The following is a 122,675-nucleotide window of genomic DNA, read 5'->3' as shown; positions in this document are numbered from 1 at the left end:
TTCTCCTTCTGTGACATCCACTTCATCTCCCTTTATATTTTGAACCCTCAGTTCTTTGCTCCTCCTTTAAATAATTCCCACAGAATTCACAAATAAAAATTTCTGTGGTCATCAAAAACATACATGAAAGTTAATCCCAGTATACTAGAATTTCACATGAGGGGAATTTAGGGTTAAGAAGGGGTCATAGTAATCAGAATATGGCTAAGGATAAAAAAGAGAGGAGAGAGAGAGACACACACACAGTTTTACTGGAGAACAATGGAGGACAGAATCAACTCTGCCTGGAAGGGAATGCAGGCTTCCCAGGAGTCCATCTGAGTAGTTCCCAAGGTAAAATAGTGGAGTGAGGAGTTTCAGGCAGAGCAATGGTGTATACAAAGGTTTCCAGTAGAAAGTAGCTCAGCAGGGCTAAGCAGTGTGTACATGTGGGAGATGAAGTTTTAAAAATGGACAGGAAGCCAAATCAAGAAAGACCTTGAAATGTCATTTTAATGAGCTTAGATTTTATTTACTTTTAAAAATGGAGAATTATGAGAGTCTCTTAAAGAGGAGATTAACATGGTCATGTTTGCATTTTATAAGCATCCCTGCGGAGCCACATCTGAGACCAGACTTAGTAAGGAGGTTAGAGTACGTTTAAAGAGATGTGACCTGGAGAGGCTTAAGGCAATGGACAGACAGATGAGGAGACAGTGAGAAAGATACTCAGGAAACAGGATCTCTTAAAGAAATACCTGAGCAGTTAATATTTCATTAGAACTATTAGGAGGAGGAAGTTGGCTGGGCACGATGGCTCATGCCTGTAATCCCAACACTTTGAGAGGCCGAAGCAGGCAGATCACTTGAGGTGAGGAGTTCAAGACCAGCCTGGCCAACATAGTGAAACCCTCCCACTAAAAATACAAAAATTAGCCAGGTGTGGTGGCACGTGCCTGTAATCCCAGTTACTCGGGAGGCTGAGGCAGGAGAATCGCTTGAACCCAGGAGGTGGAGGTTGCAGTAAACCAAGATCGTGCCACTGCACTCCAGCCTGGGCAACAGAAGGAAGCTCTGTCTCAAAAAAAAAAAAAAAAAAAAAAAGAACTATTAGAGGGGGAAATTAACAAGTTAATACAAAGGTTTCCTGCTTGGAAAATTGGAAGCAAAGAGATGATATTAATTAAGAGAATAGCCAGGGGAAGAAGATTTTGGAGGAAAGATAGTGAGTTCAGATTTGGATACACAGAGCTCTAAGGAACATCCACCACTCTTCGCTGCTTCACAGGCCTCACTCTCTGCAAGTGGTTTAATCAACTACGATGGGAGTATGGAAGATGCAGAGATGGCCTAGACTAGAACCTTGCCACTCCAAGTATGGTCCACGGATGCAGCACAGGCATCACTCAGGAGCTTGTCAGAAATGCAAAATCTCAGGTGCTACCACCAACCTGCTGAATTAGAATCTGCATTTTACAAAGATCCCCCTCCCTGACAATTATCCGTGCACTCATTAAAGTGACCCAGGTGCACAAAGACACCTTTACTGATGAAGAGAGTCAAGTGGTTCCTGCCACTGCGTCTTTTTTTTTATTTCTATATTTTTCTTAGACTGATCCTCCAATTTTTAACTTCTTAATTTAATTTTCCACCTCTTTTTCTTATTTTGTTCTACTTTCTGAGAAAGTCTTTATCTTTTAATTTTCTAGTAATTTGTTTTAAAATGTTGCTATCATTTTAAATTTGAAAACCTCTTTCTTGTTCTTGTTTCATAGTGGTAACATCATCTAGTAATTTTTAGATAATTGCTTTTTGATGTTTTCTTGTTTCCTGTATGGGCTATTTTCTCTAAGTTCTTTTTCTCCCATTTGTTTGCTTGTTTAGGGCTTTCTGTTTCATACTAGAGGCTTTCCTCAAATACCTATAGATCCTTAAATGTTCCTTTACATTTAAAAATAAGACAACATGGGCCGGCGGCGTGGCTCACACCTGTAATCCCAGCACTTTGGGAGGCTGAGGAGGACAGATCACAAGGTCAGGAGATTGAGACCATCCTGGCAAACACAGTAAAACCCTGTCTCAACTAAAAATACACAAATTAGCTGGGTGTGGCGGCACATGCCTGTAGTTCCAGGTATTTGGGAGGCTGAGGCAGGAGAATCACTTGAACCCAGGAGGCAGAGGTTGCAGTGAGCCAAGATCATGTCACTGCACTCCAGCCTGGGCAACAGACTAAGACTCCATCTCAAAAAAAAAAAAAAAAAAAAGACATTACAGAGCGGATGATAGACTCTGTGTGTGCCTGTGTGCACGTGGTAGTGTTTATAACTGGTAGGCTTTGTCATAGAGTGACCAAATGGCAAACTGGCAATTTCATTGGGGAACACTGGATGCCTATCTTTGAAGGCATTTTCCCCTGAGGACATTCACTTTGTCCAGAAAAAAATTCTCCTGTTTTCTACCTGGACTAGGAAAGGTGGCTAAAGCTTTTACATTAAGTGTACAGACTTTAAGTACCCCCTTATTTTCTATTTTTTTCCTCCAAATTCTTGAAGAGCATCTCATTGCCACATTAGAATATTTCATTGCTATTCTTATACCAAGATTCACTTTTTATTCCTACCAGCTTTATCCAAATTCCATTGTTTTAGAGCCTTAATAAGCATTTAGTGCAGATATACTTGTCCTTGACCATGGGGGAAATTCAAAAGAAGTAAGTTTATTGACTTTCTCTGACTTACAATGAAGTCATAATGCACAATTCTGGAAAGCTGGAGTTAGACAATGTTACAAAGATAAGTGTGACAAGATGGGACAGAAAAGACAGTAACATGCTGTTAAGTACACGGTACCAAACTAGGAAAGATGTCCAAGGCTCAGTATGGAGCACACTATAGAAAGTGATTCCACTGGCCGGGCACAGTAGCCACGCCTATAATCCTAGCACTTTGGGAGGCCAAGCTGGGCGGATCATTTGAGGTCAGGACTTTGAGACCAGACTGATCAACAGGGTGAAACCCTGTCTCCACTAAAAATACAAAAAAGGCGTGGTGGCATACACCTGTAGTCCCAGCTACTCGGGAGGTGAGGCTGAGGCAGGAGAATCCCTTGAACCCAGGAGGTGGAGGTTGCAGTGAGCCGAGATGGCACCACTGCACTCCAGCCTGGGCGACAGAGCAAGACTCTAGAGCGACTCTGTCTTTAAAAAAATGAAAGAAAAAAAGGTGGTTCCACTTATCCAGCAGGTGACCTTGGAGGAAAGTGGCTGGGTAAAGGAAGGGACATTGATAGAAGGCCTTAAGTGGCAAGTTAGAGAATGTTGATTTAATCTTTTTAATAGGGGGCTGTTTTTTTATCTTGAGTGCAATAATCCTTATGTGGTATTTCTGCTAGGCCAGCAGAATTTATCTGGAGAGCTGGATCAATGTGGAAGTCATAAAAATGAGGAGAGAGGTAAGATGCAGAGGTGCGTTGAGGATGGACAAGCTGGCGAGATTCTCATGCCCCTAATGCTAGCTCCCATTACATTTTATAGCTTCAGTCTGGCTTTTGGGTTTTTTTTAGTCCCTTTTCATTCTCATATCAGTTTAAAACAGAACACTGTAGAATTAATCTGGTTTTTACTAATTAATGGAAACATTTGTGAATATAATGATCTTTTAATGTTTATGACACTTAACTCATTATCTTTTTCAGGATCACAGAATTGCTTAAATTTACATATGTCAGTTTTGTGATTTTCTGCAAAAGTTCAGGGCAATACAACATTGCTCTGATTAATTCATTCTCCATGAAGGATTACATAAAATAATTATGGAAACTGATGTATATTTAAAACTATTCTTTTGCTCATTTCATGGGAAGTGCATTAGCACCTAGGAAATTACCAAGTCCACTATTGTGATGAACTGATCTTTTTGAAAGCAGTGTGGTCTTGGCTCAGGGAACATAAAGCAGACATTTGTTCTCCATGCTCATTACTACAATGACTACAATTATCTTTGAGTAGAATGAAAAAGAATTATGACTTGATCATTACCATTTAAAATTATTGAGGTTTGGCAGAGCTTTCGCTGAGAAAGCAGATTGTTTAGAGTTTGGAGAACTTTTCCACTTTTTTCAAGTTTTTTTTTTTTAGGTCATATAATCCCTTCATAAATAATGAGAATAAAATAACAAAATTCAAATCCAGACCGAGAAATGCAATAGGGGAATAGGGCTTTGGATAAGGAGCACAGGGGTGTTCATGGCACATTATACACACATGTGCACACACACAGCTTCCTAATTGTAACTCAGGCAAATGTTACAGAAAACATAAAATAGGCACTAAAGGGTCTCCCATCATTGTGAGACGGGGAGTGGTTAAGGATCAGCACATAGCAGAGGAGATACTAATTGCTAGGATTAAAGGCTCCAAACACTAGTAAAAAATCAACAGAGCTTTCTCTACCTCCAACAGCTCCTGGAATGGGGACTTCAGCAATCCCACTGGATTAGTCCAAGCTTGATTTCCAAGAAGGTGTGAAGCAGTGAAGCGGAGTTTACCATAGGAGAACCCTCCTGGCAACCTGTTCCAAATCAACCTAAAAAGGACAAAATGAGTTTTCTACTGGGTGACTCCTAAAATTCACTAAGCAAGGCAATGAAGTGAAATATTTAGACACCATTCACACGACAATCAAAGGAAAATGTCCGACTGTACTTAGACTTCAGCATGAATAACTGAAGAAATATAGGTGGTAAATAACTGCAAACAACTTACATTGGATCTGATCTTAGGAAAAGTAGAAAGTGCATCTTTGTGACAATATTTTGTGAAATAATCAAAAAGAGCAAGTGAGGTGAGGGTGTCACCACTGGGGTGGGGAGAAAAAAGTTTCAATCTCTTCTGGGAAGGAAAAGAAAAAACAAAGTTTGGGGATACTTGGCACTCTTCAGACTCTGCCTCTTGTACCTTTAATTGGGAAGATAGATGCAGAAGCAGTACACACAAGCATCTCTATCTTGTGAGAGGAAGCTTTGCATTACGGATGTGATTTATGGTGGGAGGAGTGATTTAACAAGGCTAATGCCTTACAAAGGGGCATCATTCCCAAGGGATTTGTTAATTGAAGTGCCACATAGATCTGTGGGAAGATTTAAGGTGTCATCAATGACAGAAAGAATGAGATGACCTCACTCTGTCTTTTTCAGTGCCATTATTCTAAGACCTAGAAAAAAACAACACCTTTGTCCCTTTGTATGTTTTCTTTATAGTGACTTGGACTATATTTGTTACAGAAGTACTGCTAAATCAAGCTTTGTCAACAATTCCTAGACTATGTTTAGAAGAGACATAAACAATACGCTAGGAGTCATACACAATTCTGGCATTAAATAGTCTTCCAGAAACATCTAACCTGCTTCTCTTCTTTTTGGCTGACAGAATTATTCAAACAATCCCCCAAGCCATGAAAGAACCTATGATTCTATTATCATACTCAGCATACTCATATCTAAATCGGTTAATTGGACAATTATTTATTAGGTACCCACTATCTGTCAGCAACTGAGAAAGGTACTGGGAATACACAAATACTCTGCCCTGGAGGAAAAAGATCAGCAGGGGAGGAGATTGTATTACATAGCATCAAAATGCAAATGAGGTAGCAACTTACAAGCTTACAATGACCAGACTCTACAGTCAAGACTCGAAATTGAGTGTTTTGAAAGAAAAAGAATTTTAAATTATAAAACTATTATATCACATTGATGAAAAGAAAAACAACAAAAAGATTACATTCAATCTAAAAAATTAAAATGCTATTACTCTATCATAACTGCTATTATTTTATTCCAATCTATTTTCAGATAACAATTTGTTACAGTCATTAGAGATACATGTTAGATCTCTTTGATTATTTCACATAAGCCTAATTCCATGTCACTACCTACACTCCCTAATAATTGTAAAGCGCTGCATAGAGGTACATGTGTATCTATACATATATAGGTATGAGAGAGATCTCTTGAAGGATAGTTTGGCTAGATACAGAATTCATAGTGGACAATGCCACCTCCTTCTGGACCTCATGGTTTCTGATGAGACATCTACTGTGTCTCTCTCCCCACAGCAATGTGTCATTTTTCTCCAGCTGCCTTTAAGGTTTTGCCAAATTTGGGATGTTTTCAGTCATTATTTGAACACCCTTTCAGCTACAGTTTTTCCCCTCTACCTCTGGCATCCCAAACATATAACCGTTGGTTCTTTGTTATTGTCCCATAGGTCCCCAAGGCTCTTAATTTTTTTTCAGCCTATTTTCGCCCTGTCATTCAGATTAGGTAAATTCTACTGATCTGTCCTCAGGTTCACTGATTTCTATCTTCTGTCATTTCCTCTCTACCGCTGATCTCAAATTTAGCAAAAAATATAAATGTACGGATTCAAGAAGCTAAATGAACACCAAACAGGATATTACATTCACTTTGAAATATCTGCCATGTTGAAAGAAATTCATGCCAAGACACATCATAATCAACTTTCTGAAAATAAAAAGTTAATGTAACAGACAAAATGTCCAGAATCTAATCAAATTATGTCACCACTGAATTTCTATTATTTTTTCAGTTGTATAACTGCCATTTATTTCTATTTTTAAAATTGGCATATAGTGTACTTATCATGATGGTTCTTTTATTAACTTCTCTTTCTTTGCTGAGCCTTTCTATTTCTTTGTTGCAAGACAATTTGTAAGTACTCATTGAAGCAGTTTTACGAGAGTTGCTTAAAATGCTCGTCAGGTAATTCCAACATCTGGTTTGGCTCAGTGTTGTCATCTGTTTTTGATTGTCATTTCTTCTTCAAGTTGTGATTTTTTCTGGTTCTTGGTATGACAGGCTATTTTACATTGTATCCTGAATATTTTGTCTATTATTTTAATCTTTTATTTTAGCAGGCAGTCACTCCATATATGTTTAGCATACAAGCCCTGGCTTAGTTTTTCATGGGCTGTGACTCCAACAGTAATTTAGTTTTTAGAGCCTTTGCAGTGTTATTTTGGTCTGCTTGGTTTATCTGGTGCTGCTGAGGCTCCTGAATGGTCCTTGATGATGCTACTTCAGGAAAAGAAGGATTCCTCCCCAAGCCAGGTCCCATGGTATCTCTGGGAGAAGGGAGTCTCCAGCTCAGATAATGGGTCAGATGCTTTTTGCCAGAGCCCCCTGGATCTTCATCTCTCAGCACACAAGTCTCAGGTCTGGATGTTTGTTAGCAGGGTTTCTGATATACATCCCTCATGCTGGTAGAGCCAGACTCATCTGGTATTACCAACTAGACTTCAGTTCCCTCTTCTGTAGGAACAACACTCTCTGGGCTGCTTTCTGTTGCTAGGTTGTAGGTCAGAAAGTTGGGTGAGGGGTCAGATGTCTTGGAACCATGTTGTTCCTCTAGTCTTGGGGTCCCTAGCCAGTGTGTATTCCTCTTTTCCCACTTTTCAGAATTCTCCTTCTGATTCCTCTTGCATTATTTTATAATTATACTTACCCAGAGTTTATAATTGTACTTTTCAGGGAGAAGCAAGGAGAAATAACTCTACACTCTTGTCAAGACCAGAAGTCAAAATACAGTATTTTAAAGAGTTTTATTTGCACAACTTTCCAAAAGTCAAAAGCTCAAGCCTACCCTAGAATTATTTTTTAAATCATGTGTTCTGGACTTGAGTAACTTTGGCTGTTCCACTGGGCATGGAAGAAGTGGCAGTAACAGACAAGTTAAATAGTTTTCAAGAGAATAACTTAAAGACACTATTTGAACTCCGCAGTGTGATGCTTTCTATGTAGCTTCAATATCAATTCCAGTATGGCTCCTATATTCACTCATTCAACAAATATTTATTGAGTGCTTACTACATGCCAGTACTGTTTTAAGTCACTGGGGGAAAAAAAGTATTAACAATCTCAGCCCTTGTGGAAGTTTACATTCTCTAAAACATGAAACATTTTCCATTTAGAAAACTCAAATCATAACAACTATTCACCTTATTGTCTATTCATTCATAGGATCAGTTCTCAAATATCAAACTCAACTCATTTCTACTACACAAGGAGTATCACATTCCATTAGGTGTTTTCAGTCATTTTTTTCACATGTGAAATTTAACAGGACTTGTGTAAGGAACCAGCTGAGTAAAATAGCAATATTTTAATAAAAATTACATTCATGCTAGATTAAATTTAGAAGGCTCAAATCTGTTAAATGTCAACATGTTTAACCAAGCACACAAATATGACTGAAAATATGTATGTGGGCATTTTTAAATCTCAGTGACTTTTTATAAGTTTTCCTAAAAATAAATGATCGTTCAGAGAAGGATTGCCTTAGGAAGGCTATTTTAACAGAAGCTGACCAATGGAATGCAGAGTGAGAAAGAAGGTGAAGATGATCTTGGATTATGAAGCTTGAACTTGGAAGATTTGGAAAGTAACGGAACTATAAAGAAAAACATTAAAGTCATGAGTGGAACTGACTACAGAAACGAGGATGCTTACATTGCAAACATGCTAAATTTGATGCAAATTTGACATAACTTGAATAGCAAAACATCTAAGTTAAAAATGTCCTAACATGAAGATTCTAGAATAGGACTTAGGAAAATAGCAGATTTAGAGTCATCTGGGTGTCATCAGCAGAATGGCTGAAGTTGTAGGAAAGGGTGAGACTCTTTGGGGAAAAAAAATGGCTTGAAAAGTGAAGGGTAGAAAGAGATCTGAGGACTGAATCTTCAGGTAAGTCAGCTCCAAGTCTCTGCTCTTCTCTTTCTAACTTTCACTCTCATCCTCTGACCCTCTAGGTGATCTCATCTGATTACAGAGCTAATTTAGCTAAACAAACATGTTCTCTATGCACACTCTTATAATTTCGATCTGTCCTGATAAACATAGAAATCAAAATGCAAACAAAATACAGAGCAAATATTTGAAGTAAACATTGAACCCATGCTAGGTACAAGCAAAGAAATGAAAAACCCCAGGGCTATTCAGAAGAGAATTCTATGGGAGAATTAAATTCCTATCTTTTAGTTTTTGTAAAAATTTCCAGTCTCTTATTTATAAGAAAAAGGAGATTTTGGAAGCTTTAGGGGTCAAGGGTGGTATACTTGAGGGAGACTTCAGTAAGTGCTGGATGTGGTTGAAAGTAAGACTCAGAATCTATGGTAAATATAAAACCAATTTATATGAGAACTTGGGGAATACAAAGCCAAAACAGCTTTTTGCACATGCTCATATTTCTTGAACAAATATATTTAAAGAGAAATAAATTCACAAACTAGACAAGAATGGTGATGAAGTTTGGATCTTGATTGTGTAAGATTTTGAACAGCCTGAGTACCTTAAAATGTTCCTAGACAGCCTAAAGAGAGAAACAGAAGCTAGAAACAAAAAAAGCCTTTTTTCGTTGTTGTTGTTTACACTGAAGCTTTAAAGTTTTAGCAGCAAAGACAAAGAATATGAAAGGGAAAATGACGCAGACAGCTTGACTCCTGCCAACTGAAACTAAAGAACATGTGCAAGATGCTTAATGCCTTTTTAAAAATATGCAAAGGGAGGCTGGGTGCAGTGGCTCACACCTGTAATACCCAGCACTTTGGGAGGCCGAGGTGGGTGGATCAACTTGAGGTACAGTGTTAGAGACCAGTCTGGCCAACATGGTGAAACCCCGTCTCTACTAATACAAAAATTATTATTAGCTAAGCATGGTGGCACATGCCTGTAATCCCAGCTACTAGGGAGACTGAGGCAGGAAAACCACTTGAATGGAAGTGGGAGGGTACAGTGAGCCGAGATCATGACACGGCACTCCAGCCTGGGCAACAGAGTGGGACTCTGTCTCAAAAAAAAAAAAAATTGCTAAGGGAAAGGCATAACTAGACATCTCAGTGGATATGATAGAGGACCAGAAAAGTGCTTGCTAAGAAGTTGATATGATAGTTGTATATAGCACATTTGAATGGTAGATGATGAGAGGAAGAGATTAGGAGACAGAGGTCCAAAGGCCATGTCTTTAAAAATTACATAATCTCAATGCAATCACAGGCTACAAAAAAAAATTGCTGAGGCTATATGACCCTCACTGAATTTCAAAGTCCAAAGCTATTAGTAAGTCAGTGTCATAACTGATGGCCTAAAACAGAACTCCAAGCTGAAGGCCAAATTATGACAAGGTAACCTTCTGTTCATAACATAAGCAACTCAGAAAACTCACTTTAACCTCTTTGCCTATGTGGGCTTAAAATTTGGTCCTTATTGTGTTATCTTGGCTTATTTAGAAACTTCTTTTTTTCTAAACTGTTAAGTTATCAAAAGCAGAAGAGCAACCAGAGTGACTAGTTTGGATGCAGATAGAATTGGCTTGAAGAACGCATTGTTTAGTAGTTGCTTGATGTTGAATGAAATGAGGTTGCCTTGTTCTGTTCTGCTATAGCTAAAATTAAGTCAGTTTTATTTATCTTTAGTTCATTTCTCTCTCCTCAGAAATCTCCAGCTTAATTCCTCTAGACCTGAACTAGGTTGAGATGGGAGCAAAAGCCAGATGGTGGTTTCTGCTGAGGAATTCTACCCACAACCAATGCACAGAATTGCCTGCACTCATCTCTAACCCCATCTAACTTTACATCCCACATGGTAGCAATGCAGCCTTTCAGGGCAACTTAAAAGCCTCTATAGTAAACAACTTTACCTCTTTGAAAAGTTGGATCATTTCAAGCAAAAATTTGCCCTCAAATTTCTAAAAAAAAAAAGTGTGGGGTGGACCCTCACTGTTCACAATTTCAACTACTGGTTTTGTCTCTTTAGAAGGCTCTACTTTTTGAGGAAGAACAAGCGAGCTGAAGGTTGAAGTACTTTCTCACCTTGCCAGGCACAGGGCAATGTCTGTGGTGCAGGTCTGACTGAACAGCCAGAACACCTTGTCCAGGGTCCTCTGTGAAGGTGATGCTGTCATTCCTCTTTCATCTCCGCCACTGAGGATTGTCAGGCTCTGACCCCTCCTGCAATGACTACCCATGTCTTCAAAATAATTTTCCAATTATGATTCATTTTGTTTACGTTAATTGATTTGATCATCTTTTAGAATTAGTTTTGGATCCTGAAGACATTTTAAAAATATGAGGCAGGGTAATAAATACCTTAGAATTACCTTACAAGCCATTTAAAAGAACAGAGGTGATGGGAAAAAGAGCATGAAAAATTAGTTTACTGTTAGATATGGTGAAGACTGAATTACACATAGTTCTCTTGAAAATGAGAAGCTATGTTTTCCAACATCTGAATAAATTATACAAGCCAAAATATCATGAAACAGAATTTCCAGTGCAAATTTTGTACAGCATTATTACCAAAAACATATAGCAGACATTCCATAAAAAAGCATTTTCCAAATTAATTATGCATACCTATACATCTGCTAATTAAATGACACTGGTAGATACATCTTCATTAATATGTGAGTTTTTTATGCTTGTTACTGTATATTTTCAATTATGAATTAAGGGCAAGAATCACCATCTTCCTGTGAATACATTTCCATAATTTAAAAATTCCACAAAGCTACATTCTGTCTTCCAGTTTGTAAGCAACGTCTCTACAGACCTTTCAAGTGTTCACAGTTGGTGCTCGGTAACCACACTTATTTTGTATAACGTTGCTCAACAGAGTGTAGGATACTATAACTATAGCATAGTTATTAGTACAGTCACAGTAAAACCCTAAACCATTTTATTTAGAATCTTTCAGCAGTGAAGAGAACCTATAAGAAAGTGTGCCAAAATAATTTGATTGTTTACTGAAATTTATGAGGTTTGTAATAGGCTCTGTCTTTGAACACAAATGCAAAATGTAGATAGTAATAGTTTCTGTACAGGGCTGGCTTACAGCTTCCCTATATTCATATTTATCTATGAGTTCTGAAAAATTGGTAAGAGAATATGTTTTCAATTGCAGTAAAATATACATAATGTTAAATTTATCAATTAAACTATTTTTAAATGTACAGTTGCAGTGGCATTAAGTACATTCACACTGTTGTGCAATCACCTCCAGAACTTTCTCATCATCCCAAACAGAAACTGTGTACCCATAAAGCACTAATTACCCATTCTCCCTCCCTGCAGAGTAGATTATTTCATTTCGCATAATGTACTTAAGGTTCGTCCGTGTCACAGCATATGTCAGAATTTCCTTCCCGTTGCAGGTGGTACTATTCCACTACATGCACGTAACTCATTTCGTTTATCCAGTCATGGGTGAATGGGATGACACTTGGGCTGCTTCTATCTTTAGGTTACCGTGAACAATGGTGTTATAAACACTGGTGTACAAATATCTGTTCAAGTCCCTGCTTTCAATTCATTTGGGTCTCTAGCCAGAGGTGGAAATGCTGAATCACAGGGTAATTCTATGTTGAATTTTGTGAAGAACCTCCATACTGTTTTCCAACAGCAGCTGCACCACTTTATGTTCCCACAAGGAATGCACAAACTTTCAATTTCTCCATGTCAAAATAGTTGATTTTTAAGAATAAATATTTGAATAAAAATCCTGTAGTAAGATCTCTGGACTTGTTTCTTTTCATCTCTCTTTGTCACTTGCTTTTATCACAAACCATAGAATTTATGATGCAAGACTTAGTTTGATTAGAAACTCTAATTCCAAGAAACCTACTGAGGATGAGAGACAGAGAAAGTTAAAGCCCTAAAAGTTAATTCAGAGTGTATGTTACCACAGTAAAAAACAATTGGGGGAAGGGGATGTCATATGGCATGGGGTCAGAGGGCAGCTTCCTCCCTGAAATCTTAACCATGCTACATTCCTCAGTGTGTAATGGCAAATTAAATTCAGAAGCTAAGAAGACAAAAACAAGCTTTGATAATAGCAAACTAAAGGAAAGTACATACAAAATGAAGAAGGAACAATGAGTTTTGTCCTTCAGATAGAGGCTGAGGAAAATGTAGATAATGTGCACCAACATTTTCTGTGACTGCTTGATGGAGAGGTAATCAAAAATTGAGGATTATTTTTCCTGACATATTCTTCAGACTGCTGTATAAATTGAATAATGATAATTTGGTTTACATATCATATGCATTTGTTTAGATGGATTAAAGAAATGTTTAAAGGATTGGAAATTAATAAAACATTCAATAGGCTAGAACTAGAATAATTTTAAAATTAGAAATAAAAAACTTTTTTAATTAACATAAAAATGTTATGCCTGTTATGACACTTTACAAGATATTAATGTAGACACTAAAATTCTAGGTGCTCTTTGTTTATAGCATAATTTTAAAAAAGAATATTCCACATAAATATTTACATTTCATATCAAAATATACTCTCTATAAAGCATAACAATAATTTATACTTTATAAAATGCAGTAATAAAAATTTGAAAACCATGTGGATTTTTTAAATAAAATCCAAATTTCATATTAAAAATAGATTAAAATAATTTAGTTACATTTCACAAGAATTAGTTCAAAACAGAATTTAAAGAATTGTTCTCTAAAAATGAAGGAATATCATATGGCCACCTTTCAGAGTTACTTCAAAATTATTCATATAGGATTTTGATTAGTTTAGCTACTACATGCACGTTGAGACTATTTCCAAGTAGGCGATAACGCTGTTTCACTGTTATCTTCTCAGGAAATCCTGGAAAAGACAAATAACAATTTATAGAAATCATTTGTAATCACAATTTCCAGAGATGAAAGGATGTATCCTTTAGTAAGGGCACAGTGGTCATTTCATAAATAAATCACTAAGGTCTCCAGGAAGTTTTATTAACAAAAGAGAATTTGGAGCCAAAAATATTCTATAACATGATATTGTCTACACAGTAAGATAGTAGCATATCACATTATGTGTTATGTTCAGCGTATACACAGGTACACATATATCCACAGAACTCAGAGAAATCCATGTATTAGTGCACTTTTTAAAAAGCTGTGGCTGCCATTATTTCACAGTTCTTTCTTTGATTTAATAATCATTTTAGGGATATAATTTGCATAGCATAAAAATCACCCATTTAAAGTGTACAATTAAGAGGTTTTTAGCATAGTCAGAGTTTTTCAAACATCTCCACTATCTAATTCCAGAATATTTTCATTACTTCAAAAAAAATTTTAGCACCTATTAGCAGTCACTCCCTATTGCCTCCCTGTCCCCAACCATTAATCTACTTTGTTTCTATGAGTGTCTACTGGATTATTTTTCATACAAATGGAGTCATAAAATATGTTGTTTTTTGTGTCTTCTTTCACTCAACATGTTTTAAAGGTTCATTCATGTCATACCATGTAGCGATACTTCATTCCTTGCTGTGGGTGAATAATATTCTATTGTATGGTTTACCACATTTTATTTTTCCATTCATTCATTCACAGACATTTGGGTTGTTTCTACTTTTTGGCTGTTGAGAATAATGCTGTTATGAACTTGCATGTATGTTTTTGTGTAGACATATATTTTCAGTTCTCTTAGGTATATACCTAGAGTGAAACTGCTGGATCACACAGTAACTCCATGATTAATGTTTGAGGAACCGTTAGACTGTTTTTCAAAGCAGCTGCACCATTTTACATTCCCACTCAGCACTGTATGAGGGTTCCAATATCTCCACATCTTCATCAATACTATTATTGATATCCATATTCTGGATACCAGTTCCCCACAGTTGTTTTTACACTCTGTTTCCACAAATTGCCTTTGTCATATTGGAGTTTCATTTGCTACATTCCTTTTTTAAAACAAAAAGACCCATGGATACCTCATATGCTGAAAGAAGACCTTGCAAATATCAGCATAAAAGATTGTCCATGTAAAAGAGTATGCACTATAATGGTAGTTAAAATGTCAGGATTTCACATTCAGCATACTCTAGCATAGCAAGGAAATAAAGGAAAAATAACTTAGATAAGAAAATGAAAAAAATAATTAGAAGTATTACGAATAGCAAAATTTCATACACTCATGAGGACAGCAAGATGGAATTAGATACAGTAAAGTTGCTTCATCGATGCCTGACAATTTATTAACTGCAATAAAACAACAGTAATTACTGCAATTACTGTTGCAATTACATATGATCATAAAGTTTCTATTCTAAAGATAATACTTTAGGCAAGCACATTACTTATCTAAAAGTATTTACTTCAAAGTAGCCAGATGTACAAATGTGCCTAAAAATAGGCTTTCAGACTATCCCAGAGACAATCTTTTACAATATTACAATTATATCAGAAGAAAAGAAACATTTGAAAACAAACAAGTAAGATTTGTACAAATTATATCTATGTGTGTATGTGCATCTGTGCATATTTCTTTAAATCTAAACTATTAGGTTGGCACAAAAGTAACTGTGGTTTCTGCCACTGAAAGTAATGGTAAATTACTTTTGTACCAACCTAACAACTTATGGAAAAAATGACATAATTTTCTAAGTTAAAAGACAACTTTTTAAAAACTTAGATACATTAAAAATAGTAAGAATTATCCTTAAGAACAAAGAAATATAGAATGAACAAGGTCAAGGTATCACCTTATGCCCGGTAAGGGCAGGTTAGTGTTTTTCTTCAAAAGCCCACTATTACCACAGAATGCACACCACCAGTCACAGAACCAGGACAAAGCATTCGGAAGGATCAATGCAAATCCATCATTGCCAATAGACAAAGAGCTCAAACAATGCCCATTTTTGAACCCAGAGTCAATAATGTTGGAAACACACATGAGGGACAGTTGTATCACAGTGCTGCTCAGTGGTGACATCAGGATAAGCTCAACTCCACAAACATACCATATATTTTAAAAGGAGGTTTAGTAATTTCAAAGGCTGTTTTTCTATGTATTATACATACATAATCAGAGAGATTTGGAAAATTCTATTTTACCCACTTAAAACGTAAAAATAATAAGAAAAATATTTATGAAATAAAGATTATAAAAGTAAATAAGTGGCTCATTCTAAAAATGAAATGTTCAGATATAAGAATTTCATATATATTAAGTTATTTAACTATCACAATAACCCTATGAAGTAGGTGTTGTAATTATCCTCATTTTACAGACAAGTAAATTAAAGAAGGGAATGGTTAAGGTGGGCTGGGATTTGAAGTCACTGTCTGACTCTGGGCTCTGTGCTCCTTACCAAGGTTCAGTATTACCAAAGTGACTACTACTCTTTGAAAACAAAAAGCACTGGAATAAAGCTGAGGAATTAGTTTTATTTAATAATCTCTTTTCTCTCTTCAATAGTATGTCTGATCACTCATCTGAAAAAAGAAAAAAAAATAGTAACTAGGAAAGCAGACTAGGAATGAGAATCCTTGAGTCTAATTCTCAGCTCTTTGTTTTGTAACGCTCTTACTCATTTTGTGACATAAGCTAAGACAAGGAAAGTTTGTGTTTTTCTTAAACAACACTCACCAGGACATTTGGGACAAAATTGAGATCACCAAGAAAGAGGCAGGGAGTAGAAAATAAACCTAGTTGCCACGACTATGCTCAGAGAATCAATTACCAAGAGGGTAGTCAAATTATATTGGCAGTTTGTTCCCTATGTACAAAAGGGTTGTGTTCCAAAACCTCAGCTTAAATCAATTATTTAGAATTTGAAACATGATCTATTAAGCCCATTATTTGAAGAATAGTGCCATATTAATATTACAAAATATTGGATTTAACAAAGTTTGGCTTTTCTGCATTCGAACTCTCAATCAGAGTCCTCAAAAGCACATTTCCTCCTTCTCTAGCCATGGAAGCATGCTAGGGAGGTCAGTCTTTCTCCCAGCCCATTAGCCAGGTACTGGGAGCATTTCTACCCCAGGCCTAAGGAACCCACAGCCTCCTTAGAGGTGGCTGGCAGTGGGATCAGGGAGATGGGCTGGGGCATCTCTGAGAGGCCAAAGCAGTGTGTCCAATCTCTTTAGAGCACCAATCTCTGGACTTCCTGTACTGCTAATGGAGTTAGGCTTTTGCCTTTCTCACTCTACAACTATATCTTCCCATTTGTTCTTGAGATTCCTTGCTGTAGGTCCTCAGTCTTTCATCAATTCTGTGTCAATTAATTTCCTGCATCAATTTCATCTCCTGAGTTCCCCTTTCATTCCATTAGGAAAGCTCCTTCCTAGAGACAGCCTCTCCATCTTCTCTTTTTCCACCTACTTCTTGTAGGGAAGGATAAGGGCATATGGCTGACACAGGTGTTATCTCTGAGGAGAATAAATATCAGTACACTCCCAACCCTTCCAAAATAATCCCTCAACTGCCTTTTAATTTACATATATTTTTAAAAAGGCAATCAAAACCATACTTTCACAAACTCTAGTGTTGGGTGACTAGGAAAGGACCTCTGGAAGAAAGAAAATAAGCCAGAAAGGGAATGCTATGCACAGACATCTATGGAAAGAGGTGAGAAGTTGTCAATGTGAACCTTCCAGCCAGGCCAACCTCTGTGGCCCACTAGTAAAGTTAGTGAGAGGGAAAATGAGTCAGGAGAGAACGGAATGAGGCAGTTATAAGGGGAAAGAGGGCAGGAAGATGCCAAAAATGGCACGATCAGGAAAGGAAGGAAGTTTATTGTACCCATTTCTTTAGGTAATTGCTAGACACACAAGTCCCTAAAGATTTTTAGGAGCTTTAATACATGAAAGTTGAAGTCTACATGTATCCCACATACCGAACTCTGGAGGAAATCCAAGGAGATTTGCTATTTCTTTAGGAGTAAAATATCGCAGTTTAAGCATTAACAGCTTTGTTATCTTTTCTTCTTGTGACAAATTGGTAAGGGATTTGTAGATATTCTCAATCTGTAAGAAAGCACCCAAGATAACTAAAAAAGTAACATGTAACTAGATGTAAGAGCTCCTGTTGTGAGACAGTTTAAACTCGATGGACATACAGTCTGCTGTAACACACAGTGGCAAAGTGCACAAGGCAAAATGGCTCTGTGCAATAGACTATATATTGGCTCAATAATGGCAACATAAACTTTAAAAAGAAAAAGGTTAACATTCAAAAGATCAGGATATTTTTCAGGGTATTTGTCATTTTTAAGCCATTAAAATAAAATCATAAGAGTATAAATAATAAATGACAATATAAAAGAAATATAGTGAAAAATGCAAAAGAAGCTTGACAAAACAACCAAGTAGATTTTAATAAAAACAAGAGAATCATTAGAACTTTTATTTTTTTATACTCAATTTCATCAAGATACTTCCTTAAAATGATTAACTATATTAAGCAAATATAATTTCTCAAATGCAGACATTCATTTGCCTATAACAGAATTTTTACCATGGGTAAATTTTATTAGTAGTTAAAAGTTTGAATCAGTATAAAAGAAGATAATGTAATCTCACTTTAAAACTATTCAAAAAAATATAAAACTTGCTAAATGTTAGGCCTGTATTCAACCATGACAGCATGAAGAGTTAACAACAGAAGTATTCATAAAGCACATTGCTAAGATTTTCTTCTCCTTAAAAGGAAGTTTTATAGTGTGTGCTTCAAAGGGGGGCTCCAATATTAAGATGTTTGTATAACATTTTAGAGAACATTAACTATTGTAGGCTGAATTTCAACTTACTATTTATGGAATAAAAGAAAAGCTGAAGATAAAAATAAGAAAAAGAAAAACATAAAACATTCCTTGTGCATATACTCATGTACAGCAACAAGAAAAAGATTTATTCAATAGTAATCAAGTATTATCTGTTTGAATGAATAAAATATATATTCATGGCCAGTTGAATGCATACAATTATTTTAATGTTCTCAAAGTAAGTATTAAACAATCTTAGTTAAAAGTTGTAAAGTGTTTTAGTTTTAAAATATGCATAGTACCTGCACATCCTCTGCAGTCTGTAACACAGACCCTGTCCCTTCTACGTAGCTTCCATATCTGAAAAATCAACACAACTATTATGTGGCACCTGATGTATGGGTTAATGCTAAATTTCTTAAATATTTATTGAATGAATTAATCATTCTACATAGCTGCATCCTTCTGAAATATCGTGAATAATATCACATAAATATCCTTTGTAGGTAAAATATTACTAGGTAAAAGACATAAGACAGTTCCATTTAAATGTCTCAGAAATGGGCCAGACACAGTGGCTCATGCATGTAATCCCAGCACTTTGGAAAGCTGAGGCAGGTGGATCATCTGAGGTCAGGAGTTCAAGACCAACCTGGCCAACATGGTGAAATCCCATCTCTATTAAAAATTTTAAAAAATTAGCCAGGCGTGGTGCACGCCTGTAATCACAGCTACTCTGGAGGCTGAGGCGGGAGAATCTCTTGAAGCTTGGAGGTGGAGGTTGTAGTAAGCCGAGATCATGCCACTGCACTCCAGCCTGGGCAACAGAGCAAGACTCTGTCTCAAAAGATGATAATAATAATTAACAAATGTCTCAGAAATGAAATATGGTACAGTTGTTTGAGTTGAATAAACACCACTGAATTATGCACTGTAAATTGTCATTTCTTTGTATTAATTGTCCTGTCTTGAATGTTCATCCCTGAAAAGGATGCAATTTATATTCAAACATAATTCTGTATTGGCCCCCCTGACACATTAACCCAAATGTTATATAGATGAAAAGAAACTGCTGCCATTTTTATAATGTCTGAACCATCATCTCCTCTCAAGAACCCATCGCCCTGCTTTCTAACACCATGACAATCACAGTGCCACTGAGCCTATGTCTGCTTGTCATTTAGCACAGTATGATTTTATGATCACTTTCATACAACAATCAGACCATTACATAAAAAATTGCATAGAAAGTATACAATACTTCAGAAATGCAAGACATAGCATTATTTCTTTCTCTAAGATTATTGCCAAGCTGGCTGTTCAACATATTAGCATTATTTCTTCTTCACAAAGAGAATAGTTTAAAATGGGAATTAGAGAGAAAAAGTCACACCAGAAAAGAAAATTTTTTCAAACTTTTTTTCTCATATATTACACATATAAATATGTGTATATATACACATAGTATCTATACCAAAATAAAGTTTACAATCAGGCTTCTTTTATACCATCTTTATAATTACAAAAGAATTTCAAGGTTGTTTTTTATTACAAAATTGCTAAGTCTTATTTTATGAGAGTCCTAAACAGAACCTATTGAACTTGGTAATTGACAATAGCCCAGTGAAGTCTTTCAAGGTAATGGAAAGCAATAAACCCTTTCCCCTGAAGTACAAGGGTAGAGTATAATAAAGTCAGAATGAGTCTGGTATGGTTATATTGGGGTACAGTGTATCATGCAAGATATTAATAGCTAGATAGAAGGTAAGAACAGAAAGCCTGAATTGTCAAATGATACAACTAACTATCAAATGAGGTTGAGTAGGATTCAGAAAGCAGAGATAGGCCAGGTGCGGTGCCTCACGCCTGTAATTCCAAGATTTTGGGAGGCTGAGGCGGGCGGATCCCTGAGGTCAGAAGTTCAAGACCAGCCTGGCCAAAATGGAGAAACCTCATCTTTACTAAAAATACAAAATTAGCCAGGCGTGGTGGCGCATGCCTGTAATCCCAGCTACTTGGGAGGCTGAGGCAGGAGAATCACTTAAACCCAGGAGTGGGTGAGGCAGTGGTGAGCTGAGATCGCAACACTGCACTCCAGCCTGCGCAAGAGTGAAACTCCATTTCAAAAAGAAAGAAAGAAAGAAAGAAAAGATACAGATCCTTGGCAAAATTTTTCTTTCTTTTTTTTTTGGTTGAGAAAGTCTCACTCTGTCACCCAGGCTGGAGTGCAGTGGTGTGATCTTGGCTTACTGCACCCTCTGCCTCCTGGATTCAGGCAATTCTCCTGCCTCAGCATCCCGAGTAGCTGGGATTACAGGTGCCCACCACCATACCTGGCTAATTTTTGTAGTTTTAGTAGAGACAGGTTTCACCATGTTGGCCAGGCTTGTCTCAAACTCCTGACCTCAGGTGATCTACCTGCCTTGGCCTCCCAAAGTGTTGGGATTACAGGCATGAGCCACCATGCCAGGCTAAAATCTTTCTTCAAAAGGTATAATTTTCCCCTTTCTAGGTTTAAAAAAAGTAGTGAGAAATGTATTAAATATTCAAGAAATAACCCAAAGGCAGGCCTCTAAATTTTCAAGAATAGGTGACCAGTAAAGTAAATTGTAATATACCTGTCCCATGAAAACAGAAAGTCATTTAAGTACTGATATGTGATAATATTCCATTTATATTGCACAGTGAAAAGAGGGGTTTATATATAGTACGATGCCATTTACTTACAAAGGGGGATAAAATATACATGGATATTTCAATACAGTTTCAAACATAATACCTCTGGAAACTTAGACAGTAAATTGATATCACTGGTTGCATGTGGGGAGAAAAACTGAATGGCCAAGAGATAGAAGTGGAAGAGTCTTACAATCTTAGTATCTTTTGTACCTATGTAAAAACCTGAATAAAATTTAAACTTAAAAGTTACCCTAATATTCTCCAGATCACTCAATATTACTTCTTTAGATTAAAATTTAATTTCTTATTACACATTGATCATAAGAGTGAACACAATTCTTTGAGGTATGATGTGCCATAAATAGAAAAGTTCTAAAAGATTAGCAATTAATCGTCAACAGAAACCATGTTTCCACTATGGGTATTCAAGCTCCTATGAAGGTCACCAAACAAATGACATTGTCTTTTATGAGCAATTTTGTGGGTGGTGCACATAATGTTCTGCCAAAAGGAATTTTTACTTGTGTTCTATTGGAACATGAAGCAGGCAGCTAAGGGAAAAAACATTATTCTAGCAAGAACATTTTATAAAATGCTCCTTGTTTTTAGAAAACTTAAACAATAACTTTTAAAAACTCTGGTTATTTTGGATACGAGATGAACAGATCTTTAAAACCTACCCTTTGGTAAAGCACATGGACCTTCTACAAGTGGGCTGAACAATGTCTAATAGTAGAGCATATCGCAGCAATGACTTTGGTGGTAAAAGATACTGGTTCATGTCAACATCATCTTCAAGAAAATCTTTTAGCATCTGCACAGAGAGATCGCTATCTTGTTGATTTTTCCTGTGAATTTCTTCTGCAGTTTCAAGCTTAAAAAGAATGGCATCTTTTCCAGAACACTGTATGCTGCTATCAAAGCTAATATTTGGTTCAGTGTTCTTTCCTTGAATTTTATTTTCAACATCCATTGCATATTTTTGTGGATGTGCAGATTCAATTTTGGGGAACTCCATCAGTACCTGGCATTACATAAAAATACGCACATTGTCAAAAGCTTCACTAAAAATAAAAGAAATTAATAATGTCCAGTCAACATTATGAAAAAACCTCATTAGTCTTTATGGGGTTGCCATTAAAAGATAGAAATTGTGGTTTACTTGTATTTGAACAAATTATTACAAGTTATTAATCATACAGCTATACTGTCACCAAGCTACAGATGATTTATTTCGTGGACTAGGGTTTATTAATAAAAACATTCAATAAAGTAATAGAAAGCATACTGAATATAGATACAACATCATATTTGTATCATATTTGGAAAAGAACTTTTGAAAGCAACACTAACATTTCCAGAAAACGTGTTTTGGATCAAGTTTTGCCATACTCCTTCACTAAAAAGGAAAAACTGAAACATACCTATGATCTAAAGGAAAACTAGCAATTAAAAAAAGAAAAGCACTTCTCACTGTGAAAGGTTATTTCTACTCATGAGTCCCATGGGGAAAACTTGTTTCTGCAGAACACATAACCGTGTATAAAGCCTATTTCGTAAAAGAAAAACCATTCCAGGCATTTTTAATGATGAAGTCTTTGAAGTCAATGTATAAAGTTAATACTAACTTAACACAATGTATAAGGTATATTAATTTTACATTGGAATTCCCTACTATGGAAAGGGAACAATATTAGTATTATATTATAAGGGGAGTGAGGTGGCACTACGGATCCGCTATTAGTGGATGTTGCTTTTGTGTCCTTACCTACATCAGTTAAGGAGAATTTCACTGAAATGCTGAAAATCGGTTATTCATTCCCATTTTCTGACCTAAGCATGTGAAACTGCTCACATAGAGATTCTATTTGTATCAATTGACTATTTTATTCTAGCTTTTGCTAATCGTTACTATATTTTAATCAATTAAACTAAATAGCACTGGCTTTAAAGAAAATGCAACCAATGTGTTAAAATACTCATAAGCCACTTTAAAGATAAAATATTAAATTTTATCAAAAGTAACCAATGGCTTCTATGGGAAGGATAAAATGATAAATGCAAAACAGTCAGAAGGGAAATTATGGGGGAAGGAGGAAGATAACAATACTAATGGTAAGTTTTTTAACTCATTTGTTTTCTAATGAGGAAAAGAAAAATTGAGTTTTTTCATTTTGTTTTGTTTAAACCAATAAAAGTGGCAAGAGAGAAATAGCCTTGGAGATGGACCTAGGGCATGGTCTATACTTCCGATTCTATAGGACACATAGACACCTACATAAAGTAGTTCTTGAAAATAAATTAACAGACTAATGTATATTTACAATAAATAAACCATAATACTCATAATAAAATTCCAATAATAATACCTGACCAGGGGCTTGGAAAGGTAATGGCGCTGACTGAAGCTTTGCAATAAGAAAATATCGTAGCCTTGAATTTGGAATGCCAAGCTGTAAGCAAAGCAAAGCAGTTAGTTACTCTAGAAAATTAAAGAAATCTGTACTAACTTTAGTACTAAGTCAAAAAAAAAAAAAAAAAAAAAAAATCATACGGGTCTACATCTAGCTTCTACCAGAGCAAAATCTGCTATGGATGTGTAGAAGACCCCACTGTAGCAAATTCTAAACCTGTTAAGCTGATACTTTGTACTTTCATTTAAATGAAGTAAAGACTAAAGCTGACAAATAAATCTAAAGTCACTTCTATTTTATATTTTCCAGGTAAGAAGTAGTATAGATATTTTTACATTCATTATTGATACTATAGTAATAATTTAAAAATTCAAATATAGCTATTCTTGGCTATTTATTACCTTATTTTGTTAAAAAAACAAAAAAAGGATGATTCACTATGGTTTACAAGCTAAAAGGCAATAGATAAAAAATAAATTTAAAGAAGGCCGGGCGAGGTGGCTCATGCCTGTAATCCCAACACTTTGGGAGGCCGAGGCAGGGGGATCACGAGGTCAAGAGATCGAGACCATCCTGGCCAACATGGTGAAACCCCGTCTCTACTAAAAATATACAAAAATTAGCTGGGCATGGTAGCGTGCGACTGTAGTCCCAGCTACTCAGGAGGCTGAGGCAGGAGAATTGCCTGAACTCGGGAGGTGGAGGTTGCAGTGAGCAGAGACCAAGCCACTGAACTCCAGTCTAGCGCCTGGCGACAGAGCAAGACTCCGTCTCAAAAAAAAAAAAAAAAGAGATCAAATATGTTGCAATTTCCACAGCTTGTATCTCGAATTTTTGTAATGGGTTTTCTATTAATTTCTGGACAAAGAACAATATGATATGGCTAAAGATGATAAGAAACTAACAAGAGCAGTAACAAAAAGCTGACAGCAACAATTGCAAAATTTAAATCTGTCAAATAACTTGTCTTATCATGATCAATTACTTAAATTTCTTATCTATGAAATGGAAGCAATGTTTGCAACTTAATGTTATATCCCCAAAGCAGTAATTACAAAGATACTACCTGTTTATTTTGTTTTCTATTTTGTATTATTTTGAAACATTATGAATTATTAACATTATTAACACCTAGTTTGGAAATAACAAACGACATATTTTCAAAATATGCTATCCCTTTGCTCTCTGAAAGAAAAATATAGTCTGAGTTTCAAGCTATATGATTTTTTTTTCATAAAATATGTATAAATGAATTTATATGCATGCACTAAATTCTTTGGGAAGGAAGGCCCATATCTATTTTCAGAATTTACCTACAATATTATCCAAAATAAAGCCACTCTGCTTATCGCATCAAATTTCATTTGAGAAAAAAAGGCTTTAAATTATAATTTATATAAGCATTTATAACTGTGGTACCTACAGAGCTTGGAGATAATAGAAATTCTTGGTACTGAAAGCCACAATTTTCTATTGTTTGTAGCAAGAGATCTCTGAAAAGAAAAAAAAGAAATGACTTTCATCCTTTACTTGGAAAGGCAGTTCTTATTTAAATAACGTACACAAAAACCTCATTTTTTTTTTTTTTGAGACCCAGAGTCTCACTCTGTTTCCCAGGCTGGAGTGCAATTCCATGATCTCAGCTCACTGCAATCTCCACCTCCCGGGTTCAAGCAATTCTCTGCCTCAGCCTCCCAAGTAGCTGGAATTACAGGCACCCACCACCACTCCTGGCTAATTTTTTGTAGTTTTTGTAGAGACAGGGTTTCACCATCTTGGCCAGGCTGGTCTTGACCTCCTGACCTCGTGATCCACCCACCTTGGCCTCTCAAAGTGCTGGAATTACAGGCATGAGCCACTGTTCCTGGCCCACAAAACCTCATTTTAAGTGAAAACTGTAACTTCACTTGTTTATAAAGGCAATCACCCTATGTTTTTTACTAAGTTCAATACTTGAGAAATAACATTTAATCAAAAGATATAGATGATTCTTTATTACGAATAAATAAAGCTGACAGATAAACTATCCAAATTGATGAAAGTTAGAATTGGTAATCTAGTGATGATATATCTGCCAGAGGAACTAGAACTCTATCTTCAAGGTAGCAAGTCAGATGGGAGCACTGTTACAGACAGCAGCTGATTCAAGGACTCAGAGAGATGCTTTCTCTCCAGTTGAGCTACCATCTGAAAGAACCCCGACACAGGGATTCTAACTGCATCCAACTGCAGGGCAGAAAATGCTTGTCAACAGAACCAATCCTTAATGAAAACATTTCTACCTCTACAGAAATAAGCACCAACATAAATGACTAAGAGAAATGCCATTTTTACTAAGCATTTACTCTAGACAAATTCAAAAATATCAAAATAGAAGAGAATCAGTTGAACAAAACTTTGAAATATACATTATTAGTCAAAATAAATACTGATGAATAAGACATATAACATGTAAAACGTCAGAATGTATGCACTGGTTTTTAAGATTTCTATTTCACAACAGTTCCTACTATAAGACATACGAAGTCTAAGATGTATGCAAGGCAAATACATTTTTTTACCTTGTAGAAGATACTTCAAAACCTTTAACATTTTCCAAAAGAATATACTTTGGTAATTTTTGTAATCTAAAAAAAAAAAAAAAAAATGGAATTCTAAATATCTCATTACTAAGAAGAAAAAGTAAAGAAAACCATTACTTGTAGGAAATATGATTTAAGTAATTCTCTGAACTCTTTTTAAAATGGAATTTTATAAGGCTGGAGACAATTTATATTTTAATCATTTTTCCCTTAAACATGGCACACTTGATAAAGTTAACATTTGAAATGTTAATTTCCATCGAAGCTTATCTCAAAACATGGATTCACACAGAGCCTCTGCGATGCACAACTGAAAGGGCTGCTACTCACATAGAAGGGTGGCTTTAAGGGTTAGGACGTATTTCCAGGACATGCGTAACAGCATTCACTAACATCAGCGCCATCTGTATCAACACTATGAGCAGAGGCAGTAGAATCTAGATATTAGGCTATGATTCCCTGTCACTCACTGTGGTGGCAAGCGTGGAATTGTGAAACATTTGCAGTTATTTTATTAGTAATGGTAGGAGAAGATAAATGACATGCACAGTATCTCAAGGGAACATGTATAAATGGCTCTCCTCTACAAAATGACAAACACCACATTCTTCCAGACCTGGAGTTTTAAATTAAAGGTAAGTTTATACAGGAACCTAAGTTTTTACCTTGGGAGAATATCTAGAATATATAAGAAGCTATTTGTCCTTGAATCAGTCATATCTCCCTGCCGGCCAATCCTAAAGGAGTAAAAGAAACACAAAAAGTTTATCAAGAATCTGATATAAAGATGTTAAATCTTTTTTTTAAAGTCAAAACAGAATAAAAATAAGTTGGTCCTCACAAAAAATAGAATCATCTTTGTTATTATAAAGAAAAAAATACATTTATTCACTTAGAAAGAAAAAAGTGTTTAGGCATGGAGGTTCACACCTGTAATCCCAGTACTTTGGCAGGTGAGGCAGGTGGATCACTTGAGGCCAGGAGTTTGGGACCAGCCTGGCTGACGTGGTGAAACCCTGTCTCTACTAAAAATACAAAATTTAGGCTGGGCATGGTGGCTCACACCTGTAATCCCAGCACTTCGGAAGGCTGAGGTGGGCAGATCACTTGAGCCCAGGAGTTCCAGACCAGCCTGACCAACATGGCGAAACTCCATCTCTACTAAAAATACAAAAATTAGCCGGGCATGGTGGGGCACACCTGTAATCCCAGCTAAAGAGGCTGAGGCACAAGAATCACTTAAACCTGGAAGGCAGAGGTTGAAAAGAAAAAAAACCCTTGCATATCAAATATAAGTACACTTTAAATTTATCTTTACAAACAACATGACAAATGACTTAACATTAATCAAAAAAGAACAAGAAGTCAATGTGGAATAAAACCAACTACCCTCTTAAAATCACTTTGTTTAGGAAAACACACACATATACATACACATGTGCTGGCTGACTACACTTTTTGCTCTCCCCTTGGTGATATAACCAGAGTTCATATGAATGAGCTGCTGAATGGGGTAGCAACCTGGAGCTGTTGGCACTGGTGGCCAATTTGAGCAAATCAAAATAGTGAGTAAAACTAACACGATTTTGTCCAACATAAACAGGAGAGACTTAAGCTGAAGGCTAGATTCTAAAAGCAGGAGGTGCAACTTGGTTAGACTAACTAGGGTCAAAACAAGTCATGTAAACAGGCAGTATTTAGGCTAGCAAAATAGATTCTACAAGTGATATCCACAACATGACCAGATAAAGCAGTAATGAAGACTTGAATTGAGCCTGAGCAGCAGGAACAGAGGACCAGGGTTCAAAAGCATGCTATTTATCTTCAGAGTCTTAAATAAGTTACTTGGCATCACTGATCAATTTCCTCATATCTGATGGCAGGAGCAAAACCATCAGTGGACCAGAAGCTAAGCTACAGGATTAGACTGGACATGAACAGACTTCTCAGAAATCTCCAGTTCTTTTTATTCTGTCCCTTTCCTGTCAGACTTTCACATGAAGACTACAGAACTAGTTACTCCTGCCATCAGCAGCTGGAGCTGTGCTAAAACAAGGTAAAGAGGGGAGTAGGAAAGCTAATGGGGCCCACTGCAGTATGACCTGAAGCTTCACAGCGCTGGGGCTGCATTCTGCTGTGTTTATCCTGTTCACTGGGCTCCACAGGCCACACTGTTGCACATGCCAGAGCCACCCTGAGATGGAATGGCCTCTGCCTGTTCTGATAAACTCCTAATCTACTTTCAGACACAATTCAGACATCACCTCTGAAAGAATTCCCTTCTCTTGGTATGCAGCAAGCCCTTTTGTCCTCTGTATTCTTGTGGCATTTTCAGCATTCTTTTATTAAATAGCTTAAATCACATTGTAAGATAATTATTTGTCAGCCATTCCCATTAGACTATAAGCTCCAAAAGGACAGGAACTACAACATCAAAAATAATGCCTGGCTTGTAGGTGAACAATGAATCCTTGGAGTATTCATTTCCTAGATAATTGTTTACATAAATCCAAAACTAGAAAAAAAATTAGCATTACAATATTCATTCATTGAATTAGACTGCTTATTACACATAATATTCTACTTAAAATCATGGAATATATAAAATGATTGACAAATCTTGGCTCTAACATTCTTTAATTATATATCCTTGAGAAAGTTAACCTTTCTATGCCTCAGTTTCTTATCTGTAAAATAATTATAAAAGCAATGCCTACCCTATAAGCTTGTTAAATTAAATGATATACTCCATGTAAGACACTTAGAGGAGTACTACTGCTATTATCATTTAAAATAATTCAAAATACTATTAAAAATATCTAAATGAAGATGAATTAGTCAAGATTTTGTTGAAGATATAATTTCCCAAAACATATAGCCAAATATATATATATATATACACACACACACACATATATCTAATTTTTTAAATGAAGAGATTATAATGTGGCTATAAAAAGTCAGAATTATTCAATGTAAATATTAATTTTAAGAAATGTAAAGTTCAAAAATGCATGCTTAATTAGCTTTTAAATTGTACAATTAAATAATTTAGGACTTGAACATGTATTGTGGAAATTCACTTTGCTTAATCAGTATTAGAAAGATATTCCTGAATGCTCATTAGTTTAAATGAATTAAGGTAATTTGGGCTGGAAATAAACATTATGTCTTAGATAAGTATAAAAGAGGTATCCTACAGTCTTGCATATACACTTTTGACCAAATTAATTTGCTCATCTGGAGCAATCACTATTTCCTTTATGATTAATGCTTAATTATAAATATGAATGGAGGCTGGAAATGGTGGTTATACCTGTAATCCCAGCACATTGAAGGTCGAGGTGGGAGGACAGCTTGAGCCTAGGACTTTTAGGCCAGCCATGGCAACATAGTGAGACCCCTATCTCTACAAAAAATTTAAAAATTAGCTGGGTGTGGCAGTGTGCACCTTTAGTCCCAGCTACTCAGGAGGCTGAGGCAGGAGGATTGCTGGAACCTGGGAGATTGAGGCTGCAGGTACTTGTGAACATGCCACTGCACTGCAGCCTGGCTGACAGCAAAACCCTGTCCCAATAATAATAATAATGATAATTTTAAAACAAAAATAAATAAATATAAGTAGATAAAAGGATTTACGAAAAAATTTCTAAACGATGAAACTGCAGCTGATAAAGTTCAAAGTGTGCATGCTTGAAACCATGATTTGATTTAATGAGTCCTTCAAAAGCACTCTTTCTCAACACTTGATGTGGTTTGGCTGTTTCCCCATTCAAATCTCATTTTGAATTCCCACAGACCTGGTAGGAGGTAACTGTATCATGGGGGCAAGTCTCTGCTGTGCTGTTCTTGTGATAGTGAGTAAGTCTCATGAGATCTGATGGTTCTATGAAGGGCAGTTTCCCTGCACAACCTCTCTCTCTTTACCTGCGGCCCTTGACTTGTTCCTCCTTACCTTTCCCCATGATTGTGAGGCTTCCCTAGCCACTGGAACTATAAGTCTAGTAAACCTCTTTCTTTTGTAAATTGCCCAGTCTTGGGTATGTCTTTATCAGTAGCGTGAAAATGGATGATACAACACTGAAATATTTATGATACATACCTCGTGAATGGCTGGCACGGAGGGCTCATTAAAATCATATCAAAAGATAATCTGTCAAACTCTTGGAGTGTAATGCCCTGAGGAATGAACATTTGAGGGGAAAAAGAACATAAAAATATGGATAGAATGGGGAAGAAGGAAACACTAAGAATAACTAAATATATCAGATAGTGAAACAGTTTATAATACAATGCTTGTCAAATCAACTTTGGTTAACTAACTTCTCAAAGTAATCCTGTGAAGGAAGGGGGCAATAAACTGAAGCTGTAAGAAATTACGGGAATTCCCCCCAGGTCCCAGCACCAGCCCAAGCAGAGCTGGAATGGTAGTTTCCTGGATCCTAAGCGCATCTGGCCTGTATCATGCCTCAAGTGTAATACTGCTGTTTTCTAGAGCAAAACATGAAAACCTTATTTTATAATTGATAATTTTCATGGGATAAGGTCTAGGAAATTTTTAAATATCTACCCATCAATAACGTTTTTTATTTAGCAAATGTGATATGCAGACCAGTCACCATCCTTTTCATATATGTCTGTTAATATACTGACAAATGAAAAAGGGCCTCATTCTCAGATAGCCACAATTATTTTGTTTTGCAGTTGTGTGCAATGAACTTCAAAAGATTGTTGACAAGATAAATCAAAAGAATCCCTAATGGGCTAAGTAGTTGAAAACAGTGCTATGTTGCTCCCTTTCTATATCTCAGAAGACAAACACAGACACACACAGGTCAGGGGTTTGCCAACTCACATTAAGCACTCTTAGTGCACATCTTTAGATAGAAAGTTAAAGAAATCAGCCCAGAATCAAAACCTTCCTAATTATAGCTCACTTCTAAGAAGTTCAAGCACATGAATAAAGCAGGAAAAGCTTTACTCTGAATTCTGTAAAGAGGGAGTTAATGTGAGAACATGTCAGTTGTCTCCATTGTATTAAAAGTTTGAATGTACATGTCTATCAGTTTTTGATCATAGAATTTTAAATAAAGATGTATCTGTTAAAATGAAATCAAACTTAGATATTGAAAATTTACTATAGCACTTCTAGACTCCCCAGTGCTAAAGAAAGCAATCTGAAAATCCTACACTTAGCAGTCTGCCAGAACACAAGCAGTAGGGTATTAGACAGCACATCACATTCAAGTTCAACAGCCTGTACATACAGGGCCATTATGATAAGCTACTGGACAGGGAATGGTAACAGCTAAATTCTTAAAACTAAAGTAAAAATAAAACAACAATCTCTCATAGCAATTAATCCAGGGACATCCTATGTCTAGAATTGAAAGGAAGTAAACAGAGTCAATGTCTTTAACATAGCTAGCCATTAAAAAAATTACAGCTTTAACAGATTCTTGAAATTAGTGATTTTTTAATAGCCTAATGATAAAGCAGTTAGGCAAAAATTCATCACTAAATTGAACCAAGCACCACTTCTTTAACCTGGCATTCTAGGGCAATGAAAAATGTATTTGAATTAAAGAAAGTAGTCATGGAAATGTGCAGGTTATCTTTAATGACTAAATATTTTAAAGCCAATGGAAATTTACGTTTTACATTATATGGCTATACAAGTTAAGGAAAACACTTCTGCTTTCAGACAATATTAGATCAAGTCAGTGTGCTAACACTGTTCATCCCATGTTGATTGACAGGTATATTTATCCTTCTGCCTGCCTTATTTCTTCTTTCCTCAGAAAGTATTCTGGCTATTCTTAGATTTAATTTTCATTTGAACTTTAGGAAGAACTTGGCAGATTAGACAAAAACAACTTTATTGAAGTTATAGTGAAAGAGAACTAATATTTTTACAATATTCAGCCATCCTATCCAAGACCACATTGTAATTGGTCTTGTATGCTTTCATCATTTTTTAAGTCTCTTTTAACTCCCACGTGAGTTACACAGATTTCTTTTTAAGTGTATTTCTAGGTATTTATAACTTTCATCTTCTTACCAAAAATAGGAACTTTCTCCTATTATGTTTTCTAGTAGGTTTTCGTTTGTATATAGTATGCTATTGGTTAGCATATTTTTGTAGCCAGCCTCCTTATTAAAGCACTAATTGTTACTCATCTACTATTTTTGCTTAACATGTTTGTGTTTTCCAGGCATATTCAATCACTTTTTTAAATCTTTATTTCTATTTATATATTTCTCTGTGTAAGTACATTAGCTAACAGATCCACAAGAATATTAAGTAACAGTGCTAATGGGGACATCCTTGTCTTTTTATTATTTTAATAATACTTTTAAAGTTTTACCATTTGGCATGTTACTGGGTTTAGACATATCTATATGTATGTGTGTGCGCTTAAATACAGATATAAACATACACACACACAGTCTCCCATATAACCCCATATCAATATACCTCCAAAAGTCAGTAACATATACAAAGCTAGTTAAGTGACATATATATATATATATCGAGGTAATATTCACTTTTTCTAATTTTGCTGAGAGATTAAAAATAATCAGAAAAAGACACTGAACTTTGCCAAATGTTTTCTGGCATATAGCTCTTTGCTCTTCTGATTATTAACATGTTGAATAATATTAACAGAATTCCTAATACTAAACTACTTTTGCATTACTGAAACAAAATCCATTTTGATCACACTGTATTATTCTTCGAATGTGCTTCAGATCTAGTGTTCATATATTACTTAGATTACTGAGTTTATAGTCATAAGACAATGGTTTTCTTACTTTGAAGCATATATTAGGTATTTAACAGAAACTTGAGTGGGTATTTCCTATCATTTATTGCCCTGTGAACTCTGATGTTATTTTATGCACGTGTACTCAAGACAATTAGGCCTTTCTTGAGAATTGTGCCAATTATCATCATAAAACAATTTTCTATGACTTAAACATTTTTTGCCTTGAAATCCATCTTATCTAATATCAATTTTCACACCCCTGTTATTCTTTATTAGCATTTGCCTGGTGTTTCTTTGTCCATTCTGGGGGCACAATATGTTGTTCATTAAACTGTTCATAAATGAATTCAGAAATATTTCACAGTATCTATTATATGCCGGGCATTGTGCTAGGTCTGGAAATATAACAAGGAACAAACCAGATGAGGTTTCTGCTCACATGGAGTGTATGTATAGTTATATACTAGCGACTAGAAATTTCCCATTGCTACCTAGATAACTTGCAGATTTTAACTTTATTACTAGTTATCTTGATAAACTGTGGAGTCCTGCTTTTGATTAGAAACCTGTGTGTGATTTTTCACACCTGACCACAGGCAGTTACAAAGGCTTTCCACAGGAGGCCTCAATGGGGCTCCCCTCCCCAAACAGACTCGGTATACAGCTGGTGCACCACAGTCTGAGAGGAGCTGCAGTCAAGGTCTCAGGCGCCAAGGCCAGCGGTCATGCTCTCGGAACATCTGCATTCCTAGTCCCAGAGCCTTCATTCCGAGGTCTCCTTATCTGAGACCTTGAGCGGAACTTCTCTGCCAAGGCCTCCTTGTGGGGAGGTGTAGGAAACTCTGAAGACACTGACAATGCTTGAAGAGTATGCCACTCTGACTCAGTCCCCAGCACTTTTCCACTCCTAGCCCTCCCTGCTTGCCCTCCCCTTAAGGCCAGGGATTCCCTCAACAGTGAGAGGGCCCTCACAACTACACTGATCCATGGGTAAATGGAACCAGGAGAGTGGCATGGTCTCTGCTCTTAGATTCTTGCCAGTAACACCACAGTAAGTGAGTAAAGGCTAACTCTTTTGTTTTTGGCTTGTTGCCTTAACAAGCCTTTGTTAACGTTGACTCTCTGAGGGCTGAGCTCTCTCTTTCCCACCTCTGCTGATCCCCTGACAATAACACTGATTAATGTCCTTAAAAAATTGATAGTTTCATTTATCTCCAAAGACATATTTTGTGTGTGTCTCACTTCCTCTTCCCACTCCAATTACATTATTATTTCTACACTGCAAAGCTTTACAACATTTTCACCTATTTTCTAACCACAGTTTTTCTCCTAACACCGCAGCTTCATTCCTGGGTTTTCTACTTTGATTCATCTCTTACTTAGCTAGATTAAGTGGTGGAGTCATCCGTTCCAGAAAGACTCATGGATGTTACATTGTATCTTTCATTTTAGGAAAATTTTTATCTATTTTTCTTAACAGTTTTTGTTCCACTGGAATCATTCTCTTCTTCAGAAGCATTAATGATATTTATCATGGATCACTGTCTTCAGCAACTATTATTTACTCTACAATATGTAACTGGAGAGAGAGATTATTTTTAAAGCAATGATGGTCAAAACCCCCAAATATGATGAAAATTATAAATAAGAAAAGCACCACAAGGTCTAAGCAGTATAAATAAAGAAAAGCATAAAAAGCACATAGAAATAAAACTTTTGAAAACGTGATAAAGATAAAATCTTAAATGTAGATAGCAAAAGACACAATATATTAAGAGGAATGAAAATAGAAATTATCACAGACTTTAAGTCAGAAATTAAGCAATCTAGATAATACTGGAAAATATTAAAAGAAAAAAAACAGATTTTTAAAAAATATCTTTCAAAATGAATGTAATCAAAGATTCAGTAGCCCAGACACAGTGGCTCATACCTGTAATCCCAGCACTTTGAGAAGCTGAGATGGGAGAATCAGTTAAGCCCAAGAGTTTGAGACCAGCTTGGGTAACATAGTGAGACCCTGTCTCTCCAAAAAAGAAAAAAAATCAGTAAAAATTATATTTCACAATGATGACAACATAAAATACTTTTTAAATCAAAAGCACCAAGGTAATTTTCCCTTTCCACATATACATGACAAGAGACACTAAAGAAGGTTTTTCAAGAAGAAAAATTATATGACATGCAAACTTTGATCTAAAAAACAAGAATAAAAAGTGCTGAAAACTATAGATATATAGATAAATGTAAAAGACTTTTTGTGCTTTTTAAAAGTTCTTTAATAGGTATTTGACTACTTAATCTAAAAATAGTAACAATGTATGTTGGTGTCTATAACATTTGTAGCAGTAAAATGCAAGACAAAATAACAAAATAGACCAGTAGCGGAAATTGGAAGTATACTGTTAAAACTTAAACACAAAGTGGTATAATGTTATTTGAAGGTGGGCTTCCACAAGTAATAGATGCATACTGTAAACCCTAGAGAATCTAATAAGAAAATAAAACAAAGATAGATATGGACATGTAGATATTTAAAAAGACATTTCAGTTTACATTGAGTAAATATTATAACTAATTGTCTTAAAGAAGACATTAGTGAACCATACATACATGATTTTTTAAAATAAAGGCATCAAAGGAATTTATTAGGAAAAGGACATTCTTTTCAGTAAATGGTTCTGGGACAACTTTATGTCTTCTTGTAAGAAAACAAATAAATCTTGACCCATATCTCACAATCTACACAAAAAGTAACCTTAAATGTTCAAAGACCTAAATGTAAAAACTAAAACTAAAACTAAAATTTCAGAAAACAGGAGAAAAACTGAGTAAGCAGAGATTCCTTAGGACACACAAAAAATGTCATCTACAAGAAAAAAAAAAGATAACATCTATGTTTTGACAGACATATTTAAGGAAATAAAAAGATAAGCTAGAGAATTGGAGAAGACATTTGTTCCATATTTCTGACAACTGAAATCCAGAAAATATAAGCCGCTCTTACAGTTAAATAATAGTAATACAAATACCCAAATAACAAAAATTGGGGAAGAAATGTATTGACAGAGAAGACATATAAATGGCCAATAAGCACACTAAAAGATACTAAATCTTATTAGTCATCAGAGAAAAGCAAATTAAAAACCACAATACCACTATATGCTCACTAAAATGGCTAAAATTGAAAAGAACAGCAATATCAAATGCTGGCAAGGATGTGAAATTTCTCAGTTAAACATTAATAGTGAGAATGTAAAATGGTAAAAACACTTCAAAAACTTGGAAAATCTGGTATTTTCTCATAAGTTTAATAAATTTAGGTATTATCCACAAGAAATGAAAACAAAGATACACACTAATGTTCACTGCAACTTTACTTTTAATAGTAAAAAACTAGAAATGACTTAAATGTCTATAATAATGTGAATAGATACACATATTGTAGTATATGATATTCTATTGTACAAAATATTACTCAACAATAAAAAAGAGCAAACTACTGATATACAACAAAACATGATGAATTCCAAAAACATCAACATTAAACAAAAGCAGTACCACTCAAAAGAATTACACTCTATGATTTTGCGATATACTAGAAAGAGAAAATTTAATCTATAATGAAAAGAAAGTAGATCCATTGTTACCTGGGTTGGGGTTGGAGACTGACAGAAATGGGGCACTAAGAACAATTTAGCATGATGGAAATGTTCTATGTCTTAATTGTGAGGGTTACATGGTTGACGACTGAGTCAAAACTCAAACTGCCCGCTTAAAATTACGTACGATAAATGACATGCTTATTGCATGTAAATTATGACTTCATGAGAAATTTGTTTGTAAAATTTTTCATGGCAAATTAGAAGAAAAACACAATTTCACTTTTTTTTTTTGAGATGGAGTCTCGCTCTGTCACCCAGGGTAGAGTGCAGTGGCACAATCTTGGCTCACTGGAACCTCTGCCTCGCAGGTTCAAGCAATTCTCCTGCCTCAGCCTCCCTAGTAGCTAGAATTACAGGCATGTGTCACCACACCCAGCTAATTTTTTTGTATTTTTAGTAGAGACGGGGTTTTACCATATTAGCCAGGCTGGTCTTGAACTCCTGGCCTTGTAATCCACCCGCCTGGGCCTTCCAAAGTGCTGGGATTACAGGCATGAGCTACGGCACCTGGCCTATTTCACATTATTTTTAAAATAACTCAACATACATTAGTGTTTCAATACTTGTGCTGAAGTCATCACATGAGAAAAAGGTTAACCTTGACAGGTTTGCTAAAATATGAAGCATTCAGTAATAGCCAATGATTTTCTCCCTTGTTCATACTGCATGCTATATATATTGCACAAGTATTTAATAAAAATAAGTACTTTTTTGAAGTTTAATACTACAGAACCAAGCATTTAGAACTCAAACTTGGCCGGGCGCGGTGGCTCACGCCTGTAATCCCAGCACTTTGGGAGGCCGAGGCGGGTGGATCACGAGGTCAAGAGATCGAGACCATTCTGGTCAACATGGTGAAACCCCGTCTCTACTAATACAAAAAATTAGCTGGGCATGGTGGCGCGTGCCTGTAATCCCAGCTACTCAGGAGGCTGAGGCAGGAGAATTGCCTGAACCCAGGAGGCGGAGGTTGCAGTGAGCCGAGATCGCGCCATTGCACTCCAGCCTGGGTAACAAGAGTGAAACTCCATCTTAAAAAAAAAAAAAAAAAAAAGTCAAACTTATCCTTGCATTTTAATTATTTCTGAGATACCAAAACATTGATCTCCCTCTCCAAAGCTGGACTTTTTTTTATAAAGGATGCTATCTTTTGAAAGGATATAAAATGTTCATTCTCTTCTCTTGAACTCTTAAATTTATATGTAACTTACCTTCCAATTAAGCCACCAGAAACCAGTATTTGTCAGTGTTTTTCAATTTCCCTTGCTACATACTCATTAAAACAATAACAATTACTCACCTCAATTGTCTTGGCAAGTAACTGTGTGTGAGGAAAATTATACCTGTACACTTCATTAGCGACAGTGTTGACATCAATGGCAGCCACCACTTGTGCAGGTATACAGCTTTCTGTAATGATAAATGGAATATCTTGAAAAGAAAAGTCCTTAAAAAGTTCATTATAGAAGAAATCAAGAGAGCAGAATTTAGTGATACATTTCCTTACTTCCTCACTTATTAGCCTGATCTCAGACTGCCAGTGGAAGGTCAGGCCTGGGGAAGCCAGGCATGAAGTGAAATATTTGAACATGGACTTCTGGTTCATCTCTCTAAACAGCATTCCAATGCTAAAGATGAGATTTAAATATTTTAGTGCTTACCTCTTGTATTTGCTTTCCTCCCTCATGAAGATAAACACATATAAGTCAAATAGAAAGTCTTAAGTTAAAACAAATCAAAAATTGAAAAGTGAAGTATTCTAAAAGCCATGTGATTTGGAACTTTACATAAATAAATAACCATTTGTTCTGCACTTTCTCACATTAATACAAAGCTGCTTCACAGTACCTTTGAAAATGCTTTAAGGTAAGCTTTTTTTAATACCAGCTTTATTGAGATATAATTCACATTTGACAAAATTCACCCAATTAAAGCTTAGATAAGTTTTTAAATGAGATGAACAATTAATTGGCATCCAAATGTAAATAGTTCATAGACCAACATTTTAAATGTTGACAGACCAGGAGAGAATATAAAAAGAATAAGGAAATAATTACAAAGGAATGCCTTCACTGTCATCTTGTCTTGCTGTTGAAGAAAAGCATTTGCAAAATGTTTTCAGATTCAGAGAAATCTAGCATATTCTTTAATGTTAGTCAAAATTGGAACTCCACAATTGTAGCTGTAGGTATATTTCACAATAACCACCCTCTTTCTTCAAACATATATAAAAGCAGTTATGTGTATGCCCTGACCCAAGTCAGGAGAAAGTGTTAAGTTTTAAAAATAAAAGTATTTGAGACTTAAGAAAATTATCAGAGAAAACATTACAATATTATATAGTAGCTCCAAGTAGCCATTTCTTTAATACCATTTGCTGATTAATAGTTAGCTTCTTAGCTTAGTCCAAATATCAAAAGAAGAAAAAAAAAAAAAAAAAGAATGGTGTGAGGAGCTAGGACTCACGCAGCAGGCACCCGGAAACAAAAGCAGACCACAGGATACAGGGCAAGGAGAAAGGCTCACACACGCTCAGAAAACAATCATAACCTTCCACTGAGGCCTGTAAGAGATGAGGACAGGGAGAAAACAAAGGCACAAATGTCTCCCAAGTATTTATACCAAATGCCTGCGAGGCTCTAGACACTCAGCTAGGACAAGTTATCCCCCAGGTATCTTGCTGAAAAGTTAGATCCCCTGTGTGCTGCAAGCTTGTTGGTCTACTTAGTAATGCCATAGGTAGCTGCCTCTTCTGCATGTAAGTGCAGTAACTAGTTACCGGCGTTAGTATAAAACGAATTTAAGGTTATAAATTATGTCTGTTAAAGTCATTGGATCTTGAAACATAAATCAAGAAGGCTTCTAAACAAAAGAAAATATTAGTATATAAGGATCAATTTGCAAAACCACAAAACTATCAGAATTCAACTCAAGAATTAAGCTATTACTAATCATTGTAAGACAGCTGAGAATTAAATACACTTCATTGTACTATTTTATTGTTTTGTTAAATAAGATATATTGTAATCAGCAAGATGTAGCCTGCTTGTATTTCCACTATATATGAAGCAAACTGGGATAGCCTGAGGTTGGTTAATAGGACGTTTATCTTTTCTTCAGCCTGAGTGAAAATCTACAGTGATGTGCTGAATCTGTACTATAATCAATAATTAATTTTACGTTCTTGTGTTATATGCCTGGAGGTCACAAAAAATGACAAAATCAACTGACAAATGAGTGTTTAATGTGGTAATCCAAAAACTGATGAACTGAAAGTTCTTTCTCAGGAAAGAATAGATTTTTAAAGCCAATAAGCAAATGCATTGTTTGCAAGGATTGAAGAACAAATTTTAGACTGTTATAAAATTAGGACCTACTTACTGCACAACTTAAAAAGTTATTTCCATTAAGAGAGATGGATGTTACTGACACTAATTCAACTTGCCTTTTCAAAAATAGAATGGGGGGGTGGTTATTGTTTCTAAGGAAAAGGTTAAACTCGCAGATAAGTTTTTGTTATTTTTGTTGTTGGTGTTGTTTTTTGAGACCAAGTCCCACTCTATCGCCAGGCTGGAGTGCAGTGGCACAATCTCGGCTCACTGCAATCTCCCCCTCCCAGGTTCAAGCGATTCTCCTGCCTCAGCCTCCTGCATAGCTGGGACTACAGATGCATACCACCACACCTGGCTAATTTTTTGTATTTTAGTAGAAAGAGGGTTTCACCACGTTGGTCAGGATAGTGTCGATCTCCTGACCTTGTGATCCATCTGCCTCGGCCTCCCAAAGTGCTGGGATTGCAGGCATGAGCCACCACACCAAGATCAATTTATAGGTAAGTTTAAAAAAGCAAACATGTCAATTCTGTCAAAATCTTCACTTGAACTCCAAACACAAGTTGTCTTGATATTTCTTAGCATACAGTTTAAATATATAATCTCCAAAATTCTTTACTTTTAAGTTACATACGTAGATTTTGAAAATGTGTAACTAAAAATGTCAAAGTGAATATAATTCTATAGAATTTTGCCTATGTGAGCTCCATCGCTTGAGTGATCTATAAGCAGTGATTCTCAAAAAGGAGAGAGAATTTGAGAAATGGATTCATCAGTATCTTTTGGGTTAAATAGAGGAAGAGGATGTGTTTTCAGTACTTTGACATACTACTTTGCCTAGACTTTATTCATGATATTTCAGTTACTCTTCAGGATTTCATATTTATTAAAAGGAAGCCTGATTTTTTTTTTCTAAAAAACTGAGATATCCTACTTAGAGAAACACAATTTTTGAGATAGCATCTCACTCTGTTGCCCAGACTGGAGTGTGGTGGCATGATCTTGGCTCACTGCAACCTCTGCCTTCCAGGTTCAAGCAATTCAATTATCCTGCCTCAGTCTCCTGAGTAACTGAAACTTTTGCCACCACATACAGCTAATTTCTGTATTTTTAGTAGAGAAAGGGTTTCACCACATTGGCCAGGCTGGTCTTGAACTCCTGACCTCAAGTGATCTGCCTACCTTGGCCTCCTAAAGTGCTGGGATTACAGGCATGAGCCACCATGCTTAGCTGAGAAACACAATGCAAATTATTTTAAAAGGTTGTTAGACTGGCTCTGTAAGGAATGCATAAGGACATCACACTTCCATTTATATGAGGACTAAATTTAAAAGGTAGATTTAGTTATTTCAAGAGAGTCTTCTAGGTGAGATGTAAGAAATGTCACTGAGAATACATACATAATTCTTGCTCTCAATATGCTCCATATCAAAGTAGACAGTAAACACACACACACACACACACACACACACACACACACACTTGAAGAGCAATACCTTCCTTTCTTTTTCTGATGATTCTTTCTGGAAAAGCTGTAGGGAAGAACTTTTTGCTGGTAGTAGTGAAAAGGTTTACAAGTTCATACTCTTCTTGACTTTCCTAACCAAATAAATAAAAAAATTTAACTGTTCTTGTATAGTTATTAATGTGGGGGGGGGAGAATCAATATTTACAAAATGTAAATGCAAATGTAAAAAATGTAAATGTAAAGATGTTATGTTGGATAATATAATGCAGTCTGGAGTTTTGAGGAGGACTTTGAGAAAGAAAATTAAAGCATAACCAGTCCACTCTGAAATAAGGAAAGAAGTTTTTAAAAATTCTGTTCCTTTATTATTATTTATTTTCTAATCTATATCTCATATAGATGAGCAACTATTGAATTACTCATTATAACCACACCTGAGACATTTAATCAGGTATGTTAACACTGACATCTAGTTGTAAAATGAAAGATGAGCTGAACACATCCAATGTCCTTTCATTCAAAGTGATAGCTTAGGAATAAAAGTACAAAATAACATTCAGACCTATAAGGATCTGAACTTAAAACTGTTGACAAATGTGTTATCACTATTAGTAAAGTATATTGTTGGGCTCTTTTTAAAAGTTCTTGCATTTTACATGGTGGCTCATACCTGTAATCCCAGCACTTTGGGAGGCCGAAGTGGGCGGATGACTTGAGGTCAGGAGTTCCAAGACCAGCCTGGCCAACATGGTGAAACCCCATCTCTACTAAAAATACAAATATCGGCCAGGTGTGGTGGCGGGCACCTGTAATCCCAGCTACTCAGGAGGCTGAGGCAGGAGAATCACTTGAACCGTGGCACAGCAGTTGCAGTGAGCCAAGATCATACCACTTCACTCCAGCCTGGGCGAAAGAGCGAAATTCCGCTTCAAAAAACAATTTCTCTTTCCATATTCAGTGCAGAGAAAACCTGATTTGTGGGAATCAAAATGAAATAACACTGCATTAATGCTTAATTTTTTCCTTCTATTTACAATTATCTATTAGGAAAGAAACTAGTATCATTTCCCAGACAAAGCTGGACCGTAGGTGAAATACTGCCATGCTTTTTTTCATGACAATCAATCTTCAATTCCCTTGTCCCTCTTCCCATTTCAAACTACCTAGCAATATGCTCAACTCAACACGAAGCAAACTAATACTTATGAAACAGTATGAAAGGTGGATAGCAAACATCATCTTTTTCCTATTATAGAACTCAAGGAACTGCACAATTTCTCCTTAGTTGAGTGCTCAGTCTCTTTGAAATAAATTTTACATCAAATTAAATTTTACTAATAAAATTTTACTAATATAAGTTTTACTAATGACTCAAAAATATGATTTCGAGTTATACTATCTCTGCAAAAATTATGTGCATATCCCAACAGTTGTTTCTTCCTCTTCTTCAATAACCAAACAACAAATTTATTCACTGTGGCAATGTACCCTACTAAAAGGGTATCTGCCATCCCCTCTACAGCTAGATGCAGTCATGGACAAAGTTCAGACTCATGAGTGTTCTAAAAAGGAAGAGAGTGGTAGTTCCTTATGCTTTCTGGCCTTTCCACTGGAAGTTTGGAAAGCAGATGTAATGACTGGAGATCTGTTTGCCATGATGGACCATAAGGATGATCTATGTGCTCTCATCACACTCTGCAGCTCACTCTACCATTGCATTTTTCCCAGGACCGTGGCCCTCTCACTAAACTAGTCGATCATCTCAGTGCTAACACCACAACTCATTCATCTGGGTACCTCGGCAGCCAGGCATTGCAGTAATTGCCACAGAATAGGCCCTCAATAAATGTCTATTGACTGAATACATAGAAAAGAATAAGTGAATTGTAATTCCTAAAATCAACTCCTGATTATTATTGATTACCCTCTTTGTTGTCCTGTTACTGAGAATACTGCTAGCTTAAAAACTATTTAATAAGCCTGAACTTATATGACTATCTCAATGCTCATTTTTGAGTAATTGTTTGACATTTAGGTCAAATTTTTTATCTCGGAAACACCTACAATGAAATTCCCAGGATAACCTGCGAAATTCCATTTATCTTACAAATATCTTAACTATAGTCCCAATGGTGCTATTGTCAGGCAGTAAGTAAATATCTGTGAGATTACCTATCATGTACTGAGCACTCTACTGAGAATATAAAATGAGTGGACATTTGTTTTCTCTTTTGCCAGCATCTGGCCCCTCTTTTTCTGGCAATAGTCCCAGATTTTCTTGGAGGAATCTTACCTCACTCCTGCTCTGTTGAAATGGTTCAGATGGCCTCAAATCCCCCTCCCCTAGCTTCTAGAAGCCTGGGGTCAAGTGCCTGATTGGTTTCAGACTAGCCAGAGTGGTTTCAGGATGGGCATGCAACTCAAAACAAGCCAATTAGGCACAATCGGGGAGACCCCTGGCTTTTACTTGTGCAACTATTAATAGCAAGAGTTGCTTCATCTTTCTTACCAGGTTTAACCTTGGAAAGGTATAAGTTGAGAGGCTACTACAGCCATTTTGATTCAATAAGGGGAGAACATATATAAAAATGCATCCAACCTAGAACAAACAAAGCTGAGATATATGGAGAAAAAACTGGTTTCTGTGACATGATTTGAGCCCCTGCTTCAAGCTCTACCCCTAACTGGCCCTACATTTGGACTTGGTCAATTAAAGGAGTCAGTATTTACAACTTTTAGGAAACCAGTCTGAGTTAAGTTTCTGTCACTTGCAAATAACAGTTCTAAGTGGCATTCAAGTGAACACACACTAATATGCCATTTGTTCCTATGAGGAAAAGCATTTCAAATTCCAAACTGGCAAACAGAGCAATGTGAATGCAAAAGTCCCCTAAATAAGTAACTAGTTAACCATGCATCTACAAAATAGAAGTACTCTTCTTGATAAAGCACTACACAACTGTCCTAAATTGAAGAATGAAGGTCAAGAGACTTCAATTTGGGGAGTAAAGACTCCCTTGTTGTAATACCCAATTACCTATTTCTACATATGGATACTAAATACAATATAGAGAGAGACACTTATAAACTGTAGCTCCCGTGTCTTTTAAGGAGCACAGAATATTTTCAGTTGCCCAGCAACATCAATTCTTATAAAGTTCAAGTACTAAAACAGTTAAAACGGAAATTTCATTATAAGGAATTCAAAAATACCAGATTTTAAATGATCAATATACATATAAAAGATGTTGAGCCTCACCAACAATGACAGAAATTCACATTAATCAGTTTTACCTGTCAGATTGGCAAAGATTGAATAAATGAACATTGTCTAATGCCAGCAAAGAGTTAAGAAAATCTGCACTCCCTCATTTTGTTTGTAGTATAAATTGATAATAATTCTTCTAATTATTAGACCTAGTTATACTACACCTGAAAATGTTTGCTAAGAAAAAATGTAGACAAATATGTAAAGATACAAGTGTAAGACTACATATATGTATGAAAATATATATGTTGAAAAAGGTAACATCTATATTTACTGTCTCAAAGCAATATCCATATTGTTTACTACATACAGCAATCACAGAATATCTTGTTGAGTAAAAATCCGAGTTTTGTAAAGTGTATGTGTATGTGTGTAAGATAGAAAAAAAACAGCAAATACCAACAGAGGTGTCCTGGTGGTGAGATTTGGAGGTAATTCTTACTTTTTCCAAAACTCTTTTGGAAACTTTGATTTTTTTTTTTTTTTTTTTTACAATGAGAATGTACTTTTTTGAGACAGAGCCTTGCTCTGTTGGCCAGGCTGGAGTACAGTGGCACAATCTCAGATCACTGCAACCTCTGTCTCCCGAGTTCAAGAGATTCTTCTGCCTCAGTCTCCCGAGTAGCTGGGACTACAGGCACGTGCCACCACACTCCACTAATTTTTGTATTTTTAGTAGTGATGGGTTTCACCACATTGGCCAGGATGGTCTCAAACTCCTGGCCTCATGATCCACCCGCGTTGGCCTCCTAAAGTGCTGGGATTACAGGCGTGAGCCACTGTGCCAGGCGAGAATGTACTATTTTTAAAATTGGCAAAAAGCAAAGAAACGAAACAATGATTTTTATCTTGGAACAAAAGAATTCAATACTGCTCTTGGTTTTGACCCTGAAAAACAACAAAAGGAAACTAAGTAACAAGGACAGACAAGAAAGGTTTGGCTCTACTCTCAAAGCATGCCAATTGCACTGTGACCGTTTACAGGCAGATACACACCAGTAAACAATTATAACTCATTATAATTACAACAATTATAACTGAGTGCCTTATTTTATCCACCAACTCAACAACAATCAAAGGACAAAAATAAAAATTAAACTACTTGATGGAAGACTTTTAAAGATCAGCAAGTAGCTAGCATACGACCAAAAAATGTGGTGCTGAAAGTAACCTATTTACAAACTTACAGAAGTCAAAGGATATATAAACTACTTAAAAAGTGAAGAAATGATACAAACACATGTGATCCAGTCAATTACAGGTGTGAACAACAAACACTTTGATTTTGTTTTACATAAATTTGTTTTGAGTGAATGACCACTCATGAATGGTTTCTCACTATAAAATGTTCACAGTGCTCTTTACTGATGCTTTCTCATAATTTATAAGGTGATCTTTCTGATATATTTATGGAGGAGTCAATAAAAAATGAGAAGTGATATAAACATTAGTATTTTATATCTAGCTAACTGTGAATGTTTAAAAGACTTGTAAAAATATATTTTAATAATATTTTATAACATATACTATAATGTGTATAATAATTAACTCATAAAGATCCCTAAAATTAGCCTAAGAAAATCCTGTCTGAATTTGTCTTGCCATTCTGAGCCTTCTTTGCTTTATAGTTAACCCTCCTTGAAAGCTTATACCTTTCATCATTATTGACAGAATAAAATTTCAAATCCTATCCTGCAAAACACTAGCAGTATAATTTCTGCTACAGATACCTCTAAAAGAAGAGGTTAAGTTTTACAATTTTGCACTAGGCCAGAAAGTATAAGTTTGTCATAAGACCTATGCACTTCAACTGCCTCAGTCATTTCTCCATTCCAAGCCTCCTCCTAAGTAATCATTCTCTACAAATCTTCTTCTGTTAAGTCACATGGTATTCAATATTAGGCATTATTATTTTATTTTTTTCAAGGCTGTTTAGGGACACCCTTATGGAATTTTTCATTTTGTGTGTGTGTGTATTCATACATCCTGATGAGATTTAGAATATGGATATCTATCTGTCTGTGTATTTCTTTCTCCTGCTTTTTCTCTGCTAGAATTCTGCATTTAAATCCTAGCTTGGTTATTTCCAATTGTGTGATTTAGGCAAGTTTCTTTGTGTCTTTAAGCCTCGGTATCTTCACCTATTAAGAGGATAATAAAGTACCTATGCCATAGGGTGTTCTGAGGATTAAATGAATTAATAACTATAATACACTCGATTAGTGTCTGGCATATAATAAATGTTTGCCATTATTGTGATCAAAAGTGCAAAGACTTTTTAAAAATGAGAATATCAAATGCTAGAAAGGAGAAGGTGTGATTTAAAAATCATCATTGCAGATGTGAGCATCAATTAACAACCAATATTTCAACGAATATTTGGTGGTATGCATTTAAAACCCTAAAGATTACTTTGTATTTATTAGTTTTACATTTGTGCACATTTCTTAAGGTGTGATAGGCAAAATAATAATCCCCAAAGACATCCACATCCTAATCCCTGAAACTTGTGAAAATGTTACCATACATGGGAATCAGGACTTTGCAGATGTGAGTAAGATAAGAATCTTGACACGAGATTATCCTGAATTATACAGGTAGAGCCAGTATAATCACAAGGACTGAGGAAGGTTAAAATCAAGAGAAGGGGATTTGGAGAGGGAAGTAGAGGTCAGAGAGAAAGCTCTGAGATGCTACACTTTTGGCTTCAAAGATAGAAAAAGGAATAATGAGCCATGTAGTACGTGCAGCCTCTAGAAGTTAGAAAAGCCAAGCAAATGAATTCCCCCCAGGACTTCCAGAGGAATGCAGCCCTGTCAGTACCTTGATTTTAAGACTTCTGACCTCCAAAATTATAAAATAATAAATCTGTGTTGCTTTAAGTCACTAAGTTTATGGTTATTTGTTATAGTAGCAATAGGAAACTCATACATACAATAATTAGAGATGTAACGAAAATATTTAATATAAGTGATGCTATTTTATTTATAATAGTGCAAAATGACGAATGATCTAAATGTCCCAGAATAGATGATTAATTTGAACAAGTATGGCACTTCCATAAAGTGGAGTATCATACAACCATTAAAACCCAAGTTTATAAATTCTACATTTAATGGCAAGGGAAAATGTTCAAGATATTCCAGGTAAAAAAAGAAAGTTATAATTTATTTTAATGTTCATGATCACATTAGAATAAAGATTTTAAATATATAATCTAAGTCTTCACCAATGTTTATCTCTGCATTAGCATCATTGGTGATTTTTTAAAAAAATTTCTTCTCTATTTGTGTAGCATTGGTATTCCCCAGTAGAGCATAATCTCTGGAAAAAAGTAACAAGACTGTCTCGTTCAGTGCTGCATCCTCACCATACTACACCAGAAGCAACAAAGAAAAAACACTCCACAGTTACATACTGAATGAATAAATGAATATTTTCAGTGTGTCCCAATTTTTTAACAAATGTATTACTAATGTTGCTAAAAATAAAAAACAAGAAACACACATTATAATAATTTTAAATATTCAACTTCACTAGTAATCAAAAATTATATAGATTAAAATATTATATTGACATATTTATGGCCACAGAGGCATTACTGAATATAAACTAGTATGTCCTTCTAAAAAAATAATTTGACAATATCATCAACTATCTTTAAAATGTTCATGCACCATAACTTATTCATTAATTCAACATATATTTGTTGAGCATCCACTATACAATGGTGCATGTAGGTCCAAGGATACAATGATGAACAAAATAGAACAAAACACAACAGAAAAATCCCCACCCTTATGGAGCTTACATTCTAGAAGAGGTGGCAGTCAATCAGAAAGATAAACAAGTACAGTACAAAATATGATGGGCAGTAATAAGTACTAAAGCGAAAAACAAAGCAGGACAGAGGATAGGGAGGCAGGGCAGTGAATACAATTATGGGTACTGAGAACAGTCCACTGTACATCTTTCCTGACCTTTTTCTATGTCTAAACATAAATACATTACACACATACCCACTGCCCGTGCCCAAATATACGACAAGTAGAATAAACATCAATCCCCTATTGTCCCCACAAAAACAGCCAAAATTAGATTCTGGCCATTTTCATTACATAAATGTTTAATGATGTAGCCAAAATAGTCAAATGACTTCGTATTTTATAATTTATAATTTAAACATATTTTATATTTTATATTCAGTTTAACTACTATTTTTAAATTAAAATTAAGTTCTGTATTAGTAAAACAAACTCTGTTTTTTGAACTTTTTTAAAACTGGCATGAAGAATTATAGCTCTTACGTGTTAACATAAGAATGGAAAGGGGTATTTACCCCATTTAAGAGGTCTGACTCACTTGTATTCAATAAATATTTGCCTGAAGAAGCCACCTGAAGTAATCTTTAGGATCTGTTATGAATTTATGAAGATATAATTCTAGGTAATAGCTAAAAAAAAAAGAGAAAAGATTTCTTATCCCCTGACTACTGAACTGGACAATGCTTATGAAAACCTTTTATAAACGCTGTCAAATGTTTCTTCATGCCCTGCAAAATATTCTCAGCAAGTATTTTCTGTGAGTTTACAACCAGGTTCATTTATGAATTCAAGACATATTTATTGAGCATGACTGACGCTGGCTCTGGCTCCAGGCAGAGATGATAAAACGATGAATCCCTGCTCCCACAGTTTCACACAAGGAGAAGCCTCCAACATATTTTAAATAACACTATCTTGGCATGTTCATTCAGAAATACTGTCTATATTTTCTACTCAAAAGTTCAGGAAACAATTTTATTCTACTTTCTCATGTGCATCTTTGAAATCAGGGTCATTATCATCAACAGAGCCACTTTTTAAATCATTTAATGGTGTTCAAGGACACACCAACTTCCCCTCAGTCAAAGTTACTTGAGATCTAGTCCTTTTTGAGTTCATGTATAATGATGTTACTGGAAATTTTATGCTCCCCACAAATACCCAGTAGCTATTTTTTATTTCCACAAAGTAACCACCTACCATATTGCTTTGTAAAGTAATTTTCAAAAGGCTTGTTTACAATAATATCCAACACTTGTAATTGAGCTTGTCCCCCTAAATATTACTTCTAGATCTTTAAATTCATTTGTATGATTTTTGGCCAATTCCATTGAGTGACCTCAATAAGCATCTAAAACTGGTATTTTCTTCAGGCTAATATAGTTCATCCAAGCAGTACTTTATTGATTTGCTATTTTTGAAAAGTTTAGTAATTGAGTAACATGAAGAGATTTCCTTTCTGAAGACTAAATTATAAGGCAATACTCTCTTTTTGAAGTGTAATTTTTTGGGTAAAATGATTATCTTATATAGAAGAATTTATGCCAAATATGACTTTAAGAGTATACGTATATATGTTTGGATTTTGTTTTTGTTCCTAGTTAAAATAATGGGATCACAAGCCTTTTGAATTTACAACCATGGAGGAAATGCAAAAGATGATGTCTTCACAGCGACAAACCCTTGGATTTTAAATATAGTGCCTTTGCCATATATTGATCTATAAAGCCACAAAACAATGCAGAAAAATGGTAAATTCACATCTTTTCCTTCAAACCATGGTACCAACATTGTGAGAGTTCAAAATCAATGAAAAGAAACCTCACTGGATGGAGAACAAGCTAGAGATTATGTCACAATCAACAAAGAACATAATTTAATTTGAATATTCAAATAAGATAGTTTTAACAATTGACTCAGCAAACAATAACCACAAAAATAAATTGAGGACACAAGAACAACATCCCTTCTGAAGAAACAGGAAATTATTCTGGTACTTTATTACCATATAAACCTTAGCAATCCATTAAAGTTTAGCGTAGTTTAAAAATTCTAGTGAATTTAAAATCATATGCTAACATGATTTAAATTAAACTAGAATTTTTAAACCACAAATCCTTTGAATTATAGGTTCTTTTGGATGAAAATTCAACTCTAATGAAGGCATATGCCAAAGGCTATGGGGTCCCGTGTGTGCTAAGACTCTGGCATGTGTTTCTTAAGTCTCATTCACTGAGTACTAGAGGATAATTAACTTCATTATTGAGTTTGAACAAAAATCACTAATGGATGCCCAAGAACTATTTAATATTAATGTTCAGCTCTCTAACAGAGCTGTTTTACTTTAAACAAAAGGGTTTTGCAAGGTTTGTGGTGATTTAAAGTCTCAGAATGAAAATAATTAGTGGATATAAGTATAAGAAATCATTGGTCCAGGAGAAGTAATGGTCATTTTTTAAATTCCAACATATATTTTACCTTGTACCTAAAATGAGATACAATTTTATGCTTTTAGACAAAATGAGAGCTGGTTGGCACTATTCCTGAATAGCACTTTTCACCAATATTCCTGATAATGGTCCATGGGAAAGCAAAACGCAACAGAGATTCTAAAAAAGTTCTGGACACCAAACTGTACATGTAACCTTGACCTCATTTATCCATATAATAATCATCCTGTAATTAATTATGTGTAGATTTGCTCTCATACATCAACTTCTTTTCTACTTTGAACAAAAAGTTCATACTTCTAAAGGAGAAAAAAAAAAAACCCTTAAACTTAATTTTTTTGACCATAGTTCACTGTTAGCATATGACTTAAATTTTGCAGTTGAGTACAGACCAATTTATTCCCAAACGATCTGATTATTTTGACAATATTTAAAATATTTTCAATAAAAAGAAAAAGAACAAAAAGTTTTACCAAAAATATCTGTTATCTACTAAAATCTCACACAGCCATGCCTACAAAAACTCTTCATGATTCAGACTTAATACTTAAGTTTAAACTTATTACAGTAGAATGATATCTACTTCAAGCTATATACATATTTCACAGCAAGCATGACTGTAGTTTATTTTCTCATTTGTTCATTCACTCATTCAACAAATATATCTAAGGAATATTCCAGACAAAGTCTACCCTATCATGGAGCCTACATTCTCAAGGAGAGAGACAGATAATAAACGAACAAGTTTAAATTATGCCTAACAATAAAAAGTACTACGGAGAAAATTAAAAAGCAGAGCAAGATAGCATGGGAGAAGGAAGTGGTTCTATTTTCATGTATGTTGGTTACAGAATTTCTCTTTAGCAACAACCTGGAGGAGATGAGGGGATGGGCCTGACAGGTATCAGGGAGAAGAACTTTCTAGACAGAAAGAAGAGACGCTGCAAAGGCCCGGAGATGGGAACATGCTGGTTGTGTAGGAAGAAGAACCAAGAGGCCAGGATGCCTGGAGTAGAGTGAGCAAGGGGATACCCACAGGAGATGTGGTCCCAGAGAAATAGGGCTCTAGATCAGGCAGACCTGGGGACCCATTCAGGACTCTGGCTTTGAGTGGTAGAGCTCCTCAGAAGTTTTAATCACAGTAATAACCTATCAGACATATTTTTTAAAGATCTCTGGCCACTCTAAACAAACTTGCGATGCCAGAGCAGAAGTAAGGAGATCAATAAAGAGGCTACTGCAATAATCCTTTTTCAGGGTCCCAGAAAAGCAGCTCATGCCAAGCTTGGCTGCAGATGCTTTTTCTGGAAGGAAAACTCCAAAGCGACAAGAGTGAAGGCAGTGAGGCAGAGAAGGAGGGAGTGTATTAGCACATCGGTCAATGCTTCTCAGGAACCCAACTCTGGCATGAGGGATTTGGTAGAGCCAGGTTGGATGGATGACCATACCTCAGAGCTGTCAGGGGAGGGCTGTATCTGTTGTGGGAGATGATGAGATGCCCTGCAGTAGAGACAGACACTACTGGGTCTAAAATAGTACTTCCCATCTTCTCACAGGCATTTGAGCAAGGAGCACCATCAGGGGAGGAGGGAGAGAGATGTATCTGCTGGCTCCTTTCTCATCCTGTCTCTTACTGGTCAAAAGTCCCCCCAAGGTGTGACTCTCCAACTCCCCGCTACCTACACACACAAGTCAGGTTTTGTGATCTGACCCCTCCAGACAGCTACTGAGCTGACAGAGGGCATGCCCACAGCCTGATGCTTCACCTGAGTCCAGGTACAGGGGTCAACGATCATTCTGAGGGTCGAGCTCAGCCATCACCCCATGACAGTGTCAGATGAGGCAAGGTGGCATTAGTCAGGGTACGACACTGAACAAGCAGCCCCAGGCCAGGAGGCAGGTGGAGCCAAGCAAATCTGGGGCAGCACAAAAATTAAGTCTGACAAGACAGGAGAGAGATTATGGATCAGGTGGTAAAGGTGAAAATGGAGAGAAATGGCAGAGTTATAAAGTCTGAAGGTAGAGCCTGTAGAATTGGCTGATGTGGGTGAAAAAGAAGAAACAAGATGACTTCAAGGCTCAGGTATGGACAACTGGAAGAATGGAGCTACCTGTTATTGGAGTGAGGCAGGTTACAACGGTAAGGGGACAAAGACCAGAGGTTCAGCTTTGGGCATTCTAAGAGAAAACAGAGAGAGTAAGAACAATACCTGCCTAATAGAAAACTTACAGAGAAGCTTATTTCAAAGTTAGTCCAAGTTGTGAACATAATTGGCCAATATGTATGGCCCTGGCGCCTCTTCTCTTTCACAACTCCAGCATCTCCCCCGACAGCTCCATCACTGCCGTTTTGCTGCCCATCAGACATTTCCCGAAACACGCACTAAGGAACACTATTTTCACAATGTAGGTGTGCTCTCCTTCCCCACAAAACAAAAGGGTGGGGGACAGGAACGGCAGGGTCCTTGCCCAAATATAAATACATACGGGAAGCACTGTTTTAAGCCAAACAGCTTCTTTACTTCTCAACACCTCATACATTTCATGTGTCCTGAGAAGGTCTCAAGGAAAGATATGTGAAGAATTTCTAAACGTATTTGAACATCAAGGTACACTGAATAAACAAAATCCACACAACCCTCTCAAAAGATGTGGAAAAAGCTTTCAATAAAATCCAACATTCCCTCATGATAAAAACCCCTCAAGAAAGTAAGAATTGGAGGAACACACCTCAAAATAATAAGAGGCATCTATGACAAGCCCATAGCCAACAGTATACTGAATGCGCAAATGATGGAAGCATCCCCCTTGAGAAATGAAACAAGACAAGGATGCCCATTCTCACCACTCCTATTCAACATGGTACTGAAAGTACTAGCCAGAGCAATCTGGCAACAGAAAGAAATAAGGGGCATCCAAAAAGAAAAAGAAGATATCAAACGATCTCTCTTTGCAGACAATATAATTTTATACCTAGAAAACCCTGAAGACTCCACCAAAAGTCTGCTGGAACTGATAAATGACTTCATCAAAGTTTCAGGATACTAAATGAATGTGCAAAAATTAGGAGCATTTCTATACACCGATAACATTCAAACCAAGAGTCAACGCAAGAATGTGATCCTACTGTAACAGCAACAACAAAAAAAATACCTAGGAATACATCTAACCAAGGAGGTGAAAGATCTCTACAAGGAAAGCTACAAAATACTGCTAAAAGACATCATATAGGAAACAAACAAATGGAGAAACTTTCCATGCTTATGGATTTAAAAAATGAATACTGTTAAAATGGCAGTACTGGCTGAAGCGATCTACAGATTCAATGATACTCCTGTCAAACTACTAGCATCATTTTTTTTTTCACAGAATTGGGAAAAACTATTCTAAAATTCATATGGAACCATAAAAAAGCCTGAATAGACAAAGCAATCCTAAGTAAAAAGAACAAGGCCAGAGGGATCACATTACTAGACTTTAAACTATAAGTCTACGGTAACCAAGACGGCATGGTACTGGTACAAAAACAGACACATTAGACCAATGAAACAGAATAGATAACCCAGAAATAAAGCCACACACCCACAGCCATCTGATCTTCAACAAAGTAGACACTATTTAACAAATGGTGCTAGGAAAGCTGTCTCGACATATGCAGAAGAATGAAATTGGACCCCTACCTTTCACCATATATAAACATGAACTCGAGGTGGATTAAAGACTTAGACGTAAGACTTCAAACAATAAGAATCCTGGAAGAAAACCTAGGAAACACCACTCTGAACATCAGCCTTGGAAAAGAACTTATGACTAAGTCTTCAAAAGCAACTGCAACAAAAACAAAAATTGACAAGTGGGACCTAATTAAACTAAAGGCACAGCAAAAGCACTATCAACAGAGTAAACAGACAATCCACAAATGGGAGAAAATATTTGCAAACTATGCATCCCGCAAAGGTCTAATATTCAGAATCTAAAAGAAACTTAACTGAACAAGCAAAAAACAACTCCATTTAAAAACTGGGCAAAGGATATGAATAGATACTTTTCAAAAGAAGCAGCCTGTCAACAAAATGAGAAAAAGTGTTCCTAATCACTTTAATATGTTGATAATCATTTAATAAGCATTTAGTCACAAGTATGTGTGTGTGCACATGTGTGTGTGTTTACTGATACATATATATTCTTTTCTATATATGCAAATATATGACAAATTAATAAAGACTAAAGGTGGTATCTTGAAACAGCAAAAGAAAGCAAATCATTCTACCAAAAAGACACACATACTCACATGCTCACTGCAGCACTAGTCACAATAGCAAAGACATGGAACCAACCTAAGTGCCTATCAATGGTGGACTGAATAAAGAAAATGTGATATATATATCATGGAATATTATGCAGCCATAAAAAAGAACAAAATCATGTCCTTTGCAGCAACATAGACACATCTGGAGGCCATTATCCTTAGCGAATTAACACAGGAACAGAAAATCAAATAACTCATGTTCTCACTAGTAAGTGGGAGTTAAACATTGGATACTCACAGACAAAAAGATGGCAACCATAGACACTGGGGACTACTAAAGGGAGAAGGGGGCGGCAAAGGCTGAAAAACTAACTGTGGGTACTATGCTCAGTGTCTGGATGATGGGATCATTCATACCCCACATCTCAGCATCACAGCATATACACAAGTAACAAACTTGCACGTGCACCCCTTGACTATAAAAGCTGAAAAAGAAAAAAAACAAATTTACGCTCACCCTCCAAAACTACTCTGCAGTAAAGTAAGCACACATTATTCATCACAAGAAAAGATAAGTGATTCAATTGTCTAATGGTAAGTTAAGGTTCTCTTTTACTGAATACTCAAAATTCATTTTATATATATTTTTTTGTAGTTAAAGTTTACTAACTTCCACAGGTACCAAAGAAGAAATGATAAATATATTTTAATGGGACAACTTTTTATGTTGTTTCACTTTAAATCTGAATGCTATATAAGAGGAACTATGAGGAAATATGAATAAAAAGGAAAATGTTACAATTTCAAATACAGATATATATAAATTAAAAAACAAGGAGTTCATATCCCAGCCCCTAACAACTGATGCTACAAAAATATCCTTAAGTGACATTCATAGCTACATAGAAATACACTTCATCATAATGTAGTTGCCTGATTCAACAAACACACCCAGTTACAAAGTGGTTTGGTAGATTCCCAACTCGGCATATAAGTCGTTGAGGAACAAAGACAAAAGAGATTCAAAAAATGAATAATTAATATGTGATGAATGAGAAGCATAGCTTTTTAAAAGAAAATATTAAGCCTGAGTAATTCTTACGACATGAAATGAAGTATTATGGTGTAAAACTCAAAGCCAACTCCTTGAAAGAGCTTTAGAAACTATTTGGCAGACAGGCATTTTTGCTTTTAAGGTTTACTCCAATATTTGACTACACAGAGAATAGTCATTCAGCTAGAGCGTTCCTTTATTTACCACCTTAAGTCACATTTGACTCTCCTCCTGCTATTACATTTTAAAATTAGAAAAACACAGAATCTTATTTGCATATATTTGTAGGTGACCTTGCAGGCTCCAGTGATATATAAGCTGTGACACTACTTCTTCCACTGCTTTCTGAAAGAAGATATTTTCCCTTGGAACATTCTTGTTAGCCAAAACTTTATAAACTGTGCAGGCATAAATATCAAAGTGTGCATAAGTAGTTCTGGTATAGGTTAAATATGTATTGAAAAATCTAAAAGACATTTTTATGCTGTGGTCCTCTAGAATCTTTGCCTATGTTTCCTGTGTCTGAAAATTTGCCACAGTATCCATCCTTCCTTCCCCAAATAGAAGCCAGAACTCGCTTTCTCAGCTTCCCTCGTCTGGCAGAGGGATATAGTGCCTACCAACCACCTGCATCCACATCAAAAGACCTCAATTTAGAGTAAGCAATGTGAGGACAGACTTCAATTCAGAAGTGGCAATGTAAGGAAACAAATGAGGAAACCCATCTTTCTGGTGAGGGAGGTAGCAGAGGCATCCACCTCTCAGGGGACAAGGGATGGCACTTCTGACTTCCAGACCCCAGCACTGTTGGTGTAAGCTGTGATGTCGGGATAAGACTTCACTGTGGCAACACCCACAGTGTAGTGTGGGCAGTGCTTCTATTCACCTAACATGCTTGTTGAGTGTCCTGGAGATTCTGTGAGTTTGCAAATGTTTTTAAATATTTTTTCCCGATTATGTTAGCTAGAGTGGATTCTGTGGGTTGCAACTAACAACCACATATAATACAAAAAAGAATCTGGGCTAAATCAACCTTCATCATTTGATAAAATGATAGCAGAACTATTCTCAATTCAACAGTAACCTCAATAGTAATCTACAGAGAGTGTGGCTGTACAGGGACAGAGAGAAACAGCAAAGGATGTTACATTTATGCCATGTAAATACATGGGCATACAGATATAAAATAAAGTTAAATGAAATTTAGGAAACATAGAAGCATCTATGGAGTAACTATAAAAATGCAACAGCATATTGGATATGCTGATAAGGATGAAAACTTTTATTGACACATATTTTAGACGTTCACTGGGTTTGAGGCAAATCTATCATGTTGCCAAAGAAATTAAATATACTTTTAATAACTTAAAATTCAGTAAGGTGGGGAAAAAAATTGCAAATCATATATCTATAAGACATTAAGATCCAGAATATATAAAGCCTACAACTCAACAACAACAAAAAGAAAATTCCAAAATGGGCAAAGGACTTGAAAGACATTTCTCTGTACTGAAAATAGAAATGACTAACAGGCACATGAAAAGATGCTCGATGGCCCACCACAGTGGCGCACGCCTATACTCCCAGCACTTTGAAAGGCCAATGCAGATGGATCACCTGAGGTCAGGGGTTCAAGACCAGCCTTACCAACATGGTGAAACCCCGTCTTTACTAAAAATACAAAAAATTAGCTGGGCATGGTGGTGGGCATCTGTAATCCCTGCTACTCAGGAAGCTGAGGCAGGAGAATCGCTCAAACCTGGGAGGTGGAGGTTGCAGTGAGCTGAGATTCTGCCATTGCACTCCAGCCTGTGCAATAAGAGCAAAACTCCGTCTCAAAAAGAAACAAAACAAAAAAGAAAGAAAAGATGTTTAACCTCTTCAGTTATTTAAAAAAAATGCAAATCAAAACCACAATGGAATATAAGATATCCATTGGAATGGATATTATTTGTTAAAATGGAATAACAGGTGGAGAATATAGAGATAAAGGAGACGGAGTGCTCACGCAATGTAAAATTGTGCCGCTGCTGTGGAAAACAGTATGGTAATTCCTCAAGAGTTAAACAGAATTATCATATGATCAAGCAATTCCAGTGCTAGGTCTATACCTCAAAACTTAAAAGTAAGGACTCAAACAACACTTGTATTATATACCAATACCCAAAGCAGCACTATTCACAATGGTCAACAGGGTACAAACCAAGTGTCTATCAACAGATGAATGGATACACAAAATTGCTTAGATCTACAATGGAACATTACTCAACCACAAAAAGAAATGTGATATTGACATAGGCTACAAAATAAATGAACCTTGAAAAAATTATGCTAAGTGAAATAAGCCAGACACAAAAGAACAAATATTGTATTATTCTACTCATATGTGGTATGCAAAGTAGACAAGTTCATAAAGACAAAGTAGAATCAAGGTTACCAGAGACCGGGGGGAAGGGAATAGGGAGTTATTAAGAGGCATAGAGCTCTGTTTGAGATGATTAAAAAGTTTTAGAAACAAACAAGGGTGATGGTTGCACAGCACTGTGAATGTACTTAATGCCATTGAACTACACACTTAAAAATAGTTAAAACAATACATTTTATGTTCTGTATGTTTTACCACAATGAAAAAAATTCAATTATAAACCTTATCTAGGAGGCAGTCAAAACTCAAGTTCAATATTATTCCTTTTGTGCTGCTTGTTATATTATTTAATGTATACGTCCAAGGAAGTTAATAGATCTAATCAGAACAAAAGCAACATAGCATGGTTAAAAGGTCACGTAGGTAGACCTAGGTTAGAATACTGATTCTACCACTAACTAGTTTCTTACATACTTTAAAACCTGAATTCAGGCTGGGCGCAGTGGCTCACAATTGTAATCCCAACACTTTCAGAGGCCAAGGCAGGCAAATCACAAGGTCAGGAGATCAAGACCATCCTGGCTAACACAGTAAAACCCTGTCTCCACTAAAAATACAAAAAGTTAGCTAGGCGGGGTGGCACACACCTGTAATCCCAAATACTCAGAAGGCTGAGGCCAGAGAATCGCTTGAACTCGGGAGGCAGAGGTTTCAGTGAGCCAAGATTGTGCCACTGCACTCCAGCCTGGGTGACAGCAAAAGACTACGTTTCAAAAAACAAAATAAAACAAACAAACAGAAAAGGACCTGAATTTAAAAGATCCCTAATAAACACTGATGTTAACTGCCATTATTAGTTTTTATTATTAAATTTAAAACTATCTGGAAAGGAGAAATGCATTTTATTACAAGTACATTTTAACCTTTAGTACATCAAATAAGTGAACATTGGAAGACAAACAAGTGTGGGAAAATAACCTGCATCAAAATGATTGAGAGTCTATATCCCTCATATGCAGACTTCAGCCCAGAAGATGAGAGAGCAGAGAGGTACAGCGAGGCAGGAAAGTTGCTTTGGATCACAGGGTCAGCCAGGGAAGGCCAATATATGAACTAAGACATGAAATGTGAAACGAAGTTGGAGTGAAAAAGTCCACGGTTAGGAGGCAACAGCAAAAGCAAAGACCAGAATGTAGAAGAACTTCAAGGGTTTGAGGAGTAGAGAGAAATAAAACCAGTGAGCCTCGACAAGAGAGGCTGAGGAAATAATTCAGGGACTAGTTTAATTAGAATTTCAGCATTGGGTGTTGACAGTGAGGCGGGATGCTGAAGGGAGAGTGGCAGATAAAACTGAAAAGGAGACAGAAGCCAAAACTCACAAGCCTGTTAAGAAAATGGGACTGTCTTAAATGGGACCTAAAAGGGAACCATTTAAGCAACCAAGTGACATGATCTGGTTTACTGTGTAAATGATCATTCTGCCTGCTAGAAGGAAAACAGATGGAGTAGCGGGGCAGAATGGAAGTAAGGAGAGGAGCTGGGAAGCTATGTTCGTAACTTAAATTAGAGATCATAGTAGCTTAGATTCACAACAGCAGCACTGGCAATAGAAAAACGTATACAAATTCACATAGCAGTGGCTAATAGGAGAGAAAACACTTTACTCTTTCATCTATTAATCCCAAACAGTCACTTAAAATTATACAATTTTCCCCTAGCAAATTAGCAAGGATTAAAAATTGATAATACATAATCCTGATGAATATATAGTTAAGGCACTCAAAAATCTCTGAAAAGCGATTTGCTAACCTCTCTCTCAAAAGTCTCAAACATTCTCATAGTTTTGATGGGCGAAGTGGCTCACACCTGTAATCCCAGCACTTTGGGAGGCCAAGGAGGTAGGATCACCAACATGGTGAAACCCAATCTCTACTAAACATACAAAAAATTTAGCCAGGAGTGGTGGCAGACGTCTGTAATCCAGCTACTTGGGAGGCTGAGGCAGGAAAATCGCTTGAACCTGAGAGGCGGAGATTACAGTGAGCCAAGATCCCGCCATTGCACACCAGCCTGGGCAAGAAGAGCGAAACTCAGTCTCAAAAAAAAAAGAAAAAAAAAAATTTCATAGTTTTTCACTTAATAACTAGCACACAGTTAAGTCTTACTGTTGAATGAATTAATTCCAACAGTTAGGAGGCATGCTTAAAGAGAAAATCGCCATTATACTCAAGAATGTAACTGTAGCACATTGTACTTGAAAAAAATTGAAGAATTATCTAAATATTCGACACTTAAGGAGTGGCCGAATTACAACTTATGGTAAAGTACCAAGCAATTCATTAAGGAGTTTGAAGATATGGGAAAACGCAGACATTACATAACTTTAGAGAATTAACAGAGAGTAAATAGTACTAGAGTTTTGTTTGGAAGCTGTTAAGTTTTAATATGAGAAATAAAGATAGAAGGCCAGCAAATAAGTATGAAAAACTTAATGATCATTAACCTAGTCTAGAACTGAAACTCAATAAACCTGGTCAAAAAAACTCAATCCGTGAAATATTGTTTATACCTTACAGTTAGTCTCTTGTTACCCTTGGGCCTAAATAAGGAAGAAGGGAAGTTTCAGTTTTGTGGTTGTCTTAGTAATTTAAGAATAAACATGCACCTTCAAAGACTGTTTGTGCCAGCGCCTGGCACAAATCTGGCACAGAACAGCAGTTCAATAATTTTGAGTGAATACCGCCGAAAGTAAACCTTTCACTTCCAACTCAGCACGAAAGAAATCAAAAACCTCAAAATGAAAGAAGTACATAAAAAGTAATAGTTTGCTTTGGTAATAGCTTGTGAGATCGTTTTAAAGTAATAGTGATAACAATGTGTAATATTTGGAGTGGCTACCATGTATCAGGCACAATACAAGTAACAAGCACTTGACAGGCTTTATCTTTAATCCTTATAATAATCATTCTCTTTTAAAACCAAGAAACAGGTTCACCACTGTTCATAAACGCGTCCAACGTCACACTGCCACCAAGGTGGAACTCAGTTCTCTGGCATCTAAACGCAGAACTACAGAAGATACGTTTCTTCCCAAGGATCAGACTTCCAAGTTTTTCAAGCTTCCCCTACCATCCTACTTAGCATTCGCAAACTTTTACCTAGAATTGTTGCTATTACCCCTTCCAAGATCTAGCTCTCACCAGGGGAGCCCTGCTGAGCTCCTTCCCTCCCCCGCTGGGACGTCCCCCAGGAAGAAAGACCAAGTCTCCAGGCTGCCGGGTGACTGCACACTTAGAATTGGGGCTTGGCACCAGGCAGGGGGTTCGCCCCTCCCCCTAACTTTGCCGATACCCTTTGAGTTTGATTCACTGCCTAGTGAATCCCGACTCCCAACTGAGCTCGTGGAGGGGCAGTGTCCCGCCCCTCCCGCCAGACTCGGCGCCGGGAAAGGGGAGTCAGCACCAGGAGGGGTGGACGTGGCGGCACGCAGGAGCGGTTTCCAGGACAACCGAGGGCCGCCCCACAGTGTCCGCCCCCAGCTTCTCGCCGCTCCGCCCCTTCCCGGCGCCGGTGCTCCCACCGGCCCCCGTGAGCCAACAGAAAGAGGGGTGCTCGGTGGGCTCTCACCTCTCAGCGCGTGGTGCATGCCGCCCACGCCGCTGTACAGCTCCAGCACCCGCAGAGGCTCCATCCCCGCGCCTCAGCCGCCGCAGCCCCAGAGCTAGGCCTGCCGGTCCGTCGCTCCTCCTCCCTCCGTCGCGCCGCTGCCTCCGCCTCTGGTTCCGCGGCGTTTCAGTTCCCCCCTCTCCTACCGCTCCAGGCTCAGGCCTTCAGAGGGTCTCTCGGCCTGGGGTTGGCAGGGGTCGAGAGAAGAACAAAGGACGGAAAACAATAAGGTTTCCCGAGTGAATAGCAGCCACTCTGTAGCCTGATTTACGCTCCATTTCCTTCTTTGGTGTCAGGGCCCTTGAGTGGAAAAGAAATCCAGAGTTCAGTAAAGGGGAGAAAACTGCCTTGGTTTCCAAGTGAATTAACACTGGTGAGAAGCCAGAACAAAATAATTTTTCAGGCAAGCTGCTTTTCTGTTACTTAGAGGCCTGAACATTCAAACATTCTTTCCAAAGCGCCTTGTGTCGTGCTTGCCCTGGGGTAATGGAGATAAATCAGACCAGCCTCCATCTTAGAGAAGGTTCCAGAATTACAAGTAAGGACACAAGTCCACCAGCAGCAGAGCCCTGTGTGCGTGCTAGTAATACAGAGGACGTGTGTTGTGACTATTAGTGGTGTTAATTATGCATTAGCTTGGAAATTATACCCACATTGAATACACAGTGAATATCATGTAGGATTATTTATGGGTCTTTGAGTGCTAGGGCCTTGATTCCTCAGGATGGTCCAGTAACCAACTGTTAGGAGGCTCATGTTGACGAACAAAGCCAAACTCCGTAAAATGTTTGAAGAGGTTTATTCTGAGCCCAAGGCAAGCACCATGACCCATGACACAACCCCAGGGGATCCTGAGAACATGTGCCCAAGGTGATTGGGTTACAGCTTGGGTTTAAATGGTTTTAGGGAGACATAAGGACGTTAATCAGTATATTCATGGTATACTTCACTTGGTCGGTGAGGATGGGACAACTCAAAAAGGGGAAGGCTTCCAGGTCACAGGTGGATTCAAAGAGTTTTCTGATTGACAATTGGTTTAAAGAGTTAAGTTGTTATCTAAAGACCTAGAATCAACGGAAAGGACTGTGTCTAGGTTAAAAGAAGGTGGAGACAAAGGTTCTTATTATGTAGATGAAGTCTCATAGGTAACAGGCTTCAGAGAGAACAGATGGCCAGTGTCTCTTACCACATGTAAAAAGATGCCAGATCTTAGTTAAATCTCCCTTGGATCAGGAAAAGACCTGGAAAGGGAAGGGGAGTCTCTACAGAATGTATATTTTCCCCACAAGAGATGGCTGTGCAGGGCCATTTCAAAATATGTCAAAGAAATATATTTTAGGATAAAATGCTTTGATTTCTTTTAGGGCCTCCTATCTTTCGTGTGATGCCATACTAGAGTCAGTTTGGAATTTCGGTATCTTATTGTTAGGAAGAGTCTGTTTTGTCAGTCTTAAGATCTCTTATTTTAATATTAATACTGGTTGGGTTGTGCCTGAACTCCCAAGAGAGGAAAGTATAATGAGGCATGTCTGACCTTCCCCTTCCCATCATGGTCTAAATTAGTTTTTCAGGTTTCTTTGGAATCCCCTTGGTGGAGGAGTTCACTCAGTCAGTTGAGGAGAGCTTAGAAATTTTTTTTTGGGGGGGGGAGGTTACAGTCAATTATAAATGAAAATAATGTACCCATATGGAGGATAAAAAATGTTCCCATTGTGAAGTGTCTTTGTTTGTTCCCAATGCTGCCACAGATTTTTGTTAGGGGAACTTGGTGGTACCACTTGTAATAACAGTAACTGATTTGCTAGAAATGTTGCATGCCTGTTAATGTAATGCTGTTAACAAATAAAAGTATAACCACTGCATCTAAATTATAGAATTCACTTGTTCATTTTGATGTGGTCCATGAAATTAACTTTTTAAATAGTAAACATGCGTTGACCATTTGCTTTGCTTTTTGTTAGTCACTTTCAGATACGAAAAGGTGTATGGTAGAAAGATACCAGATAACTCAGCTTTAGCCCTGACATTGCCAGTTAACTGGTTGTGTGACTTTGGGATGACCCTGGTTTCCTCATCTGTAAGATAAAGGAGAAGGAAACAGGGACAGATGGACTGCTGAGGGTATTTCAGTTCCAAGAAATGAATTCATGGCTAAATTCAAATTTGAAAAAGTGAGATCTGATTTGGCAACATGTTAATTATTTATTCAATTTGAAATATGTAGAAAGAAGACTTCTTTCTCCCTGCTTTAAGCAAAGGTGCTCTTTTTTTTTTTTTTTTTTTTTTTTTTTGAGATGGAGTCTCGCTCTTGTTGCTCAGGCTGGAGTGCGATGGCACGATCTCAGCTCACCACAACCTCTGCCTCCCAGGTTCAAGCAATTCTCCTGTCTCAGCTTCCCGAGTAGCTGGTATTCCAAGCATGTGCCACCACACCAGGCTAATTTTGTGTTTTTAGCAAAGATGGGGTTTCTCCATGTTGGTCAGGCTGGTCTTGAACTCCTGACCTCAGGTGATCCACTCGCCTCAGCTTCCCAAAGTGCTGGAATTACAGGTGTGAGCCCCTGTGCCTGGCCAGCAAATGTACTCTTAAACTAATTCAACTTACAGAAACCATATACACATTGACATATGTATAATGCATGAAGCAAACTTTTTACATATTTATTACATAAAGTTAGCACCAGAAATAAATATCAGTACCTAAAATGTAAAGGGAGCTATATAGTCATAGTGATTTATATACAGCCAAAAACCAATATATTAAACAAATCTGGAATTTTCAGCATTCATGCTATAAATCAAAATAAATATGACAAAAGATGTTACCTGTAGGAGAGAGACAGTACATAAACGTGAGAGAGTTAACAAAAAATACCACCCTCCTGAGAGGAAGGGGCCTCAAACCCCTTCCCCACACAGGCTGATTACCAACTGTTTATTCTGATACTTAAGGATCTTCCCAGTGTCATCCTGAACTTACTTTCTTTCCTTCACTTTTTCCTTTTCTTGAACTCTGCTATAAATGAAACTGCTTGGTGTTCCCCAATATACCCTTCACTTCACTTCTCTGCTGTGTTCTTTCCCTTCTCTAGAAATCTCCTAGCCTTCTTCAAGACCTCTGCTTCAAGTGGAACCTTCCGTCTACACTCCCAGCCTAAAATATCCACATTACAATTCCTTAGTCTCCCTCATCTTCTGAAACACAGATCACCCTTGTACCTATCATTCAATCCTTCAAGTTCTTTCTAGCCCAATCTGTGCCACATCTTTCTGTATTACTTCTTCTCTAAAGCTTATCTCATGTGATAATCATTTCAAGAATGAAAACTCTCTACATAATCATAATTTACAACTATCTCCATGGAAGCATCTGCAGATATTAGGGCCTCTCGGGTTATGTATGCAAATGTCTTCCAATCACTGGCACAAATTATGTGATTTAGGGGAAGAGTGGGAGGGTTGGTGGAGGTGGCATAATGAGTAGTTGAGGAGGAAAGTGGGATGAGCAGAATGAAAGTATATATTGATATGCTTTTTTCCCAAAGCAAATCCTGAAGGCTCATGAGAGAGAAGAAAAGCTCTCTAGTCCCATAGTTTCACATAAAGTCATCCTCAGTGATATGTACAATACTATTTATATTTTAATTAGAGAAACAAGACACACTTTTAAAAATGCAAACAAGTATCAAAACTTGAATGTTGGTATATTCAGCACATTTTCTCTAAAAGCAGAAAACACATTTCTTTAAAAAAAGTTAATTAACACCTGGAAAATAAAGGCACATATAAAGCACATCAGAAATAATGAAGGGGCACATCACAATACTATGGGTCATATTAAAATAGTAATAATATACACTCAATTATTGAAGGCACTGGGCTTGGAATCTAATGACATTTTTATCTTCCTCTCCTACGTGTTCTTCCACTGATCATTAATATCTAATAAAATGAAATAAAGTTTTCCAAGTGCTTAAAATACTATTTGCAACCATCTTTGAATTTCCGCGATCCAGGCCACTCTATTTCTCAGTGAAACATGATGTAGATTCATATACAGGCTCACTTACAGGCTGAGGACACACTGTTTATGCCAATTTCAGTCATGAATAAGTTGCATTCTGTTTTTACACCGAAAAAGAATGGTCTCTATGAATTGCATGGAAAATAAAAAAGTCACATGAGAAGAAATTGACAATAAGAAATGTCCTCAAGAAATTTTACAAATTTGATTTGGAAAGGCCCACAGAGCTCATTTACCACTTCTGAGCTCCCACTTTTTTGGGAATGCCTTCTACTATTTTCCTGATCCGCGAGCAATAAGCCTCAGCTTGTAAACTGCTAATGAAATGTTTCATTGTGAACAGCTGGAATGATTAGAAAATTCTTCCTTATAGTCTCCTAAATTCCAGTTTCTTTTAGGTTTGCCCTCTGCACTGATTTGAAAGAATTCTTCCTCTTCTGGCTGTGCACTATGGCTCATGCCTATAATTCCAGCATTTTGTGAGGCGGAGGCAGGTGTATTACCAAAGGTCAGTAGTTTGAGACCAGCTTGGCCAACATAGCAAAACCTGTCTCTACTAAAAATACAAAAAGTAGTTGGGTGTGGGCCAGGTGAGGTGGCTCACACCTGTAATCCCAGCACTTTGGGAGGCCAAGGCAGGCAGATCACTTGAGGTCAGCCTGGGCAACATGGTGAAACCCTGTCTCCACTAAAAATACAAAAATCAGCCATGTGTGGTGGTGCATGCCTGTAATCCCAGCCACGTGGGAGCCTGAGGCAAAAGAATCACTGAACCTGGGACGTGGAGGTTGCAGTGAGCTGAAATTGTGCCATTGCAATCCAGCTTGGGCAACAAGAGTAAAACTCCATCTCAAAAAAAAAAGAAGTTTCCTCTTCTATAATGATTTGCTTTGTGGTTAAGAATGCAAACTTGAGAGCCACAGTGTAGACAGGAAGCACAGGTCTGCTGCTGCTGCTTCCTAGCTAGGTGACATGGAGAAAGTCAATACATCATTTTGAGCCCAAGTACACCTCTAAAATGTATAAATAATAGGATATGCAGTTGCTGTGAAGATTAAAAGCCCCAGCCCTGACTGAGGAGGTGCTGAGCATGGAAATAGAGGAAGTCAGAGAATAGACAGCAGCATTCATAGTAAGAGAGATACCCCTTAACTCTGAACTCCCTGAAGAACCAGAATAGCTATGAAGTCCAGAGCTATAGCTCTGGCAATCTTCGGGGAAAATTTTTTCAGTGACCTTAACCAGGAGGCATGAATTGGGGAGATCTTAGGTGGAGAGGAGGAGAATCTGTTAATAGCAGCTAGTCATGTGTTGACGCTTTCATTCCCTAGGCACTGAAGAGATTTGCAATTTAAAAAACCTTAAAAAGCAGCTAGACAGGTGACTCACACCTGTAGTCCCAGCACTTTGGGAGGCCTGGGTGACAGAGTGAAACTCTGTCTCAAAAAACAAACAAGCAAATAAACAAACAAAAAATAAAGTGTAAAACTTTGTAATCTATTTCAGACCATAAAAGTGCCAATAGTAAAAAATGCAATTGAATACTTTCATTTCCTAAGCATAGGGCATTTTTCTAATTTAAATGATTCTCACTATCCAATAGCATAACCAGGAGCCACATATGGTAAATTAAGTTTAAATTAATTTAAATAACATTATAATTGAGTTAATCGTAGTAGGCACATATCAAGTGCTCCATATTGCTCAGCACAGATATAGAATATTTCCATCACCACAGAAAGTTCTACTGGACAAAGCTGCTCTGCAGTGATGGTCCCTTTTAGTTATGGCCTTGATGAATAGCCCATCAATAAATAGCCAGTGTTGGAATGTGTGCATCAATTATTGCATACTGAGCACCAATTTTAAATAAATGACTTCCCAAATATGGAGCAAAATGAACTCAAATAAAAGCAAACTTTGCAGCTAAACATTCTTTCTCTTTCTCTGTTATCCAGTCACCTTCCTGATAAACTGTCCTGGAGGAAAAGAAACAGAAACAGCAGATGTGTTCAGTCAGTGGATGTGATAAACTTTCAAGAGAAAAAGAACAGATGGAAAATGAACTTCATGATGTCTTTAGGGAGTAGTTTATTTGTTTGTTTGTTTGTTTGTTTGTTTTGAGACAGAGTCTCACTCTGTCACCCAGACTGGAGTGCAATGGCACAATATCAGCTCACTGTAACCTCTGCCTCCTGGGTTCAAGTCATTCTCCTGCCTCGCCTCCTGAGTAACTGGGATTATAGGTGTGCACCACCATGCCTGGCTAATTTTTATATTTTTTGTAGAGACAGGGTTTCCTCATGTTGGGTAGGCTGGTTTCACACTCCTGACCTCAAGTGATCCACTCACTTTGTCCTCCCAAAGTGCTGGGTTACAGATGTGAGCCACCGTGCCCTGCCGAAAACATGTTTTTAAAAATTAGGATCATGAAGAAATTTAATTATACGTTTTCTGCCTAATAAAATAGAAACCATGCAGTTTGCCTCATACTTTGCCATTTCAAAGTACTCAGTCATAGATTTTTAACATGATTTTGCTCTTGGAGACTCTTTCTGAAATTCCCAATTTAAAAATATTTTGCAGCAAATTTAAAAGAAGATATTTTAGAGTCAATATAGTGGGATCCATTCTTTAAAATTGCTTTTATAACTTCACAGAAAGTCAGAACTAGAAAGTATCTTAAGGACTACATGATACCCTGTTTTTCAAACTATTTTTAGAGATAAAGCCTTTTGTTCAAAAAACATCTCCCCTGGAATGCGGAGCAAAGATAGAGAGGCAGAGCAAGAGCTACACTGTAACTTAGTGTAGAAGATACTAAGTAGGCTCAGTTGGTCCTGTGGCTGGCCCTCTACACCCGGAGGCAAAGCCAGGGATCTAAACCAAAGCATCAATCATAGGAACCACAATACGTCACTTTCTGAGGCTGACCTGAGGGCTGAAGGCAACTTCTGAGATCTAGGAAGCAAACTTGATCCAATAAGGCAATGCATGTTATAAAAGCTAGACAAAAAATGTTAACATAGCTGTACAAGAAAGAGACTATCTCACAACCTTTTATCATTTATAACATATTCCCTGCCCAATCACTCCTGCAAAGACAGCTTGATACGCTACAAAGAATACGGTCCTTAGAATTAGATGGATTACCACAGATGCTGCCTCAAATACTGTCTTTCTTCACATATTAAACAGGTAATATTTGATAACAAGGTAATTGTGTGTGTGTATATCATATGTACATGATATAATTATACACATCAATTATATGTGTTCATATTGATATATACATATATTTGTCTGTATATCAATATATGTATGTGTATATATACAATGTTTACATATGTACATTTCAATATATACACAATGTATATATGTGTGTATATGTGTATATATATCAGCATATATATACATACACACATATTTCAATTATACATGTTTATACATATACATATATATGTGTGTGTCTGTATATACACACACACACTGATATATGCATATCAATATATATTTCCATAATCTGCCTAGAACAATAAATACTGGTTTCCTTTCACTTTCTGAACAATTTTGTCATAATATATAACCCATTTTTTTCTAAGAGAATTATTTTCCTAGTATGTTTTCATAATGGGTATATTACCAAGAGATTAATTTGCATATTGCCTAACAAAATGTCTTTCCTTATTGTTTTCTGTTATAGCCGTCAGTATTTTCAGGTGAAAAGACATGACCCATGTTGGGAATACAGGAGACAGAATTTAGTACCTTGGAGAGCTGTTAGTACTTTGCTCCTTTTCTCTTGTAATTTATCTGAGCATTTAGAACTGCTCAAGGTAACTAAAGAACACAAATCAGAGCCAGTCACACCGGGAAAGGGAAAACACATATACACATACACACACGCACACAATCCTTTGTAGTCTTTTTGTCTGTGTTGCTACATGATCAGAACTGATAAATTAAAACCCAGAGAACATTCAAAGATGAAGACTTTTAATTTTACCCTAGTTAAGTACTAGTTTAGGTAGAAAACAGTATCACTTAGAATTGTCATATGATCCAAAAATGACAAATATAACTAAAATGTAGTAACACCTCCATAGTACTGCCATTGCTATATCTATTCACTCTTTAAGAAAAAAACCTTTGTATTATTTTAAATTATTAAAAAGTTTCTTATCAGTTTTCAAAGTCATTTATGTGTGCATATTACAACATACAAGAACATTTTATCTTTCAAACTTTCTCCTCATACTTGGAATGTTCTAGAGCCTATCAACCTCTAGAGAGTTAAACTTATTCCTGCTGATCAAGACTGAAGTGTTTTATTTCCATCTAAGGTAATTACTGCTAAGTTAAACTAGAGAAATCCTCCAATGGTACTGTGTTTAGTCACTCAGAGAATACTGATTGACCGAAATAGACCATATTCCAAAAGACAGAAAAAGCGTGTTTGACTAATAGAAAAATATCGATAACACAAGAATGACTTGTACATTTCAAATAACTTTATAAATCTTTAAAATGCTTATTAACCCATTTTAGACCTATCAGCTTTTCTTTTTTAATATTCATTTTTTTTTTTTTTACAAATAAAAAGTAGAACACTTCGTGTCATTTGCTCAATGTCACATAAGTTCATATTCTGCAGGTCAACACATTTATTTAAAATCACACAACCATATTTTTAAAAGAAGGGAATTAGGAAGATAACACCAGTTTGTTTTGTTTTTGCTTTTGTTTTTGTTTTGAGAAAAAAATAGGCTGGAAAGCATCAAATAAAAAACGAAAGGGAGTTAGTATATATTTTGAGGAAGAATTTCACATTAGCAGTTAGACACGATTCTGGTTAGGAAAGAATGTCAGGAATCTACATGTTATTTTTTTAAACTCTTTCATTTTTAGGACCAAATCCTAGAACAGGGTGGAAAAAGAAAGCAACAAACAGCATTATTTATATATCTATGTAGTGTTCAGAGTTTTAAAATCAAAAAGCAGTTTTAATATCACTCGTTCCTTAGAGAGATGAGGCATTATTATTTGGAAAATACATTTTTGATTAGCACCTAAAGTGAAAGGATCTTAAACAAACATTAGAAAAGCCCAAAGTACTGAAAGCCCAATAGAACTGCGAAAGTCTCTCTTCTGATCATTTTTTCTCTGTTTTGCTAATGGTAAAATACTCATGCAGTGGCACAATCTGAGCTCACTGCAACCTTTACCTCCTGGGTTCAAGTGATTCTCCTGCCTCAGCCTCCTAAGTAGCTGGGACTATAGGCATGCACCACCACACCTGGCTAATTTTTATATTTTTAGTACAGACAGGATTTCACCATGTTGGTCAGGCTGGTCTCAAACTCCTGACCTCAACTGATCTGCCCTTCTTGGCCTCCCAAAGTGCTGGGATTACAGGCGTGAGCCACTGTGCACAGCCATAGCTAACATTTTGATATGTCTTCCCCATAGTCTTCGAACTAATTGTATTTTACCCAAATCAGAGTCTGATTGCATATATGTTTTATACCTTGCTCTTTTTCATCTAATATGTTATCATTGTCAGTACTGTACTTCATTAAATACATCAAAGAGATATACCATTTTTAAATGCTGACTTTATTTTTCTGAATTTAAAAAAATGATAACATGCTAATTTCCAGAGGTAAAACAAATTACAAAAGTATACAAAAATTAAAAGGCACTTTCTTCTGTTAACCTTGATTCCATCTTCCCTCTTCCAAAAAAAAAAAATTTAAGTTTGTTGAATGTCTTTTTTGTTTTTGTTTTTGTTTTTGAGACTGAGTCTCACTCTGTTGCCCAGGCTGGAGTGCAATGGTGTGATCTCGGCTCACTGTAATCTCCACCTCCCAGGTTCAAGCATTTCTCCTGCCTCAGTCTCCCTAGTAGCTGGGACTACAGGCACATACCACCATGCCTGGCTGATTTTTTTTTTTTTAATTTTGGTAGAGACGAGTTTTCACCGTGTTGGCTAGGATGGTCTCGAATTCCTGACCTTGTGATATGCCCGCCTAGGTCTCCCAAAGTGCTGGGATTACAGGCGTGAGCCACTGTGCCAGGCTATTCATCTCCAAAACTATGGCAAAGCAGTCACAGGCATTTTTGACATGTGCTGAGTTGTACATATGTGTTTATGTGGGAGTTTTTGTATTTAAAAATATTTATGCCTGAAGTGCAAAAAATAACAATTTAAAACAAAATACATATACATTTTGTTTAATTTGTCTTAAGGCTGATGTATTTCAATATACATGGGAATCTGGAATCATCTTACAACTTATATTTTATATTTATGTTATAATTTATGTGTTATATTTTAAATACATTTTAGCTCCTAAAACAATAATATATCAGCCCTCAGATAAGCACTCTTTCAAAATTCTGCCTATGAGGAAAATACTAAATATAATCATTCCAAAAATCACTCACCTTTAAAGCTCTATTTTGTTATTAGACCAAGTACCATAAAAGTCACAACTGGCCAGGCGCAGTGGCTCATGCCTATCATCCCAGCACTTTGGGAGGCCAAGGTGGGTAGATCACCTGAAGTCAGGAGTTCGAAAGAAGACTGGCCAACATGGTGAAACCCCGTCTTTACTTAAAATACAAAAAAAATAGCTGGGCAGAGGCAGAGGTTGCAGTGAGCTGAGATTCGGTCATTGCACTCCAGCCTGGGCAATAAGAGTTTATCTCAAAAAAAGAAAAAAAAAATCACCAGCCTTGTGTATGTAAACGATCTTCTCCGTGGCAGCCCCATCTCCTACAGGATGATTGTCTGTAAAGTCAGGGCATCCACAAAGTGATTTATTCCCCCCTTTTGCCTTTAATATGGTGCTAAAGACCACATTTTGGCCATGGCAGTGCAGTGGCTCATGTCTACAATCCCAGTGCTTCTGGAAGCCAAGACAGCAGGATCCCTTGAGGCCACAAGTTAAAGACCAGCCTTTAAACAAAACAAAACAAAAAAATTTAGTTAGCCAGGTGTGGGGGTGTGTGCCTGTAGTCCCAGCTACTCAGGAGGCTGAGGCAGGAGGATCACTTGAGTCAAGGAGTTTGAAGCTGCAGGGAGCTATCATTGTACCACTGCACTCCAGCCTGGGTGACTAATGAGACCCTGTCTCTCAAAAAGGAAAAAAAGAAGGATATTTCGCCTAAGGTACCCAAACACTAGAAACATACTCCAAAGTGAAATACAGAAGTACAATGCAAATTTTTCAAAGGAAGGGCTGCAGAAACAGTTACATGATTCTTACAATCATACACTCATGTTGAAGGCATAAAAGAGTTAAAGACTCTTGAAGACAAAAGAGAAGGTCGTTGGAGAAAGTTGTCAACATGCCATAGGGGCTGTCTGCCTCTCACTGCAAGACTGAGACAAGGAGCTTTAGAGAACCACCCAGAGACTTTGAAATGTAACCCCATAACCTTTGAGTTTGGGGAGGCAAAGTAACTCCCTTGGATAAATCAGAGGCGTACAAGAAAGAAAGCTGTCTTAAGCCCTGTTCAAGGGATTGCCCACAAGAAAAATAGAGTTGTGCAAAAAGAAACAAGGAGTATACCACTGAATGACTCCTAGGGGCTGTGGCAGCAGTCAGAGAGAGGCAGAACACGAGAGAGAGAGAGAGAGAGAGAGAGGAGAGAGAGAGAGAGAGAGAGAGAGAGAGAGAGAGAGAGAGAGAGAGAGAGAGAGAGGTTAATTCCCAGAGATAAGAAAACCCCAAAGAAGCATCTACTAGAAAAAGAGCCAGCTTTAAGGGCCACCAACAGCCCTTGTCAAGTAAGAATTTTCTTATCTCCTGCACCTCTTTCCCTCTGTGAGCTCTAACCCTGCAGCAGTAAGAAAACTTAGCAAAATGAGGAAGGAGAAAGGGAGGCACCTAAGTAGGGAGAGTGAGAAACCCAGGACTTCCCTTTCCAAAGGCACAGTCAAGGCAGGGGAGGGAAGACGTTAACGCTCAGGCAAGATTGAAATTTTGAAAGTTATATAGACGTGAGCATCATAAATTACTATGATCACTTTTCTCATTAGAAGTGATCAGAGAATGGTTTGGTTTTAATAAATGACTGGAAAAGTCATAGGAGCTGCATGAATTTTCATTTGTAAAATGATCATATATCAACTGCTCTTTTGTCTTCCTATTCCTTCCTGCCCTTGGATTTTGGGCACAGGTTCCTTTTTCTCCGTTTATGCCACAGTTAAACAATATCATCAATCACCACCAACATTTATTGAGTATTTACTCTAGGCCAGACAATTGATTATGTATTTTATATACATTTCATGCACATACAACTGTCTGTTATTATCACCTCCATTTTTTTATAACAAGAAAATGAGACTCTTCCAAGGTAGCATAATTAGCAAGCAGAGGAGCTGAGAAATTTGGCTTGGGTACTCTGACTCCAGAGTCCCAATTCTTTCCCTGAAAGAATGAGTGAAATGTATTTTCTTGGTTCAGAGAATACAAAGTATCAAATTTGCCTTTTTTTTTTGAAACAGTGTCTTGCCCTGTCTTGCAGACTTAAGTGCAGTGGCATGATCATAGCTTATTGCTCACTGCAGCCTAGTCCTCCAGGGCTTAAGTGATCCTCCCACCTTAGCCTCCTGAGTGGCTGGTACTACAGGCATACAACACCATGCCCAGCTAATTTTTTAAAAGATTTCATAGAGATGGGGTCTCGCTATGTTGCCCAGGTTGGTCTTGAACTTCTGGGCTCAAGTGATCCTCCCACTTCAGCCTCTCAAAGTGCTGAGATTATAGGCAGGAGCCACCAGACTTGCTTTCTTTAATAAAATAGAGCTCTTAATAAATGGATCTCCCCCATTGTATGAGAAAATTGAAACATTCCACTGAAGAATTAACAGCAAAGTAAACATAGCTACTTTTTATAATCAGAAAACTTGCTGATGTGTACTCTTATTCCAAACCCCTGGGTGATGTCATTATGTCAACAGTCCTTTAGGATTCCTCAACCCAGACATAAAATAAAAGTCACAGCACTAATATATCCAAAAATGGTATTGTTTTATTTTTTAAAACTGTATTTCCATATTTTTTGGAAAGCCAATTGAATCAATTTTATTCTCACAACAATTCTGTGAGTAAATATTATTAATACTATATTTTTGTTGAGGAAACAGATTAAAAGCTTTAAAAAATGTGATTCATTTAAAATCAAGTAGTGAATACGTGACGGAGTCAGCACTCAAAAGGCAGATGTGGAAAAGAGAGACTGAAATAAGCAACTCATTTTTTGTAGCAACTTCTAAATACCTCTTTACCATCAATCTTCGTATTAATCATTCTTGATCTTTATACTTCACATTTCTTGGTAATCCAAATGCTTCACAAATGCTCTTACACATCCTGAATCTCTCGCTTCATTCAGTGAGATAATTCATGCTGAGCAGGAATGCATATGGTTTTCAGATGTAGAAACTGGGGTCTCCAGAGACAAACAAGTTGGCCACGACAATGGGATACAAGAATCTTACAGGATTTTACAAACCTGATATGAAGTTTTGTCCTAATATGGAAAGGTATGCCTTTTCTCACTAGTGAGATTATTCTAGAATTTTGGAACCATACCAATATATTTCACGGTAACCTAGTGATCTGGATTGCCCCTCTCTGAGAAAGCAAAGATTCTGCAAGGAATTAGTCCTGCAAATCAAATTCCTGGCTTTTACAAATTGCTTCTTTTTTGAATTCCAAAAGTTAACTCATGCTTTTCTGTCTATTCTTCATTTCCTCATAAGCGAACACTCATCAATTTCCCCGTTTTCCAACCCTATACTTTTTGTATTCTATGTGACCACAGACAGGAACAATTCACCAGCACAGTGGTTCTCAGAATCACCTAGTAAGTCTTGTAAAAACACAGATTGCTGAGCCCCACCTACTCCCAGACTTTCAGATTTAGTTGGTCTAAAGTGGGGATTAACAGCTGGACTTTCTAACAGATTTTCAGGTGATGCTGATGCTACAGGTCTTAGTACTGCATTTTGAGAATCACTTCACTAGTACATCCCCAACATGTTGTCTTAATGGGTCCTTCCAGAAAAGCGTTCAGATGCCAAGGCTCGTGAATCACACACATGATACCCGATGCCTGGGCCTCACATCGAAGACTTCTATCTGGAGAAGAAAAGAAATATTGTCATGACTCATTGCCTTTTTCAAGCTTTTCCAACCACAAAATTAAAAACAGAAAAGGGCTCAATGGAAAGCAAAATAAAAACAGCTCAAGTAACACTGTCCAAATTTCGAGATTTATGGCATGATTTCTAGAATTAGGACAAAAGGTATACTAGTGATTCAGGTAAGTCCTGGGCTGACCACACTGGAAGCTGGCACCTCCAAGGTTCCCAGCAAACCCTGGAGCCCAAGCCACGATGCTCCTGCACTGCCCCAGAAGCCAGCTTAGGTCCTTGGCTTGTGGCTTGCTTTTTCTGTCAACAGTAACTTTTTCCGTATTGCTCTCCAAACACATCAGCAACCTATAACTCTTTTAATTAACTAATATTTCTACAACTTCTCTGCTATTTTTAATGCAGGAAAAGAATGTCGATTGTCGATCAGTAAATGCTGTTGGGCCATCAAGCAGGTGGGCAGTAAAATTTGAACCGAGAACCTGGCCAGTGAATTTCCTTAGGATTCCTTCCTCTTGTAATAGCAACCCTCAGTAGAGATTATAATTCCATTTTTCATCTATTTGGGAAAAAAAAATAAGGCATGTTATGTCATAGTATAAAATTCTTCAGTATTTCATTTTAGTTATTAAAATAATGACTAGTATTTAAAACAGGATTGTTACATTAAATAAAAAATAATTGGCAAGAAATGTCAACCAAGACATTTAATGAGCTATGTTAATATGATAATATTTCTGCTTAGAAAGTAGGATGTTAATTCTATCTTTAACATATTAATATATTTTAGGAAATACTGACCTTTTAGTCTGATCACCATGAGTCCATTAAATTTCAAAATGTGGGACAGCCAATACATGGTATACTACCAAGTAATAAATCTATGTCATCCAAATGGAGCTTTGCTGTCTGAGTCCAAAAAGAAGAAAACAGAAGCATAATGGTAAGGTTACTGAACACCCAGGACTTGAAATAAGTTATTCTGTATGAGCATGAGTCACCAAAACTACTTCCTTAGTGATAAAAGTTGCCTAAGTAACATCAATGCCTCTCCATGCTAAGACGGATATGGGCTGCGTGTTGGGTTTCAAACCCACTAGTCATAGTCATTTCCTTTGCTTAATTGCTAACTGCTCTTCCCGGCTGCAGTCTGGAGTCTGTGTTTTAGGTAGTAACCCAGCAACTGGTTATTATGCTATATATTATCAAGGAGAACAAAACAGTAAACTTTGCATTTCCATGGATTTCAGAGTAAAAGTCAAAGTTATTTCACCAAGGCCATCTGACTGAAGGGAGTTAGTGTGAAACTATTCAACTAGGTCTCAATGTGGCCACCACATTATGCAAGATTTGAAGGCAAAATGATTTAACAGAGAAAAGAGGAGCAGATTGGGAGCCGGCTGAGAGCAAGGGAGGGGTGGTATTCATTTCTGTGTCCTTAGCACCTAGCAGGGAGCCGGCACACATAAAGACTCAAAATACAGGCCGGGCAGGTGCAGTGGCTCATGCCTGTAATCCCAGGACTTTGGGAGGCTGAGGACGGATCACTTGAGCTCTGAGTTTGAGACTAGCCTGGGAAACATGGTAAAACCCTTTCTCTACAAAATATATTTAAAAAATTATCTGGGCATGGTGGCATGTGCCTGTAGTCCCAGATACTCAAGAGGCTGAGGTAGGAGGATCACTTGAGCTCAGGAGGTCGAGGCTACAGTGAGCTGTGATGGTGCCACTGTATTCTAGCCTGGGTGACATTGTGAGATCCTATCTCAAAAAGAAAAAAAGAGTCAAAATATATCCAGAAATGGATTTTTCTAGTTCTTTTCAAAATAATCCAATCTATGAAGTAATTGTGCCCCTACTGAGTTAGGATTTCATCAAGCTTTTTAACACGTATATGCCTTCTTTTTCCCTTATATACACCATGGGACTGTGGTATTTGCTGCTGTTCCCCTTGCAGACATGTGAAGTACATTAAGCATGCTCTATTTTAAAATAAACCTGGTACTGATGAGCACTACTTAGGAAAATCTGATATACAAAAGCAATGAGATTAGTATTAAACAAGAAAATTTAAAAACTGGCTAGTAAGCACATGTGTATTATCAGTAACACCATTAGGGTTTGGTCTTGAGAATCTTGGTTGCCTATAATTCCCTGAGCTTTCTCTCATTTCCAGAAACTCCCCATAGTTCTTGGATTGCACAATAATAGTACCATGAAGGACTAAAATATTAATAAATCTCCCTAAAAATCAAACTAATAGTAAGTATAGGGAGAAGTTGTTTTCACTGATAGAAGTAATATGTTCCAAAACTGCGGTCAGTTTTATTTCTTTCCCTCTAGCAAATGGGGCAAAGCATTTTTATTCACTTAACTGTATGCAAGATTCAAATGTCGTAATTATCCATGCATTCTGGTGGGTTGAGTCAGAATTAAGAAATGAGATCTCCATAGAAAACCCCTAAAACTGTTTATGGACTTCCTGCTGATTCACTGAGGGCACCATATTCTCCAAATCAAAATGGGTTCTGCTGCTGCATCAGAACAGGAAAAAAGTAGAACAAAGTGACAAACATCATGATAACAATGCTAAAGAAGTGCGGGGACATCCCCAACAGTAATACAAAATTACCATGGCATATAAAGTTCCACAGTGCAGTGAGGTTTAGCGTTTAGGGACTGCAGCCAGAAGTCCTGTGTTTAAGTCTGCCACTTCTTGGCTGGATGAACTTGAATAAGCTACTTATCTTCTCTGTGCCTCAGTTTCTTCATATGTCAAAGTGGGCAGTTGTGAGGATTAAATAAGTTAACCCATGAGCAGTACCTAGTGATTGCTTTTATATATTGTAGGCACCTACATGAAAGCAATCATTATGGTTACTGTTAGCCTTTCTATCCAGGTCAGACTCCAGTTTTAGCAATGATATCAAAGTGTTCCTGGTATTAGTCAAGGATGGTGAAAGCCAGCCCAGAATTGGCAAGAGAGAAATGCTGGCCTGGCACGGTGGCTCAGCCTGTAATTTCAAAACTTTGGGAGGCCAAGGTGGGTGGATCATTTGAGGACAGGAGTTCGAGACCAGCCTGGCCAACGTGGTGAAACTCCATCTCTACTACAAATACAACGTTAGCCAGGTGTGGTGGTGGGTGCTTGTAATCCCAGCAACTTGGGAGGCTGAGGCAGGAGAATTGCTTGAACCCGGGAGGTAGAGGTTGGAGCCAAGATAATGCCACTGCACTCCAGCCTGGGTGACAGAGTAAGACTCCATCTTAAAAAAAAAAAAAAAAAAAGGAAAAAACCCTAATCAAACACACAAACATCTCTGCAGTATATTCTATGACACCTGTCTAAAGTTCTAGAGATGCCATTCGAGGAAATTATAATACTGTATCAGAACAATTTCTCATAATTTATGTTACAAAGAACATGTATTTAATCTATATTAAGCTCGAGTTCCACAGAAATTTTTGTCCTTATGCCACATATTCATATGAGTCACATTAGAGAAAATATTTCTAGTACTTAGCTAATTAGAAATACAAAACCTTATTCAGCAGTTTAGAAATTGTCACGGTAGAATTACTAAGAGGGTGGCCAAACCCTTTATTCTGCTACAGTTAACTCTGAATGGTCTCTCTTTACTTATATCTATTGTAATTTTAGTGAATTTCCTCATCTTTTCATCCTTGCGTATCGCCATTTTGTCATTTTATATTTCCTTCCACTTGCTACATGGTTTCATTTGGGGTTACTTTGTGTTTTTTTTTTTCCTAGAGTTTGCCTTTGGTTTTCATTTCCGACCTCTGCAAATCATATTGGTCTTTGTCATCATACCCAGAAACCAAAGCTTGAGAGGTTTATTTTAAACTCTGAATTTATCAAACATATTCACAATTAAATATAATATTTGATATGCTGAAGAAAATCATGTCACTGGCTGTGTGAATGTGATATGCCAGAGTTAAAGCATCTTCCAATTGTTCATTTTTAATTCATTGGTCAATTCATTAATCAGTTTTGAAATACATAAGATGGAGCTCCATTATAGTTCCCAGATTTACAGGAAAGAGATTATGACTATATAGATGACCAGTAATTCCCTTCCAATGTCATAGGTTACCATAAAGGCAAACAAAAATATATATTAAAAGTTTCTCCATTTTTTGGCCGGGCACGGTGGCTCAAGCCTGTAATCCCAGCACTTTGGGAGGCCGAGGCGGGTGGATCACGAGGTCAAGAGATCGAGACCATCCTGGTCAACATGGTGAAACCCCGTCTCTACTAATACAAAAAATTAGCTGGGCACGGTGGCGCGTGCCTGTAATCCCAGCTACTCAGGAGGCTGAGGCAGGAGAATTGCCTGAACCCAGGAGGCGGAGGTTGCGGTGAGCCGAGATCGCGCCATTGCGCTCCAGCCTGGGTATCAAGAGCGAAACTCCGTCTCAAAAAAAAAAAAAAAAAAAAAAAAAAAAAGTTTCTCCATTTTTTAAAAGAAAATTAATCAACTGACATGCCTATCAATAGTACACTGGCTAAGGCAAATGTGGTATATATACACCATGGAATACAATGCCACCACAAAAAAGAACGACATCAGCCAGGAGCAGTGGCTCACGCCTGTAATCCCAGCACTTTGGGAGGCAGAGGTGGGTAGACTGCCTGAGGTCAGGAGTTCGAAACCAGCCTGGCCAACATGATGAAACCCCGTCTCTATTAAAATACAAAAATTAGCCAGGCATGGTGGCATGTGCCTGTAATCCCAGCTATTCCAGAGGCTGAGACAGGAGAATTGCTTGAAAATGGGAGGCAGAGGTTGCAGTGAGCCGAGATCACGCCACTGCACTCCAACCTGGGTGATGGTGAGAATTGTTTGAACCTGGGAGGCGGAGGTTGCAGTGAGCTGAGATCATGCCACTGCAGTCCAACCCGGGTGACAGTGAGACTCCGTCTCAAAAAACAAACAAACAAAAAAACTGACATCATGTCCTTTGCAGGAACATGGATGGAGCTGGAGACCATCATCCTTGGCAAACTCATACAGGAACAGAAAAGCAAATACTGCATGTTCTCACTTGTAAGTGGAAGCTAAGTGATGAGAACACATGGGCACAAAGAGGGGAACAACAGACACTGGGGCCTACTTGAGGGTGGAGGGTGGGAGGAGGGAGAGAAGCAGAAAAAATAACTATTGGACACTAGGCTTAGTACCTGAGTGATGGAATCATCTGTACAACAAACCCACGTGACACAAATTAACCTATATAAGAAACCTGCACATGAACCCTTGAACCTAAAATAAAAGTTTAAAAAGAAACAGCAAATTGTGCTATTAAACAAAATTATTATTAGGTCCCTTACTTAAATATCTTGAGAAAAAAATGTCTACCGCTTGGGAATTACATGACCTCCTCTAAGTAGGCAGAGTAAATTCCCAAGATGCCAATTGCACTTGGCAAATTTTCTAGCTGTGGCATGGCCTTTTTCTCTCTCCCTTAAAAAAAATGTCAAAAGCAACATTATAGGCCACTGGGCAAATACCTGCTAGTTTCCTTATGATAGTCTCACTCAGCCAGTAACTAAACTGGGATGATGTCATTTAGGGATCTTTCAAATGACATGAGGTTTTTATAACTGGATTGATGGGTTTTGTTTGTTTCTGGTTGTTATTGTTTTTTGATTAAGTGAACTAATACTGAAAATCTAGCTTTATTTCTTTGTCTAACATCAGCTGGAATTTATTTTTGCACTAAATTTCTCCTCTGTATTTTTTTTTTTTTTTTTTTTTGAGACGGAGTTTCGCTCTTGTTACACAGGCTGGAGTGCAATGGCGCGATCTTGGCTCACCGTAACCTTTGCCTCCTGGGTTCAGGCAATTCTCCTGCCTCAGCCTCCTGAGTAGCTGGGATTACAGGCACGCGCCACCATGCCCAGCTAATTTTTTGTATTTTTATAGAGACGGGGTTTCACCATGTTGATCAGGATGGTCTCGATCTCTTGACCTCGTGATCCACCCACCTCGGCCTCCCAAAGTGCTGGGATTTCAGGCGTGAGCCACCGCGCCCGGCTCTCCTGTGTATGTTAATTAAAATCTTGTATTCCCCCTACATCATTACCACCTTCTCTTTCCTTGTTACAGACTGTGAATTAGACCTTGATGAAGTTAAAAGTTAATGATAGCCTACAGGGAATTGTTGTCTGTGTCTTCCCCCTCAAACGTTCAAAGATACCTTCCTGGAAGTGGCTTTATGGTTTTTCTTTCCCTTCTGATGTTTTAAAAACTGTTTTAGAGAATCGTGATTTTATACTAGCTGTGGGAACAAGACTAACACACTCAAAGCAGCTAAATGACGATATAAGACCGTCAACTGTATTCCCTTAAGTGAACAGATTAGAAGTGCTTAGAAATGCCGTAGACCCTGGGTCATGGTCTGATAACTGTTGCGGGGGCATTAGTTTCTTGTAGGAGAGTGAACCCCATTGTGAACTGTGAATGCCAGGGACCTAGGTTGTGTGCTCTTTATGAGAACGCAATGCCTGATGATCTGTCACTGTCTCCCATCACCCCCAGATGGAGTCATGTAATTGCAGGACAACAAGCTCAGGACTCCTACTGATTTTACATTATGGTGAGTTGTATGATTATTTCATTATATATTACAGTATAATAATAGAAATAAAGTGCACAATAAATGTAATGTGCTTGAATCATCCTGAAACCATTAGCTTCGCCTGGTCCATGGAAAAATTGTCTTCCATGGAATTGTTCCCTGGTGCCAAAAAGGTTGGGGACCACTACTGGATAATGTAAAACCACACTATCCAGTTATTGCTCACCTTCATGAGGCTGTAATTTTTGTAGACTAGAGAAGGGAAGATGCTTCCAGGTTAAGGGATCTGAATTAACTGTCTTTCAATGCAAATTAACTTTCCAAATAATTATTTCTGTCTGGAATGCATCTATTCTTTTTTTCTTTTTTTTTTTTTTTTGAGACCGAGTCTCACTCTGTCTCCCAGGCTGGAGTGCAGTGGTACAATCTTGGCTCACTGCAACCTCCACCTCCCAGGTTCAAGCGATTCTCCTGCCTGAGACTCCTGAGTAGCTGGGATTACAGGCGCGTGCCACCACACCCGGCTAATTTTGTTGTTGTTGTATTTTTAGTAGAGATGGGGTTTCACCATGTTGGCTAGGATGGTCTCCATCCCTTGACCTCGTGATCCGCCCCCCTCAGCCTCCGAAAGAGCTGGGATTACAAGCATGAGCCACCGTGCCGGGCCACATCTGTTCTTTCAATTACCCTGTTCAGAAGGCTCAGACCCCACTGGATTTTGCTTATTCCCTCACCCTTAAACATCACAATTGCTAAAAGCATCTCTGCGTCAGGCTCCCTTCACCATTCACTTGATCTACCTCAAGCAGCCCTCAAATAAGCCTCTTTGATTCATTCTCCACCCCTAACATACAGCTACAAGCATGACTTTCTCCCACTTGAAATTCACAGTGCATTCTCACTACCCACCACATTAATTATCAACTCCTCTTCCTGGCATTTACTCGTCCAACGCATGGTTCCATGTTGATTTTCAGTTCCCTTTCTCCCGTACAAATACTCCATAATCCAGCAACCCTGGGATTATTCCTGTTCCCTAAATGTCCCCAGCACTCTGTCACCCACAGTTTTTGCTTATGCTGTTTGGTCAGCACTAGAGCATCCTTTCTCAACCATGAGAAGCTGTAGAAATTGTGCTCATTCCTCAAATACTATCTTTTCAAATGATACTTTCTGATCTCCCCCAAGTAGGTATGATCATTTGTTTTTTTCAACAATATTTAGCTTATTTTTTAGTATAGTATTACAGTTTTTTCAAAAAATTTCGATTTGGCTGGGTGTGGTGGCTCACACCTGTAATCTCAGCACTTTGGGAGGCCAAGGTGGGTGCATCATGAGGTCAGGAGATCGAGACCATCCTGGCCAACATGGTGATACCCTGTCTGTACTAAAAATACAAAAAATTAGCCAGGCATGGCAGCATGTGCCTGTAGTTCCTGCTACTGGGAGGCTGAGGCAGGAGAATCGCTTTAATCCAGGAGGCAGAGGATGCAGTGAGCCAAGATCACACCACTGCACTCCAGCCTGGACGACAGAGCGAGACTCCTTCTCAAAAAAAAAAAAAAAGGTTTGGGGGTACCTGTGCAGGTTTGTTACATGAGTATATTGTGTGATACCAAGGTTTGGGCTTCTAATGATCCTGTTCCCAAATAGTGAACATAGTACTCAATAGGTGGTCTTTCAACCCCTGCCTCCTCCCTCCCTTCCCATTTTTGGAATCTCTAGTGTTTATTGCTTCCATCTTCGTGTCTGTGCATATTCGATGTTTAGCTCCCACTCAGAAGTAAGAACACGCAGTATTTGGTTTTCTGTCTCTGCATTAATTTGCTTAGTATAATGATTTCTAGTTGTCTCCATGTTGCTGCAAAGGACATGATTTCATTCTTTTTTTATGCTTATGTAGTATTCCACAGTGTATATGTACCACATTTTCTTTATCCAATCCACTGTTAATGGGCACCTGAGTTGATTTCATGTCTTTGTTATTGTGAATAGTGCTGCAATGATTATTTCTCCATCTAAGCTCTTCAGGATTTTATCCTATCTGTGCAACAGCACTCACTACATTCTGCTATGTATTCCAACTCTTTATCTGCTTCTCCTTACACAAGGCTATGAGAGCCCTAGAGGCATTAAATTATCTTACTTACTTGAATATACTAAAAATCATTGCAGGCAGAGCAAGAAAAAATATGAATACATGTATCTGTCGAATGGAATATGATGAAAGACAACCACATTCCCACATCAGCATGTGGGGAAAATGTACTATGTTCATGGAATGAGAAGGAGCTAAGGGTTCTACTGAAATTGCTGCCTGGGGGGAACAGTGGAAAATGAGGATGGATATGCATACTTAACATAGCTTCCAAAGGCCACCAGTTACCTATGATCCTCAACCTCCTCTGCAGCAAAATTTCTGTTTCCCTCATAGTCTTTATCAGCACTTGCAATTGTTTTGTTTGTTCCTTTACAATTATTATCTCTCTGTATCATATACATATACACAGACTCAACTCTATGTTCCAAGAGGCTTTGGGCCATACCTGCTTTGATCCCTTCCCCAATGTCTACCAGGGTGCCTGGCACATGGCAAATATTCAATAATTATGTTTGGAGTAAAGGAATGAAAGTTGTGTATCATGATACCTTGTGAAGATTAAACGTTGTCATGTCTAAAATGACTAGCATAATGCTTAAACATAATAAGCACCAGCAAATATTAGCCCCCACACCATTCTTTCCTTCTATGAACTACTCATGTATTAATTCATACATTCAAAAGATGTGCCTGGCTTTCCTCTAGTCACTGGAAATAGAATGGTGAACAAAAGAGAGAAAAATTCCTGCCTGCCCTTACGGAGCTTACATTCTAATGAGGGGATGAGCAATTCCCACCAGGACATCTACAGAATGATGTTTTGGGCCAAGTGTAGAGGCTCATGCATATAATCCCAACATTTTGGGAGGCCAATGCTGGAGTATTGCTTGAGTCCAGGAGTTAAGACCAGCTTGGGCAACATAGCAAGATCCTGGCTCTACAAAAATAAAAATAAAAAGTTAGCTGGGCATGGGTTGCACACACGTATAATCCCAGTTTCTCGGGAGGCTGAGGCAGTAGAAATGCTTGAGCTCAGGAGTTCTAGGCTGCAGTGAGCTATGATTGTGCCACTGCACTCCAGCCTGGGCAGCAGAGCAAGTCTTTGCCTCTAAATAGATAATACAAATATATTATAATGAAGTTTTTAAGAAAAAGAGGTGAGAGCTTGAAGATAGATGCATTGGTGGGAGAAAAGAAAGCATGGAGGAACAGAAGCCAATTGCAATATTGCAGGAAGGAGGCATGAAATGGCTTGGAACTGAGTAATAGCAACGTAACAGAGGAGTGGATCCAGGAAGCACTGGGACATGATACTCATTGGATCTGAGATCAAAGAGTAAGGAAGTGGCAAGGGTGAAAGTTTCCAATCTTGTTATTTTGCTGTATTGCCCTGACTAGACAAGGAAGCTGGGAGGGGAAGCGACCGTGGTTCATGGGTTTTATGGTGTGAGATGAGCTAAACCTAATCTTGCATGCAATTCCTCTGAAGAGGCAAAATGGAATCTAGGTGAAAATGTTTAACTCACAAATGAAAGTAAGTTTTTAGAATGCAGGTGAAAACAAATCTCCCTTCTTGTATGTTATGATCCCTGTAACATCATTTGAATAACATAAAACGTGGTGTTGTAGCTGTCTGCCAAATTCCTCTAAAAATCTGCCCTTTTGAAGCAAGATCTGTGTTAATCATCTCAATTCTTCAGTTCCTGGAATATAATGTTTCTGAATTGAACTGGTTGATAGTAAGCAAATGTTGTTATCAAGGCAAACAGAAAAGAGAAGTGCATTTAGAGTCAGAAAGGCCTCCATTCAAATTCTTGTCCCCTTCTTCCCTCCCCTGCTAGTCGTACAACCACAAGAAAATTGCTAGCCTGCATCTTAGACTCTTCATTAGTGAAATGGATCATCAAGTCTATCTTGCAGGAGGGTGTGAGAGCATTAAGTTAAATTAAACGTATACACAGTGCCGGTCATCCAGTTGGCATCAAATTTAAAGCACATATTATACTATTATTATTATTTGTATTTCCATGGCATTTAGGTTTTGCTAAGGTTTTCACCCTCTCACTGTACCCTCCTTCTTCTGTCTAACATTCCATCCAAACAGTCCTGTTAGATGTTCTCTTGGCATAGCTAGCCAGCTTTCCCAAAGCCTCCATAGGCCACTAAGCTTCTGTCCACACGGCTGGCTGGTCTGTCAGTTTAAGTCACCCAACTCAACTGATATCATGACAGCTTGCAAATTCCAAAATCACTGGTGGTAATTTAGATGTGGTAGTGTTTATCCCTGGCCTATGAAATGTACCACCATGTCTTTATTTATATGCAAGTTGCATCATGCAGTGTGGAAAGCAGCTTCCTGGTCTAGCACTTAAAAATACTTCTGAGACAGGTTTTCATAGCAATCAAAAAGTAAACACAAAACCTGGGAAAGCTATCTCTGTGTACCCAAAAGATACCTAAGAACATGGGATGTGAGTTCAGATTCACTGATCGCCCTGACTGATGACTATCTCCCATTGATTGAGGCACTGTATATCTTACCTAAGAATGAAAGGAATTCTTAAACCTTATGAATTCTACATGAATGAGGGAAAGTGTTTTTGTACCTTTCACTTCTCTTACAGTTCACAAAAAGCGATGGTATTTTCTAATAGAAAGGGAACACTGAACACTGCATATGTGTGTATGTACATGTGTTATGTGTGTATAGTACACACATATACTTTATTTTGAGACAGGTTCTTGCTCTGTTGCCCAGGGTGGAGTGCTGTGGTGTGCACGGCCCATTGCAGCCTTAATTTCCAAGCCTCAAGCAATCCTCCCACCTCAGTATCACAAGTAGCTGGGACCACAGATGTGCACAACCACGTCTGGCTATTTTTTTTTTTAATAGAGATGGGGTCTCACTATACTGCCTAGGCTGGCTCAAACTCCTGATCTCAAGCAATCCTCCTGCTTTGGCCTCCCAAAATGCTGGGATTACAGAACACCTACACTTTTATACATTTCATATGCATCAGACAAACATATGTCTGTGGCAAAAGAGCAGCCTGTCACAGCCCTGAGACTTCAGAATGGGGACAGGTTAGAAGGAAGAGCTACCTATCCCTGAAATGATGAAGAAGACCAGTGCCCATTCCAGGAGCCATCACCACAGCCCTGAGGAATCGGCTATGGGCACCAGCAGGGCACAGTGCCACACCCCAGCAATGCCTTGTCCTCCTTTTCCATAGTGAGTCAGTCAGCAAGCGTCCCGATAGTGCCACCACATTGCCCTGGGATCAGCATTGCATGTAGCAGTGAGTTCCACACTCTCTTCCTCCCATAGGGAGATCACTTTTCTCATTCTAAGAGTTCCAGGCAAACTCACAATGGTGACATTTGCCGAGCAGCGGCTTGAATAAAAGGCTCTCAGAAAGCAAGATGGTAACTCAGAGCACAGGCTTGTCCTCCAGGGCACCCAGCCCCAGGAATGCTCTTGGGGAATGACCTGCAGCCTCCCAGTGAAAGACAGAATAAAAGAAAGCCACAGCAGGTGAGCTGGGCAGTAGAGTCCTGTAATTCCACCTTAGCAGCGCCATTTGCAAGAGTGAACTGGAATAAGGTAAACAAAATATAGCCTAAAAGAGGCTTGTCCAAAGAATCCAGAATAAACTCTTCATTTGCCTCTAAATTATTTTTCTTAAACACCAGGTAACCTGCAGTACCCTCTCTCCCACCAAAAAAAAAAAAAAAGAGGGAAATACTTTTTTTCCTCCTATCCATTGCAGAATCCATTTTACAGTGGTTCTGTAGTTAATCCTTTCAGTACACGATAAATCTAAATACTTAAAAACCCTGTGCGTTTTCAATTGCTACTGAATCACAAGAAGATGGATTTACCTAGCCTCCGTTTATCTCCCTTGGCCGGTTAGTACTCAGTTCTGCTCGTTACTAATATTAAAACAACAGCCCTTGAGTTGAGTGATTTCCCTAGAAAGGTTAAGGTGACAGAATCTGAACTCTCCCTCCCTATCTTGGACGCGAAGTTTTTTGCTCTGTAGACAGTTTTATCCCCCTCACCCCAAGGTCAATTGCACGAATTCTTTTGGAAAACAGGACGTGTGACATTTCCCAGAGAAATCACTATGAACTCTGCACTGTGCCTTGCTGTCCTAAAATTAACACATAAATCTACTGCCGCCAAACATTCCGTCATGTGTGTTATATAATTGCCTTTCATTTGAACTCATTAATCAAATTGGGGTTTTTAAGCAACACCTTAATTCTTCAATTGGCTCAATTTATACCTTTAATGACTTCCACCAGCGTAAAAACCACTGATCACGGAGTTAGATTTTGAAACTACGGACGTCGAGTTTCCTCTTTCACCCAGGATCTTCAGATCTTGTTTAAAAAGTTGGGTGTGGTTTCATGGGGGGAGGGGGAAGAGCGAGCGGAGACCGGAGGGACGAGGGCGGGGACTCTGCAAGAAAAGCCTCCCCGGTGCAATATGATCCTGGAGGCCCGCGTAGGGCGCCTCTCCAAAGGCTGCAGAAGTTTCTTGCTAAGGAGAAGTCCGCACATTCGATCAAAGCCAGGCTTTAGCGAGTTCTTAAGAACTTAGGGGCGCTCTTGTCCCCCCAGGGCCCGAACGCACACATCAAAGCGGTGGCCCAGCTCTAAGTTGGTAGGACTGAGAACCAGCAGCGCGCGCGGAGTCCGCAGAGACTTGAGTCAATCTGGTCTAACGGTTTCCCCTAAACCGCTAGGAGCCCTCAATCGGCGGGACAGCAGGGCGCGGTGAGTCACCGCCGGTGACTCAGCGACCCCACCCCTCTCCCTCGGGCTTTCCTCTGCCACTGCCCCTCGCAACTCCCGCCGTCCGAAGCTGGACTGAGCCCGTTAGGTCCCTCAACAGCCCCTCCCCTCTCCCCAGCATTCCCCCGCCAATGCAAGCCGATGGACAGGCACACGGGCTGGAGTAGCCCCCCCTTTCCAAGCGGGCGGTGCGCGAGGCTGCGCGGGGCCCCAGCCCTGCGTTCCTGCGCTGTGCGCGCCCCCACCCCGCGTTCCAATCTCAGGCGCTCTTTGTTTCTTTCTCGGAGCTTTCAGATCTGCCTGATCCCTTACTCCTTATTTTTTCCGCTCCTTTGCCCGCGGGTCTCCCCCACCTGACCGCAACCCCGAGGCCGCCGCGCGTCTCCTCCCACTCCCCTTTGTCACGGTACCACTGGATCCCTCTGGTCCAGTCCTGTGAAATCCCCACTCCTTCACCACGCGACCCCGCCTTTTCCAGCACCCTAGTTAAGCCGAGCTCTGACCAGCATCCGGAAAGCCCCCAAAAGTCCCAGCCCAGCGTTGAAGTAACGGGACCGTGCCCAGTCCCCGGCCGCGGAGGAGGAAGGCTTGAGGGCTCCCCCACCCCAACCCGCCCACCCTCCCCTCTTCTTGCCGGGTCCCTATTGGCTGGCGCGCTCCGTGGCTGGGATGGCAGTGGGAGGGGACCCTCGTCCCCACCAGGGGTTATAAAAACAGCTCCCTCGGCGGAGTCCCGTCCTCTGCCACTCTCGCTCCGGGATCCCCGCGCCAGAGACGCAGCCGCGCTCCCACCACCCACACCCACCGCGCCCTCGCTCGCCTCTCCTCCGGGAGCCAGTCCGCGCCACCGCCGCCGCCCAGCCCATCGCCACCCTCCGCAGCCATGTCCACCAGGTCCATGTCCTCGTCCTCCTACCGCAGGATGTTCGGCGGCCCGGGCACCGCGAGCCGGCCTAGCTCCAGCCGGAGCTTCGTGACCACGTCCACCCGCACCTACAGCCTGGGCAGCGCGCTGCGCCCCAGCACTAGCCGCAGCCTCTACGCCTCGTCCCCGGGCGGCGTGTATGCCACGCGCTCCTCGGCAGTGCGCCTGCGGAGCAGCGTGCCCGGGGTGCGACTGCTGCAGGACTCGGTAGACTTCTCGCTGGCCGACGCCATCAACACCGAGTTCAAGAACACCCGCACCAACGAGAAGGTGGAGCTGCAGGAGCTGAATGACCGCTTCGCAAACTACATCGACAAGGTGCGCTTCCTGGAGCAGCAGAATAAGATCCTGCTGGCCGAGCTCGAGCAGCTCAAGGGCCAGGGCAAGTCGCGCCTGGGGGACCTCTATGAGGAGGAGATGCGGGAGCTGCGCCGGCAGGTGGATCAGCTCACCAACGACAAAGCCCGCGTCGAGGTGGAGCGCGACAACCTGGCCGAGGACATCATGCGCCTCCGGGAGAAGTAAGGCTGCGCGCATGCAGGTCGTGGGGCCTCGGGAGGGGGCTGGAGGGAGAGGGAAACGCCCCCCTCCACCCGAGAGGGCTGCCACGCCCTGGGGGATGTGGCCTGGGGGAGGCCAGCCCGGGGGACCGCGAAGAGCGGGGCAGTGGCCGTGGAGGCGCAGCCCCGCCCAGACCCCAGACCTTGCATTTCGCATTTCCCCCTCTGTCCCCACGCATTGCCCAAGGATGCTCCGTTTCAAGTCACAGATTTCTTAAAACTACTACTTTGTGTGCAGTTGAAGCCCCTTGGGCACAATGAGAGCGAGTCCTCCAAACTTTTAGAAAGTTTCCTGCCCCTTCTGGCGGGCTGCCAGTCACCGGGCGGGAGGAGGAAGGAGGGGGCAGCGGTGAAGGAAGGGAGACAAAGGGATGGCCCCTCGGGGGCGGGGTGGCGGGGCTGTCCTGCAGGGCTGTGCGGCGATCGACAGTGATTGCCCCTCTGCGCGGTGCCCGAGGTCCCGCTGAAACCTGCCGAGGGCAGCAGGTCTGAAAGCTGCAGGCGCTGGTTGCGGAGGTGGCGCAGAAGCTCTGGTGGCGCGGCGCGGCGACGTGGTGGTTGGGTGTGGCCGCCCCGCCCCTGGCGGTTTCCCAGTTCCCTTTTGGTTAATGCGCAACCTTTTCAGATTGCAGGAGGAGATGCTTCAGAGAGAGGAAGCTGAGAGCACCCTGCAATCTTTCAGACAGGTTTGTAGATTCTCTTCCCACTCGCAGCAGCCTGACCCCACCCAACAACCCACGAGCAATTCTAAAAGTTGCTTAACCCACGTCTAAAAAGTGCAAAACTTCAGGGCTGCGCGTTAAGCCCTCTAGTGGCGGGAAGACCACAGATCGCAACTTCTCATGATTAGAAAAAATATTAATAAAACCCCTTAAATGATTTTCTCTCTCCCTCCCTCCCTCCCTCTTTCTTTTTTTTTTGCTTTTTTTTTTTTTTTTTTTTTTTTTTTTTTTTTTTTTTTTTTTTTTGGAGTCTCGCTCTGTCACCCAGGCTGGAGTGCAGTGGCGACATCTCGGCTCACCGCAACCTACACCTCCCGGGTTCAAGCGATCCTTGAATGATTTTTAAGCAGTTCCTTGGAACATAAAGAAAAATCTTTTAACTTTTTACTTTGTTTCCAAAATGTTGCACAGTTTTGCAACATATTGACATTCTGGTTTCGAACGGTTACAGTTTTAAGATTGTGGTTTGCCAAAGTCAAGTTGTCTAATTTTTCCAAGGCCACAAAAAGCGCAGTTATGCCCTGCAGTTTAAAATGGAAAACGCGTTGGAAGATAAGAAAACTTATTTTCCAACTGGAATCGAGCCAGCAAGTTTCTTTTCTTCTTTGCAACTTCTATTGTGGCATTAAAGTTCGATGGAAGTATCACTATGCACAACTATTTTGTGATCTAATAAGGGTGGAAAGGAGCCATCTGTCCCCTCGGCTGAGGGGTATTAATGGTTTCTATGGGCTTCACTATGGAATGTAGATACAGACATTCTGGCAAACGTGGTGGCTCTGGACAGAAATAATAGGAGTCTTTGTGTTCCCAGGGAAGCTTTGCAACAGGCTACATTCTTATTGAATATGTAATGATGTAAGCAAGGTTCTAATTGGTCACAAGTATTTGCTAACATCCGTTATCCAATATCTGGCCCAGACTTGTGAAATATGTAATGTGAAAAGTTTTTAAAGCTACAAGCATACCTCATGTTTTGAAAGACCTTTCTTGATTGGGTACTCCATAAAAAAAAAAAATAATAATCTCCATAAAAAAATAATAGTAATAAGCCCAAGGCTGAAAAATTGAATTTTTAAACACAGGACTTTTGTGCGTGTTTTCTTTTTCTTTTTCTTTATTTTTTTTTCACCAAAGTTAGATGAACTTCCAGGATTTTTAACTTAAAATTGGAATCCAAAAGCCAGAAGATCTCCATTATAGTTTACAGTTTTATTCCCTGGACTATTTACTGGGATAAACTGCAAAGCACTCTCAGATGAATAGTGTAGTATAACATTCTGAAGCTGAAATACATTTACCAAATTAATTTAACCACAGCAATGCGTGGTTCCTTTCAGTCCTTTAGCGTTTTTGATTATTATAGCTGTAATGTTTCCTGCAGAGTAGTGATTTAACAAAAAACAACATCAATACAAAAGACCCTCTGTTTTGAGATTAATCAAAATTCCTCATTCTCTTCAATGTAAGCAAAATTCCTCATTCTCTTCAATGTAATAGAATACCCTATTGATCTTTTTTTGGAGGTTAGTAAAATATCTGTTATGTCTTTTTTAGGGCTTAACAAGTAAAAATGAATGTTTCCATTAAGTTTGATCTTTTTATCACCCACTCTTCATTCTTTTTTCCCCGAAGATGATAGAAAAGTCTCAACAGTTTAATACTGTAAGAGTATAACCTGAATTCCAAATATAATTACTGACAAGATAAGCAATCCTCATGCATCCTTTTGAGAGAAAATAAAATCTTAGTTGCAAAAGTACATATTCTGATTTGGAATGTTGCGATTTACAAATGGAAACATAGAAGGACAACTGAATCAGCAAAAATTCATGTAGTTTCATTCTCTGCAAGCTTGGCCAGTCATTCTGAAACAGGCTAACTGAACCGATACAGTAGCAAGTGAAAAAGACACGCCTTTATGGGAGGAGCCAAAGGAGTTTTAGAAGAAGAATCCACCAGAGAAAGCAAAGCAAATACATTGAGAGTTACGTATCTTTTCCACTTTTTCCTGAACTGAATCTTAGGCAATGCACATATTCCTGAATTAGGTTATTATTGAATATAAATCTAGCCTTGTACAATGGATGCCAGATGGCTACATATTTGCTCTGGAGCCTAAGGAAGAGTTTCAGAAGATTCTAGTGGAGGAAAAAACTTAAAACTCTTAAAGCATGAGTTTCTGTTCTTTATGTACTCAAGTGTACATGAAGTTGTGAAATTTTGTCTACCCCTATTATCATGTTATTCCATGAAATTACAAAACAAATCTTAAAAATGTTGTGGCATAGATTTTCTAGATTTAAAAAGTAATTAAATTAAATTAAATTAATTTTTTTGAGACAGACTGTTTCTCTGTCACCCAGGCTGGAGTGCAGTGGTGTGATCTCGGCTCACTGCAACCTCCGTCTCCTAGGTTGAAGCGATTCTCTTGCCTCAGCCTCTCGAGTAGCTGGGACTACAGGTGTGCACCACCATTCCCAGCTAATTTTCTTGTATTTTTAGTAGAGACGGGGTTTCACCATGTTGACCAGGATGGCCTTGATCTCATCATGCTGGCCAGGCTGGTCTTGATCTCCTGACCTCAGGTGATCCCCCCGCCTCTGGCTCCCAAAGTGCTGGGATTAACAAGCATGAGCCACCATGCCTGGCCTTCAGTAAAACTTTATTTACAAAAATAGACAGCCACGGGCTGCAGTTTGCTGACCCCTGATCTAGACAGGTTGGATTTTGTTGATTACAGGCAGGAGCCACCACTCCCAGCCTTAAAAAGTAGTTTTAGGCCGGGCGCAGTGGCTCACGCCTATAATCCCAGCACTTTGGGAGGCCAAGGCAGGTGGATCACAAGGTCAAGAGATCAAGGCCATCCTGGTCAACATGGTGAAACCCCGTCTCTACTAAAAATACAAAAAAATTAGCTGGGAATGGTGGCGCATGCCTGTAGTCCCAGCTACTCGGGAGGCTGAGGCAGGAGAATTGCTTGAACCCAGGAGGCGGAGGTTGCGGTGAGCCGAGATCGTACCATTGCACTCCACTGAATACAGTTTACCACGTTTGTGGACATTTATTTATGTTAAAATTGTCCGATCACCACCCTGAGTAAAACACAAGGGGTCACAATTAAAATTTATTAGTGAGCAAGAGAAAGTGTAGCACTAAATGATTTGTAAACTTACTCAAGGTGGTAAAATTTGTCAACGCCTTTTCTATAGTAAGGAGACTAGGTTTAGATGGTTAATCTAAGACGAATAAATGAGAGAAGCCATAGACTTTTACATCCTCCATGTTCTGTCTTTTCTCTGTTCAAAATAGGATGTTGACAATGCGTCTCTGGCACGTCTTGACCTTGAACGCAAAGTGGAATCCTTGCAAGAAGAGATTGCCTTTTTGAAGAAAATACACGAAGAGGTTAGTAGAGTGTCTTTCAGGGAATGAATGAGGGTAAGGCAACCCCCATGGTTGGCACAGTTGACCTTCTATCTGTTGTTGTTTTTTTTTGCAGGAAATCCAGGAGCTGCAGGCTCAGATTCAGGAACAGCATGTCCAGATCGATGTGGACGTTTCCAAGCCAGACCTCACGGCTGCCCTGCGTGACGTACGTCAGCAGTATGAAAGTGTGGCTGCCAAGAACCTGCAGGAGGCAGAAGAATGGTACAAGTCTAAGGTAGGAAACAAGTCCCTGCGGCTTGCACAGAAGAAAAGCATTGAGTTCTCAGAACACCATACCTGTGTGTAATTCCTAACTATCCTCTAGCTCCAGTTGAAAGCTGGCTTTAACTTGTTGCTCACATCGTGTTTGTTGCCAGGGCCTCCCCACCACTCACCTCACCTCCTTTATTTATTTATTTATTTATTTATTTATTTTTGAGATGGAGTCTTGCTCTGCTGCCCAGGCTGGAGTGCAGTGGCATCATCTTGGCTCACTGCAACCTCCACCTCCCAGGTTCAAGCAATTCTCCTGCCTCAGCCTCCCAAGTAGCTCGGACCATAGGCGAGCACCACCATGCCCAACTAATTTTTGTATTTTTAGTAGAGATGGGGTTTCACCATGTTGGCCAGGCTGGTCTTGAACTCCTGACCTCAGGTGAGCTGCCTGCCTCAGCCTCCCAAAATGCTGGGATTACAGGCATAAGCCACCACTCCTGGCCATATCACCTCCTTCAGAATAGCAGACTCCCTTCCCCCTAACCTTGCCTCCAAGTAAACCCCAATGCCATACTTTGACCTCCACTGTGTTTAAATGAGCACAGTAGAGTGAACTCTGAAGATTGTAATGTCAGTGTTCCACTGCTCTTTCTCTGGCTTTCAAAACAGAAATTTAGTGGAAGACATTCAGTGAGAAATATGATCTTTTTTTTCTAAGAGCGTCAAAAGATTTGAATGGGAGCAATGTACATTTCTGTTTTCTTCCTGACAGTTTGCTGACCTCTCCGAGGCTGCCAACCGAAACAATGATGCCCTACGCCAGGCAAAGCAGGAGTCCAATGAGTACCGGAGACAGGTGCAGTCCCTCACCTGTGAAGTGGATGCTCTTAAAGGAACCGTGAGTACCAGCCCTACAGTAAAAGAGGGGAAATAATGACCCATTCTGCTGACTATGCTAATGACGATGCCTGAACAAAATGTTGAGTGAATAAAAATTTATACAGTAATGCAAAGAAAATGACTTATCAAGACAAACTCAAAAAGGACTTGATGGAGCTCTTGATGGTTTTAGCTTGTGTATATCATTGCTTCTCATATGAAGGACTTGGTACTTACATTCTCCACCTACAACTAGAGTAGTTATCATTTGCCACTAATGGAAATTATTGCAAGAAGACTGTAAATGGTTCTGGGAATCACTGGGTTTTTCTGAGAAATAACACCAGAAACCTTTCTCACCTCCTGCAGAACGAGTCCCTGGAACGCCAGATGCGTGAAATGGAGGAGAATTTTGCCGTTGAAGCTGCTAACTACCAAGACACTATTGGCCGCCTGCAGGATGAGATTCAGAACATGAAGGAGGAAATGGCTCGTCACCTTCGTGAATACCAAGACCTGCTCAATGTTAAGATGGCCCTTGACATTGAGATTGCCACCTACAGGAAGCTGCTGGAAGGCGAGGAGAGCAGGTAGGAGCTCAGACTTGGATGCATGAACCACTGGGCTCTAAGCACAGTGTCACATTTAATTTTTAGAAGTTCCTTTGAGGTAACTACTTTCCATTTTTGTAGAGGAGGAATTTGGGATGAAAGAGAGTGAATGACTTGCTGAAGTAAAAATTAATCAACAGCAGAGCTGGGATTTGAACCCACAACTCTGTCAAAGCCTTCACTCTTCTAACTCCTGTTCATGTTCCTGGGGAGAAAATGCTTGTAGTAAAATATTTTAAATGTTCTAACAAGACCAGTCATGGGAAAATGCTTCCGAAGCAAATCCCTGGTTTATGACTTACAGCAGTACATTTTCTTACATGACGAAAACAAGAAGTGTATTAATTTGTTTCTGCAGATGAAGTTATTTTCCAACAATTTTACTGTTTTTCTTCATCTGTTTATAGGATTTCTCTGCCTCTTCCAAACTTTTCCTCCCTGAACCTGAGGGGTAAGCATTTTATTTCCCTTTATGAGAAATGTCAGCAGCTTGTGACCATTGTGTTTATGTCAAAGCATTCATTTATTTTTAGCATATTGGAAAAATGCCATATAAGAGAAAATTCTATACAGCATGTATAATTTTCAAACCCAAGTATGCTTACATTCTATGCTTTAAGTTAAATGCAAACTCCGTTTTCCTTCTTCCTGCTGGAAGTACTATCTCATCCTGATGCGTAAATGTGTCAGGCCCTGGGTTTGCAAACAGAGAATAGTCTAAAATTATTTGGGGAGCAGCACTTTACACAACTCCCTTTTCCCCACAAATAATAGTTGTTTCAGTAAAATGGCTACTTGGTTTCTCTAAGAAAAATTTAATTTTTACTCATTTTGGGCCTGTTTGTTTATTTAGAAACTAATCTGGATTCACTCCCTCTGGTTGACACACACTCAAAAAGGACACTTCTGATTAAGACGGTTGAAACTAGAGATGGACAGGTTGGTATCTTTTAAGTAAAAAATAGAATAATCTCAGACAGGAGTTCATATCTTTTTTAATCAATGAATCTGCATCTCAGATACAGCTAGCTAATTTGAGAGGTTCAGGTTTCACTCATGCCTACTAAAAAAAGAATAGGCTCCTTCTTCCAGCAGTACACACAGCCAACTAATTATTTGGCTCCTGGATGTGAAGTTGAGATAGCAATCTTCCTGCACTCCAAAATTAGTCATTTGCTTTGGTGTTCAATTTGAAGTGGGAGTAAGCTTCCTTAAGCTACTTCCTAAGGCAGCTTCATGAAACAGTTTCAATGGATTACCTAAATATGAGAAATGTTTTGATCCTGGACATACGGCCCTCCTACCTTCATACTTTTAAGTATAGCTTCCTAAACCCATCTATATAATACAAGCATGTACCATAAGATCATTTAGCTTCTTATTACCTCCCTATGACAGGAAAGAAATGGTTGCAATTTATTGTAGTCTTCATGAAATCTTCCCTTGCACATAAATTTAAAATGTGCTTGCTGTACGTTTTAATATGTCTTAATTACTTTGAAACTTGGATGTGTACAACTGTTACACTATTCTTCATAAACACAGTTTTTTTTTAAAGAATTTCTTTTTGTAAGTTACAACATTCCACTGGATACTTATATTGCCTTTAGTAGAAGAGTGTCTCGTATGTCTGTCCCTCCTAGCTTTCACTCTTGTAGAACCAACATAACCTTCTGATTTGCACAATAAATTATATATATTCAGCAAGATTTTTATCTGCCATCATATAGAGGATAATTTAATCTTTAACATGTGGCATTATATTTATTTTGTTTTTTTTTTTTAAAACAGGTTATCAACGAAACTTCTCAGCATCATGATGACCTTGAATAAAAATTGCCCACACTCAGTGGAGCAATATATTACCAGCAAGAATAACAAAAAAATCCATATCTTAAAGAAACAGCTTTCAAGTGCCTTTCTGCAGGTTTTCAGGAGCGCAAGATAGATTTGGAATAGAAATAGGCTCTAGTTCTTAACAACCGACTCTCCTAAAAGATTTAGAAAAAAGTTTACAACATAATCTAGTTTACAGAAAAATCTTGTGCTAGGATACTTTTTAAAAAGTATTTTGAATATCATTAAAACTGCTTTTTTTTCTAGCAAGTATTTGACCAACTTGTTTCTGCTTCAATAAAACTTTGGGAAAACTCTTTTGTTGTGTTATTTATTGGATAATATCTAAATAATTCTCTATTTGGTCCTAGTAGTTAATTTGTCATTAAAATCATGTTTATGTTAACTTGACAAATTCAGGTTATTTATGCTTGATGTGTAGTTCTTAATTTTGTCATTTTTGATAGACTTCTTCTTTTTTTTTTTTTTTGAGAGGGAGTTTCACTCTTGCCCAGGCTAGAGTGCAGTGGCACAACCTTGGCTCACTGTAACCTCCGCCTCCTGAGTTCAAGTGATTCTTCTGCTTCAGCCTCTTGAGTAGCTGGGATTACAAGCACATGCCACCACGCCCAGCTAATTTTTAACATTTTTAGTACAGATGGGGTTTCACCATGTTAGCCAAGATAGTCTCGATCTCCTTACCTCGTGATCTGCCCGCCTCAGCCTCCCAAAGTGCTGGGATTACAGGTGTGAGCCACCGCGCCCAGCCACTTCTTTTTTATTATTACTTAAAAAAATTTACAAATAGGTGCTGTAGAATAAACTAACTTGTACCAAAACGATGATAGGTCTTGTTCTAAAATGAGCTCAGCTGGGTGATTTTAATTATAATGAATAGATTTCCTAAAATTAAAAAATAAAAACTTTTTAGTACAGGCAGCATACGAGTAAGACAAATTCTACTTTGAGAGTTAAAGCATAGGAAGTGGCCAAGATCTAGTGTCTTATCTTCTGCTAGCAAGATGCAGAGAAATGGAACAAGTTCACCATGTTTTTCCTTTCTCTAACACAGGATCTCACTTTGTCACTCAGGCTGCAGTAAAGTGACTCAATCATAGTTCACTGCAGCGATTCTCCCACCTCAGCCTCCCGAGTAGCTAGGACTAACCAAACAAGTAAACGAATGTCAGACTTTAGCCTAAAATGTGAGTTGTCTTCTCACAACTAGCCACACACCTGGCTTATTTTTAAATTTTTTTGTAGAGATGGGGTCTTGATATGTTGTCCAGCCTAGTCTGGAACTCCTGTGCTCAAGCGATTCTCCCTCAGCCACCCAAAACACTGGGATTACAGGCATGAGCCACCACACTCAGGCTAGCTAACCAAGTTTTAATATACAAAACCAGTCTGCTTTATTTTGTGTGTGTGTGTGTGTGTGTGTGTGTGTGTGTGTGTGTGTGTGTGAGATATCTATACTTATATCCATCTATCTATAGATATTGATATTTTTAAAGACCTTTGTGTTTGGGAATGGTATTAGGCACAAAATAAAAATCCCTAGCTTTTCTTCCCGGGAGATGAGATTATTACATGTGAATCACATGGTGCTTGCTAACTGCAGGTGCAATAAGGTTTCAAAGCCTGGAGCAATAAAAATGAAGTGAGGTAGTCATGGAAAGCTCCCTAGAAACCACTCAGTGTGAGCACAGAATTTATATAAATAGATGAGAGAAGGTCTTGTCGAGAGGCAATAGAGTAGTAATGGTCAATAATGTGTGTTCTGGAGTGAAAACTCCTTCGGGTACATTCTCAGCCTCCTCTAAGTTTCAGATTCTGGGATTATTATTATCTTCTCTCCTCCGAGAATAATGTGGTAGATATTGCCATGATTTTTCTGTTTGCATCTGCCTCTCTCTGGAGTTGCCTAGTAAGATGGTTCTCACTAAGCCCTGCTCATTTGCAGGAATGTTCACCGTGACTTTCATCATTTTGGTTACTGTGGGGACTGCATGAATAAAGAAAGGATTGAGGCTGGATGCAGTGGCTCATGCCTGTCATCTCAGCACTTTGGGAGGCTGAGGAGGTGGATCAGTTGAGGTCAGGAGTTCCAGGTTAGCCTGGCCAACATGGTGAAATCCTGTCTCCACAAAAAATACAAAAATTAGCAGGCCATGGTAGTGCATGCCTATAATCCCAGCTGCTCAGGAGGCAGAGGCAGGAGAATTGCTTCAACCCAGAAGGTGGAGGTTGCAGTGAGCAGAGATTGTACCACTGAACTCCAGCATGGGCAACAGAGTGAGACTCTGTCTCGGAAAAAAAAAAAATGGATTGGCTGCTGAAGTAACTCCTAGCCAGAGTAATTTTAAATTCTAGTTTACTTGGGACAGTCTTCGTTTATGACTGTTGTGTAAGTATAATTGTTAATAACGACAGTTTAGACAATAGATTGTATGTGGTCATGCTACCCTTAGCATAATCTTTTTTTTTTTTTTTTCTGAGACAGAGTCTTGCTCTGTCCCTCAGGCTGGAATGCAGTGGCACAATCTCAGCTCACTGCAAACTCCACCTCCCAGGTTCAAGTAATTCTCCTGCCTCAGCTTCCTGAGTAGCTAGGATTATAGGCGTGTGCTACCACACCCAGCTAATTTTTGTATTTTGGGTAGAGACAGGGTTTCACCATGTTGGCCAAGCTGGTCTCAAACGCCTGACCTCGTGATCCACACCTCCGCCTCTCAAAGCATAATCTTATAGAAAAGGGAATTCATCCTGGGATTCCCTGAACACATCAGTCCCCTCAACCCCCATATCCAAACAAGTGACATGGAAAATGGCATAACTAATTTTATCATTGTAAACGTCTAGGTCTTTGGGGCTTTAAGAAACTTTTCCTATTTGATTATTTGTTTTGATTTCTGTTCTTTAGCCATTCTTCCCACTGTTCCCCACAGCCTCCTAGCGCTATGGCCCCGTCTCCTCTTCCACTTCTACCCACCTTTGGCTTCTAAGGGTCACCAGGGATGGCCCCAGCCACATGTTGGTTTTCTTCACACAACAGATCTCTTACTATTTAGAGAAAAAATTAAAAAGTAAGCCACAGTTTTCTTTTGGAGGAAAGGAATCAGGCAGCAAGTTCTGCTCCTACCCATTGAGATTAGTGGACTCCCACCCTTAAAAATCCCTTCAGATGGAGACCAGGCACCATGGCCAAGGTGGGCAGATCACCTGTGGTTAGGAGTTTGAGACCAGCCTGACCAATAGGATGAAACGTCTTCTCTATTAAAAATACAAAAATTAGCTGGGTGTGGTAATGCGCACCTGTAATCCCAACTACCAGGGAGGCTGAGGCACGAGAATCACTTGAACCCAGGAGGTGGAGGTTGCAGTGAGCCGAGACTGCACCACTGCACTCAAACCTGGGCAACAGAGTAAGACTCTGTCTCAAAAAAAAAAAAAAACCCTTTACAGGTGGAAACACTAGACACTGGGGACTTCAAAAAGGAGGAGGTTTGGAGGAGGGCAAGTGTTGAAAAACTTCTTATTCAGTACTATGTTCACTATTTGGACGATAAGTTCAATAGAAGTCCAAGCTCCAGCACTTCACAACATATGCATGTAACAGACCTGCACATATACCCTCTGAATCTCAATTTTAAAGAAGCAAAATCTCTGGTTCATGCCTGTAATCCCAGTACTTTGGGAGGCCAAGGTGGGTGGATCACAAGGTCAAAGATTGAGACCAGCCTGGCCAACATGGTGAAACCCCCTCTCTACTAAAAATATATAAATTAGCTGGGCATGGTGGCGTGCGCCTGTAATCCCAGCTACTCGAGAGACTGAGGCAAGAGAATTGCTTGAACCCAGGACGCTGAGCCAACATTGAGCCACTGTACCCCAGCCTGGCAACAGAGTGAGACTCTGGCTCAAAAAAAAAAAAAAAAAAAAAAAGAAAAAGAAAAAAATCTCTGATCTCTGACAGCTCTTTCTAAAGTCACATCCCAGAAATGGAAAAGAGTGGTGGACCTCCCTTATCTGACTGTCAGAAATTAGACCTTAATGAAAAGCTTCACAGAGGCCCCGTCTCATAAGAATTCAAATCTATTTCAGTCTTCTTGTATTTTATCTTTAATTATACTGTTAGCATTTTTCCTTATCTCCCACTTTGAAAAATTTATAAAAAGAAACTATGTTCTTACCACCTATGGTGAGAGAGATTAATGCTTGGTTCTTTTATGTATAACATTAATCCAAGATTAAAGGAGACAGAAAAAAGTAGGGGGGTGGGGAGAAGAAAATGATGGCATAAAGTGTAAGTCTGAAAAAAGTTCCTAAGGGGATGGTGAAATCCATGGAACTCATGTGACTGTAAAATCCTGCTAAGTTTTCTCACAGTGACAGATGGAAGAGGCTGCTGGTGAATGAAACAAATGTCTAATTTTAGCCTAAAATGTAGTGAGTTGACTTCCCACTACTGGCCACTAACAAAGGTGCTAAGAAAACAAAATCTCTTCCAAGGCTGTGAGACTAAGGCAGGGAGTGTGTGTAGTGATGGGGGTGAGAGGCAGACTTTCACTCTAACTATGGTCGGAGTGCTTGTGTCCCCCCAGATTTGTGTGTTGAAACTTAACCTGCAACGTGATGGTATTCACATATAAGTCTCTTGGGAAGTGATTAGGTCAGGAGGCTGAAGCCCTTATGAATGAGATTAGTGCCCTTATAAAAGAAACTCCAGGCTGGGTGTGGTGGCTCACGCTTGTAATCTCAGCACATTTGGAGGCTCAGGCAGGTGGACTGTTTGAGTCCAGGAGTTTGAGACCAGTCTGGGCAACATGGTGAAATCCTGTCTCTACAAAAAGAAAGAAAGAAAGAAAGAGAGAGAGAAGGAAAGAAAAAAAAAGAAAGAAAGAAGGAAGGAAGGGAGGAAGGAAAGAAAGAAGAAAGAGAGAAAGAAAAAAGAAAGAAAGAAGGAAGGAAGGAAGGAAAGAAAAGAAAGAAAGAAAGAAAGAAAAAGTTTGCCAGGTGTGGTGGTGCACAACTGTAGTCCTCGCTACTTGAGAGGCTGAGGTAGGAGGATCACTTGAGTCCAGGAGGCAGAAGTTGCATGAGCCAAGATCATGCCACTGCACTCTAGCTTGGGCCACAGAGTGAGACCCTGCCTCAAATAAAATAAAATAAAATAAAATAAAATAAACCCCATAGTCCCAACACTTGTGAGGCTGAGGCAGGAGGATTGCTTGAGACCAGAATTCAAGACCAGGTTGGGCAACAATGTGAGATACCATATCTACAAAACAATGACAACAGCAAAAAACAAACAAACAGGCATGGTGGTGTGTCGCTACAGTCTCAGCTCCCGGAAGGCTGAAGTGGGAGGATCACTGGAGCCCAGGAACTTGAGGCTGCAGCAAGCTAAGAAGGTGCCACTGTACTCCAGCCTGGGTGACAGAGGAGACCCCATCTCAAAAAAAAAAAAAAAAAAAAAAAGAGATCCTTAAAAGCTCACTTGTCCATTCCATCATGTGAGGACATAACAAGAAGGCACCATCTATAAGCCAGGAAGTCGCCCTCACCAGACACAGAATCTGCTGGCGCTTTGAGCACAGACTCCTCAGCCTCCAGAACCGTGAGAAATGTTTCTGTTGTTGAAAAGCCACCCAGTGTATGTGATTTTGTTACAGCAGCCCAAACAGCCTAAGACAGCTCCATCCTCAAGAGTCCTCACGAGCTTTTTGAAGGAAGCAAGGATAAAGCAGACACTATGCCCACACGAAGGCTCTCTCTCCAACCTGCCAGACCAGCTACATGAGGAAGGGTGTGTATTACTCTGCTAGTGCTGCTGCAACAGAATAGACCGTGTGGTTTAAATGACAGAATTTTATTGTCTCACAGTGACAGAGGCTCAAAGTCCAAGATGGAGGTGCTGGCACGGTTGGTTTATTCGGAATCTCTCCTGTCGGCTTGCAGATGACACCCTTTCCCTGTGTCCTCACATGGTCACCCCTCAGTCTGTGGTCTTCATCCTAGTGTCTTCTAAAGACACCAGTCCTATTGGATTACAGCCTACCCATATGGCTCCATTTTAACTCAATTATCTATTTAAAGGCCTTATCTCCAAATACCATTACAATTTTTTTTTTTTTGAGATGGAGTCTCGCTTTGTCACCCAGACTGGAGTGCAGTGGTGCGATATTGGCTCATTGCAACCTCTGCCTCCTGGGTTCAAGCAATTCTCCTGCCTCAGCCTCCCTAGTAGCTGGAATTACAGGCATGCACCGCCACGCCAGGCTAACTTTTGTGTTTTTAGTCAAGACAGGGTTTTGCCATGTTGGTCGGGCTGGTCTCAAACTCCTGACCTCAAGTGATCTGCCTGCCTGGGCCTCCCAAAGTGCTGGAATTACAGGCATGAGCCACGACGCCAGACTCAAATATAGCCACATTTTGAAGTACTAGAGGTTAAGGCTTCAACTTATGAATTTTGGGGAAACACTTCAGCTCATACTAGAGACACCGTCAAACATTGAGAAAACACTCTCCTTGTCTGTAGTCACAATAGGCCTGTGATACAGATTTTGAAAAGCTATAAATTTGAGATGTCATTGATAGGGAATGCATGGCTTACAGATTTGTTGATCATTTGTGATTGCCTGACTTCTGCACTATGATCATACCCCTGCATTTCAGCCTTGGTGAAAGAGTGAGACTCTGTCTCTAAAAAATAGAGGTAAAAGGTATAGTAATAGAAGGGATTAAAATATCACGAATTACAAATGATATTATTGCTTATTTGGAAAATCCAAAACTATTTACAGATAAATAATTTATAAAGAAAAGCAAAAGGCCAAGAGGAAATAAGATAAGGATAAAATAAGATAAGATAAGACAAGACAAGATAAGATAAGGAGAATATCAAGATAGGAAAACACATCCTACCAGATAGGGCTGCAGTAAAATGTAATAGCGTAGATTTGTACAGAAACAGACACCAAGGAAACATAATGAAGTACTCAAGAATAAAGCCATGTGTAGGAAATTTTATTTTTGATAGAGTGAGCATTGCTCTAACATGCATTAATTGGAAAATTGTCTTGAAGAGGACCCTTAAAAGGGAGATGCCAGCATTATATACCCAAAAGTCTTCGTGACAGTTTTCTGTAACATGTACCTAGTATTCTCTTTCTGTGCCCTGTCTTCTGACCTAAAGAAATGTGTTCCTTCTTTAAGAAAAAGGGATGATGAATGGATGTTTTTATGTCCCTTTATGACTTTTCAAAGATTTCTTTGACAATACACAAATTTCATACTTAATTGTCCACCAGCTATAAACGAAATTAATTTTAGATAAATACATAGTCTGAAGTTAATTCTGGAAAGCCTATATTATGCTTGACAATTTTAAAAGCATTTCTGGTCTTATTTGTTGCCAATTTCACCCCACAAATCTCATCTTTGCATTCCAATTAAATATGGATAACATAAATTACCATTGTAGAATCAAACACACGTAGGGTTATGGGTATAGTCAGATAACTAAACGTTCTCCTTACCATTTCCACATACATTCTCTTCCCCTCTGTGATTCACTGATCATAAATTGGTTTACTGTGAGAAAAAAAGACATGGATAGGTTGAAGTTGTCCCCAGGTGGTAGCTAGGATGAACTGCCTATGAAACAGTGCAATTGGCTCCAAGCAGAAACCCATTTCAAAATGTTTCTCCCTATGGGGTTTGACAGATACAGACAATTTTTGTTTCAATTGCCATGTGCTTTAGCAAATCATTCTGCCTGTTCTGAGCAGTCACCTTTCAAGCCCATGAGTTACTGTTTGAGTTCTTTTGCTTCAAACTGACAGAGCAAAATGAAAACAGAATGTCACCCATACACTTCCAGTCTGTCGTATTCAAGAATTTGATATATTCAGACCTATGCCTGGTTTTCAGTACCATGAGCTAATGACATTTCTTGGCTTGACCATAAAGTTCTCTTGACAATACTGCCTGGATGAGATTTTACTGTTTGTGCTAAATTCAACAACAGAAGTGGGAGTTTGTAATGGCAACAGCTATCTAAAGAATGTTGATCAGAAAAACGACAAGGTGGCCTATTCCAAAGCAACTCTGCATTCTTACGATTTTGTTACTGGATCTTCTTTTTATTTTTTGAGACGGAGTTTTGCTCTTGTTGCTTGCCCAGGCTGGAGTGCAGTGGCACGATCTCAGCTCACTGCAACCTCCACCTCCCAGGTTCAAGCGATTCTCCTGCCTCAGCCTCCCAAGTAGCTGGGACTACAGGCACTCACTGCCACGTCTGGTTAATTTTTATATTGTTAGTAGAGACAGGGTTTCACCATCTTGGCTAGCTGCCCAGACTGGTCCCAAACTTCTAACCTTAGGTGATCCACCCACCTCAGCCTCCCAAAGTGTTGGAATTATGGGTGTGAGCCACTGCACCTGGCTGGACCTTCTTTTTAATAGGTTTCTGCAAATAAAGCCTGAGGTTATAACATTTGAGCCTACTAGAAGGACGCAAAGTTGAATTTCAAATACTGGTTTCCTGGATGTTCTAAAAATATGCTATAAATGGATTTCCGCTAAGGATGGAATACTGCCTTCAGATCAAAGCTAGAGAAGATAAATTATGGAATCAAACTAGCTGCTCAGAGAACAGAGAGAGATTTTGGGTCTCTGGTTATGCATACTAAGTGCAAAGCTATAACACAGCCCAGGGGTGGGCAGGCTTGCTTGACGTTATAATCAAAGTCTGCAGTAGCTAGACTGCCCTTGAGAAATGGGTGTCTATACCACTGGGTCCGTGTGTAGCCTCTGGTCTGCTACCATGACCACTCCATTTTTATGCTCTTTTTTCCATTTCCATAAAGATCAATGCTGAGGCTGGCTAACATTAATTGGCTGTGTCATTTTGTCCACTTGGCGGTTCAGCATGACTTCTGTGGTGGGATGCTCTCTGGTGGGCACTAACACGTGATCCAAACAAATTTTGTACACAGGATTCTTGTGTCACATGTTAATGTTTTCATCACTGTGCATCTCCTTTTTGTCCGTCCACCTGCCTCTACCCAGCTCTCCTTGTGTCTAAAGGTCCAGTTCTTTTCTTTCCTGTCCTTTGACCAGCTAACCACGCTATTGGTCTCAACCTAGAATCTCGTTACCTTGGGTTCCTCCTCTTCCTCTGCCAGATGCACCACTTGCATCCTGTTCATTGGGAAACTTTTTTCTCCTCCCCACTATCTTTTTATTTTTTGAGAAAGTCTTCCTCTGTCACCCAGGCTGGAGTGCAGTGGCATGATCCCGGCCCACTGGAACCTCAGCCTCCTGGGTTCAAGCGATTCTCCTGTCTCAGCCTCCTGAGTAGTGATGATTACAGGCATGTGCCACTATGCTGGGCTAATTTGTATTTTTAGTAGAGATGGGGTTTTGTCATGTTGACCAGGGTGGTCTCGAACTCCTGACCTCAGGCGATTCACCTGCCTTGGCCTCCCAAAGTGCTGGCTTTACAGGCATGAGCCACCATGCCTGGCACCCACTATCTTCTAAGGCCATCTCTGAATATGACAGCAATGGAACCACCAGGTATTTTAATCCTGTACCCACAAACTGAGCCAACCCATGTACAAACCAAACTCAAGCTGTTCCTCCTTATTCTGGTTGTGTGGCATCTCTCCCCATAGGGCCACAGGTGTGAGCTGGGGAAGGGAGACTAATGCAACCACAGATGGTGACGTGGGGACCTGGGCTACCTGCTCCTGCAGCTTACCTGAGTGCTCTGGCCCTGCTCAGGCTCAACTTGGGATGTACCATTTCCATCTTTACTAAGATGCAGTAAAGGTAACTATTCCTCAATGATGTGATTTTCTGCAGATTACATGGCCTTCCATCAGAATCCAGGGGTCTATGTAGTATTTTTCCTGTTTGGGCTTTCTGTAAATGACACACTGCATCTTTTCTCACTGCAGACCCCTCCAACCCAAAAAGTCAGCTGGACGTTATGGCCAATGAATCAAGGCTGCTCATTCCATGGGCTGGAGCTGCTGCAGAGCCCTTCCTTGCTCTGAACTCACAAAGCAGCAGCCCTCTGCGTTACCTGGTGTATGGACCAGAGGAGCATTCCAAAAACCAAGAAGGTTCCGAAGAGGTTTAACAGGCTTTGTGCTGCTCTTTGGGGAAAGGGATGCAAGACGCAGCAAATGTTTTTCACTTTGGAAGGAATAGCTGGGCATTTCCCTAACCTCTGGACCCCTAACACTTTATAAAGTGGCAGGTCCCTGACTCTTCACAGAGTTCAACTTCTGCCCTCTGCTGCGCATGTTTCTTACCACCCTCAGTCATGGTGTAATCCAAGGAGATCTAGACATCCCACAGAATATCATATCCATTCCCTGTATCAATGCCACCATGCTGATTGAGCATGTCTTGTTCACTGGAGTATCTGTGGTGTTCAGTTCATACTACTTGGCAGAGTATGCGTGTAATATGTGATTATTTTGAAAGAGTAGATAAAATCAGTAGCAGGCCAGCCTCCCCCAAAAATACCTAAAACCAGTCCTCAGGGTGGAGGATGGGGATAGAGAACGGATTACATTATAGACACTTCACAATAAAGAATTATTACCCCCATTTTGCAGATAAGGAAACTGAGGTTTATAGAAATTAAGTAATATTGACAAGGTCATTAGGCTAGTAAGTTACAAAGCTGGGCTCTGAATGCAGTTACAGACTATGTGCCCTCAACCACTAGAGAATATTAATGAAAAAAAAAAAACTCTCTAGCTTGGAAATAGATGAGGTTCTGAGAAACACTGAACTAACTCAATTTCCCAACTTCTTGAACATAATGACTCTCATCATCAAGCTACATAATTGCTAAATTATAAAACAGGCATTGTGAATAATCCTAAAGCACTTCTGAATTGTCCAACTAACAACTGATTACATCCTCTTCGCAAAGGGAAATAAAATTGTTTGCTAATCAGGCCTCAGAAAGGCTTAAGTGTTCCACACTGAATAACAGAAATCGAGAAAACCATTAAGTCATTACCTAGTGCCAAATTGAATGCTACAGTGTACTTTTCTGGTACTTTAACCTGTCTAGCATCTAATGACTCAGAAAGTATTTCTCTTATTTAATCCCCCTTAGGGTTTTCTTGGTTTTTTTTTTTTTTTTTTTTTTTTTCCTCCTCACTGAGAAGCTACTAATAACCTCCCTTGTCAGGGAAGTGAGTCTCTTCAGATACCTGTCAAATAATTGTATGCAGTTAACCTAAAGCAAAGTTTTTCTTAAAAAAATAGCAGGATCGTTCTGAAAAGGAAACAAGACAAAGCACTCCAGTGAGAAAAACGTAATTGTCTTAGCATACCCGCTGCTGGCAGATGCATGAAAAAGCCACGCAAATGAAACACCAGCATCTAAATTCAAATGCCTGTCGGCTTAAATTCTAGTCTTCGGGTAACCTGATCAATTAGTCAGCCTCCTTACACATTTAATAAAGCTTCAGAACAGAGCCCAGAAAATATTTGCATGTAAAATATTCTTTGAGAAATAAATGACACCTCAGTAGAAAGCTACAGACTTTATCCAAGCTAACTCTGAGGATGCTTCAAGTGAGCCATCTGTCCTGCGGATTTCTGACTCCTTTTCTTCAAAGGGCAATCCTTTTTGAATTGGAATTTAGCATGGTGGTATTAGGTTGGGGAAAAATAATTGCGATTTTTGCCATTAAAAGTAATAGCAATAACTGGCTGGGCGCAGTGGCTCACGCTTGTAATCCCAGCACTTTGGGAGGGCGAGGTGGGCAGATCATGAGGTCAGGAGTTTGTAGACCAGCCTAGCCAACACAGTGAAACCCTATCTCTACTAAAAATACAACAATTAGCTGGATGTGATGGCAGGCGCCTGTAATCCCAGCTACTTGGGAGGCTGAGGCAGGAGAATCGCTTTAACCAGGGAGGCGGAGGTTGCAGGGAGCTGAGATTATGCCACTGCACTCCAGCCTGGGCAACAGAGTTAGTTAGACTCTGTCTCGGCAGGGCGGGGCGGGGAGGTGGTGGGGTGAGGGGGAAGCAATAGCAATTACTGTAGGCGCAAGCTAATCGTTGCTTCATTCCTGGAGAGTGGGATCTGCTTGGTTTACCAGGCAGAGGGCTTGACAAAATCTGGCTCTAGTGCCTTCAAATGTCCTTTTCCAACATCTGCACAGAAATATCTTCATAGGAGAAAATAATTTTTTTATTTAAAAAAGTGTAGGGGCGTGGGGAGAGGAAGTAGGGAGAGAAAGAGACAGAGAGACACAGGGAGATAGAGAGGGCAAGAGAGTATTGTCTTGGGGTCACTAACAGCTGCCTCAGAAGATTGTTCCAACCAAGCAAAAATGTAGAAAAATAAACCACTGCTCTTTCTTCAGACACCATGAATCTTACGAAGAGCCTGGTAGGGCAAACACTTGAGAGGCCATTGTGGTGTCCAAAGAAATACTGACATCTACTGGTGGATTTGGAAGTCACAGGACTTTTCCAGGGTCACATTTAACTGCATGAAATTGAAAGAATTAAAATCCAGTGGATATAATTAGGCATTCCTGAGGATCCCTTCTAAATAAATGTAAAAAATTAACTTACGACCATCAAGACTATTTCTGAATTGTCTATTCTTTAATCCACCAGATAGATAATCATTAACTTAGTCTCTATACCTGAAATATCTCACACAGTCCAGGGAAGAATAAAACGAACAAAATTCTTTTCTCTTTATGACCCCAGAACCTACCTCGTCAAAAACAGCGCTTTGAAAATCAGCAAGAAGAATGAGAAGTAATATTGCTTAGTCAGAAGATAAAACTGTGTTCCCATCCAGGAACTTTCATTTATTGGCTGTATAATTTCTACCAAGTTACTTAGTCTCCCAAATCTCAGTCTTTCTCAGCTAGAAATGAGAATTGAGGATACCTGCCCTAAATGACTCTACCAGTGATTAGAGACCACGAACTCAAAGTGCCTATGGTTAACATTAAATACTCAGTAAAGTCCGGGCGCGGTGGCTCACACCTGTAATCCCAACGCTGTGGGAGACTGAGGCAGGTGGATTGCCTGAGGTCAGGGGTTCGAGACCAGCCTGACGAATATGGTGAAACCCCGTCTCTACTAAAAATACAATTAGCTGGGTGTGGTGGCATGTGCCTGTAGTCCCAGCTACTTGGGAGGCTGAGGCAAGGGAATTGCTTGAATCCAGCAGGGAGAGGTTGCAGTGAGCTGAGATCACGCCACTGTACTCCAGCCTGAGTGATAGAATGACACTCTGTGTCAAAAACAAACAAACAAAACACACAACAACAAGAAAACCCCTCAGTAATGGGGCTGTTGTTACATTTAAAGGATAGAAACATCCTGGGACCATTTGCTTCTTGACTGACCAGCTGTGATTTAGGAGTGTACTTCTCAAACTTTAATTGGCACACGACTCACCAGGGCATCTTGTTAGAATGAAGGTTCTGGTTCAGTGGCCAAGGGCAGGGCCTGGTATACAGCATCTCCAGCAAGCTCCCAAGAGATGCTGACATTGCTGGCCTGGGACAGCACTGGGTAGCAAGAATCTGTGGGGTCCAATCCCCATGAGTGGTCAGGAGCATTTGTCCACCTGTCCCTGTCAATCGGCTTCCTATGTGAGGGGAAGTAGCTCTCAAAATTGCAATTGTTTCAAAGTAAAAAACAAAGAGTACATAAGAAAACTGCCAGGGGGGATTGAGACCGGGGGATCGATCCAAGATGGCCGATTAGGAGGAAGTCGGGACTGCAGCTCCGAGAGAAGGCACAGAGGGTGAGTGGGCGCCGCATTTCCAGATGTATTTTTACTGCCCACAGACCAGGAGATTCACAGGAGGAGCCCCACGGGTCGCCAGCGCCGCTGGTCTGACTGGCGTGGCCACTCAGCCTACGCCCTGGGGCGGGAGGCAGCGGCTTGTTGAGCAGAGTGAGAAAGACTGAGTCCCCTCTGAGCCAGCAAGGGGAGCTGAAGCAGGAAGTCAAGCCAGGAGATTCCTGGGCAAGGGCGCACCATGAATCTCAGAGCCACTGCTTCAACTGACGCAGTGGCTCACAGGGCAGCAGATTTTTACTGCCCACGGACCAGGAGATTCACAGACGGAGGAGCTCCACGGGTTGCCAGCGCCACTGGTTGGAACGGAGCGGCCGCTCAGCCAACACCTGGGGCAGGGGACAGCGGCTCCTTGTGCAGAGTGAACAAGACTGGGTCCCCTCTGGGCCAGCAAGGGGAGGTGAGGCAGGGAGTCAAGCCAAGAGATTCCTGGGCAAAGAGGGCACCAAGGGAAGCACGGCTGAACCCGGGACGGTCCAGCTCAGTGGGGGAGGGGCGTCCCCCACCGGGAAACACCCTGCAGTTCCCAGGGCAATTTGCCATAACCAAGGTAACCCGCCACTACAGAGACTCCATCACTACAGGGGTGGGCCAACATAGCGGAAGCAGTTCTAACTATACCCATATAAACAGGACTGCAGGAAAGTTCACACAGAAGCTGGGCAGAGCCCACAGCAGCTCAGCGAAGCCTCTGCAGGCTGAGTGTGACTAGGTTGCCACCTTGTGGGCAGGGAAAACGATAGCAAGACGGCGGGAAATCATAAAGCCCTAACTCCCTGGGACAGAACACCTGGGGGAAAAAAAGGGGGTTTATGAGTTCAGCTGCTGCAGACTTAAAATTACCAAAACCAGAAAGACAGTAACTACAAAGTCGATAGGTGGATAAATCCACAAAGATGGGAAGAAACCAGTGCAAAAAGGATGAAAACACCCGAAACCAGAACACCTCTCCTCCTACAAGGGAGCGCAACCCCTCACCAGCAAGGGAACAAGACTGGATGGAGAATGAGTGTGATGAAATGACAGAATCAGCTTTCAGAAAATGGATATTAAGAAACTTCCGTGAGCTGAAAGAACATGTTCTAACCCAATGCAAAGAAACCAAGAACCTTGAAAAAAGACTTGATGAAATGCTAACGAGAATGGACAACTTAGAGAGGAATATGAGTGAATTGATGGAGCTGAAAAACACAACACTAGAACTTCGCAAAACATGCACAAGTTTCAACAGCCGAATTGACCAAGCAGAAGAAAGGATATCAGAGGTCGAAGATCAACTCAATGAAATAAAACGAGAAGGCAAGATTAGAGAAAACAGGATAAAAAGGAATGAACAAAGTCAACAAGAATTATGGGACTATGTGAAAAGACCTAATCTACGTGTGATAGGTGTACCTGAATGTGACGAAGAGAATGCATCCAAGCTGGAAAATACTCTTCAGGATATTATCCAGGAAAACTTCCCCAATCTAGCAAGGCAGGCCAAGATTCAAGTCCAGGAAATACAGAGAACACCACAAAGATATTCCTCTAGAAGAGCAACCCCAAGGCACATAATCATCAGATTCACCAGGGTTGAAATGAAGGAGAAAATACTAAGGGCAGCCAGAGAGAAAGGTCGGGTTACCCATAAAGGGAAGCCCATCAGACTCACAGCAGATCTCTCAGCAGAAACCCTACAGGCCAGAAGAGAGTGGGGGCCGATATTCAACATCCTTAAAGAAAAGAACTTTCAACCCAGAATTTCATATCCAGCCAAACTAAGCTTCATAAGTGAAGGAAAAATAAAATCCTTTGAGAACAAGCAAGTACTCAGAGATTTCATCACCACCAGACCAGCTTTACAAGAGCTCCTGAAGGAGGCACTACACATAGAAAAGAACAACCAGTACCAGCCACTCCAAAAACACACGAAATGGTAAAGAACATCAACACAATGAAGAATCTGCATCAACCAATGGGAAAAACAACCAGCTAGCATCAAAATGACAGGATTGAATTCACACTTAACAATATTAACCCTAAATGTAAATGGACTAAATGCCCCAATCAAAAGACACAGACTGGCAAATTGGATAAAAAGCCAAAACCCATCAGTGTGCTGTATCCAGGAAACCCACCTCACATGCAAGGATACACAAAGGCTCAAAATAAAGGGATGGAGGAAGATTTACCAAGCAAATGAAGAGCAAAAAAAAGCAGGAGTTGCAATTCTCATCTCTGATAAAATAGACTTTAAAGCAACAAAGATCAAAAGAGACAAAGAAGGACATTACATAATGGTAAAAGGATCAATGCAACAAGAAGAGCTAACGATCCTAAATATATATGCACCTAATACAGGAGCACCCAGATACATAAGGCAAGTTCTTAAAGACTTACAAAGAGACCTGGACTCCCACACAATAATAGTGGGAGACTTCAACACCCCATTGTCAATATTAGACAGATCAACAAGACAGAAAATTAACAAGGATATCCAGGATTTGAACTCAGACTTGGAACAAGCAAGCCTAATAGACATATACAGAACTCTCCACCCCAAATCCACAGAATATACATTTTTCTCAGCACCACATCACACCTACTCTAAAATTGACCACATAACTGGAAGTAAATCACTCCTCAGCAAATGCAAAAGAACGGAAACCATAACAAACAGTCTCTCAGACCACAGTGCAATCAAGTTAGAACTCAGAATTCAGAAGCCAACCCAGAACCGCACAGCCTCATGGAAAATGAACAACTTTCTCCCTGACTAGATAAACAATGAAATGAAGGCAGAAATAAAGATGTTCTTCGAAACCAACGAGAATGAAGACACCACATACCAGAATCTCTGGGACACATTTAAAGCAGTCTCTAGAGGAAAATATATAGCAATAGGTGCCCACATGAGAAGAAAGGAGAGATCTAAAATTGACACCCTATTGTCAAAATTGAAAGAGCTAGAAGAGCAAGATCAAAAAAACTCAAAACCTAGCAGAAGACAAGAAATAACTAAGATCAAAGCAGAATTGAAGGAGATAGAGACACGAAAAACTCTACAAAAAATCAATAAATCCAGGAGCTGGTTTTTTGAAAAGATCAACAAAATAGACAGACCACTATCCAGACTAATAAAAAAGAAAAGAGAGAATAACCAAATAGATGCAATAAAAAATGATAAAGGGATATCACCACAGATTCCACAGAAATTCAAACCATCATCAGAGATTATTACAAATAACTCTATGCACATAAAATAGAAAACCTGGAAGAAATGGATAAATTCCTGGACAGTTGCCTCCTCCCAAGCCTAAACCAGGAAGAAGTCAAAACCCTGAATAGACCAATAACAAGGTCTGAAGTCGAGGCAGCAATTAAGAGCCTACCACCCAAAAAAAGCCCAGGTCCAGATGGGTTCACAGCCAAATTCTACCAGACATACAAAGAGGAACTGGTACCATTCCTACTGAAACTATTCCAAATAATCCAAAAAGAGGGAATCCTACCCAAATCATTTTATGAGACCAACATCATCCTAATACCAAAACCCGGCAGAGACTCAACAAAAAAAGAAAACTACAGGCCAATATCCATGATGAACATAGATGCAAAAATCTTCAATAAAATACTGGCAAGCGGATTGCAACAGCACATCAAAAAGCTTATCCACCATGATCAAGTAGGATTCATCCCGGGGATGCAAGGCTGGTTCAATATATGCAAGTCTATAAATGTAATTCACCACATAAACAGAACCAAAGACAAAACCCACATGATTATCTCAATTGATGCAGAGAAGGCCTTCGACAAAATTCAGCAGCCCTTTATGCTAAAAACTCTCAATAAACTAGGTATAGATGGGACGTATCTCAAAATAATAAAAGCTATTTATGACAAACCGACAGCCAATATCATACTGAATGGGCAAAAACTGGAAGCATTCCCTTTGAAATCAGGCACTAGACAAGGATGCCCTCTCTCACCACTCCTATTCAATATAGTACTGGAATTTCTAGCCAGAGCAATCAGGCAAGAAAAAGAAATAAAGGGTATTCAATTAGGAAAGGAGGAAGTCAAACTGTCTCTATTTGCAGATGACATGATTGTGTATCTAGAAGACCCCATCATCTCAGCCCAAAATCTCCTGAAACTGATAATCAACTTCAGCAAAGTCTCAGGATACAAAATCAATGTGCAAAAATCACAAGCATTCCTATATACCAATAACAGACTTAAAGAGAACCAAATTAAGAATGAACTGCCATTCACAATTGCTACAAAGAGAATAAAATACCTAGGAATACAACTAACAAGGAGCGTAAAGGACCTCTTCAAGGAGAACTACAAACCACTGCTCAACAAAATGAGAGAGGACACAAACAGATGGAGAAACATTCCATGTTCATGGTTAGGAAGAATTAATATCGTGAAAATGGCCATACTGCCCAAAGTAATTTACAGATTCAACGCTATTCCCATCAAGCTACCAATGACCTTCTTCACAGAACTGGAAAAAACCATCTTAAACTTCATATGGAACCAAAAGAGAGCCCGCATAGCCAAGTCAATTCTAAGCAAAAAGAACAAAGCAGGAGGCATTACACTACTGGACATCAAACTCTACTACAAGGCTACAGTAATCAAAACAGCATGGTACTGGTACCAAAACAGAGATATAGACCAATGGAACAGAACAGAGGCGTCGGAGGCGACACAACATATCTACAACCACCCGATCTTTGACAAACCTGACAAAAACAAGCAATGGGGAAAGGATTCCCTGTTCAATAAGTGGTGTTGGGAAAACTGGCTAGCCATATGCAGAAAGCAGAAACTCGACCCCTTCCTGACACCTTACACTAAAATTGACTCCAGATGGATTAAAGACTTAAACATAAGACCTAACACCATAAAAACACTAGAAGGAAACCTAGGGAAAACCATTCAGGACATAGGCGTAGGCAAGGACTTTATGACCAAAACACCAAAAGCATTGGCAACAAAAGTCAAAATAGACAAATGGGACCTAATCAAACTCCACAGCTTCTGCACGGCAAAAGAAACAGTCAACAGAGTGAATTGGCAGCCAACACAATGGGAAAAAATTTTTGCAGCCTACCCGTCTGACAAAGGGCTGATATCCAGAATTTACAACGAGCTAAAACAGATTTACAAGAAAAAAACAAACAAGCCCATTCAAAAATGGGCGAAGGATATGAACAGATACTTTACAAAAGAAGACATACATGAGGCCAACAAGCATATGAAAAAATGCTCATCATCACTGGTCATTAGAGAAATGCAAATCAAAACTACATTGAGATACCATCTCACGCCAGTTAGAATGGCAATCATTAAAAAATCTGGAGACAACAGATGCTGGAGAGGATGTGGAGAAATAGGAACACTTTTACACTGTTGGTGGGAGTGTAAACTAGTTCAACCATTGTGGAAGACAGTGTGGCGATTCCTCAAGGACCTAGAAAGAGAAATTCCATTTGACCCAGCAATCCCATTACTGGGCATATATACAAAGGATTACAAATCATTCTACTATAAGGACACATGCACACGAATGTTCATTGCAGCACAGTTTACAATAGCAAAGACCTGGAACCAACCCAAATGCCGATCGATGATAGACTGGACAGGAAAAATGTGGCACATATACACCATGGAATATTATGCAGCCATCAAAAATGATGAGTTTGCATCCTTTTTAGGGACATGGATGAACCTGGAAACCATCATTCTCAGCAAACTGACACAAGAACACAAAATCAAACACTGCATGTTCTCACTCATAGGAGGGTGTTGAACAATGAGAACACATGGACACAGGGAGGGGAGCACTATACACTGGGGTCTGTTGGGGGGAGTGGGGGGGACAGCGGGGTGGGTGGGGAGATGGGGAGAGATAGCATGGGGAGAAATGCCAGATATAGGTGAAGGGGAGGAAGGCAGCAAATCACACTGCCACGTATGCACCTATGCAACAACCTTGCATGTTTTTCACATGTACCCCAAAACCTAAAATGCAATAAAAAAAAAAAAAAAAAAAAAGAAAACCGCCAGGGAAGATGGGTTTGCCTGATGTAGAAACACTACAAATTGGCCAGACACTGTGGCTCACACCTGTAATCCTAGCACTTTGGGAGGCCAAGGCAGGCAAATCACCTGAGGTCTGGAGTTCAAGACCAGCCTGACCAACATGGTGAAACCCTGTCTCTATTTAAAACACAAAAAATATTAGCTGGGCATGATAGCATGTGCCTGTAGTCTTAGCTACTCGGGAAACTGATGCAGGAGAATCGCTTCAACTCGGGAGGTGGAGGTTGCAGTGAGCCAAGATTGCACCACTGCACTCCAGCCTGGGCAACAGAGCAAGAGATTCCCTCTCCTAAATAAATTAATTAATTAAAAATTTACTTCACATTCTTTCCCAATGTACAGATTCTACTTATCATGAGCAAGAAGACATATCTGGATTCTGAATCAGAAATGGCCCCATAAGTCAGATGTGTTAGCTCACACCTGTAATCCTAGCACTTCGTGAGTCCTAAGTGGAAAGATCACTTGAGTCCAGCAGTTCGAGACCAGGCTAGGCAATGTAGTGAGATCCCATCTCTACAAAAAATTTAAAAATTAGCCAGGTGTGGTGCCACATGCCTATAGTCCCAGCTACTCGGGAGGCTGAGGTGGGAGGATCACCTGAGCCCAGAAGTTCAAGGTTGCTTCAGCGAGGGTGACAGTGAATTTGTTCTGTTTTAGCTTTAGGCTTTCTTTAGAATCTGGCAATGGCAAGCAATTAAGCTAATAGGATTTGGAGTCACAGGTGAATTTGCATCCTGACTTGGCAACTTGCCATCTGCAAGGTCGGTAGACAACTTCCTTAACTTTTCTAGGCCTCAGATTTCTCAGAGTCTACTGTGAATATTGTGAACAGTTAAATGAGATAATACAGATAAGACATTAGCACATATACTGCTCAATACATGATTGTGTTATAATTGTTTTTAGACAAAATAATGCAGCTGTTAATTTCTCCCCAGTACAGTTTTTTTTTTTTTTTTTTTTGAGAATGGAGTCTCTCTGTGTTGCCAAGGGTGGTCTTGAACTCCCGGGCTCAAGCGATCAGTCTCCAGAGTAGCTGGTACTATAAACACGAGCCATCCCTTAATTTTTAAGTATTGCACTATAGCTTTGGGGAAGAGAAAGGAGTGGAACATCACAGAATGCTATAGATGTGGGTTTAAATCCTGCTTCCACCACCAGAATGGTGGGTGACTTTGGGCTTGGGTTTTTAGTGTCTCTGGGCTTCAGGGTTCATCTGCACAGTAGGGAGATCACAATATAGGCAGTGTGAGGATTGGAAAAGTCAGTCAAGTCCTGCTATACAATCAGCCCTCAAAATTAGTTGCTATTAACAACAGTGGGGTTTTTTCCTTTTCTTTGGGACGGAGTTTTGTTCTTGTTGCCCAGGCGGGAGTGCAGTGGTGCGATCTCGGCTCACTACAACCTCTGCCTCCTGGGTTCAAGTGATTCTCCTGCTTCAGCCTCCCGAATAGCTGGAATTACAGGCACCCGCCACCATGCCTATCTAGTTTTTTGTATTTTTAGTAGAGATGAGGTTTCATCATGTTGGTCAGGCTGCTCTTGAATTCCTGACCTCAGGTTATCCATCGGCCTCAGCCTCCCAAAGTGCTGGTATTACAGGCATGAGCCACCGTGCCAGGCCATATAGTGGGATATCCATATGGACATAGTGTTTTCTGACTTGGGTTCTGGAACTCCTTAGACTCCCCTGACTTCTCTACCTAGATCCCTGCTTTTTTTTTTTTTTTTTTTTTTTGAGCTGGAGTTTTGCTCTTTTTACCCAGGCTGGAGGGCCCTGGAGTGATCTTAGCTTACTGCCACTTCCACCTCACAGGTTCAAGCAGTTCTCCTGCCTCAGCCTCTTGAGTAGCTGGGACTACAGGCACCTGCCTAATTTTTTTATTTTTTAGTAGAGACAAGGTTCACCATGTTGGCCAGGTTGGTCTCAAAGTCTTTATTTCAAGTAATCCACCTGCCTCAGCCTCTCAAAGTGCTAGGACTACAGGCATGAGCAACCATGCCCTGCCCAAAGTCATGTCTTAATTATTGCAAGTAGTTAAATATTTTTAAGTATTTTTACACATGGATAATTTTTTAAGGTATACAAATGTTTTCCTTACCTACTATCATCATCATTTTGTAAAACAATGGTGTAGCATATAAAGGGCATGTTTTTATTTATTTATTTTTTACAAGCAAAGAAACAGGAATTCAGAGAAATTAAGCAACTTGTTTAAGACCATGGAGTTGGCAAATGAAAGATCCTCTGACTCCCACAGGGCTTGTGGTAGAACCTCATAGAGTACAAAGTACTATTGAAGTGGGCTGGTGAAAATGCTCCATGTTTTTACCACTAGTGGATGACTGAGACTTGAGGGTGATTGATGGAAAAAGTCACCGTTTGCGGGCTCAGAAGAAATGAGTTCAAGTCCCGCACTGTTACTTTTCACTGGTGATGTTGAGCAAAACCACGGTTTTCTCAGAATCTCACTTTACCTGTAGAAGGAGGACTTTGAACTAGATCATAGCCAAGAGTCCTCTTTTCTTTCAAATTGGTTGTAGGGATGGAGGGGTTAAAATAAAAACTTCAGCTGGGTTAATTTTTTTTTTTTTTTTTTCGAGACGGAGTTTCGCTCTTGTTACCCAGGCTGGAGTGCAATGGCGCAATCTCGGCTCACCTCAACCTCCGCCTCCTGGGTTCAGGCAATTCTCCTGCCTCAGCCTCCTGAGTAGCTGGGATTACAGGCATGCGCCACCATGCCCAGCTAATTTTTTTGTATTTTTAGTAGAGACGGGGTTTCACCATGTTGACCAGGATGGTCTCGATCTCTTGACCTCGTGATCCACCCACCTCGGCCTCCCAAAGTGCTGAGATTACAGGCTTGAGCCACCGCGACCGGCCCAGCTGAGTTAAATTTAAAATGATTTAATTGAGTGAAGAATGACTCATGACTTGGGCAACCTCCTGAGCCAGAGTGGGCTCAGAGACTCCAAAACGGCCGCGCGGTGGACGAGGATTTATGGACAGAAAGAGGAAAGCAACATACAGAAAACGGAAGTGAGGTATGGAAACAGCCAGACTGGTTATTGCTTGGCATTTGCCTTATCTGAGCACGGTTTGAACAGCTGGCCAGTATGATTGGCCCAAACTTGGTGATTGGTGCAAGAGTAGTCTGTTTACAGCTCCATTTGGGTTATGGTTCACTATGTACAGAGAAACCTTCAGGCCAAACTTAAATTATGTAAAAAGATAGCTTCAGGCCAAACTTGATTTAACAGTGGTCATTGCCAGAGGAAGAGAGATAAGATGAAATATAAGATTGTATCATATTCTCTATTTTAGATAAGCTTGTCCTTGAATGTTGAGGATATAATGTCATCCAAAGCATCGTCCAACATCCACGTTCCTCTTCTGTTGACACCCTATTCTCCCTTTTAGGAAATCTCCCGTAGCGTGGAAGTCTTTCTACTGCAGTCTAA

General features: G+C 39.1%; 2 protein-coding genes and 1 long non-coding RNA gene across 8 annotated transcripts; 1 reads left to right on the top strand and 2 right to left on the bottom strand.

Moving 5' to 3' along the window:
- Window positions 1-7,584: 7,584 nt before the first annotated feature.
- Window positions 7,585-62,404, bottom strand: TRDMT1 (tRNA aspartic acid methyltransferase 1). 5 transcript variants are annotated; one of them, XM_064368397.1, is made up of 12 exons: window positions 62,314-62,372; window positions 42,147-42,446; window positions 37,976-38,085; window positions 30,343-30,419; window positions 26,906-26,977; window positions 26,220-26,285; window positions 25,082-25,151; window positions 23,614-23,697; window positions 21,925-22,268; window positions 18,868-18,925; window positions 17,699-17,828; window positions 7,585-13,668 (listed from the first exon to the last, which is right to left on the bottom strand). In XM_064368397.1, the coding sequence occupies exons 2-12, from the start codon at window positions 42,223-42,225 to the stop codon at window positions 13,568-13,570; spliced, it is 1,191 nt and encodes a 396-aa protein (XP_064224467.1). In that variant the 5' UTR covers window positions 42,226-42,446; window positions 62,314-62,372; the 3' UTR covers window positions 7,585-13,567. The 5 variants fall into 5 exon arrangements, with proteins under 5 accessions (XP_064224467.1, XP_012311378.1, XP_012311379.1 ...); XM_012455955.3 differs by lacking the exon at window positions 42,147-42,446 and having other exon boundaries at window positions 62,314-62,404; XM_012455956.2 differs by lacking the exon at window positions 42,147-42,446 and having other exon boundaries at window positions 21,946-22,268; window positions 62,314-62,404.
- Window positions 62,405-75,403: 12,999 nt separating this feature from the next.
- Window positions 75,404-90,092, bottom strand: LOC105719765 (uncharacterized). Of its 2 annotated transcripts, none has more exons than XR_010339495.1 (2): window positions 89,544-90,092; window positions 75,404-79,081 (listed from the first exon to the last, which is right to left on the bottom strand). It is a non-coding gene; the product is annotated as an uncharacterized LOC105719765 (long non-coding RNA). The 2 variants fall into 2 exon arrangements; XR_001108041.2 differs by having other exon boundaries at window positions 75,404-77,456.
- An 830-nt stretch (window positions 90,093-90,922) lies between these two features.
- Window positions 90,923-99,549, top strand: VIM (vimentin). The gene is made up of 9 exons (XM_012455953.3): window positions 90,923-91,500; window positions 92,165-92,225; window positions 95,574-95,669; window positions 95,764-95,925; window positions 96,679-96,804; window positions 97,155-97,375; window positions 97,804-97,847; window positions 98,250-98,335; window positions 99,188-99,549. The coding sequence occupies exons 1-9, from the start codon at window positions 90,938-90,940 to the stop codon at window positions 99,227-99,229; spliced, it is 1,401 nt and encodes a 466-aa protein (XP_012311376.1). The 5' UTR covers window positions 90,923-90,937; the 3' UTR covers window positions 99,230-99,549.
- The last annotated feature ends 23,126 nt before the right edge of the window (window positions 99,550-122,675 follow it).

Source organism: Aotus nancymaae, unplaced genomic scaffold (assembly GCF_030222135.1).
Source record: "Aotus nancymaae isolate 86718 unplaced genomic scaffold, 86718_ANA_hifiasm-v0.15.2.pri h1tg000077l, whole genome shotgun sequence".
Lineage (NCBI taxonomy): Eukaryota > Metazoa > Chordata > Mammalia > Primates > Aotidae > Aotus > Aotus nancymaae.
This window is presented reverse-complemented; position numbering and strand designations above follow the sequence as displayed.

Bases quoted from the DNA above. Each gene is read 5' to 3' on its own strand.
- VIM (XM_012455953.3), top strand. From the start codon at position 90,938: ATGTCCACCAGGTCCATGTCCTCGTCCTCCTACCGCAGGATGTTCGGC. The intron at 95,670-95,763 runs GTTAGTAGAGTG...TTTTTTTTGCAG, and splicing joins TGAAGAAAATACACGAAGAG to GAAATCCAGGAGCTGCAGGC. The intron at 98,336-99,187 runs GTTGGTATCTTT...TTTTTAAAACAG, and splicing joins TTGAAACTAGAGATGGACAG to GTTATCAACGAAACTTCTCA.
- TRDMT1 (XM_064368397.1), bottom strand. From the start codon at position 42,225: ATGTTGGCCAGGCTGGTCTTGGAACTCCTGACCTCAAGTCATCCGCCC. The intron at 26,286-26,905 runs GTAAAAACTTAG...TTTTTTTTTTAG, and splicing joins ATTCTAGATATTCTCCCAAG to ATTACAAAAATTACCAAAGT. The intron at 25,152-26,219 runs GTAAAAAAATGT...TTTTCTTTTCAG, and splicing joins TTTGAAGTATCTTCTACAAG to AGATCTCTTGCTACAAACAA.